We start from the raw sequence: 134212 nt of genomic DNA, 5'->3' as shown, positions 1-134212 counted from the left end.
GCCCCAGAGGAAGGCAGGACAATGGAGGAGTTTGCCTCGGTTGATGAGGACTGGGTTAGGGAGCAATTAGGCAATCTGGACACCCATAAATCCATGGGTCCAGAAGGGATGCGCCCATGGGTGCTGAGGGGGCTGGCTGAGGTCATTGCTGGACCACTCTCCATCATCTTTGACAAGTCTTGGGACATGGGAGAGGTGCCTGAGGACTGGAGGAAAGCAAATGTCACTCCAGTGTTCAAAAAGGGCAAGAAGGAGGACCTGGGTAACTATAGACCGGTCAGCCTCACCTCCGTCCCTGGGAAAGTGATGGAACAACTTATCCTTGGTGCCATCTCGAGGCATATCAAGGATATGCCAAGGTCATTAGGGGCGGTCAACATGGGTTCACCAAGGGGAAGTCATGCTTCACCAACCTCATAGCCTTTTATGAGGACATAACAGGGAACTGCTGGAGAGAGTCCAGCGCAGGGCAACAAAGATGATTAAAGGAGTGGAGCATCTCCTGTATGAGGAAAGGCTGAGGGAGCCTCTTTTTAGCTTGGAGGAGACTCAGGGTTGACCTCATTCATATTTATAAATATGTAAAGGGTGAGTTGTCAGAAGGTAAAAGCCAGGATCTTCTCGGTGACAACCAATGATAGGACAAAGGGCAATGGGTACAAACTGGAACATAAGAGGTTCCACTTAAATATGAGAAGAATCTTCTTCACAGTGAGGGTGCCAGAGCACTGGAACAGGCTGCCCAGGGGGGTTGTGGAGTCTCCCACTGTGGACACATTCAAAACCCGCCTGGATGCCTTCCTGTGTAACCTCATCTAGGTGTTCCTGCTCCGGCAGGGGGATTGAACTAGATGATGTTTTGAGATCCCCTCCAATGCGTACCATTCTGTGATTCTGTGATTCAGAATGCCCTGATATGTTAAAAATATTACTCAGTACAAAAGAAATTTGTTCTTCAATAAGAGAAATCAAAGTATATTGCTATATGCTCATATATGCTATATACTCAGCCTACGGAAAGGGCAGGAAAACCTGTCTGTTCAGATGACTTTTGGGGTGCCGCCAGATGACTCCGTGTCCTTCCTCAGCCTCGACTAGGACACCGTGTGGACTTCTGTGTTTCCTTGCCCTTTTACCCCACAGAGTTCATTGCTGGCCCTCTTAAGCCACACCACTGTGGGAACAGCGGGTTGTGTGGTCCCAGCTAAAGGGTCTTGGACAGGTTATACAGAAGTATGTTTTTTATGAGTGTAAGGATTGATAGCCCAGGCCAGTGAGAACGACATCTCAGGCTGGAAAACTGCCCCGATATGTATGATATGTGACTGTTGGGCCTGGGCCGAACACTGCCCTCCCTGAAAATAAACTGTTGTTACAATAAAAGCTCTGTGTGACTATCCTGTCCTTTTTGGCTGAAAGTGGCAAGAGACAAAGACCATACTCTTGTATCAACTGTTTAGACAATTTAATAGAACCATTTCATAGAATCATTTTGATTGAGAGACCCTTAAGATCATCAACTCCAACCATAACCTAACTCTGGCACTAAACCATGTCCCTAAGAACCTCGTCTAAACATCCTTCAAACACCTCCAGGGATGGTGACTCCACCACTTCCCCGGGCAGCCTGTTCCAATGACTGATAACCCTTTCTGTGAAGAAACTTTTCCCTATATCCAATTGAAACCTCCCGTGGTGCAACTTGAGGCCGTTTCCTCTTGTCCTATCACTTGTTATTTGGAAGAAGAAACCAACACCCTCCATGCTACAACCTCCTTTCAGATAGTTGTAGAGAGAAATACAGAAAAATCCAGATACTCACTAGAGTTACCTTCTTCACGGCTAGCAGTGCGGAATTAATATGCAGTTAGGGTGATGTGCATCACACTTCTAATTCTGGAAAAGTTATGAGTGGCAGGTGCTGCGCTCTGTGAGCACGGCTTTTATCCAAACTAGTAAGCCCTACGAGTACCTAAGCTGCTGTGCAGAGCCCTCTGCCTTAGTCCAGATGGGCACAGTCCATAAGTGGAAGGACATCAGCAAATCACGCATGTTGGCTCTGTGGAGAACAACTTCAGTACTGTACTACTGGTCTCCTTCAAGTGCTGTGCTCTTTATTGCAGCTGGAGTGTGGTCTAGACACATCTGTGTAAGCTAGGTGTAGAAATCTATTTGAACATGACAAGCTCAGGTTATTCTCAGGGGTTCAGAGTAATGAGAAAGTGTTTATGTTGTCTCTGGACTTTGATCCCAACAGCAATGTAGACACATTCATGCGGTCTGGTACCCAAGCTAGTAAGACAGGCATGAAACCAGCTCGCACGCCTCTGCACCCGCAGCACTCTTCTGTAGAAGAAAGTGGCAAGCAGAACATATTGCTTCCAGCCACTCCTGGTGGCCTGCTTAGCCACTCTATACAGAACTCAGGATATTCTTTGGGAAATGCTTTTCTCTTTACCTGCTTTGCATCCATGAAGCTTGCTTTGCTTTGGTCTTCTTTCTTCTGCTGCTTCCTGTTGAGCTGGTTTGCTATTGCTGTTGTTCTCCCTGCTTTATAAGTAGATCTCTCATGTTTTCACATGTTTTGCGTTTTGCAGCTGCTGTTATGAAACTGCAGCAGCTCTTCAGTCATAGCTGAAACATTGAGTGTTTTTATCTTTTACTGCTGGACTACTGGAGCACTGCCCATTGGCCCTCTCCACTTAAATGAGCTTCCAGTTACATGCTAGTATCATGACTGTGTTTGCCAGCCAACGAGGCACGTACATTTGCCTGTACTTGTTAGATTTTCCAGATACGTCTTTTTGCAGCACAATCTGGAAAGCTTCATGGCGTTTTATGTATCTGTAAATATAGCTCTGTGAACCAACAGAGGTTGGTTCTGTGGTTCTGTGCTGCGTATTCACACAGCCAAATTTGACAAAATCAGTCACCATTTTGATTAGACTCAGAACCAGTCCAAACACGGCCAAGATTTTAAACGAACCATCACTGTTATTTTGCATTAAAATTGCCACGTCGGCACTATGTGTCATCCCTAAAGACCCCAAGGAACACATGCTGTAGCAAGTTATAACAAGAACCTTCACCTCTTCTTTTTCTTTTTTTTTTTAATAGGTTTTCAATAATGTACGGTTGCTATTTTCTTCTGATCTAGAAATAAACTCTAGTAGCTCTTTCACTGAGGGGTTCTCCCTGAGTCAATGCTTGCTCTGCTTCCAACAGCACTGAGACAGCGCTGCCAGATTTCTGTCACAGAAATTCCGGAAGTAGACGACAGTGATTTTTGTTCTGATGTACAATCCACTCAGACTGCCCACATACTAACAGTAATTTTAAGGGTATTAAGAGATCTCTATTTTACCAGACATTTTACCAGTTTCCATCATTAATCTCACATTCTTCAGTTCAGTTTTCACTACTGATGTTGTTTACAGGACCTTTCAGGACGTGGCTTTCTTCTGTGTTTTGGCAAAAGGCCATTGCATTCTTCAGATGAAGCTGATCTCTTGTTGAGGCCAGCTTGGCTGTGTGTGTTTCAGCAGCAAGACTTGGTTTATGCCACGGGAAATCCTTTGAGCGTAGAGGTGTTGGGTGAAGATGAAAATATTATGTCTTCCCTAGCAACAGTGCTATCTGGAGTTTATCACTTGGGAATGACCTGCTAAAAAAACCTTATTAGCCATTCCCAAATCCTTCCTCCTTGACTGTGTCTTTTGGGGAATGCCGTGCAAGGTCCTGCTGGGTAAACTCCAGTTAGTCCCATAACTCTTATGGAAAATCATGTAAGTGACTAGATAAACATTCCTCCCCATTCCCCAAATTTAAACAGTTGTGGTATCTCAGTCATAGATCAGCTGGATGAAGATTCTTAGTTTCCAGATCACCTGGATAAATGGGCTAGTAAAACCTTCATAATTTATATAATTTATGCTTAGCATTTCCAACGGGACATATTTGCTAAGCTCAGCAAATTGTGTGCGACATAAAGCATTGTAAGGCATAAAGCAAACACTAATCTGTCTATAAAACTGCAGCCATGATCTAATGCAACTACTCCTTTTTCTATAGTGATGTGCTACCTGCATAAGTTGTGGGACTAAATTGCATGCAGGCATCAATTTCATCCCCACTAACGCAAAAGGTTTCTGTGGTATGTAAGTGTGGATGTGGTGGAGATTAGTTGATTTTAGAAGGAAAGATCCTGAAGGATCCTCATCTACAGCACAGTTCTCTGTACTAAAAAGGATGTAGAGAGTTCTGCTTTCTTGAACATACAGAAAATCAAATCAACAAGAGTTTTCACCACCAAGCTCCTTTCTCATCCAGCACCCCACAAATATCTCTTCTCAGGATCATGCTGCTATGTTTGTTTAGACTGCTCCGAGGTCTTCCTGCCACTTTCACCATCTGGACTATCTCTCATCCTTCCACATGCAGCCGGATCAAAACAGTCCGTAGTAAAGCCTGTGGTAGTTCCTGAGAACTTTTGAGCAGCTGTCGTTTTTATTTTGCTTTCAGGCAGGAATATTACCAGTGTTTTGGGCAAGAAGGCTGCCTTAATCTCTGCTTCCAGCTCAGATGAATGAAGTCAAACTTGCAGATTTCTTGCAATCCTCTCAAATGAAAAATTAAGGTTACTTCCAATTCTTTTCAACTTGTTTTATTAATCCATCTTGTAATAATATCAAATTACCAGTGATCTCATAAACATTTTTTTCCCCAGAATTTAGTCTATTAGATAGCAATTATGTCATTTGCTGTATTAGAAATTTTCAGCTCAAGGACAAGCCCAAGTTAATTTCTTGTACTTCACGTATTTTTGGATGTCATCCTTACACTGTGTCTTCCATTCTACACTTGGAAATCAGATTCAAACCCCACCACCACCACTGGAGCCCTGTTGCAATTCAATTTCTCAGCTGAATAAAAAGAAATACCCTTAACAATATTAATATTGTCACAGCTTGGAATGGGAAACATCTTCAGGCCAAGAGACAAGGCATTGCTCATTCCAGCATGGTACCTGAAATTATTTCAGATTTGCTGATTACCTGCACATCCAGGAGCTATTAACAGTAACAGATTCATCTAAGCAAAATGTCTGGAAATAATTGAAAACTACGTAGGCTCTTCTAGAGAGGTATAAAGAGATGTTTTCCAAACATCATCCAATGGAAACTTCTGAGGGCCATTCGAGTCAATAAGAGCCTGGCAGCATTTTCTACTGTGATGCATGCCCTGGGATGCTGTGCTGTGGTTCCAGCAGTGAAAGTAAAACTTGTGGTGATGCGGAAAAAGCCTAGTGAACATGGAGTAGTGCTAGAAGATAGGAAGAGGTCTACAGCTAGTGGTAGATAGCAGTTACAATGGGTACAAAATCGCAGAATGGCTCAGGTTGGAAGGTATCCCTGGAGGTCATCTGGTCCAGCCTCCCTGAACAAGCAGGGCCATCTAGGGACAGTTGCCCAGGACTGTGTTCAGACAGCTTTTGAATATCTTCAAGATGGATGCTCCACAGCTTCTCTGGGCAACCTGTGCCAGTGATGAAAAGAGCCTGGCTCTATCTTCTTTGCACCCTCCTTTCATGTATTTACGCACATGGATAAGATCCCCTTGAGCCTTCCCTTCTGCAGTTTGAACAGTCCCAGCTCTCTCAACCGTATCTTATTAGACAGGTGCTCAGCTCCCTTAATAATTTTTGCAGCCCTTTACTGGACAATCTCCAGTATGTTCTCGTCTCTCTTGTACTAGGGAGCCCAGTACTGGACCCAGCACCCCAGGTGTGGCCTCACCAGTGCTGAGTAGAGGGGAAAGATCACCTCCCTCAAAATGCTGGCAACACCACTCCTAATGCAGCCCAGGATAGCATTTGCCTTCTTTGTGGCAAGAGCACGTTGGTGGCTCATGTTCAACTTGGTGTCCACCAAGACCCCCAGGAATTTTTCGGCCAAAACGCTTTCCAGCTGGGTGACCCCCAGCATGTACTGGTGCTCAGAGCTATTGCTTCCCACACGCAGGACTTTGCACTTCTCCTTGTTGAACTTGATGAGGTTCATGTTGGCCCATTTCTCCAGCTGGTTGAGGTCCTTCTGGATGGCAGCACAACCCTCTGATCTATCAGCCACTCCTCCCAGTTTTGTGTCATCAGCAACTTGCTGAAGGTGCAGTGCCCCATCATCTAGATCATTAATGAAGATGTTGAACAGGACTGGATGCAGTATTGACCCCTAGGATATAGCGCTAGCTACTGGCCAACCACCTAGACTTTGTGCTGTTGATCACCACCCTCTGGGCCCAGCTGTTCATCCAGTTTTCAGTCTACCTCACTGCTCATCCAGCCCATACTTCAGCAGCTTCTCTATGAGGATCTTACGGGAGGTGGTCTCAAAACCGTACCGAAGTCCAGGTAGACAATATCCACTGCTCTCCATTGTCTACCATGCTAGTACCTACCTGAAGAAACTTGACCAAGGGATTTTGAAAGCTAGATGCTCCACTATTTCGTACTATTTCACACTCCATGATGGTCCTCAGTCTCTCGACCTCCTCCTTAAGCTGTCATAAGTAATATTGCCTCACAGTTATGTAAGTTCAGTTGGAGGCCTGATCTCCTTTACTAGCATCAGGGGTCAGAGACTTCGATTTGACAGCATGTTGTCCTTTTGCTATTTACTGATATGTGGTTTCTTTTATACACACTATTTCTCACAGCCTCTCTGATATCTTTGAAGAGATGGAGGTCTTAACGATTCATCATTGCCTAGAGATGGTAGGCAGAAAAAACAAAATTGGCCTGAACTCCCAATAGCTCGGTTCGCTTTTGCCATAAATTTTCCATTCCAGTTCAGAGTTTAAACTTCCAAATCTCTATAGTTCTTGAAATACTGATATAAGAATATGGCAACATTTATGAAGAGACAGATAATTAGGTTCTAGGGGAAATAAATGTTTTCATGAATAAAGGTCACGCTAAGCAATTAGTTTTAAATAAAATAAAACTTCCCCCAGAAGGTTCTCTAAGAAAATTTTGAAATTTGCTTTCAAATGGCACTCTTTTTCATTTAGAAAATTAGCTTGTCACCGTTTAATTGCAGGGCTACAATAAACCGTGGCAGATACTCTCTGTCAACCTCCCCCCTCCAAGCCCTCCCCGCCAAGGAAAGGCAATAGGAGGAAAAGAGACAGGGACTTGCAAGTTGAAAAAAAAAAAAGTTAAACGTGCTTTACTAATGCAACAAAAAAATAGAGAAAATAATACAAAATATACAAAATCAATCTTGAATTTCCCCACACAGCTCAGCATTGCTCAACAGCAGAGCCGGCTCCGGCAGCTGCAGGACAGGCACCCGGAAGTTCTGGGCTGGACTCCGCAGCAAACCTGAACTGGATAAGGATGAACTGGAACCAGGCCTCAGACCACAGGGACGACAGGCAGGGTTGTCTTCAGATGCCGGCCCTATTGAAGAGAGCGAGACCTCCATGATCTCTCACTTTTATACGGTGTTTCGACATGGATGAGATGGAATACTTAGCTGGTCAGTTTTAGTCACCGGTTCTGTTCGCCCCTCCTTGCAAATACGCCCCTCTCACAGGATGTGCATTCTTATCAGCCACCTTGCATTCCATTGCTACTGTCTGCAAAAACATGTAGCCAACTTCAGAAAAGTGCAGTTACTTAGAAGAACTTAGCTGAAAAGAAAATTCACTAAAAGAGAAACTGGACGTGTTTGTAACAAAACCAGGACAAGCTCCACCGTGGTTCTCTTCCTGAGCTACAGGGAAATAGCTGCTCTACCACAATCTCTCTGATGGAGTGCAGGTAAATAGCTGCTCCACACCATGGTCCTTTCCATGGCCCGCAGGGGAATGTTTGCTCCAGCCCCTGGAGCTCCTGTGACAGCACAGAGGACGGGTCACAATGGGCAGGGCAGTCACCAGGGGCACCAGAGGCAGGGTGGCTGCAGTGCAACCTGGGCCAGCGGTGGGTGCACACACGCGGGGCCGGGCTGGACAAGGGCTGGGGCAGAAATGCCAAACCCTGGGTAGGGGGGTCACAGGCTGGAGTAGGGTCCAGCCACTTGGGGGAGAACCTTGGGCTGAGCACTGTGACAGAGCGGGGACGGGCACATCCCAGCGCCATCGTCCCCTCTCCCTTTGTGCCCCCGGGTCCCTGCGGCTCCCGCATCGCATCCCCCACCACGAGCTCCCTGCTGCCCAGCCCCACTGAGACCCCTTCTCTTCCCTGTCCTACAGGCCATGGCTCTCGTTGTGTTCCTCATCCTGGCTGTGCTGGACTTTGTCCAGAACACCCTGGAGATGATTGAGAAGCTGCACTGTGTCGTGCAGCAGCTCAGACATCAGCTGAGCCACAAGATGACTCAGCTGCTGCAAGATTTGGTGGAGACCCTGGAGCAGAATGGGGTGGCCAGAGAAGTCCTGCTCTCTGTTGCCTCCCAGCAGTGGTGCTTCTGGGTGTCTGCTTTCGGGGCAGGAGCCCTGCTCCTGCTCCTGTGGCTCTGCTGGAGGACCAGGAAAAGGAGCCACAAGCCAGAAAGCAGCTGCCAGCAAGGCAGCCCTGAACGTCAAGATGAGGATGAAGAGGCAGAAGATGACGATGATGATGATGACTATGGCGGCATTGGGGATCTGGCTGGATGTGTGGCTGATCGCATCTGGTTGCCAGCACCGTACATGGCTGACAAGTGCAGGCTGGTGGAGGACCTGGTAGAGGAGCTTCTTAGTAGCTGCCGAAGACTTTCCGGGAAGACCTTCAAGCCACGGCTGCAGCCGGCCATCATGATGGGCTATGTCTACGAAGGCTGGAGTGCCCGTGAGGACAATGTCCTCTACCAACTGCTGGTGCCCCTGCAGCCTCCCCCCGGCCATGCCTTCTTATTGGAGACGGACACCGCGAAGGACTTGCTGACCAGCGAATCCTGCCTCCGTGTGCAGCTCCAGTGCATGTGCAAGAGGGAGCAGCTGCTGAGGGACAGGTTGTGCTTCCTCCACCACAGCGAGGACGAGCTGAAATGTCAAGGCCCCAGCCTCCTCAACACCCTGTGCACCAACTCATACTTGGACATCGAGAAAACCACCTGCTGGTTCCAGATGTTGGTGAAAGATGCCTGGAAGCTGATACCTCTGTCACACCACTGCCAGCTGACGGTGCTGCCCACCACACGCTCCTGCAAGCTCAGCGTATGGAAAGGGCAGGAAAACCTGTCCATTCAGATGACTTTTGGCGTGTCGCTAGATGACTCCGAGTCATTCCTCAGCCTCGACTAGGACACCGTGTCGACTTCTGTGGACTTCTAGTGCCTACCTGAAGAACCTTGATCAAGGGATTTTGAAAGCTAGATGCTCCACTATTTCATAGATTAAAGAGTTTTACAAATAAAGCTTATATGGCCAGATCCCTTTATAAACAAAAGAAATCCGCATTTAAATCTGAGAAGATTGAGACGGTCTTGAAAGCCCAGAGACAAGGTATTTTTTCTGTATAAGGGAAGAAAGCTGTTATGACATGCTTGTTTCTCTATAGATAAAGTGACTGCACATCAGTGCTGCTGACAAAACCAAGCAACCGCATCACTACACAAGTTGTAACATTTATGCACACAGGAACAGAATGACAACACACTCCCAAAAAGATCTCTTATGGTTAGAAACTGAAGCCAGTGCATTTACAATGACAAGAAATTTCAAGACAGTTCTAGAAGAGCCAAATATTTTATTTGGAACAGGTACAATGAAATAAGAAAGCACCTACATTTTCTAGCAAAAAGAAAAGCAGCATATGGTAAAACTGTCTAAGAAAGTGGCAGGAACAGAATACCAAGCAGAATCACAACCCTGGACTTCAGTAGGGCCAACTTTGGCCTTTTCAAACAATTGCTAGGGGAAATCCCATGGGAAAAGGTACTTGAAGGTAAAGGGGCCCAAGACAGTTGGTTAGCATTCAGGGACTGCTTCTTCCACGCTCAGGATCAGAGCATCCTGACACATAGGAAGTCAAGGAAGGGAGCCAGGAGACCTGCTTGCTGAAACAGGGAACTGCTGGGCAAACTCACTTGGAAGAGGAGAGTTTATGGATCATGGAAGGAGGGGCCGGCCACTTGGGAAGAATATAAGGCTGTTGTCATAGGGTGTAGGGAGGCAACTAGGACAGCTAAGGCCTCCTTAGAATTAAACCGGGTGAGAGGGGTCAAGGACAACAGAAAGAGCTTCTTCAAATACATGGCAGATACAACTAACACTAGAGGTGATGTAGGCCCACTGATGAATGAGGTGGGTGCCCTGGTGACAGAAGATACAGAGAAGGCAGAGTTACTGAATGCCTTCTTTCTCTCTGTCTGCTCTGCCGGAAGCTGTCCTGAGGAGCCCTGTACTGTTGAGGCCCCAGAGGAAGGCAGGACAATGGAGGAGTTTGCCTCGGTTGATGAGGACTGGGTTAGGGAGCAATTAGGCAATCTGGACACCCATAAATCCATGGGTCCAGAAGGGATGCGCCCATGGGTGCTGAGGGGGCTGGCTGAGGTCATTGCTGGACCACTCTCCATCGTCTTTGACAAGTCTTGGGACATGGGAGAGGTGCCTGAGGACTGGAGGAAAGCAAATGTCACTCCAGTGTTCAAAAAGGGCAAGAAGGAGGACCCGGGTAACTATAGACCGGTCAGCGTCACCTCCATCCCTGGGAAAGTGATGGAACAATTTATCCTTGGTGCCATCTCGAGGCATATCAAGGATATGCCAAGGTCATATACCTCAGTTCAAGAAGGACAGGGAACTGCTGGAGAGGGTCCAGCGCAGGGCAACAAAGATGATTAAGGGAGTGGAGCATCTCCCTTATGAGGAAAGGCTGAGGGAGCTGGGTCTCTTCAGTTTAGAGGAGATTGAGGGGTGACCTCATTAATGTTTATAAATATGTAAAGGGTGAGTGTCAGGAGGTAAAAGCCAGGCTCTTCCCGGTGACAACCAATGATAGGATAAGGGGCAATGCGTACAAACTGGAACACAAGAGGCTCCACTTAAAGTTCAGAAGAAACTTCTCAGTGAGGGTATCAGAGCACTGGAACAGGCTGCCCAGGGGGGCTGTGAAGTCTCCTACTCTGGAAACATTGAAACGTGCCTGGATGCCTTCCTGTGTAGCCACATCTAGGTGTTCCTGCTCCCGGAGGTGGATTGAACTAGATGATCTTTTGAGATCCCTTCCAATGTGTAACATTCTGTGATTCTGTGATTCAGAATGCCGTGATATGTTAAAAATATTACTCAGTACAAAAGAAATTTGTTCTTCAATAAGAGAAATCAAAGTATATTGCTATATGCATTCTAAAACACCTGAATGCAAAGAGAAGTATTACAGGAAGAACATGAAGAAAGTAGTTTTGCTTATCTGCACAGGCAATGAGCAATGAATGTCTAAGCAGCAAACAACCTTCATAAATTAAGAACATTCCAGAAATAAATTCTTCCAGTGCAGACCTCATACCTTTTGGTGAGGGGACATGGAAAACCATTACGGTGACTAATAAAAAGATTGACTTCTTCCCAAGTAAATGCTCCTAGGAAAACCTCAGAGACAGATCTTACTACAACATCAAGAATTCTAACTAGGACAAGCCCACATCAGCATCAAGCACAGCAAGGCAATTGACAGACACATTTAGGACACCATCAACATGACTTCCATAAGAAGCGATGATATGGATGCCATCTGGAAATCACAGAAAGGGAGTTGGATGTGAATGAGCTTCTGTCAAATTTGATCTCTATCTTTTCCTGCTATTTTTTGTGCAAATTCCTGACTCCAATTATATAACAAAAATTCTCTTGCGCACACACAGTCTTAGTATACTTGTGGCTGGAGAAGTTCTGAGAGTGAAGGGCTTTGGGGAAGCAAAAGTGCAGCTCTGCAAGGTTTCAGGGAAAGGATTTAAGCTGTCTGGCTTTGCCATCATTTGTCATGATGGATCCTAACAATTTTTAAATTATTTTTTTTCACTTTTATGAACAGCAGAAAAGCTGTAGAAGGGTTGTAAGTTCCTGAGTATATTGCAGATTATTCTTATGTTCAGGTTTACATTAGTAACTGGTATTCCTATAGGTCCCACAAGCCATAGAGGTGTTTAACTTGTCTGAAGCCGAATCATTCCTGCCCTCCCTCATCACATATGCATGAACTCCCTTCTGAGGCTGGAACACCTCTGTATTTTCATTTGACTTAGTTCTGCTTTAGAACACTAAGATGAGACTCTAATCCTTTTCAGGAAAGCACCTCACTTTATCACCTCCAAATTCTTACAAGCCTCTTCAAACTTATCATCTTTCTGTCAGCAAAAATGGGACCCTGAAAGTTGTGATCGAGGCAATCCCCAAGTTACCATAATCACTCCTTGTCTAAAGCTAGTAGTAAGCTGTATTTCTTCTTAGCACTGAAACAGTCATAAAATAAGTAGCTGTTGAGGCCTGCAATATAGAAAACTTGTATGCTTGGAGGCTCACAAATTCAGTTCTTAGTTAACTTCTTTGTCAAAACGGATGCATTTGAACTGGGTAAGTGAACTGTCTATTGATAAGTTGATGCTAACAGAGGGCAGGCCAGGTGGCCAGCCTGGATTCTCCAAAATGGGTAGCATCAAAAGCTAATGCTATATCTGAGACATGTTTCACAACATGGGGAGTCATAAATTAATCATAGAATCATTCTGGTTGGAAGACACCCTTAAGATCGTTGAGCCCAGCTGTTCAGCTAACTCTAGCACTAATCCACGTCCCTAAAAACCTCATCTATGTGTCTTTTAATCACCTTCAGGGATGGTGACTACACCACTTTCTTGGGCAGCCTGTTTCAATGCCTAACAACCATACCCTATTTAAAACCAAAGTGTCATGACCATGGGATACATCCTGTCTCCAGAAGTGTTTTTATATTCAGCTGAATTGCCAGTGTGCTGAGAAACTCCTTGGCAGAGCTTTGCTGTAAACAGCAGGTTGTAGCAGGGGAGACAGTGCCAGGGCACACAGCTTGTGGAGGGAAGCAGCTCCTGGCTTCAACCAGCTGCAAATGTGTCCCAGCAGCTTCCAGCTGAACAAAACACAGAAAGGACTTCGGGAATCACAACAAACACAGATAGCCAATAAAGTTTGGGGTTGTTCTGTTTCTTTGTGTTTGTTTTCTGAATCTACTTGCTAATTTCTTAATTTATTTTTCTTCTGGTCATCTGGCAAATGTCACCTGGTTTGGAAAACTCTTTCGGCATGAGCTGGCAATAGACGGTGGCCCGACTTCAGGGCCGAACAATATGACAAACTTCCACTAAATTGCACCTATAATATTAAGACACACACTTAAATTAGAGTTTGTTCTGCTGCCTTCTGGAAGTAACTAGTGGAAGGAGAAGCTGTGAAAGTAGAGGAAGATTTACCTTCTAAGCAAGTAAAACTAGGTGAGAAGCCAGCCTAACACTGGCTAAATAAAAGAAGAAATTAAAAAAAAAAAAAAAAGGAGAGAGAAGAGGTGTAAAGTGAAAAACTATAACATAAAGCAAGAAAATCAGTCAGCAATACCATGAAATTGCTGACCAAGAAGCAGACTACAATAAAAAATTAAGGCAGCTTCCAAGAATCATGGAAGTAAGATAACAAGCTCAACACTGAGGAAAAAGATTATCTGATATCTGAGGGCAGATGTAACTTTTTTTCGGGTTATTAGAAACTTGGAAAAGTAAGGAAAAGTACTTGGAAAAGTAAAGGTCAACTTGGTCAACTTAGATTTTAACCAAATGCTCAAATTGTATTCTTGTGTCCAAAGCAGAGTGAAAATAATCCTATAATAACAGAAACAAAGCAGGGAGGTTGGGGGGGGGGGGGGGGGGGAGAAAAAAGTAGGGAGAGGCTGAGGAGTGCTTTGCTTTACTGAAGATGGATCTCCAGAGCAGACCAGCAGTAGCCCAGGTCAGTGCTGTACAGGCTGAGACATCCATCTCTCATATCGCATCTGCTCTCCCCGTAGGTGGGAGTCAGAGAGAACCTGCCTGAGGGCAGGAAGAGGATCTCTCATCTTCTAGCTTAAGGGTATCAACCCAGTGGGATACTTATGGTAAAAAATACTGGAAACTTCCTCACATGCAGAGGAAATATGCAGAAAGACATTTGGGAAAGAGGGAGAAGATTCTCAGAGAAGGCTGCCAGAAAGCAATTACTTGGTTAAGTGCACAAGCTCTGGCTGGGATGGGGATATAACTGAGTGTATTTAGCAAAATAAATTCTTTCAAGGAAATACAAGTAGGAACACATCGCTCCTATCTAAAGGGTGGTAAAAAAGGAAGAAGCACTGGCCTCTGTCATCAATCAGAAAAAAAAAGTGACTTAGCTGTAAGAGGCAAGTGAATTACTGAAGGAAGGTATGCCTACTACTGAAGGTAGGCAGGAAAGGACATGCCTAAAGTGTGATGGTATCCCATTTCCACCTTGCCCACCTAGAGATTTCTTGCACTGTGCTGTACTTGTCCTGCTTGATCTGTATGGTCAATATGCAGAGGCCCTCTTGATTTCTTTAAGAAGTCCTACTTCAAACACTGGATCTGAAGATGCTTATGAAGTCTGCATTCACTTAGTTGGAATTTCAATACACTTATAAGATGTGAACTAATTCAGCCAGGACCATGCAGATTTGACCCGGTCCTCATAGGTGAAGTTTTCAAGTTTGGCAGCAAGAAGGAAAACCACAAAGAATGTACAGAGCTGTGTCAGAAGGCTTTAAAATGTGAATACAAAGATGGGAGAGTAGGCTAAATCTGCTGATTCAACATTCGCTGTATAGACATCTGCTTTGGCATTGTGCTCTCTTTGTAGTCAGTGGAGAGCAACAGATGTTCCTGGGAATGACTAATCCCATTCGAATATTGATATTTGTACTAGATCAAAGAATCTGCACCTTGAATTTGCCTCTTTCTCTCCATTGACTGTAATGAGGAGGCAGAGTGATGAGCTCAGCTGTCAATGCTTCCAGCATAGTTGTACAAAATCAAATCAAAAGAAGAAGCAGGCTTTGGACCAGATGACCTCCAGAGGTCCTTTCCAGCCTCAACCATCCTGTGATTCTGTGAAGCCCAGGCGAAGTGCCAACATGTAAAACTGGAGCAGCCAAAGGCAGCTGCCTCTCAAGGCATGTACCCAAACTAGCTGTAAGTCTAGTCTTCTGCAGCGTTTGAAATAACAAGATGGTCATGAAGGGTCAGTGATATTGTTACTCCATTTACTCATCTGAGTAAAAAAATGCAAGCTTTGGCAAGAAAGTACATACAGTAGCTCATTAAGAGATTGTCAGGAAAGCAAAGGAAAAGTTACTGAAGGGTCAGTGCTATTACAGACAACCCTAATTTTGTTGCAATATTGAACTGTGTGCCATCGGTCATTGTCAACAACAGACAAACATGAAGATGTGGCCCTTGTGAATGGAATAAATAATTTTTTACATGATGAGAAGTAGCTAGTTACTAAATAATCGGCTTTTTTATCCCTGTGTGACCTCACCAACAGATGTTGAACAGATGTCTGAGCTGCTGAGGCATATAAAAGTGCCTTGCGCTGGAGAGAATAAATGTGCAGCTGCCATAGGAAAAGGGAAAGATGGAGGCCTGCAACCAAAATGTCATGTTTCTGAGGAGACATGATGGCCAAAGAACTAACTTGGAAAAGGTCACTTTATTTGTCTGAGAGTCTTATTCTGACACTAATTCCTGGAAGTAGATGAATTCAGAGGAGTAAGTGTAGTCATCTCCAAGCTGTTTATGAGTCAGAGATTGAAGTGGGCTGATAGGGTGTGAAGAAGAATGGGGGTGTGAGGAAAAGAAAGTTCTCCTCTGTGACTGATGTCAGATGCAGTATCTAACTGCCCATAGGCTGATTGCATTGCAGAGGTAATGTGATACCCCCTGTAATCATCATAGGATTAATTGTTTCAGTATTCCTTAGTTTTGTGCTTTAATGCAGTTGGCTTGGCCTTCCAGAAGCACCTTGCGCTACGATGGTCATAATTCCCACCCCCAAAAAAACCCACCCTAAAATGTTCTCTGTACTTGTCATGAACTTAAATAAAAAAATAATCAGAAGCAACCTTTTTCGTGTGTCCAAAACACTGCTAAGTACAAGCAGGTAACTTGGACAGATGGACATCCATGGCAGCTGTCTTGAACTAACAGCTGCTCAGAAGAGGAAAGAGTTTATATTGCTTTGTCTGTCATTTTTCTTTTCAGCACTTTCAGCCTTGAGGATTTTATCAGTAAACCCAACGAAAATATTTAGGAGCACAGTGACAACAAATAAATATTTGCCTGATTCCCCCATCCCTCCAAACCCCCCTACCATACTCAAGAGCTATAGCCCTTTCTGGGCTGCGATGTGAGGAATGCATTCATCTCCACAATGCAGTTTTCCCTCTGGTGGTTAGCATTCCTTTCTAATTCATATCCCAAAAATGTACATTTACTATGTGAATAAATTTTGCTAAACAAGCCAGGAACATGAGTAAGAGGAACCTGAGGAGAGAAGAAGGAGGAAAAACAAAAAGTCAAAATTCATGGTGACTGATGGAAGTACTCCTTGTCTTACTCCAAAACAGACAGAGAAAGATGAATGCATTAGGTTGGTATTGGCAATTCAACCTCTTTATTGCTTTCCTGATATATTCAGTTCATGAGTGACCTGATTCTCTGCTTTGCTATCCAGTTTTAAATCAGGTAATAATGGAAGGTAGTACCCATGTACTTCACTGTGCTAAATGAAGGAAGCCAACTTACGTGGCAAGGGAGCAGATGATCTAACAGATTTATTTACTCAAATATTTTAGGTTAGTCCTGTTTAATGTCTTAGTTCCTGCGGCAGGATGCAAACCCCCCTCTCTCCCCCTCCCTCCTTCGATATGGAAGGAGTAGACACATCTCCCTCTCTCCCTCTGCTGTTTGTTTGGCCCCAGAGCCCCTGTCCAGGGCCATTAGGAGAAGGGAGTGCCAAGGCGCCAGGGAGCCACTCGGCACCCGCGGCCAGTGTGAGGGCTATTTGGAAGCTTCAGGGGCACCCGCAGCCAGTGTGCGGGCGCAGAGAAGCTTCTGGAATGCCCACCGTCAGATCAGCCAATAGAAAAACGGGACTCTTGTCGAGACTCCGCCCACTGTCACGGGTGTTGGAGCACGAGCTTAGCCACTGCCGCTAGGAGCCACGGCGCCCTGCTCCCCGGGACAGAGACTCCGCTTGCCTTGCCGCCACCTGGGTGGGTAAAATTAACCCTCCCAGGATTGCGAGTGCATCTACTCTCCGTGAACATTTCCACGAGTATTGATACCTTCCGTGCACATTTGCACGTGTATTTTCCATACTCAATACAAGTACGTGTATCCCTTTAAAAATAATCCCACACCGTGTTCAGGCAAGTGTGTACTCTTCCCGGACTCAGGGGTGGCTCCAGCAGTGTTTTGGGTGAAGCCACATACACGCACAATGTGAACCTCCTGTTGTATTAGTTGCTGCCCCTTAATAATTTACTGAACTGATATCCGGACCTGTATTCAAGTCACTTTGACCCTCTTGTCCCTTAAACTAACCTCGGTGCCTCCATGACAGTTCCTCACAAAAGTATTTCCTCACTGCCCCCAAGGAGCACACAGGCTTTGCCGCTGGTCAGCACTTCCAAGCCCCGGGTGTGAGATGAGCTAAGGAACAGCAGCAGATACCACAGCATGACCAATGTGAACCAGGAGTAAATATCAGAAACATGCACTCCTGTGCATCAGCAAAGACACTGATCACTTTAAAATGCACTGTCCCATATGCTGAAATGCCTCCAGAATATCCGACCTTACCCAGACAATGAACAGCATCTCCAGGCCTTGCCAGTGAAACTTCTGGTGTTTGGTGCACTTGAATCCAAAATCACACACACACACACACAAAAAATTCCAAGAAAGGGTTTGCTGGTGAAAGCTTTGCAGGAGGAGCTCACGGCCTTCCAGAAACTATAAAAGCAAAAATTTTCCAATTAGTAAAAGCCTCTTTTCAGCACACTTTAATAGTCTCCATTATTTTACTAGTTTTCCATCATGTCGCACAGCATATTTCCGGGTTTGGTTGTATTTCTCCCTCTGGGATGTGCTGTGATGCTGTCAGCAGTTACGGGTGCCTGACCACATTCACACATTCTCAGCATCCTGGCACTTTTCAGCCTCTCAAACTGGGGCCTGTCCCCTTCTCCTCAGGAATCGTTGCAGACTCTTCCTCTGGGCCAGAGCAGGACCACCGGCTTCCATCTTCTTGGCTGAGCTCAGATTTACCATTCCATCCCTTCACCTCCAAACATGACTTCCTCTTTTTATTTTTATTCTCTGCTTTCTGTGCTGGCTGAAGTTGCTCTAAGCTACCGACTTACATCACTTATTTTTTTAAACAAAACAAACATAAAAAAGATGGTAAGTACTTTAAATGGAGTGCCCCTGAATTTGACCCTCACATGAACTGAAAGGACAACCGTGTGACCCATTTTAAACACACCATCACTGATTCACGGTAGAAATTTCATTATGGACATTCATTTTTTGAAGAACTGCTGAGCAGCGGATAACAGCATATCTTCAAATTAAATCCAGTCCAATAAATAGTGCAAAATTAAATCATTCAAAGTCTGGTCTGCCTTGAGCTATGCTTAAGCCCTGCACATGATTAACAGATTAGAATGCGAAAAAAAGCAGCTTAATCTGTCCGCTGCAGAGATACTTTTATTCTCCTGTGCTGCAAATTGTTTTGTCTCTAGATACCACAGAAGCCAGGCCTTGCCTGTAGGCCTCAGCAGATGGTGTGGCTAGAGGAGCACTGAATTTCCAATTTATCCTGAGACCTGTATATTTATGTTGTGTCCTTTTAATGATAATACTGTTTTCAATTATTCTTGCAAAGAATTTATCCTTATTATACTTATTACAGTAGTATTCCCAGTGAAGACTGACACACACAAACAAACCCTGAGAGGCTCAGACATGGGAAATGACTGGTCCCAGGCCATGGAGTAGTTCAGTACAAAAAAAAAGCAATGGCATCCAGATATCCTGAATCCTACTATAGTGCCTTATCTGTAACAACACAGTTTCTGCTGTGTGGCTGTCACCTACCCTCTGAAATAGCACTTTATACTAGGTCATTTAAATCCTAAATGTTCCTTACCAGGAACTTCAATTAATAAACAAAGCTGGCATTACCAACCTTTATTTTCTTAGATAGATCCTTTTTTCATTTTTGACAAGGCTGCATAACTGTGGGACTACATCACTACATTTAAAATAGAAGTGACTACAGTAGGTATAAGGCTCAATCCAAAATAATATAAACTGAATTTTTCCAGTGTGGCAGGAGCATGTTTCACTTTCAGCAGAAACAGAGGTGAGAGTCTTCAGCATTTTGTATAATGAAGCCATTATATACCTGCAATATTACATGCAGTGTGTATAGCACCGGTGACAAAGAATATCAGGCACACATTGAGAACTGTGTTCAGGTGCCTGGAATATCACTATTCAGTCTTTGGCACCTAAATAATCAGAACATCACTAGCATCATTTGCATTTCATAACTGCAACTCACATAAATATAGGGGCATATCAGAATAACAGTGAGATACACTGGTATATTAATGTGTTTTTAAACATGCAAAAAATCTCCTTGCTGGACGAGGTGATGTTCTGCAGTCTATTCTGATACCCACACTTGCTTATGCCAGCGACTTCCATGTTTTCTGCCAAAGTGCTTGAAAGAATCAGAAAGCTGCTGGCACAGGGTTTGGGGTTTTTTTCAAACTGACCAGTAGGATTTTAATGTAGTTATTCTTTTAAATGACTAGTGTAACACTCTCAAACCCCTGTGTGGACTACGTGGCCAGGTCAGACTTGCCTCACACAGGCTTGGAATAGAATTATATACCAAATGGTTTCCTCTTGGTAAGCTTTCATACAATCTCCCTCTATCCAGACTTCAGAAATGAGTCAGGTGATCCATGACCCAGTTTTGAACAGGAAAGTTACCCCACCTGCTGTGGTTCCAAGAGCAAGGTTTTAGGTAACACTAAGGAAAAGCAGTAGTTCTTAGTTGTATTTTTCCAATTAATTTATGTTTGAGCAGCTGGCTTTCTTGTGTCAGAGGGTTTTGTCTAACATTAATTTCTGTAGTGACTTCTACTAAAACAATGGTGACGTGTTTTTAAGACTATTCATTGTGATAAGGCTGTGTTGAGAATTTAAAAACCTGCTTGTACATGTCATGCTATTTTTCTGGAGAAAGACATCAGGAAAATCAGAGTCTGTAAGGTGGAGAACAGTGAGCACTTTTTAAGTTGCTTGCTTAAAAATAACTGCATTTTTAGTGATCTACTTCAAATTCAAGTGGCCGTCTCATACCTGATTCATCTGTAAATCTTGGAGTCTGTCAAATTCCTGAAAAAAAAATACAGTCTGAGATATTGGATATTTGCGGAAAGACTGGCTTTCCAGACTCTCCAAACTGATAACCACAGGAAAATAAAACATAACAATGTCCACAGCTAAGCCTCCCAGACGCTCTCCAGTTCCCCTCAAATCAGCGAGAAGCACAGTGCCACCAAACAGCACTTCATTCCATCCCAGGCTGGATGGGGCTTTGAGCAACCTGATCTAGTTGAAGATCTCCCTGCTTGTGGCAGGGCGTTGGACTGGATGACCTTTAAAGGTCCCTTCTAACCCAACCCTTCTATGATTCTATGAAAACGGCATTTTATCTGATGAGCTCCTCACTTGCAGTGCCAGACTCTGCCCTTCCAGAGGGTCAAGGGCTGGGGAAACAGCCCCCAACCATTCATTTTCTCTCTTTTATTATTGTTGTTGAAAGGGCATCCATCTCCATGTTCTTTCTATTATTTGGGGTTTTTTTTAATGTTGTGACCAGGGAAGCAGCAGCTTTGCACATACCACATGTGATAGGCACATATCTATACACAGCCTAGTCAACATAGGCAGCCAGAGAGACATGGTCAAAGACACCACCAGTAAGTCCACAAAGTGTCAGCACCTTTCAAATGTCTCAAATTTGCTGTGAATAAGCAGATCAGCTGGGCTCCTGCAGTCGCTCTGCATATATCCAGCAAGCGTTAGTCCAGCTAACCATTCTAAGCTTGTCCAGAGTGCCTGGAGAGGCAATGGTGTGTGCCCCCAGAAGATCAAATAGTGCTGAAGCTCAGAGTACGTCTGCAGTGCTCCAGCCAGGGCTGCAAGGAGGTCCCAAGCCCCATAAAGTGATTTTTAGTTGAAGGCTGTAGGGCTGGGGGAAGAGAAAAAAAGCTGTCAGTAAGATGAGAGTGTAGGTGAGAAAAATTTCCCCAGGTTTAACACGATGTGAATTATTTTCATAAAGAGAGTCTCTGAACTATTCTATGCACCTAAAATAGCCTCGAGATTTCAGTCTGTCATGTGCTCTTGTTTAATTAAGGGTTGTTAAGAGTCCTACTGAAGCTATTTCGCTAATGTTTGTATTATAAAGGCTCTGCGACAGTAGTGTGAGAATAACAGGAATAATCCTGTCATCATAATGAAAAACTAAAGGGAGCTCTGAGTTTCTAGTTCTGACTTTGTGATACAAAAAAAAAAAAAGTTGTGCTTTTCTGTTCAGCTACATTTTATATTGATTCAGTTAAATTCTCCAGTCCTAATTTAGACTTCTTGGTCAAACTCAAAGGCATTTTTTAGAGCTTCTATAAGGAAAGGTAATCTTGGTATTAACACTGTGATTTTGATATTGAATTTACTTATGGAGCATTGCATATAAAAAAAAAAAAAACAAAACCACAAGAACCTGACTTTAATTTCATTTATGCTTTAACTGGTTTTGTTGTAACTTAGTAATAGGTACTATAGCTTTGGTGCCATCTTTTACTGATTTAATTTTATTGGTTTTCAACCTCTAAATACAGTTGTCTATATCAGAAATACATAATAAATCACATTTCTGTCAATAGGTAACACAGGTAACATGAGTACACCACTCTATCAAACTAAAGCTGTAGCTGTTCCATGTTGATAAGCTTATGATTCTTGCAGCTGCATCCAAAGAGTCACCTTCCGAGGATGCTGCTTCTGGACCAGTGCAGGCTGACACAGAAGGGGACAACGTAAAGAGTTAATACAACAGTTAATACAAACAGGAGAACTGCGTGGTGCAGACAGGAAATACCCTTTCTGGTTTCGTTATAAGTAATTTGTTTTTGTCTGTTATTAAAGCTATGTTATTCAAAGAGAGTCTGAGAAAGTGAATTCTTTTTCATTCCTGAACTGCAAAATTACACACCTTAAAATGATAATAGAAAGACAGCAGTCCAGTTTGATCAGCAAATTAATTGGCATTGAAATATTAGCCATGTGCTGTTTCATTTGGTCTGGGTTTTTCCCAAACTGAAATAGATAAACCCATTTTGAATTTTAAAATCCTTCCGCACTTTTCATTTCCTGTAAATACTGTGTAAAATGTTTCGGATTACAGTGGAAACCAGTGTATTTTTTTCAGCTGAGAAGCTGTCTCCTTGTCTACTGATTGATGATGAGGGTACTGATGGCTGACAAACATCCATAACTTGAAAACCTGAGACGTATCACTGTAGTCTATTAAACCTATCTAATTGGTTTTTATTTTCTTGACTATCTTCTCATTCAAGGGCAGCAGAAATTGAGACAGCATTCTGCAAAGCCACACAGGTGTCAACGTCAGTTTTACTTTCATCATGAGTCAGTTGGACGCATTGCTAATTAAATCAGAAAAGGCGTTAAATGCTCTCTATTTGAGTGCATTACTGAGAAGGAATTATGGTCGAGGCAGTAAAACTCCATCCTGTAACATGTGAAGCTGGAACTCAGATCACAGGGAGCTCTTGTTCAGGCCACGTAGGGAAGGAAAACAATTTCCCTAACACAAACACAGATAATTTTAATTACTTCAGTTGTTTTTACAGGAGCACTCTAAAGAGAAACTGAATTATTTTAGGACTCCCACAGGATAAAGCTAAATTAACCAAGTAAATAGACACAGGGCATCTTAGATGCAAGACAAAACATTTAAGCAAACTGATTTCTCTGCAGAAATACTGTCAGGCTTTCCAGAGGAAGAAGGATGGCACTGAGCAATCCTTAGGCATCATCTGGACACTTGGAAGTCAGTAGAGCCAAACTACTCTGAAAAGTGGTGATTTACATTTCCCTACAAAACCTTTTTGTTGGTACTGTATGGTTTGGTACATCAAAGCCCAAGGTACTCTCGGGTGGAGAGAGTTCATACTGTAAATTAGACAAAAAAAGAAAATAAAGTTTTATAAGAAAAGCGCCAAACAAAATGGATCAAGAATGAAGGAACTGAGACTAAAGAGTTTCCCAGAGTACTGGGCATGGCTGGACTGACTGATAACCTTGATGACTGCCAGTAAGTCAGGATTCCAGGACCCAGGACAGCTGGAAGAGGGCCATGTACCCCTCACCTGGTCTGTGGGTACAGGCAGTATCCCTCAGGAGATGACCCAGACCAGACCCTAAAAGGAGGTCTTTAGTGTCATCAGATGAAAGTCTGCTACACCTGAGACACTTGAGAGGCAAGATGATAAGAAACACCTTTATTTTAAGTCACACCATAGACTGTGAGCTGGGGTGAAAAACCATTTGGAAGTCGCTCCACCAAGACTAAGTAGATAAAACCTCAAAACAACTGAATTGTAAAGGGTCTGTTTAGCTACCTGGTTCTGCTTGTTTTGGAAGCAGGCCTGAGTCTTCATGGCGGAGAAGTTACTTGAATCAGTCTCAGTTACCAAGAGGACATCCCACTCCCTTTGCAAAACAGCTGTGGGTGCCTCAAGGAGCCTCAGAGAAGATGCACCTTGCCATGTTTGTGTTAGGCTTACTCTGGGGATATGAGAGTATATACTAAGCCTTACAAGGCAATAACCCAGTAGTACGTTTCCATTCTTTTAGCTATTGTTAGTGAATACAGGTGGGAGAGCCTGGTCCTTACAGCAGCAAGTCAGCTCAGATGTAGGTGGGTGTCCAGCACATCCCTCAAAGTGACTCCTGGCAGAAATGGAGGGCAAGAATGCAGAAAATTGTCAATCACCAAGTGCCAGGCCCCTGAGGGCACCCACAGACATCACTGTCCCTGTCCAGCACACCTCGGGCCCCCCAGCCCTGCCCACAGCTCAGGACTCCATTTCAGACCAGCTTGGGGCCACCAGTCAAGAAATGTGCAGATCAGTTACCTTGCTTGAGAACTTACCTTCATGAGAACTCTGACGGAAGCAGCTGTGGCAACAATTTAAAATACTTAAAATATTAGAAAATACAGTAAAATTTTCTGCCTGTTTTACCAGCAGTTAGTTGTACAGTGATTTCAGGGCCTGTTTCCCCACAGCAAGTTGAAGGGGAAAATACACAAAAAAAGATCCCCAAACAGTAAAACCACAAAGGATAGTAATTTGTCAAAACAAGATGTAAAATAGGGACTTCCTTCCATTTCACCCCAGTAACTAAACAAATGTGAACAGCTCTCTGTAGCTCCTGTCTGGGCAGTCACTTCAGCATCAGGTGGGTCAGTGCTCTTCCCTGGAGGTTGCATGACCAAACCATCCAGCAAGAGGATAAACAAAAAAGCCCATGGGCAAGAGGAGTGAGGACAGTGAAGGAAGGACAAATAAATAAGATTTATATCAAGGAGACTACAATAAAGTTTCCTGTAAGCAGAGCAGAGGCATAGAGAATTCGAATCCATGTCGATGAACTTCATGGCCATCAAGCTGGAGCAGCCTGATTTGACCCATTCAGTCCTATCACCAGCCCACATTCTCTTCTCCATAAAATCAAGTCTGGAAGCTAATAAATGATGCAGAAACCCTGCCTCGACTTAGGACAGTTCTAGGAGGTGCAGAGATCAGGTTTTCCCACAACATTTCTATAGTCAGCCCGAAGGCAATAGGCAGAATGAACAGGAATTTCTTGTGGGAGGAGAATGTGAGGAGCATTGCAGAAACTGTGCTGAGATCAGCTTGAAGCTTTCAGGCTGCACTTAAATACTTTCTGTTTTAGCTGCATGGTTCAAATTAATTTACACAGCAGCTCTGCAAGTACATGTAACTTTTTTGTTATTGTTCAGCTAGAACATTAGTTATCTCTCATTTGTAAATCAGCAGCTATATCCTGTACTGACCTTTTACTGTGTGGTTTTCTTCTGTTCGCCTACTTGCATAAGCAGTTGCGTTTGCAGGTCTTGTCTTCATTTTTCTAATAGGTACTCTAAGAGTGAAGCTACTGTGAGAGCAGAAGAGCAGAAATTTCTGTGCTAATGCTTTAGTAAATTTTATGAGACAATTTTCACAGTTGTTATATAGAACCTAAAATTGCATTAAATTGTCTGCACAGCTAAAGCAGCAAAGAGCCTGACAATTAACATTTGCATACCAAGAACTGCCCAGAGTAATTTTAAACAGGCCCCACCTTCACAGAAAACTTGTGTAAGCATTTTGTCCTAATCCCTTTTTTTCTGCCAGGGCGCTGATACTTAATGTACCCTTTACTTCTTACTCCCATCTAAGCTCAGTCCTGACACTGAGAAATGCAGGTAGCAGGTATCTGTCCTGCAGGACAACAGTACCCTGTCCTTGTTCTGCAGCTTTGAGAAGCAAGTCTCTCTTCCATCTGACAACCACAAGCTTTAGATAGACTGAGGAGGAGTAAAACACCCGTGACAGCTGATGTGCACATCAATACAGTTTTCTGTGTTTGTTACAGGGATTCTCAGACATACACGAGTCTGCGCACATGGGGGGTTCCTACCAGGAGATCTTCTCTTGTCCTCACAAAAAAATAACACAGCTTATTGCTTTCCGTTTTTAGTATAATAAACTTCATGCAGTCAAAGTTTATTATAAACCATAACCATGAGATTTCCTTTTAAAACTATTGACATCTAGCAGCTTACGATCAGCTTGGTGGGGCTCAGCTTCGGCTGGACACACCTGTGGTCACAAAGACCTCTGTTTAGGAGCCACGGAATGAAACAGCAGCACTGGAACGGTAAGCAGGGCTGTCCTGCAGAGCCTGAGGACACGGGGTCAGCCAGTATGCAAGTTCTTTGTTGTTGAAGGTTACAGTCAAACCAAAATGGTCTTCATAGCATTTTAAGAATACAGACGCGTCACTAAATAACTGGTGTGTTGCATCCGCAAAGTTATGCTGTGATCCCTTTGGCCAAGTTTTGTAAAGCTTGTCGTGAAGGGCCAAAGCAAGAGATAAACACCAGTTTTAAAATCTGTTGCATTCATTCAACAGCTGGAAAAAAGAAATTATGGCCTGTTAACTACCACTCAAGCTGGGAAACTCCAATTAACAGCGTAACAAACCCAAGAAAGACTTCCTCATTAATAAGCAGTAATGACAGCCAGGGAGCTAAACAGGTTCCCAGAGGTTCCAGGAACACAGGAGTTTCCCAGAATCACTACCTTTATGCCCACTAAGTTTCCTCTTAAAAGGTGGTCATCTGGCACAAGTATATACAAGAATAATTTTCAAGTGAATTCTACTTTCTAGCATTTATCTTTCTCACCTACAGGCACAGTAATGTCTCCTGGAAATAATTTATATCAGAATTTCTGAGTTTACAAAATGGTCTTTAGAAAAAGTGATGGGACAAATTTATCAAGTAGGTGCAGTGATTAAGCCCTCAGCATTTGCATTTGTACATGCCAGTACAGATTTGCGCATAAGACTGAAATGAATAAAAAGGCAGGTAGATTCTCAGTCCAAAAATTATATTCTGTGCATGAAACTGTTCCTTATGAAGGCACAGGAGACCTCTAAGTTTTCGTTACAACGGCTGTCAGAGGGGTTTTTTTTGAGAAAAAAATAATCCCTGGTTAAAAATAGGTCTCTAATTTTCTAGTTCATTTATTCGCTTGACTGAACTGTAAAAGATTTAGTTCCCTAATTATACCAACACAATGGCTTAACTTGTTGAGTTGCAAAAGCTTGCTGTTATTCTTAATCAGCATCTCTAATTCAGCAATAGTGCGCCTATGACAATGAGAGAAAACAAAAAGATTTGTGGTTTCTGCTATTACAAATAATAATTTCCCATATATTTTAGTGTTGAGGCACTTCGTGTATTTGAAGCTGTGAGACCACGAACATGTTACCATCAGAACAATTTTTCTTCAGCAGCTACTGTAAATTGCCAGGCAGTGGGAGGCTTGACAGAGATGCTGACTATTCATGTAGTCTGAGCCCATTTCTAAGTTGTGAGGTGACTGTCTCACTGGTAATGGGAGAACAGAGCACACTTCTCAGGGGAAATGCTTCAAGAGCCCCAATTAGAGTTATCACGGGCGTAACTTAGAAATACTCAAGTAGCACTAGCATTGGGTTGGATTGTAGAATAGATGTTTTCTTCTTTCATTGCTACTGATTTATCTGAATTCCCACTGTTATAAAAAACAATAGATTTTTCCTTCTGAACTTCCTTTTGAACCTGAATGAATTCATGCACTCTGCTCTGCTTTCCACAGCCTGCATTTTCTTGTTGCATTTTGTAGTAGCATTATCTATCACCTTCAATGAGGGCATTATCTTCTTTTCTTAGAGGAAGTTAGAGGCGCTCTCAAGATCACCAATAACATAAAAGGGAGCATCACAAGATCGCTGATGACACAAAAGGGACCATGGTTTAAATTTATAAAAAACCTTGCTGTCAATTTTTTGTCATTTCAATACCCAGATATCACATTATTGGAAAAGCCACATCTCGGGAAAATGCAGAAGCTGGCTAAGACTCCAACACTTACAGTGTAGTGTATTTGTATTAGTAATAGGTTCATCTTTAAAAATCAGAAGCTGAAATGAAATGTATCTGCTTCTCTTGGCTGCAGAAGAGCTCTCCTAGCTAGGCACCCATCAGGTGATGCTGGACTGTGCTACCAGGAATCCCTGAGCTCCAAAGCAGGCTGTGGTGCTGGATTTGGCTTCATCTGAACACCCCGCCAGCTCACACTCTGTGCCTGGCTCTTACATCAGGCAGCAGAGAGCAGCACCGCACTTACCTTCACAACTTTACCAGTTCTCAGTCAAGAGTAACTGGAGAAAACTGGAGAGAGGAACACGCCTCCTCCCTACCATGTGGTCCCCGATTTCAACCACCAGCTCCCCTCAGTCCGGAATGGCACTGAGGGGTCTTGTCCCTTCCTGCTGCCCCCACTTTTTTGCAGACAGCCATGGGGTGGTGTGATTTGCATGGTGACATCTTGATTATATTAACTAAATGCTGAAGCTGTACACCTGCCTTCTCTCAAATCAGCACACAAACTCGGAGGTCTGGACTTGTTCCAGTTTAAATAGCAGAAGAAATACACAGACAGTTGTGAGCACCAGTTTTCCTGCCTCGTTTCCTGAAGAGTGACCTCAGAAGTATGTGCAGAGAGGTGAATTGCCACCTTCTGCACATGGCTTTGCATCTGAAGCCCCCTAGACCCAGCTTCTCATCAGCCCCTGGGTTAGAAGTCTCCTCTCCTTTTGTCTGGCTTTCCTCTTCACATCCTTGTGGGGGACTACAGTGGGTCCATGGATTCCCTGACGGAGGGCATGGGAACAGAAATTAGCCTTGAAGATATGAAGGCCTACCCGTGAGAAAGATGCGAGTAAAGGAGTATCCAGAGATGTTAAGGATGTACCTGTGAGAGAGAAGGGAGTAAAAGAGTAACACTGATGATAGCAAAATTAGCCAATGAGATGTTACTGCTGTAACTTGTAACCAATAGTGAAGAGACACATGAATTGGTAAAACTGTATAAAAATGCACTTGTGGCAATAAAATGGCATCTACTGCTTTCATCCTGGAAGAACTTGGTCTATGTCGTTTGTCCGTCTCAACCATGACACATCCTCTAAATTTCCAGTGAGCCTCTCAAAACTCCTGTGATATTTTTGACCTTTTGCAGGCTCTCAACCTCTGTTCTGCTTTGGGGGAAACTCCACTGCAAAAAATCCCCTCTGCATCAGCCGCCTCGCCTGGATTGTCGTCTCCATCCTACTGGTCTCAACATGTCCCTTCTGAAATGTGAGCTACTAAGACTGGTCTCACATATGAAACATGTGGTATTGCACATGTTGTAACATCTGATGACAAAGCAACTTCAAAAGTAAAAATCTTGTCCTAATTTGTCAGCTTCTTGAAGCTTTTTAAGCTGCCATTAACCACAGGCTTCCTTGTGGCTGAAGCCTGTAAGTGACAGTATGTGCAAGCAGAGCACTCATTAACAGCCAGGATGTTTGAGGGTGGTGCTCCCTGTGCAAAGCACATTTAATTTTATCAGCTAATCAAGCTATTTTTAATCACAAAGCACTCTTTGAAAATGACAAGAGCATACGAGAGCCCAAAGCTGGCTAGATATAGAGGCAACTATTTCTGTTTTGAAACCTCTGCTGAGAAGATGAAAATTATTCTGAGGCTGAAATGTGGCATTCCAGCATTTACTGCCTCTCTTGTCAGCAGAAGTGCCATGGGAGACGGAAGAGCAAAAATTAAGTTAGAGAGATAATACACAGGAAGCCAATGTTATGTTACATTAAAAACAGCCAGTACTTTCAGTAACAAGCTTGGAAACTAGAAAGGAAATACTGCTGTACCAAACTATGCAGAACATGGTATGCCTATATATATATTTTTTTTTGCTTTATAAAATAACATAAAGCACAGAATTAGCACCAAGAAAAGGCAGGAGCTAGATGGCGAACAGGCAGGCAGCTTCGCAGATCAATGGAGGAGAACCTGGCTGCCTCTCTCGAGTACTGAATGGTCTCCGAAAGAGATGCAGAAGAACATCCGGATATGTAAATGGTGTATTTAAGGTTCATTGAAAAGGCCTAAATGGGGTAAAATCATCCCCCTTATCTGTGCTGAAGACAGAGCAAATGAATACAGAACTGAAAAGTGACAAAAGTGAAAGCTGATCTCCTCCCAGCGCTGTTCGGACCAGCAATCTACTCCCCAGTGCTCAAATTGGGTACTTCATGTGACCCCTCAGGAAGGCTGGAGCTCAGTGATTTCAGGCTTAGCTCAGGCACCCGCTCAGTGCCAGAATGAATCCTGCCTCTGCTGGGATCTCCCCAGCCAAAAGAGCCCTAAGCCAAACCAAACAAACTAAACATTTACAGGCTAATCCTCTTTCAGTAGAGGAAGGGATGCAAAGGTGCATAACAAAACATTAACTGTGATTCTTCTTTGGTTTTATAATCTTTTAAGAACTGCCAACATTTTTATCTTAGTAAGGATGTACCCTGTGGCAAAGTGATTTGCATATTTCACTTTTTCCAGAACAGTTGTCACAAAAGTTTGTAGCTTCATTGTATGAAAAAGAAAAAATCAGCGTAACATGTATATAGTTTTATTTCTGTGATTTCTCATTTTTCTGGCAGACCATCTTAATCTGTGGGAAGTTTAATTCCTTTCAAGACAGCTTTACTTTACTTAGGCAGTTTTAAGACCTTGATTTTAGTTTTTAGACAAATTTGTATCATATAAACCAATACAAAATTATGTTGAAGGTAACATGAATTGCACTGTGGCTCCTTTGTCAGCCACGGTGCTGGTGCTACTGCCAACTCTGTATTTTGTATTACAAAGGGGAAAGACCAGCAGCCCAGAACTATCCTCATCTGCACTCTTCATGATCCCATCTTGGTAAATCCTCCAAAATTACTTAGAAATAATTACACAGAAGTCCGCTACACTGGAGATGCCTCTTCAAAATGCTAGATATGCACCTTCTTTGGATAGGTGAAGGTTTTTTGGCAAGCCTGTGGCATGGTTTTGGCAGGTGTGTTTTTATCCTGTTGTCCTCCTTCAGTTGCTTGAGGTTCTGGATGAAATCCTGACCTTTACAGGGTCAAAGCTGAAACTCAGGTGTATCTCGCTGTTGAAAGCCCAAAACCATGATGAATATGCACGCTGGGGCACAATTTCCTATGCCATTCTACATTCTTCTGCTCAAGAGACTACCAGTCTCGTTTGGCACCATATTTTCACTTAGCAGACCATAAATGGCAGGAAGCCCAGTCTTTAACACTTAATTAACAGAGGTCAGGTGAAGTGTCACCAGGCAGACTGCTGGCTCACCACCTAGGCGGAACAGACACGTGCTTTTTCTCTCGCATTGTTTTGTGCTCCCTGTATGTTGCCTGATAAATTCGAAGTGAGATTACTGTTTGATAGCCAGACATTCAGACAGAAAAATGCAGAGTGGTTGCAGACTCTGTATCTGTATATTAATACTACAGAAAGAGCTTTTGTAGAACTTATGTAACTAGTGGGTCATTAATGTGCCCTGTTGTATGCGATATTGTTGACTAAGGTTGTGTCACGTGCCTTACTACAAGTGAATATGTACTGCACAGACTATTCTGAAGGTCAAAACATCACACACTAAGAGTGAGAATTGTGTAATCCTCACCGAATTTCACTCTGCATGCCACACTTAAATATTGTATTCTACACAGGATGATATCCATTGCCTGGAGGTTATGACAGTCAGCAGCCCCTCCTACACAGTCAGCAGGATGGGGACATCGCTTTCCTGCCAGGTGGATGCCGTAACCAGGAATATGGGATCGTGGTCCATCTCTTCCTATGAGCATCTTCCAAGGTCAGGCAGAGGCTGGGCTGGAGATTTTGAGGTCATACAATTGAATTTAATCACCTGAAGTCAACCTCTTGTTGACTCACCATCCCACAAGATTTAAGCTCACCTTAGATGTCTAAAAAAGTAGAAGTCTGAGCTGGTAACATTATGCTCTCACTGTAATTAATAACGAGAAGGGTTATCAGAAGGCTATCGGACATCCAAGACAGGCTGGATGTCCCTCTGTGGGTGCCCATTGCTGCCTACCAGCTGCAAAGGGTGACCAGCTCAGAGTGACATGGAACTTTCAGATGCAAAAACTGGAGCAATGAGTCATGACTGAGATGCCCGTATCCCATCAGCTCGCACACAGAGACAAAAGCGTGGCTGAGAAATCCCGCAGCTCCCTACAGCACCGAACTGCAGTATTTCTGAAACCCACTGCAGATTTTAATAGCTGTCATGCATCCCAAAAATACACCGGCACCTCTTTTTGTAACTGTAACGTGTTCCTTCTCTGGAGACCCAGAAGATAACAGGTCAGTCTGAGCTGCTCGGTACCTGTTCCGGATAACGTACCTCCTTTGCGGTGCTCTCTTTCCCGGGCGGGGGTGACACCCGAGGTGTCGAGCCCGCCCCTCCGGCCCTGCTCGGGGTTGGGGGGAAGGAGGGAGAGAGGCCGAGCGAGGGGCGGCCCGAAGCCCCGCGCAGCGGGAGCAGCAGCACCCCGCAGCGCACCGGCTGCTCAGGCGGCGGCGGGGGCAGGTGCGGGCGCTTCCGCGTCGCGCTGCGAGGAGGAGAAGAAGAAGAAGGAGGAGGAAGAGGAGGAGAAGGAGAAGAAAGAGGAGGAGGCGGCGGCGAGGGCGGGCGGGCCGGCGGCCCCGAGCCTGGCCGGCGTGCCCGTGGGCGTGTTCCCCGGCGGGGAGGGCCGCCCGCAACTCACACCCCCCGCTACCGCCGCCGCCACCGCTAACTTTACCTCTTCGCGAAGAGCTGCCCTCCGGCAGCCAGAGGGTCTGCGAAGCCCCGGCGGTCCGGAGCCGCCTCCCCTCCCCGCGATGAAGGGCCGCCGGCGGTGGCGGTGGCGGGGCGAGCATCGCCGCTTCGCCGCCGTGCTGGTGCTGTACACGCTGCTGCTGCTCCTGCTGGTGCCCTACGCGCTGGACTACGGCGCCCGGCGGGGGCGGGAGGACGAGGAGCCGCTGCTGCGGCGCTGCCCCAGCCTGGAGGAGGCGCTGAGCGAGTGGGGCTGGGAACAGCGACAGCCGTCGCTGGACGACGAGGAGGAGGAGGATGAGGCGGGCGGCGGCGGCACGGCCGGGGCAGCGGGTAACGGCAGCGCGGCGGCGGGGAAGCGACACATCTACCTGCATGCCACCTGGCGCACGGGCTCCTCCTTCCTGGGGGAGCTCTTCAACCAGCACCCCGACGTCTTCTACCTCTACGAGCCCATGTGGCACCTGTGGCAGGCGCTCTACCCGGGGGACGCGCTGAGCCTGCAGGGCGCCCTGCGCGACATGCTGCGCGCCCTCTTCCGATGCGACTTCTCCGTCCTGCGCCTCTACGCCGCCCCGCCCGGCCCCCGCGACCCGCTGGCCCCCGCCCCGCCCGCCGCCGTCAACCTCACCACGGCCAGCATCTTCGGCTGGCGGACCAACAAGGTGATTTGCTCGGCGCCGCTCTGCCCCGACGCCCCGCGGCCCCGCGGGGAGATCGGCCTCGTCGACGGCGCCGCCTGCGAGGAGACGTGCCCGCCGCGGGCGCTGCGGGAGCTGGAGGCCGAGTGCCGCAAGTACCCGGTGGTGGTGATCAAGGACGTGCGGTTGCTGGAGCTGGGCGCCCTGCTGCCGCTGCTGCGGGAGCCCGGCCTCAACCTGCGGGTGGTCCAGCTCTTCCGCGACCCCCGCGCCGTCCATAACTCCCGCCTGAAGGCCAGGCAGGCGCTGCTGCGGGAGAGCATCCAGGTGCTGCGCAGCCGCCACCGCGCCGAGCTGCGGGGGCCGCCACGCCACCAGCAGCAGCAGCTCCTCTTGCCGCCCGGCTTGCTGGGGGGCGGGCGGGCGCCGCAGCCCCAGCACCGCGCCGAGTTCTTCCTCGGCGGCGCCCTGGAGGTGATCTGCCAGGCCTGGCTCCGCGACCTGCTGCTGGCCCGCCGCGCCCCGGCCTGGCTCCGCCGCCGCTACACGCAGCTGCGCTACGAGGACTTGGTGCGGGAGCCCCGCGCCGAGCTCCGCCGCCTGCTGCGCTTCGCCGGCCTGCCGGTGCCGCCCGCCCTGGAGACCTTCGTGCTCAACATGACCCGCGGCGCCGCCTACTCCTCCGACCGGCCCTTCCTCATCTCCGCCCGCGACGCGCGGGAGGCCATCCACGCGTGGCGGGAGCGCCTCAGCCGCCAGCAGGTGCGGCAGGTGGAGGCCGCCTGTGGCGAGGCCATGAGCCTCCTCGCCTACCCCCTCAGCGGCGGCGACGACCGGTAGCCGAGCCCGCCGCCGGGTGATGGCCGGGCCGGGCCGGCGGAGCGAGGCCGGGCGGAGAGGGCGCCTCGGGCGGGCCCCGGGGCGTGCGGTGGGGTCCGGCTCTGCCATGGCATGGCGTGGCATGGCAGCAGCCCTGGCAGAAGCAAAGAGACCCGCCTTGCCTCAGGTACAGGGTCTGGACCCCCATTCCCACCGCTGGCTTCGGTGGGGCTGGGTTTCCTCTGGGGACTGTGGCCGCGCTGCGCCAGGGTGAGTGGACAGGGCACAGCGGATATTTTATTTAAGATAAAGGTTTGGTAAGAGATGTCCTGTGAGCACAGCGTCAATCGCAGAGCCTTTTCAACATGAAACTGACCATGCGTGATGCATGGGTGTTCTTCAAAAAGACGTCATCAAAACTTAAAAATCCCCCAAGTGAAGACTCGGCAAGGAACCAGAGGGCTTGGAAGGTGTTGCTGTGAGAGCATTGCCGTTCCTGAGTGCCAAAGCATGCTCAGCTCTGTCGTGTCACTACTGAAACACATATAAGGGGCTTCTGTGAAGTTGGCTGCAGAGGATGGTGGAGACCTGGATGGGCAGGACACCTGCCATAGGGAGGACACAGCTTTCCTGCTCCCAGCCGGCTGGCTCTGTGGGGATGGTCTCTGTCCCTGAGGGCTGCTGATGCTCTGGGGGGGCTCACCAGCTGAGGGAAGGGGAATCGCATCCAACTCTGTCTGTCATCTGGAGCAGTGGGGTGAGCGGTCACGCGGAGGAGGTCGGCATTTGACTGCTTACATCTTTCAGAGATGTTTGTGGCAGGTCTTCACTTTTCTAATCAAATCTGTATTTCTTTATAAAGTAGAATTTTCTAATATATTTATATAGTTAGGTGGTGATACTCATGTGAAATACAGGTGACTAACATGTTGCTTGGGGACGCGTGTGGGGTGACTGTAACTGGAAGGCGAACGCTTGAAATTTCCATTTTGTTTTCTCAGCCAGATGAGAGAATCACTTTTCTTCCCTTGCTTCTGGGCTGACACATTGTGCCGTGCACAGGGTCCTCCTGGTCACATCCCTTCCAAACAATAACATCCTCTCAGCTGGCAGCTCCTGAACAAAAGCAAATGTTTCCTAATGAGGCTAAGACAAATTAATCATGGAGTTTCCAAATAAAAGCTTCCTTAAAAAAAAAAAAAAAAGAACAAGAAAAACCTAAGTTTCATTTTGCATTTTAAAACTACATTTTCCTGTAGGCATCCTGCAATTTGTATGAGAAGGGTATGAATGTCTGTGTGTATGTGTGAGTACCTTTTATTCTTTACTTCTTAATTTGGGGATAGAAGGTTCCGTTGTAATTTAGGGATGTGTTATTGTAACCTCTTAGAGAGTGCTTTTGAGTCCATGACAGTCTGGCAGCATTTAAAAAGCCCCACATGAGGTCATACGGATGGTTACATGCAGTCTTCAGATACAAAATGAGAATGTGAACTTCAAATTGAGGATAATCCAGGATCAGGAAGAAAGCAGTATTTATATAAAGTGCTGGAAATAAAGACGGTTCAAAGACCTGATCTTGGAGGAAACGTTTGAATTGCATTGTAGGTTTTTGCCCTTCAAATATTGTGCTGTAAAATGTGCCAGTGAGTTAGCATGAACTTTCATTTATTTTAGCTCTTGTCCTTCCTTGACTCTCCCACCTGAGAGAACACTGGCACAAGAAGCAGGTTTCTTTCATTATCTGACAGGGAAGTATAGTCATTAAAATGTTTTTTAGTATCCATTTCACGGTAGCATGCTTCATACAATTCTGCATCCTTTCATGTCTGCTTGAAGTAAAAATTACAGAGACAAGGGTTTTTTTTTTTCTGGAACAACCTTTCATGTTATCGAGGGGATGTTTCTGTGTTCTCTCAAAGGCACTGTGAAACCAAAATTTGTCTCTGGGTGTTCTAGTAGTATTTAATAATGGTATTTGAAAAGATGGACTGTACCTGTATTAATGCCGTGATAACCTATGTCAGGTAACATAACTTGGAAAACTTTTCTGGGAGTATATCCAGCCTGGCTTTTACTGACAGGTTTGGGAAGAAAGTAAGATTTTTTTGCATTCCAAATGACAATACGGTACTTATTTTCTTATGGGAGATTAAAAGCCATTATATCTTGTTGATTTGTTTTTAGCAAGTTGCAGTCACAGATTTGTACAGTGCAACTGTTCAGCATTTGCTTCACCTTGACAGGGAATCTCATCTTGCTGTTTCAGCTGGAAATGTCTTTCATAAGAAGTTTTTAGAAACACACGTGTAGTTTCACTTACACTGGTTCATCATGATGAGGAAATAAACGTTCCCATGTAGCTTAATTTGATGCTTATAGCTGGGAAGAAATCCACTAACTGCAAATTGTTTAGTACTTTCTGAAGCAGTTTTCATGTTTGACATAGATACATCTTCTGTATCAGGACTTCTCTCAATGGAAGTTGTTCACTAACACAATTGCTTTTTATTAGTGACTAATGCAATTTTTTTCTCACCCCAATCTGTTCTTGTAGGTGTTTTTGTATACTGTGACAAGGGGTCTGGTGGGCAAAGTGTACAAAATATGTCAAGTGCAATTCCTGGCTTGCATTCAAGGCGCCTGAGTTCATTAGAAGACTCTTTAAATCAATCCATAGGGAATATCCAAAGCTGAAAAAGGGGTAAGTAGCCCAGAGTGGGATCTTAGACCAAGATGTGCAAGAACATCTAAGACTGGATGGTGGTTGCCTAATGACTGATGTTGTGACGTGTGTGCTTTGGTCACTAGAAGGCTTTCTGAAATTCCCCCGCCTAAGGAGGACAGCCAAGGCTCACCAGCAAACACATCTCATTTTTCTTTTCAGGGTGTTTTAGTGGTGTCACAAAGGTGTCACTCAGGATGCTTACAGTATATCCTTGTTTGCCTTGTAACCCATACCTTGAAGAAAAAAAAAATATAACCCTTTTACTGTCAAATGTCAGTGTTGGTCCTTACCTGAAAAGATGGAAACAGGTCTGATTAGGACAACCAACACCGAGTTCTGCTGGCAGAGGTCTCTGGGAGTGAGGAGAACCTGCTGAAAGCAGGACACCTGTGGTTAAACTGCACTTTGAGAACAGATGGACATTTATGGCTCAGTCATCAGCTTTTTTACAGTTAATGGGCTCAGTTGAAATTTGGAACTCAAGTCCCATTTCTACTGAATGATGCAGAAAACCGAACCGTAACAGCATCTTTTGGAGCAGAGGATGGCATGATAAGCAGGGGAACAATAAACATATTTTATAGCCAAGCCAAACTTGGCAGGCCTAGAATCTGGGAGCAGGACTCAGCCACAGGGTTTTAGTAGTTCAGAGTGAGATTTGGGAAAAATACCTACTTGTGCTACATTACATGTAATGATCTAACAACTTTAATATATTAAGAAGTCGTCATGGGAAATGGGAACAAAGCTGACATGCTCACAAGGCTTATTTCTATCATCTGTTTTTACTTAACATTTGATCATCCTGTGTTTGCCTTAAGGGAGGCAGAAACTTAAGTGATATAATTATATGTAAAAGGCTGTGATATTTCCACGCCGGAATTGTTAATTGCTCTCTTACAGCATTATATCTGTATTTAAATTATTGCTTTTGGTGAGACAACTGTAGCAACATACTTGTGAGAAATGCTTGAAGTTCAAGGCCAAGAAATGCTTAACCCCTGTGTTACTTGCCCTCCCTAGAACATTACTGGTGAAGTCCTCATAGGTACCTATGGAATGTACTCACATATTTCAAACGCTATGGAAATAGTTCAGTAGCTCTCCCAGCTGAAGTATCCTCTGAGAAACATTAAACAGTCATGAAGTTACTTATTTAACAACTTCAGTGTTGCACGGGTTGTCTTGGTTCCCCCCTACCCCACCCCATCGGGCTGGGCATCAAGAAAAATTCTGAGTTTCTACTTTAAGTTCTCAGTATCACCACTTTCAGTAAGCATGATGATTTAAAAAACAATGCAGAACTTCAGTGTTAATTATGGTAATGCAATTAAACAATATTTCAGCGGAGAACTGAACTCCTGAAAGACTGAGCGCCAAGAACCTTGACAGCACGTTCTGTTCCTCTCTTGAACATGAAGAGTTGCCGCTGAGGGTGTCTGGTGGTACCTGGAGTACAGGGACAGTGTGAATGGTGTGTGTCATTTCTCAGAATTGCCCTGTGATCCATGCAGCGCTGGGACTACCTTATATGTTATGTTGCCATTAGTTTCTAACTCGACATGACACTGACCACTGTAGAGAAGGATATGGGAAAAATACACTTGCCAAAGCAACTCCAGCGCCTCACTGGCTCTGTGTGCGTGTGTGTGTGTGTGTGTGTGAGCGAGGGGCTGGGTTGTCCTTTTCTTGATTGTGATTTAAAGGGGTTAGTGGTAAATCCAAACTTCTTAAGGTGGTGGTTTTCAATGACAGAGGGACTTGTTGATGTTGCTGGGGTGTACCTTGGGCAATCTCGGTGCCACGCAAGTGGCTGGAAGCTGACTGATGTTTTAGCACTTCTGGCATGTCTGGGTGTTGAGTCCCAGGGAATTCCTGCTCCCAGCACTGAGGCATTAAGTTGTGCTGCTGACCTACGGCACCTGCAGCACCACTGCTTGGTCCTGGTAAATGAGAATCGGGTCTTCCCCTGGCACTTCCGAATTTGTGACCCTGTTTCCAGTTGTCCAGCTTTGCCAAACAGTTGTACATAGGCTGAAACTTTTCATCTGGGGCTTAAAGTTCAAGTCTCTTTGGAGAACTTCAGTCAACACAGTGTGTGCTCTTTTGAACCCAGGGTTAGGATGTAGTGGTCTTTTGCCTATGTTCAAATGCTCTCAAAGATGTTTCTTTGAAATTGTTTGTCACTTCAGTGTTTTGGGACAGGAGCTGCAGTTTGGGTAGGGGAAATGACCTCTGTGCAGACAATGCCCCCTGGGTTTTTTTTCACCTCTGCCTTCTATAATGATTTGGCCAAATATATTAATGTTTGTAAAAAAAAAAAAAAGGAAAAACACAGATAGCATGCGCTCAGTAAAAGTGGTTTTGGTATGTGTGTGTGTGTCTTTATTTTATACCAAATAAAATCTGCATTGGTTTTATCTTCAGTGAGCATGCTCAAACCTCTGTCTGTCCCACAGAAAAGCTTGGTGTGGTATAAGACTTAAGGCAGTGGGAATCAAAGCCACGTAGAAAGACCTCTGAATCCAACATTCAGCCTTCCAGTGCTTCCTAACGGAAAGGGCTATAGGTGAGAGGGAGGACACATTAAAGACATGAGATAAACACAAGGGGGCAGGGGAAAGGAATTGCCTTTGAATTTTAGAGAGTGGGATTTGTTGGGCAAAGGGCTTGGGTGTGAGAGGGATGAGGGACTGGGATTTGATGAGGAGGGGCCGCTGGAAGCTGTGATGGGTTTAGTTGGAAAAGGCAAGTAGGAGCATGTGGGTGGGAAGGAAGGGACACAGAGACAGAAAGCTGGGAGAAGTGGGGACCAGGAACGGGTCTGCAGCAAGGCACCGCAGGTTGCCCCAGGGGAATTGTTTTGAGATGGAGGGGGAGAGCTCAGGGGGAGGCAGAATCCAAATCGTAGAGGGAAAACTGGTAGCTCTTTAAAATCAGGTCTTTCCACCTCTCCACTCAAATGACTGTGCAATCAACTGGTGGTGGACCAGCCCCTCTGGTGGAGTGCTGGTCCACAGGGCAACAGCGAGTTGCCTTTTGCTGTCCCTTTCTCAGCCCATACAAACACATTTCCCCAGCAAACCAGACTTGTCTCCTCTCCTCTGCATAAGGAATGTATTAACTGCCCCACTGCTCTCCTCTCCCAGCAGCATCAGGGTGAGAGGCACGAGAAGAAGCACTCTCCTGCAAAATTGAAGTTGTAAAGCTTAAGCTTGTAAAAATAGTCTTCTCTCATTTATCAATACTGCCAGGCTCAGCTTCCAAGTACAAGGGTTGATGTGGGAGCTGTCCCATCCAGTTGCCTTCACTCGGGGTGCATTTGGGAGTGTCTTTGTGGTCCCTTCTACAGTGAGTGTCACCACCCGCCGCCAAAACAGAGGGGTCTGGAGGAGATCCTTGGCCATGTCCTTGGGTCAAGTGACAGATGTTTGCACACTGGATTTCAAAGTCCCAGTCCTAGCAGTGGCTCTTGTGTGTATCACTGACATCTATTGTTTTCAGTAAGAGCCTTGTAAAAAAATGCCAGAAAACCTCTTGTATGCGCACAGCGTTACAGAGACACTCCATGTCTGTGCTGCAAAGTCAAGCATTGAAGAATCTGCTGCCTCCCGCTTCGTGCTCTTTGACAGTCATCTGTCACACGTTGTTGGTTTTTCTCCTCTACAGCACTTGGTCAGTGCTCAAGGTCAGACCCATCTGGGGCAGGAAAGGGTCATGCAGCACGTCTGGCACCGTGAGCGTTGCTTGGTCTGTGGCAGAAGCTGGAAAGCGCGCAGGAATCCAGTAGGAGACTGAAGGAGGGCAAAGGATGGGGGCAGTGTCTCATGGTTGAGGTATTCAAAAGCTCTCAGAAGAACTGGACTCAGTCCCTGGCGCCAGACTATCTGTGAAACGTTAGACAAATAAGTTAGCTTTTCTGAAGAGGCCAAGTCTGTATGGGGCTGCCAGAGGCTGAGTGACACACTTGGTATGCTGGAGCTGGCTCTGCAGAGCTGCTGTAGCAGCACTCAGCCTGCGGGTGGGCCTGGTCGGGGAGCACCAGGGGCTTGTGAGGGGACAAAACCCCTGAGCGAGCCAGTTGTGAAAAGGGCAAATGTATGGTGATATTAACACATCCTCTGTCCTAGCCACCCAGGTCCCAAGGGGATGAATTCAGCTTTTTAATAGATACAGGGAAATGTCAAGTGAAATAACAGCCCTCTGTCTTGGGAAGACTGAGCTGTGTGGTTTATTAAGCTTCAAAGTCAAGGTTGAAAGAGGACAGTGGTGCACAGCCCCATGAGCAGCCGTGTGGGAGAGAGGTAATCAAGCTGCAAACAATACTGGCATAGGAACAGAGTTTTGTACATGAGCAATGAATCACTTCAGCCTGGAAGTTGGAAGAAGGTGTTGTGGGGTTTTTTTTTAACCATGAGAACAGTGTGGCTCTGGAGCAGGAAGGGAGGGAAAAAAGACAAATAATTTTAAAAGGCAGCTCAATTAATTTAGAAAGGAACTGATACAGCAGACAACCATGCTGTGGCAAGATATGCAGCTGTGTGGCCCAGGAGCCCTGTGATCCATGGAAAGTCTTGTACGGGGTGCTGAAGTCTTCTGAAAAATCAGGTCTAATGTACAAAAAGACCTGAGCCCCCAGTTTAAAGATGCTTTGTATGTTTTGTTTGTGATCTGTGGAAAGGACACAATACTGACCTTCATGGAAATGTTGAAAAATAGTTTGTTCTGGAGTACTCTGTGATAGGTTAACGTCTCATAGCATTTCCTAGCAGGAAATCTGGCACTTCTGACTTTGCCAGGAGTGCAATAAAATATATTAGAGCTGTAAAATAAATCAAGAAGAAAACAAATCCCATACCGTCAACTCAGTAATATTTACCCTGGTTTTTTTTGAGAAGATAGGAGATGAGGGGAAAGGAAAGGCAGCATGTGTTTGGACAGGCAAAAGCTGTGTGGTTTTTCACTTGCAAGGGGTGGAAATCCCAGCTGGGTCGGCAAGCGTAGGGTCTGACAGCCCCAGCGCTGCCCAAGGTGTGGAGGAGATGCCTTTCATGTTTTGCCGTAGATCTGTGAAATTATTAGCCAGTTGTTTATTTATGTGCATGAAACAGCATGAGTTTCAGGTGTGCATTGAATGGCATTTCAAGTGCAGCAAAAATACAAGTGCATTTGTTAAAATAACAAGAAAGGACTGTGGAAGATCACCCTAAGTCTAGCAGAGGCTTCTCTGATGGAAGTTTTGGAAGCCTTTCCTTGGCTTTTCACAGTCACTTCAGCCGCTACTTGAGAAGGGATGACTTGGATGAATGATCTCCTCTGCCCTTTATTTTTGAAAACTAATTTAAGAACAATTAGTGATACTTAAATTTATCTCACATAGATTTAAAGATGATAGGACATTTGCCAGTTGTCCCAAGTTATTCTTAAAACCATTAAGGATAGAGACTTCCTATCCTCCAGCAGTCATTTACTCCAGTATGCCAGTATGTCCACTGTTACAAAGCATTTTCTACCATCTATTTGAATCATTTGTTTTAAGCCTGTTACTTCACCTACTGGCTGTAGAAAACAGCCTTCCACCATTTCTCTTTGCTAACTTGGTCTTACCACAAGGACGTAATGATATGATTCTTTTTTTACACAAGAACAGCAAACCCCCTAATCAGTTTTCAATTCAGGCCTCAATTTAACAATTCCTGCTTCGATAAAGCACTTTGATAAAGCACTTTGGTCTGTTCATCATTGTTTCATATTGAGCAAATTCCATACTCCACCTGACTCAAGCTGCACAGCTACTCCCAGTTCTGCCTTAATGTCACCAGATAAATATTTTAGCTATTATTTATATAAGCTCAGCTTCTTGCATGAGGATGTGCTTTTGTGTACCTGAAACTTGGTCTTGGCTGTTCACAAAGGTTTTTGTGTTTTACTGTTGGTTGCTCTAAGACATGGAAACTGATAGAAAGCCAGGACCCAGCCTTAAGCTGCGTCTTTCTGATCACGACTGCTGGTTCCACTCTGTAGCAAATGAGGAGTCACTTTAGCATGAATTTAATTCTGCACCTTAAATTGTAAATTGGAAACGATCTTCCTATTGACACTCGGTAAATTCTTAGTAAATTATTTGTGTCAGTTGGCTCTTCTAAGAACTTACAATTGTAAGTTATATTCAGACTGGAGGTAACTAACCACTATTTCTTGAGCCTTTTTTCCTTAATGGGAAAGGAATTAAACTCTTACCAAGCACTAAAAGGTTATGTGTAGCTGCCTTGATACTTCTGCACTGGAAAATGGCCACCCTGCTGCTTTCATTAATAGTTCTCCACTGGAGGTTAACGTGTTGCTTGTAAACAGGCAATGCAAACCTCAAAGGAAACAAATAGTAAGCCGTTTTAAGACTGAATAAACTCAGCTTATTTCTTAAACTGAGTTTCACGTTGCTCGAAGCTGTCGAAGCGCGCCCGGTTGTGCCTGTACCTATAGCTCCGTGGGTTCCTGCCAGGAGGAATTCCAGCTCCCAGATGCTGTGCTGCCCAGGGGGAGCCAGAGAGTGTAACCCCATAACTGGCTACAGAGCAGGTGGGTGATGCCCCTTCCCCACAGCAAAATGCCCCTTCTGAAGTGTTAGGCTGTGCCTTTAATAAAGTCCTTTTAAAAATCTTTACTACTTAATGGGAGCAGAAAGTCCAAGGTTAAGCGGGAGAGAAGTCTCTTGTGATCTGTTACAGAACAGCTAGAATGATTTTGAAGTTGACATTTAATTAATACAACTTTTTCATCTTCTAACGATGCTTTGAACTGGGAAAAGCAGAAGCAGTACAGGGCCCTACAGAATAATTCCCGAGACTTATTTCTGAATGTCTGCAGGTCTTATCACTGCTTTATGCATGAAATGTTCATTCCATGTTGAGTGGTTTTAAACCAGTAAAGGTAAAAGTTATCTAGGGAAGGTGATAGTCCTTAAACTAAACCAGATGTACTACTAGAAGCATCTAACTGTGAGCAGTAATTTGAATACCTGTAATAGCGTAAGTGCAATTAATACAGAGTAAAGTTTACATCCTTTGGACAGTCAGGTTTTGGAATAACTGCCACAAGGTAAAACCAGGTTGATTATTGTAACCAGGGGCTTTCGTATGTGCATAGTATTACTGTCCAAATGAAGTATGAACTTCTACAAGAAAAAAAAAAATGCACCTATCTCTGCAAATTTTCTGGGATAAAGGCCCAGGATGGATCATCTTCCTTTTTAGAAGCATTTTTTTTCTTACTGCTGCCTCTGCCCCACACAGGTGTGGTGTCTTTGTTGAAGCACGCAGCTATCCACAGCTTTTGGTAACCTGGGGGCGGTTCTGTTTACATTTAATGGTCTTCCCTTCTCCTCCCTTTCTAAATACCAATAGCCAGGGCAAATCATGTTTTGTCCTGTTCATTTTTGCAGTGGGGTTTTACCAATGTGGTTATTACTCACAGCTGGGGAGACTCTCTTCCATGGTCCAGTGAACAGAACTGTGCCTATGCACCCCTGGGCTCATCTCCCTTTGACTGCCTTAAACCACTCAATGCTGCTGCTTCTCTGGGGTCTAAACCTAAATTCCTACTTTTGGCTGAAAAGCCTGACCCACAGATGTGTACAGTTGAAATCCCACTCCAGCACAGCAGAGCGCACTGGGAAAGCTCTGCCTCCCAGCGAGCACAACTCCCGTTTGCCATTTTAAAACCTTTTTAAACATTTTAAACATTTAAAACATTTTAAAACAGAAGTGTAATAGGAACTAGTGTGTCGTGAGAGGTGGCATGTAACTATGCACAGAGAAGAGCTCCCTCCTCTTCTTAGTACAAAGACTAAAAGCGGCGCTAGAAAGAAGGATGGGGACAGACTTCTAAGGAGGGCCTGCTGCAACAGGACAAGGGGTAATGGTTTTAAACTAAAAGAGGGGAGATTCAGGCCAGACATGAGGAAGAAATGTTTTACAATGAGGGTGGTGAAACACTGTCCCAGGTTGCCCAGAGAGGTGGTAGATGTCCCATCCCTGGAGACATTCCAGGCCAGGCTGGACAGGGCTCTGAGCAACCTGATCTGGTTGAAGATGTCCATGCTCAGTGCAGGGGGTTGGACTGGATGGCCTTTGAAGGTCCCTTCCAACCCAAACTATTCTATGATTCTAGGATGAGGTGTGAGTTTCTAGAGAAAGACAGACACATTTCAGTACTGTGGTTGGTACAGAAAATTTCACACCATGGCATGTGTTTAACTACTCATGTTTTCTAGAATAAAGTATGCTTTTGAGATAGCTGTAGTCTTACCTCAGATTATGATTACCTTTTTCAGATTGTATGTAATCATTTAATACTATTTTTTGTCACATAACAAGAGAGCAGACTTGGTTTTGTTAAATGCTTTTAATAGAGATGCATTTGATAATTTTATTTCATTGAGGAGATGGCTCAGAACACATAGTGTATTTAGAAAAAAAGTCACGTTTTCAAGCATTATATGACACAAAACTGGATGTAAGCGGTCACTTTTTTTCTTCTTAAAAAAAATATATATAGAAGAAAAAGAGAATCACTCCTAACTTCAAAAACACACGTGGCTTATGTTGCTTCTGCTTTGCAGAAATCACTTTGTCTTGCAGTGTGGATTAGTTTTGCAGAAATAGTTTATACTTTGTGAACCTATTCTTGGTTAGGGAAAACAGGAGGTGAATTAAGAAAATTAAGTTTATTTGAGAATACTGAATTTGGTCATATCCTAGGTGTGTTCATCTTGGAACAGAAGCGATGCTAGAAGCTATGTCTGATAAACACTTACACATCCTTTATTGATGACATTTAAGAATATGCAGAATGGCAGGGGGAAACAGTGTGCAGAACGTTTGTAGCTCTTCAAGCAAAGTTTAATTCTGGTCACCACCTCCTATCTTTATTTCCACTCCTCCCTTGTTTGAGTCAATTGAAATATTCAACTGATGTTAGCACACCGAAAATTTATTAGCTACCCTTAAAAAGCTTATTTTTAGAAGGAATTGCCCACATATTCAAGGAAAACTTTTTGCAAAAGCAAAGGAAGAACGGTTTATTTGGATTGAACAAACTTGAAAACAAGTAGTGTTAAAAGCATCAGTTCTTGGGCCTCCTGAACAAAGGGGCTCTGTGGTGTAAGCACGAAATGGTTGTAATTTTCTTAGATATCAGTTTTCCAAAATAACACTTGGTAATATTGAAGAAGAGCCCCTTTCTCATTAAGTAACAGTTCTGAACTTCATAGCTTGCCTGATTACAAGCTTTCATGTATTCTCACAGATCACAGAATCATAGAATGTTAGGGGATTGGAAGGGACCTTGAAAGATCATCTAGTCCAATCCCCCTGCCAGAGCAGGAACGCCTAGATGAGGTTACACAGGAATGTGTCCAGGCAGGTCTTGAATGCCTCCAGAGTAGGAGACTCTACAACATCCCTGGGCAGCCTGTTCCAGTGCTCTGTCACCCTCACTGAGAAGAAGTTTCTTCTGAAATTTAAGTGGAACCTTTTGTGTTCCAGTTTGTACCCATTGCCCCTTGTCCTATCATTGGTTGTCGCCAAGAAGAGCCTGGCTCCATCCTCCTAACACTCACCCTTTATATATCTGTAAACATTAATAAGTTCACCCCTCAGTCTCTTCCAAGTTAAAGAGACCCAGCTCCCTCAGCCTTTCCTCATAAGGGAGGTGCTCCATTCCCTTAATCATCTTTGTTGCTCTGCGCTGGACTCTCTCCAGCAGTTCCCTGTCCTTCTTGAACTGAGGGGCCCAGAACTGGACACAATATTCCAGGTGTGGTCTCACCAGGGCAGAGTAGAGGGGGAGGAGAACCTAAAACCTGTTTTATTACTGTAAAACTTGACGTGCTCCTCACTTTCAGGTTCACCACAGAGCTTCCCTTCTTGACCACAGGATGAGCTTCAGTGCAGGGGACAGTTTGCTCTCACCAAAAGCAGCCAGAAGTACCTGCCCCGCCTTGTCAGCAAGCGCCCGCTTGGCACATATGGGATGACAGTGAGCTGGGAAAGTCACGCACCTAAACGTGGAGCACCCATGCACTTCAGCCAAACTTTCCATCTGGAATGGATCAAGAACTGCTTCTTCCTAAAACAAGTCCCAGTCTCTAAAAAAAACCCAAAACTTCATTGTTGACTAGAATGGACAAGTACAAGTAAAAATGCAGCAATTCTTAATGACTGGAGACACTGCTTCCAGGAGGTAACGAGATAAGAATAGCGTAAGATGGGTTTCCCCTCATTCCACTGGAACTGTAATATTTCATGCTCAGATTTGCTGACTCTGTAGTTCATACTGCCATCAAAAAGTGATGAAGTGACTCACTGCATGCAAAGTGCAGCAAAGCCCTCAGACTGCATCACTGGGAGGAAGGAAACCCATCCCTGCTCAAAGGAGGTCACGCTGTGAGCCAGAGATTTAATAAGCTACCAAGAATCACCCATTTCTTCAGTGTTCTCCTGGAAAAAGTGCAAGGTGCAAGGGAAATATTTACCCTGAGGCCTAAGTTTCTGTTTTCATTAAGCTGAAAAATAATCCCAGTGCTAACTGGTCACTACAGTTACAAATTCCTCAATTTGTATGCAACTAGTGTGGTTTTGGTGTAAAATGAATGATAAGATAATGCAAGATAAATAAGATTGCTCACTGGTACCTTACCCTGGAATTACCATTCTGTCTAGGCTCATGTCCTCTCTGAAGACAGGCAAAGCCATCCCTGCATCCCTGCTTTGGAGGGGACTAACAAGCAGCTTCTGCGCTGGAGCCCCAACTTCCCAGCCCAGGGTCTGTGCAGGTTCAGCAGAGGGGTTAACACAAGGCGTCTCTTCCCAGAATTCATCTCTTTCATCGCAAAACTCAGATTACAAGGGGAAAAACCTCAGGGCAGTGGGACTTGACCCAGGCCAGCAGGCCATGCTTGGCGAAAGCAACACCATGGAACACGTCCTTTAGTCCTGCCCCAGCTCCTCAGCTGCTCAGGGAGTGCCTCAGGCAGAAGTTGGGTATAGAACATGCTGAAGGGCCATCGGTGCAACTGGTCTTGTTGGAAACGCTGCCTTTGCACCTGTCCATATGCTTCTGAACATCAACTTTCACTATTTGTTTGGGGTAACAACACTGCCTTTGGTTTTGATTTACTGCTTCATGTCAGCTGGTAACTTCTCATTTGTTTGCATAACAGGTGAATCACCATTTCCTGCCCTCCTTTGCCAAAATATTGTAAATGTTACAAAACTCTATCAAATCTTCCTTTGTTGTCTCTTCAACCAACAACCCAGGTGTTTACTAATCACATGATAATTGAACTGTTCTTCCAGTTACCATTTTGCCCTGCTCTGTGTCTTTTTTCTTTTAAATGTCCTTTCAAAGATGACCAAAACTACATGTGATGCTGATACCAGCGACACGTAGGAGATTTGTAGAGCAACAAAACGTTTGTGATTTTTACTTCAGTTGCCAACATTGTTTGCCTTTTAAATCACTCCTAGTGTCTTCTGAACAGTAAACAGAATGATTCCAAGCTCTTTCTTATGAGGAAACAGCTATTTCATCGGCAGTTGCACTTGTATGGTTGGAGGTGCTTTTCACTAAACACTACTCCACACTTTACCATCAGCCATCGGTTCCATAATCCCAGGTAACTGAGTATCCCACAGGTTTTTCTACTCTCCTACTCACTCCCTTCTCCAGATCCAGCAGCACAAACCTCTCAATGACCTTGCTAGCAATGTCTTTCCATTGTGAAAACTGGTGAAAAGATAAGAAACATAACTAAGAGTAAATGGTCACATACTAATCCTGATAGATTCCTCTTCCTACAGTGACTAAGCATGAGCTAAGACGTCTTGCTAACAGACTTTCCAAATATCTTCTTATAAATAAAGTATACCATCCTTTCTCTGCATGATAATTCATTCTTTCTAAAAACAGAGCTACAAGTTATAACTCCTCTTTATCACAGCCATGTTGACATAAATCTATGTTTTATTGCTGCATATAATAATGTTTAATTTAGTTGTAGCTTGCAGACCTTCCCAAAATAAAAAGGATACCAGAGCAACTGTTGTATGCTCTCAGGTGAAAATCATTAATTACATTTTAAGGAAGGGAACCCCAAATTAATTCTGTGGTGTGAAAACAGGGTTCGGTTGCTAGCTTTGTCTTGAGGAAAGACCTGCCAGTATCAACCTTTTCACTTCTGAGATGAAATATGGAGTTGATATGTGTATGTCCAGCCACAGTAAGTTTTGCACTACTATTAATCAAATAAGAAGAGATGACACATTTCTGACTTGACTACAGATGACAAATACGATTATTTGTCCTAGTGCAACTAATGGTATAACTCAACACAAAAACTCCACAAAAGCTACCACCACCTTGTATCTGCTAGTTCTCAGTAACTCCAAGGTCTATGTGAAGTAAGGGAGTACCAAAAAGAAATGGAAAGATGAAGTACTTTGCTGACCTAGAACGGTGATGCCATCCTCATACGTAATCTGAAACTTGTTGACAGAGCAGGAGCTCCAAGCAGCTCTAGCATTTCTTCTCTTGAGAAAGGAATGTGTGGATGGAACCCTCATCAGCCACTCAAACAAAGCTGAAATTACCGTAGTATCTTCTCCAAGCCCTTGAATGTTTAGCTAAGTCTGTACACAAATCAGCCAGTGGCAGAAAGCCCAGCAGGTGTTTATTACCCCTCCTCCACTACTACTATCCCCATAGCATGGTGAGCTTTCACAATATTTTGCTTTTTCCCTCTTCCCCACCCACTGTGGTAGTTAAACCATAATCCCTTACTATTTAATCTCATTAGGATCCTCAAATCCCAAACTAGGGCTTGGAGCACCTGCACGCCATCCTTGCACTCAAGACCAAAAAACAAGCCCTGAAACAGCAGAGAGTTGTTGTCCTTCTTAAATCCTCACAGTTTAAACTGCAAATATTGGAAAGATGATTGTTGCTGTAGCTATCAACACTATGAAGAGAGCATATCAGGGGTACAGTATTATGCTCCTGTTCTACTGAACCTCTGCTTGCAATAGTTACTTCAGCACTGTTGAAGACATTTGGTACAGTTGCCCCGATTTCTTGCACACAAGACACAAATGCTGTGTCTAGGAAGGATAAGACTTAATATACAGGGTGTTCCAAAAAGATGGACCCAATATGAAATCACTATACCTCTGCAACCATGAACTATCAACTATCATCTCGAAAATGTCCATATAGCAGGTGGAAGGAACATTGTGTATTTATAAAAAGGTTACTAAAACTTGAAAACTCATTAAACCATTTGTAAATTTTGTGTAATTGTACCATATTGGGTCCATCTTCTTGAAACAGCCCGTATGTTATGTCCTTCCCTGACACAGCACTTGGCCCACCCCCAGCTTGAACCTGTCACACCACACAGGCTTCAGGTGCTTTGGTAACAAGGGGACAGAAGTTTTGGACAGAACACCTACCAGAGCAGTCTTAGGACAGCATGATATGCTTTGATACCTGGTGTCTTTTCATGTTTGAATTAACCTTAAGACACCTCCTGCAACCTTACTGATGTGTTCGTATCTTAAACAACAAGAGGTTAAGAGTTCCAAGAATGGTAGACTGACAAAAAAACCACAACAACCAGGTAAAATGCTGCTTCTGATTTTCTGCTTTATGAACAGACCAGAGCTAATAGACAGAAAACGAGTAATGCACTCAGGGGTGTCAAACTCATTTTCACCAGGGGCCATATCAGCCTCGCAGTTGCCTTCAAAGGACCAAATGTAATTTTGGGATTGTATAAATGTTACATTTGCTGTAATTGCATAGGAAAGGCACAGCAGCCCATCTCCCATCAAGGAAGGAAGCAAATTTAGGCCATTCTTACATGGCTCATGTTCTCCCTCCTCCACCGAAACCAGCTATGGGTCATGTCCCTTTCTTTACGTCCAATATCCCAAACCAAAATCAGACAAACTTACCTCAAGTGACCCCTTGTGCTGGAAGCTGTTATTTTCCAACAACTGCTAGTAATCAGCTGTTCTGATCCAGAAGAAACTCTTCCAGTATTTCTGCTCTCTGGTATTAATCTGTGTCAACATTAAGGCATCCAGCCAGGCAATTTAGGATTGAAATTCAGAATCAGACAGTGGATGATAACCTCCTTGATTAAATTAAAATCTGGAAATAATATTCGTGAATATGTTATAACATGGAACTGCACAACCTACTTCTCCCTGACTCTGTAATAACAACTTCAGAGATTTCACTAGCTAAAAAAATAAGTCAAATCTATTTCTTTTAGCCTAAAGTTAAGCATTTTAACATTGCAGCAAAACACTTTCAAGTTGAGCATTGACTTTCTCTGAGGGAATGCAAATTTGGTTTTTTTCCCAAATAAAAGTGGGAAAATGATCTTTAGTTGTAGGATTTCTAATTATTACTATCTAATTAACCAAATTTGCATGAGCTAGCAATGTAGCATAGCTTTGATGTTGTGCTCAGGCACAAAAGTGAAGTCTGACTATTCTGCCCTCCCTTATTCTTAACACATATCAAGTATGTTTATACGGGATGCTTTCAAGGTCTGAAAGGTAAAAAAATTATATATATTAAAAAAAAAAATATATATATATATATGCAGGAAACTAGGGGCATCAGAAAATTAAATGAAAAAGTGTTACGTTAACGAAAGCTGGAACTAACCCAAACATTTTCATTTCCCCAGAATTAAGATTGCTGCTCATTTGCACGCAACAATATAAATGCTTTCTACTTCTTTACTACAGTACATGGTGGGGGGGAGGGGGGGGAAGAGGGGCACTGGCTGTATGCATAGCTGCATAACCAGGTATTCAAAAAGTCAGGGCTTCTATACCACCAAGTTCTGTGATACAGACAGTGCAGATAACCTAAAATGCCCTTTATCCTGGTTTAAATTATTACAAGCTGTCTTTCCAATTAACTTTCAGTCCCTAGATAAGCCTTCAAACCCAAGGGTATTTTGGAAGTCTGCAAGTCCCCATAGGCTGGTGCAAAATAGATTTTGACTAAGAAAGTTGCAGAGGATAAAGGTGTATTGAGTAATGCATCTAAACTAGACAGATCATTTTATTACCTGAAAATCTGAACTGATTCTGGTATTTTATTACAACTGTTTAATTTCCAAAGCAAAAGTTTGTATAAATTGCAGGTATCAAATTAAGATATGACATTCAAGTCTGCAACACTGACTCAAGTGACTGGTCAAGCATTTATAGCTTGTTTGTATATATGCATGTGTTGTAAGGCACCTCCACGTTCATCAGATTAATGTTACCCTAGAACTACTTTTCAAGTTACTAAAGGCTTTTTAGATTCAAGAAAACATGGTAATGATGTGAGACTATTTTTTTTTTTAATTATTCAAAGTTACATTTGTTGATCTGGAGTAGAAGCGAATTGGTGCTTTCCTGTGAAAGCCTTCAAGTTTTTTCTGCATTAGAGTGGGGATACTGTAATTACATTTACACTATCCCATGGCCCTTCTTTTAGTATAAGATATGCAGAAGTCCACAAAACTTCTCGGCATTCAGTGCTGCAAGATTAACAATTGTTTACAGTGCTGTTCCCACAGTAAAGCTGCCTGTTTAAGCCATTTCCTGGCTTTGTAATTCACTATTTCCTCCACACTTTCCTTCTCTTTCCCTTTGCAGGCTTATTTCTACTGGCAGTTATTTCTCTGAAGGGCACTCCCAAAAATCCCAGGCCAAGCAGCATCTGTGGTTTCTCACTCTGCAGTACTGAACTCTCTTCTTCCAGCCTTGGAAGCAAGACCCTCCTCCTGCCCTGCAAATAAGGTTTGCACAGGCTGCTTCTTACAAAGAGGGTTTTTCAATATAGGCACATTTGAAATTGTTATTCTATTAATACGTGTTTTCCTCTTAGGAATGTATTCATGCTACTAAGCAGCTCTGTCCTACTTTCTCTGACCCCGATTATGACAGAGACATTATAACCCCCCAACTGAGTGTGTGCAGCCTGCTGTCCTGCTGGCTGGTCTCTGCCTCCTGGTCATGGTTTACCCTCCCCTTGGCTTCTCATCTTCAGCAGGTCACGAGTTCAGTATTTTGGAGAGGAATACTCCCTGCTGATGCATCTATAAGCTCTCTGGTTTCTCCCTGAAACCCTCCCCCCCGCCCTGCATCTTAAAGAAAAGCACATGAAGTTGAGGTTGCTGGTTACTCAAATTCCATTCCCACACTTGTGCAGAGGCAGAGACCATCTCTGCCAAGGCTGAGGTCAAGCATGTTATTCCTGTGAGCTACTTCAAACAGAATTAAAAGAAACACTGAACCTTTCTTTGAAAAGCACACAAAGCATATGAGTTCTCAGGCTTTTATTGTTCCAAATTCACCTCAAAGAAGCTCCTCTGACCAACACTGTCTGAAGAGAGATTCCCAAGTTAAACTGAACTGACACAAGAAGTACAATGCTTTCCATGCTAGCCTACAAATTGTCTCACCGCTTATAAAGATTAAAGTCACAGGATCTGGCCTCCTAGTTATTATAAGCTGCTCATGCTAGCTATTAAGGTTGCTAGACTTCCTACTTAGAAGTCTTTCCCTCCTCCCATAGCTGCTATCATCGTAGTAGTAGACTACATCATTTTAACCTTTGCTATGTACTTGCTTCAGATGAGCTCTTCAGAAGTCTAGCTAAAAAAGCTTAGATTTTTTTTTTCCTCCTCTAGTTAAAATTTCTGCAGTCCTTTCCCCAAAGGCAATTTCTTCAAGTGAAAAAAAAGAAATGAAGTTTTTTTTGGTCCTTTTGTAGGCCAAAGGGCTTGCATCCTTGAAACAGGGCCAGACTTGGTCAAGTATCAAGTATGTGATACTTTACGCTTGCTCAGTCTTTATCAGAAAAGGTAGTTTACACCGCAGCCTTCCTCTGCATAGCAGATATGTAATGCACAGCATAAACCCACTTGTCAGAGCATTCCTCCTTTCTGATAACTTGAGACCAGAGTATCGGAGCTCTGCTGGAGCCAGTGTAAGCAGCGCTTGGAACACCTCTCACAAAAAGCACCCTGAAAAACGCAGTGTTATGCCCGTGGTGGTAGCAAGGCTGCTGTGGTGCAGACACAGGACCTGCTCAGAGCTACTCAACTTCAACTGATAAACCGCCTGTGGTCCCATGGAAGTTAAGAGACTTTGCTTTCTTGCACAAAACGTGTGCAGTGTTGCACAGATGTCAGAAAACAGAATTGCTCACACACACGGAATTTCACAGCAAGCAAAGGTCAAAAATGCTGGTTTTCTAGATAGCTTTTGTGTTCTTCCAGACTCCGTAAACGAAAAACTAATTCCTCCTCCGCCCAAGACATTACAGACGAACACACAGAAGGGTTTCGATAATTTGTAGTCTGTTTCAACACAATGTTAGTGTACTGCTTGTAGATTGCTGGGGCCTTTAACACAAGTAAATTAGAAAGATTTGTTTGCATGGGAATTCAAGCAACTGCCAACCTGTCTTGATTTACTGTCAATATTAGCTTCTACAAAGCACCCAAATGAGATTAGGGACTTCAATTTCGCCCTTCTCCAGGGACTGAAGTCAGCAGACTCCTTGGCAACTTCAGATGAAGATTTTCAGCAATAAGCTGAAGATGCAGCAAGCAAAAATCTAGAAGGAAAAACATACATCACTCAGTCCCATGTACAAGGGCAGCCACGTAAGCCACAACATCCTATGCTAGTATAGCAATACTTCTTTCAGTGAAGACCTTCATCTTCCAGCTTATCTTTTCCAATTTCAAGAGTACATCAATATGTATCAACTGCTGTTCATTACAACCATAAGCTGTGTTTTCTGTTTAAAACCTCACACCGAGTTTATAAGAAGATACTCATCTGTGGGTATGGTTTGGTCAAGTTCTTGCCAGCTCAGGACCTTACTGGAAAGGAACTGAAAGTATTAAACTATTGTTTCAAAAGGATATACACAAGAAAATGGATCTGTTAGAGATCTGATGAAATATGCAGTGTTTCAGGACAAGGAAGGTGTTTTTGTTTTGCCCATTTTGCAGTAAAGGAGTCCCTTGGGAATTTGGTACAAAGATCAGTGTCAATAGTAAGAAGAGACTAGATGTTTTAGCTTACCTTTTGTTGGCAGTGAAGTCCAACTTTGGAAGAAGACTTAAAATGAAAAAATTATATAAAAATAAAGGAATAAAATTGTTGTAATAGATGTATAAAAATTAAACTTGTGTATATGGGCCTCTACTCACCATGTTGGATGAGTGCTTTAAGTATTTTTTGAATGTGTAGTTAGACTGTTATACTCTTTGTCACCAATGATCTATTTTGGCTGCTGTTTCACAACCACATTTTCGGCTTTCTGGTGAACTTCATTCAATTGTATATTTTTGCTATGGCAATTAAAAACACAGAGAAACATCTGCACTGGGATGGTTTATTCATGTTTTCGAGAGATTCAGTCTTCCTGCAGAAGTTAATGAAACAGAATTTCTACCTGCAGAATCTGTACCTGATCCTTCTTCCAAAGAAGGGATCTCTCTCTGCATAAGGCTCTGGTTTTCAGCCAAAGCGATTTCATAAGCTTCAGCTTCAAGCTGCCTCTAAAGATTTACCTCACTGTATCAAGTCTGTTTATTTTGGGTGTTTCACTGTATCAACCGAAAATTTGGTTCATATGACTCAGCTAATAACCCAAATTAATTGTAGTAGAAGTCTCAAGTCCTCACTCAGCATTGGCAGCATGGGTCCTAAAGGCTTGTCCAAAATGAATGCAATTGCTTTTGTAATTTAGGAGGAAACATTTTACTACTGCCAGCACTTCAAAAAACAAACAAAAAAACCCAAACCATGTAAACAGTATAAATAACATGGATCATTGCTATCTGCTTTGTGTTCCTTGAAAGCAGAGGAGAACTGAAACGGAGTTGTTCTGCTCAGAGATCTTCATAAGGGTTTGTTGCTCTTCACTGTTTGAGAGCAGAGCTCAGACTTTTTCAGAGCTCTTCCAGTTTTTCCACAAAAGAAATGCTTCTGGTTTCCTCATATCTCATCTCTTAATAACACCAGACAGTCATTACAGACCAATGCCCTTTACAAATTTCTCTTGGAGGAACAGACAAAGAGGTAGATCATTCATTAGAGAACACATTTGAAAGAAAGCAGACCAGACAATACACCTGCAAATTTTCTCTGGAGCAGTAAGTTCTCGTACCAAAGTTTGCCCGGTAAGTTTAATAGGTAAGGAAAAACAGAGTGGGTATTTACTCACACACAATTTTATGAGAGGAACAACTGAAATGGCAGCAAGAAGAACACACTGTTTAGACAAAGCGATATTACATCACATTAGTGGGCCACAGAACTCTTTAAAAAAATAAACCTTTTTAGACATGAGAATGAAATCACATTTTAGCATGCTTTAGATAGCTGAACCACTCTTCAAAGCGTAAGTTTTCAGCTACTGGCAAAGACAATGATATCTCCTCATATGGAAATTAAAAAGCATTTAGCAATAAGTTAAAGCTAGCCTACGCGTAAGTGGGCTAAATACTAGGCAAAGATTTTTCCCTTTTCACATTTAAGATGATAGTACAGTTTGCCACTTCCGTAGCTTATACATTATTGTGCAATGCCCCACTGAAGTTTCACATCTACTCTGCGAAAGAGAACAAGAGTAAACACCTTTCTTTCAGGATAGTCACAAATGGTAAAGCCAGCAGTGTTTGTTTGTCCATTTAATTAGATGTTTGCTGTTTATCACACACAAGAACTGTAAGCAGAGTACATGGATTCTTCTGAGCAATATGAAACTTCTTGGTTCCACAGAAGTTCAATACTGCCTCTCTCTCTCTCTCTCTTCCCCCCCACCTCTCCTCTTATCTGCTCTTCTTCCCAACCCAAGGTACGTTTCCAACTATCTTCATCTGATCTTAAGAACCCTGAAGGAGAGAAAGTTTTACCTCATGATTTGTAGCCAGAGAGCCTGGCTCCAGGCTTGTGTCAGGTCAGGTACGTCTCAGACCACAGGAAGCTGGATGTTTTTCTTTTGAGGCACTAGAAGTTAGGCTAATACTAAGAGTCAGGCTGCCCAAAGCTAAAAGGACAAGTAGCTCTCCTTGCCTTCCTATTTAAACACATGGCCAGTGAAGAAATCCTCTTTTCCCTTTTTTCCCTGAAATACATTAAATACAGCTCTCAATAACAGATTCCCCACAGCCTTGCATTCATGCACCTGTAGTCTTAAGGTATACTGTCCCTTCTTACTGTATAGTTTCCTCAGCCTCATGAGAGGCATTAACAATGGATCTCTCCACGTTCAGATACACACACATCCTTTTTTACCTCATAATAATTATCACACTTATATTTCTTGTCCACATTCCCAAGCTATGCCAAGACAAGCTCAGTTCTGTGACAATGTTTTCATGTACCTCTCTTCAGAGAGAGCTGCTGCAGCTGAACGAGACAATTGCAGCATGCGAGTTACACTGTGATTCGATACGTGGTTGAAAAGAGGAGAATGACCAGTTTTCTTATTTGTCTATTTTCAGACATTTAGAAAACCCCACTGTCAGCATCTTGAGTAAAAAAAGAGGTGATATCTTCAGACCCTAGTAAAACCACTGACACATGTTAACTTGCTTGTATAAACTTCCCCACCTCAAGTGACACAGTGGCCTGCAGTCTTCCTTGATCCATCCACAGAGCAAGAGTCATTTTTACTGAGTCAGTAATCATGCATTGTCTTCCAAAGGAAATACTAGCCGGGTACCCCTGCTTGTAACTTCATTATCTGCTCCTCCCAAATCACGTTCCAGTGCTTCCTCTGAACTACTTTTTGTTCTCCTGCCGTCAAGGCTAGTGGTAGCTGTATGGGGGCCAGAAGAACCATTTGCAGTTATTGTTGTGTCACCGTATGTCACAGTAAGATCACCATCATTCAGAATAAAATCAGAATCCTCTTCTCGAAGTTGTTCTTGATTCTGGAAAAAAAAAGACAATAAAAACCTTTGTACAGCGCACATCTGGTCTTTGCCAAGAAGGTAACTGAGTAGAAGAATTTACCTGTGTATCAATACAGAAGCAGTAAGCGATAAAGTTCCACCTTAAGAAATGTTAAAAATAACCTTGCACCCAGCATTTGCAAATCAGCTTACTGCTCCCTTACTGCTGTTGTAGAGAGATGAGGGGAAGCTGAATCCAAGAACTAGGTTATAAAACCGATAACTAGCGATTTAATAGCACTGGAAGTGTATCAGAAGTACAGGAGAGATGAGCAGCCTACACTGGTTTTTGCCTGACAATTTAGAAGGCAGTACAGGAAAAAGACTGCAGACCAAGCACAATTAAGTCACTCCAGATACAAAGACAGAGTTGTATCTGTTGCTAATTAGTGAAGCTCTTTAGTAAAAGACTCATGCAAACCAGTAAGAAGTCATCAGGCCCAAATTACTTAGATTCAAGGTTTCCTCAACAATTTTTTGTTATAGATTGAAAACTAACAACACTCTTTTAAACTATCTGCTTATTCCTACCTGGTACTAAACAGAGACCTAGCTCTTAGGGAACACTCCTGAGCCAATAAAGTATGAAAGACTGATAGAAGAAAGTGCTTGCTTCTGAGTTTTGTAACTAGTTCTCATATATTTTATTTAAAAAAAAAAAAAAAAAAAATCATTTGAGAAAGTGGCTCACAAAACCCTGTGAATTTATTTTGGCAGAAATGGGATGAAATATATGGTCAGAGACTAGAAATTGTGGAAGTGCACTTAATTTTTCTACACAGCATAATACAACAGCAAGCAATTTTCACCTTGTTTCAGTCCTGCTTAACGTGGTCTTGGTAAATGGCAAAACAGATGAATTGTTCAGAAAATGGGGGTTTCTCATATATGAAGAAAATCCTCTCGGTACTCTAAGATTCCTTTCTTGCAACTGAAAGCAAGAATTTCCCCATGTGAATAGCTCCATAACACTTAGCAAGAGCTGAAATCTAAGTGTGTGTATTGCTGATCTCCTTGGTAGGCTGGACACCAATCAAGCTACATTCTCAAAATACATAATTTTCTTCCACTTCAGCAAAGGAAGGAGGGCACAGGCTACATGAGATAGGATGCCTGTGATAAGCCTAACCAGAAAGCCCTACCTGTATTGCAGAACAGCTCAGGCTGAAAATGCTGATGAACCTGTCCACGACAAAAAACACAGTGCCCAGCTAAATAAAACTTCCTGGGAAAGCATCCTGTCATTATTTCAGAATGATAATCAGCCAAAATAAAGCAACAGAAGCATCTAGATGATGCAGAATATTTAACTAAAGAGGACTGGAAGAGGTGTCAGGAGTTTACCAAAATCAACCAAAGAATTGGTACAGCTCAGTGCCGGGTGCAAGACAAGCCCTACTTAGAATGAATACTAATTTCTCAGAACCTTTGTGGCACCCAAATTTATCATTGCTTATTAGAGACAGGGTTACTGTGATAGAAAGCACTGTTCTCAAAGAGCAAATACAGTTTAGGATGCTTGCTTGTTTTCTCTGATTGCAAAGAAAACACTGAACTACTGTCACTATCTCAAAAAGAAAAAAGGCAGAAATTAAAGGGTTCAGCTATAGCTGGCAGAAACAGCCTTTACAAGCTTTCCATTGCAAAGTAGTAAAAGTCAGAGGGATAAGACCAAGATGATTTTTAAAAAGTACATGAAATTATAGTCTGTTTAAGAGAAACTGATATTCCTAAATATTCTATTTTTGAAGAAGATAAATTCAAATAAAGATGAAAGGCAGAAAAACATGCATGAGTCAGCAGCTGGTGGTTTGTGACTGTAGACTGCTTGTGTTTTGAGAAGTTGAAGAAGGTGAGAGGCTCTGTCAAGTTGCCTATTAGGGTGTTGGCCTTTGAGAAGCCCCAAGGAGGGGAAGGCAGGGCTGACAGCACACCAGGAGGGACCACAAGACCAGAACCACATGTGGAGTGACCTCAACAAGCTCCAGGAGCTTCTCCTGGCTCCATGGTGCCATTTCACAGCAGGTCCTTGCTGCAAGGACCTACGGTAAGAACACACACTATGCTTGAGCTTCCCAAAAGGCTGAGGAGCTCTTGGAAGCATGATACTGAGGAGACAGCCGCAGGCTTTATTTACATGGCAAGTCCTAACTCAGTCTTTCCTGGTTTGTCCCAGGCTATATGTACATGCACATAAACATGATCAGTTCCAGATAAAACACTGAAATTCCTCTCACCACAGTGAACAAACATTGCCTTGTACGAGCCAAGCTCCTCTTATTTATTTCAGTTCTGAACAGCACTGCAAGCAGCAGACAATTTCACCTGTTTTCCCAGAGAACATCCATGAACAACCCCATGTAGTATATGGATTTGCTGTTTGCAAGCAAAGATGATGCATGAATAAACTTACTATGCCTCATGTAGCATGAACAATTCTTTCAAGAAAGACAGGAAATGTATCCAAGTAGATCCCTAGAGACTTGAAATTCTTCCAAGAATAACCCTAGACTGGCCTCTGCAATCCCCCGCAGTTCTGTAGGAATAGCTTCAATTCACTCCAAAAACATAGGTTTAAACTTCTCTACTTAAACGGACAAACTAGAGTGGTTAATTACCTAAATCCAAAACCCTACAAATGCCTGGGTTTTGCTTCGATGTGCTGACCATAACCCTGCGGGGGCCTCACAGCATTCTGGCCCATTTGTGGCAAACTCAGCTCATGCTCCTAAGAACACCCACTGGAGACATTAAAAGGGCTAAAGCTTATTTAGGGTTCCTGCTTACAAAGCCAGTCTGTATTTCCTCCTAAGGCAGTGCAAAAAGCAGCACATGCAAAGTAAGCCACACATAAATGTGCTGGTGGTCACCACATACACTGCTGAACACAACGCAGGCATCACAGATGACAAACCTTGCACCAGAAGTTCCTTGTCTTGTGGCTCCAAAACAAAAGCAACAAGCAGCATACATGGAAAACTGGTTACAACCTAAATCTGATGCTCTGCTTAGAGTTCTCAACTGAGTTGAAATTCAAAGAAACTAAACAACTTTTGCTATGAAGCTTGTAGCACCAAGAAAGGGGAGGGCGGAGGAAAAGTTGTCTTACAAATTCTGAGAGTTACCCCCTTACAGACTGCAAATTAAGCTTCTTTACTGGGTTGGCATATTTAGAAAAATTCAATTACTTCTGCTTTCATACCAAGTTGTCACACTGTATGGTGCAAGAACTTTTTTTTTTTTTTTTAAAAAAAAGGGTGGGAGTGTGTGTAGGATGGAAAGTATACCCTTGAACAATCAAGACAAGACAAAACCCCAGTAGCCCTTCATCAGGAAGAGGAGGTGATAACACAGATGCTTCTCCCAAATGAGATAAATAGTTGAAGAAACAGAATTATTATGCTAAAAGTTTCAAAGGACATGTCAAAAGGAAGAAAAAATTGACCTACATTAGTTTGGGATAAATTGGAAAGCCCTGCCACACGGTCATGCACTGAAGATAACAGTAGGAGAGAAAACTAGGAGTTTTTGACAATGATAATTTTAAACACTAACTACAGCAATCTTTCATGCTTTTAAGTACCAACTTGGATTCTGTTTGGGTGGGAAGCACTAACGGTGAGCTCAGTGGCACAGTCTTAAAGCAGTGGGAGAACATCAGCAAGGAGCAGTAATGAGAGCTCTGGAAAAAATCCACTGTAGGTCACCCCTGCATGCTGGCTCAGAACCCTACATGTACACCATGCAAATTCAAACTTAGACACAATCTCTTACTTAGGAATAGGTTGCAGGTGGACTATGTAATAAGGTTAATTGGCTTTCAGACTTGAAAACCCCTCTTTGGCATCTAATTAAAAAGATGTACTTCCACTCATGGAAATGAAAATTAATTCTAAATAAGGTTGTAATAAAGTGGGACGACGAGGAAAAGAAAGAGGAGGACGACGAGGAAAAGAAAGAGGAGGACGACGAGGAAAAGAAAGAGGAGGACGACGAGGAAAAGAAAGAGGAGGACGACACAAAACCTAAAACAAACAAACAACGCATAAATACACAGTCAGTACAGCCACATGCTTTTATGCTTTCTCTTCTATGCAGATGTCGTAACTGCTCAGACGTGCACCTGAATGAGATCTAGGATTTACTACTTCTTTTTGAAAGAAGTTTTCCAGCTCTGTTACATTCTGGTGAGTATTTTAAGTTTGTTTAATTCAAAGTTTTCAGTCTTTCATTCTCTCAGATGTACCATCCAACTTTTCTGCAAATACCTCAGAAAAGCAGAACTATTCCAAGCAGTTTCTGTTACCCAAAGACAGGGCTCTCCCAGTTGCTTCACCTGCACTAATAAGAAGGCAAGAGGATTCCACACCTTTTTAGCCAGTAATAAAATGGTATAGTCAAATGCTGTAGCAAAGCCAGCCATGCAAAGAAACAAAAAGCAATAAAGTAACTCGAGAGTTCAGAAATCTTGCAAATACATTAGAAAAATCTCAAAATTATATTATTTCCTAAGACTAATGCAGCAATGTACCAAAAGAGGAGCCAGGGGAGCATATACAATGTCAAAGTTCCACATTATACACCTTAACAAAGTATGCAGCCTTACAGGTGTTTTTAATGATGAAGTTAACATCCCAAGTGTGTGTGTGTGACACAACCAATCCAATTAAAGAATGAGTTTCCACATGCAGTAGTAGCTAAGAATGAGGAGTAAAGAGAAAAAAGAGCCAATTCCTAGAGAAAATGAAAACCAAAGTTTCCGTGTTCATTCTGGTTAGATCCACGGTTACTGGATAACTAATCTTACGAGATCATATGTAGATAGACACATGGGCAACACACAAGCAGGGTAATTGGTCCGATGGATGCCTTCCAGCCTAGATCTGTTTTGAGATCTCCAGTGGCGTTGCTAAGATGGGAACAAGGCCAATTTCTTGCATTAGTAATAGCTCCAAACAGGCAGCAGACATTTCAAATTTCTTTGAAATGTTACTATCAGGTAAAAGTAAGATGCTAATGATACCAGAAGGAAGTGCAGAGAAGTATTTCAAAGTTGCAAGTGGAATTCATAACTATCTAGGAAAAGATTAATAGAAATCTCATCCAAGACTGCTTGGACATAGAGATGTTACCATTTCAGAGAACATGCAAATTTGAGTGATCCCACATAGTACTATGGTTTTATTTACAACTGGTTCATAAAAAGTTGTAGATTTCAGAAGCACTGTAAAGATAGGAATGACATTTATCAGGATCCTGCAACAGTAATAGGAGAATGAAGCATTAATTATTGCAAGACATGGCTGTAAAGACAGAATAGTGACCTGCTAGACTTAGATAAGTAACTGATTAACAGTTTCTGAAATGTTATCTCACATTTCACAGTGGAAACAATGAAGGGAAGCTCTACCAGATTTCTTTCCGGCATGGATAAACGTGTCAGCGTCTTCTGTAAATGAGATCTCAACACAACCTTAGCAGTAACAGGAAAATAATCTTGTTCAAATGTGTTGAGAAGGGACTGAATATTTTGAAGTGATTCACTGAAGTGGTTTGTTGACTAGGCCTGCAATTTTCTGATATCCTTAAGTGTTATTTTTTTAATGTAGTATTTGAACAATAAGTTCACCTCCGATTTCTACTAACAGAAGCTGCTGCCTCAGGGGAGAGTACCTTAAACCTTTTTTACCCAGGACAAACCAGCACATTTTTGCACTATAGATATATCATACCAACCTTTTGCCTAAAAAGAAAAAACCTGCTTTGTGAAGTTAAATAAATAAAAACCAAAACACAGAAGCGTTGAGATGTTCTACTTACATCATAAACCTGGGGACTTGTCAGGCAGCGGGCTATCAGGCCACACCAGCTGGGTAGAGTTGTGGTTAACGGAGGGCCACTGTGAGTGAGAATTGGCTTCAAATAACTTCAGTAGTTAAGGAAAATACATCAGTGCTCAGAAACCTCTATTAAAATAAATACAATTGTATATAAATGTGGCTCTGCCTTTGATCTATGTGCTGCTCAATGATTGTATATAGAACATTAATTGAAAAAAAATCTGCATTTGTAAACAAATATGTGAAAAACACCTCCCCCCAACATTGTTCCTTTGATTTATTTTTTTTTAAAGGGCAGTTTCTTTACCTACACATTTACTGCAAAGGGAACTAGCTACCTCTTCTTAAAGCTTCAAACACTTACAATATTTCCAGCTTTTGGGCTCACTGGAGCCAAAAAGATCAAGCAGAGGTACAAGTGCTTCAACATTAATAGGTCCAAGCATCTTTCTGCTCTGCAGATGGGGGCACAGTGTTGAGATGGCAAGCCAGAGGTAACATGGTGACACACCTGTGTGGCTCAACACAGAGAAATAAAGGAATATAGTCCATCCAATGTCCTTCAAGCAATGCAGCCACCTGAACTGGTCCGCTGCTGGCTGGTCACTGAGCCACAGAGATGCAACCAGAGATCTTTACTCTGGTAGGCTCAAAGGCATCCCTGCAGTGCACATATACTTCACCGAACCTCAGAAAGGGGAGGGGAAAACTACATGTCAAGAACCGCATAACACAGCATGGAAGGAAAGCATCTGTCCAGGCAATGCTACCTAGACCTCATTGAGGGGGCATGAGAGTAGGAAAGGAAAGTGTCTTCAACACCTCTCCTCAAAGGTCTGCCCCCAGATAAATCCACATTTGATCACACTAGTGGTCCAGACCGATGATATATCTGAGGAAATGCTCAGGAGTCAAAAAAAGGTGTCCTGCTACAGAGCAGCATGCTGATCTTGACTGGTTCAAGAACAGAGCTCAGGACATAAATGCTAAGACTTCGAAGATTTTTTTTTTTTAAGTCAGTTTGATTATTTTAAATGTAAATAATACATTGCAGGTAGCTTAGTTACTTTCTTAGGCCTTTAAGCACAGAGAAAATCAAGTCCACTTGTGAAATATAATTCAGTTTCCCTGATGCTCTCAGCAGATCAGGTGCTTGGGGGGGAAAAGGGTGCTAAAAAAGGGCCTGTTTTAGCAGCTACATCCCTTCCCTCTAGCAGAGCCTGGCATAGCACATTTGAGCACATAATGGTGTGATTATGCCACTGCAGGGTTACATTTCCTCCTTCTCTCCCCTACTAACAGTGTGGCTACACCCAGTCCTGGAAACAAACTCTTTCCCTCACACTAACCTATCAGCCTCTACATTGCCTTGCAGCAGACAGGCACACAGCGACTCGGTCGTAATAAAACAAACCCAGTAAAAGACATCTGGTACTTCATTGAAGTTGCAGTTTACTCTGTGTTTAACAATTGTGGGTGAACCCAGGGAACAGCCCATGACATTAAGTGAACTCTGCGTTCCACAGGAGTGAAGTTCCCAGTTATCCATCCACACAGAGCTCTGCACGCAATGGCCAGCACTGCAGCACATGGCCAAGCACATCTTACATCTTTTTCAAGCTAAGCTCCCTTGCAAAGCATGAATTTTGAGACAACGTGCCTTTCTACCTACAAACCCAGTGAATACATCAGCAAAAAATATTTTGACATTTAGCCATGAGTACAGAGTTGGCAATTCCAAAGTATTCCCTTCCACGCAATTTAAGTCCACCCAGCTGATGTTTATCTGAACGTCTCTGTGCAACAGCAGGAACAGAATTTTACCTTCAAGATACACTAAGACAGTTCTGCCTCTGGATGAGTTTCCTTGGCGCAAACTTCACAGAAACCTTCCCTAAAGATTGCTAGTCACAGCTGAAAAAGCAAATGCACTATCAGCATCCTTCAAGTTTCTGTGAAATGGCTAATTAAGCTGTAATTTTCACCTAGCACTCCCCTGGCCTGTGCTGCAGCTGCTCGGGATGGCACTTGTGCCAGAGGCAGCCAAGGGAAGTCAGCATTGCCAACTCCTCCTTTCTTCATCAGGCACATCCCTTTTGTAAGGCAGGAGAAGAGGACAGAGCTCCGCTTCCTTCTTAAAAAGACAAAAAAGAAGCATTCAGCCACAGGCAGATCCTTCCGTGCTCTTGCCACAGAAGTCTTTGGGTTTTTATATTTTTTTTTCTGAAAACCAAAAATTGACCTCAATACACATTGGCACCACCCAGTACAGCTCAAAGTGTTAACTTGAAATTACTAACATTTATGAATATTTAAACTAGCATATACACTCTACTTCTGGGCTTTGGCCCAATACTACTGCATCAGTCACAAGCAGATTTTTATCTTGAAAAGGCAAGTGCTATTTCAACTAAAGGAGGGGAGATTCAGGCTGGACATGAGGAAGAAATTGTTTACACTGAGGGTGATGAAACACTGTCCTAGGCTGCCCAGAGAGGTGGTAGATGCCCCATCCCTGGAGACATTCAAGGCCAGGCTGGACGGGGCTCTGAGCAACCTGATCTAGTTGAAGATGTCCCTGCTCATTGCAGGGGCTTGGGCTGGATGGCCTTTGAAGGTCCCTGCCAACCCAAACTATTCTGTGATTCTATGATTAGGATCTGAATCCTTTCAACACTACACCTGGGTTTCCCTGGATGGAAAGTCTTGATGCACAAGGCACAGAAGGAAACTACTGTGCTCCAACCAGGCCAGCAATCTCTCATCAACCAATGGGCAAGACCCCAGTGAAAAGACTCCTCATCTGCAAGCTGCAACAAGATTAATACCCTGTCACAGATATTTACATGTATTTAACTGACTCAGAAATTACTAGGAATCAAGAACTGAAACTTCTTTGAATTTCTGGGTAAAAGTGACTTGCCACAGACACAAGATTATGTTTGCTATTTTCCACTAAGTAAGTGTACGCTGTTAAGGAGGGGCACTTGTATGGTTCACTGATTAAGAATATGCTAAGTAGATTTAAAAAACTCAAGCACAAAAGACAGGACAGCTACACAAAAATTGCTCATCAGCTTTAACACCTATAGGAGATTCTGGATATAGTGAAGGGAATAAGCTGGATCATATGTAGATTTTTAGTTCCAGAACTTCCCATATCAGCAATGGGTCTCCAAACAGGACTTAATCATGAAAGCAGATAGCTCTTCAGAGCAATGACTTGGGGCTTAGACATGTACAATGAACTGGAAAACCAGTTTGTGCTATGAGCAGTGATGATGCAGAACAGATTAATGGAACAATTCAGAGGATCTGAAATAGGTCATTGGTTGTCTTATTGTTTAGGAAGGAACTTCAGCTCCTAGAAGTGACTGGTTTCTGTCCTCCAGCAAGTGTGACATACAATGCATTAGAGAAAAGAAAGGTTCATCTTCTGCTACAGCAAGGTCCAGCTTCAGTTCTGTGCCTTGAACCTGTCAAATACTTGATATTTCTCCTGTTTGACTCTCTCAAGTGCTTCAGGTTACATATGGGTACATGGAAAGGAAATAAAGTGAACATTTCATGTCTTGAAGCTAAGCTGTGTTTTCAAAAGGATACTTATGGTCAAAGCTATACCACAGCCTGAAGAGCCAAGCACTTTCCTGCTTTGTCCTGTTCCTACTTTCAGAATCTGGGCCATCCTGAAAATAAGATAAAAACATATTAAATTATTTGAGACAGAAAACAAACAAACAAAAAAAACAACAAATCATGCATTCCAATCATTCATGTTAAAATGCCCTGTCCAAAAAAGTCAAATTAGTTCAATACCACACTTGGACTGTAGAAGAAAGCTATTTAGAGATATGTTTATACAGAGAAGTTTACTCTCCCTAGAAAGACCAGAAATTCTCCAGAGAAGTAGGTCCTCTTCATCACCCTCAAGTTGCTTTATTGAGCCCCTTACCACCAAGTTCCCTTGAGTCTAAAAGCTTATTGCACAGTTAATGCAGTAATGGACATAGAAATAAGTCCAAAACTCACACATAAGGCTCAATGAGGTCTCATCTTCATGCCCCCTCCCCAGACAAATTAACTGGAATAATCCAGACTGATCCCTATTCATTGCTTGGTTGGCTTCCTTAACTCTGGGTCTATTTGATGTTCTTCCTTTTAGCCTATGGCTTCCTTAAAAGAACAAGGGGATTTACTATACCTGATAAATGCTCACGAACCCAATAAAATATATCACACTTAAAAGAAATATGCTTAACAGGGAGGGAATCCATATAAAATCACAACTGAAGAAGGTAACGCAAATTTCATAAGTCCTACATCAACCTCAGAAGTGCTAACACCCTTCAATATAATCCCTTTACTAGCTGTGCTGCAAGCCACTGCACCAGCTGGGCTGCAGCTGCAGTTGTTTTTAGTCGTGTTATTGCTTCGCGTTTGTTTTTGTTTTTGCTTTTGGCCAGAGGCCAAAGTTAAACACAGGAAAACAGATGAAGTGAGAATGCCTTGTATGAATAATTTTCCAAACTACTGGCAAAGAACAAGACAGGATTGCCCTGTGTGCTTCTGATATGTAAAAAAAAAAATTAAATCCATGAACCACCAAGAGTTAAAATTTATTACATTTGCATTTCCTCTCCAACCCAAATGATATATTTTGTTTAACTGTGACATACTGCTAATCTTGGCCTGATGAAAGGAATCCAAAGGGAACTGACTAATGGCCTCCATTAGGAACGCAACGCGCAGCTAAAGGGGGAAACAAATGGGTAAGTGCTTTATGTTTACATGGGAAAAAAACAACACAAAACCCAAGATATTTCCACCCAGACACCAAATGAGAACAGAATCCCCATGCTCTGTTTCCTGTTAAAGCAATTCCTCAAATAGTGACAAGCTGAGTCTGAACTGGCCAAAGCCATTGTACCATGATTCCACTTCCTAACTTGGTTCTATGCAACAACTGTGGCCTTCATTGTAAAATGTATTTTGAGGCCCTGGCCTTCCAATTGCTTCCAGACAGCTACAAAACCAAAGTTCACGCTTTTTGGTACCCAAACCCACCATTTCAGGATCTATTTTGTATGCTGGACACACATTTCTACAAAGAACAGAGAGATGCCTAATGCAGTTTCTGCAATGAAAGAGATGCCTCCCGAGCACATAAATCTTCTCTCTACAATCTGTGACAAAGAAGAAAAAAAAAAAAAGCAAGGCAGGAAAAACCACTAATAAGGAAGCTGATCCCAAATACAGTAAGTATGGCATGCGTGTATGTATGACCAGCATCATACAACTTGAGGTTTACAAAGCAGAGTTCATACACTTGCACCATAAGCATCCTCTGGGTCCAAAGTCATCTGTCTTTCCTGTCACTCAGCTTCCTCTAGCAGGTTCCTACATAGGCAACTGGTTGTGCTACTGAACAATTAGTGTCAAGCAGTACTCTGGGAGAGTGTAAACTAAGGTCTGGACAGAGGAAGCTCCCAAGTTAAGTCTCCGGAAATGGTGCTTGGTAAAATGTCTTTATTTCGTGCCCTCCCCCCGCCCCCAGACCTTTTACTTCTCCTGTGAATTTTTTCAGTTTATAGATGAGGAAAACTGATATTTCTGCCATGAACAACATTCTTTCAATAGTCTTGTTTAACAATAGCAAATTGCAGGGAAAAAAAAGTCAACTCTTGGGTTGTTACTGACGCATAGAAAGCTGCACTAAAGATTCACAGCAACAGTTTACTGAATGTAAATGACATTTTTCCAGCACTCCTTTTGCTTTATATACAGGTGGTAGGTAGCACAGGCAGGACCCACCTGGCTTGTGAGACAATATACAGGAGCTGAGATCAGATTAGAGAACTTAATCTTTGATTCCAAGCAAATCTAAGGGCCAAAATTTTGCTATCAATTACTGAACAGATTCCTAGAGGATTATATCTGGGTCAGTCTTGGGAAGGACTGTTTGTGCCATGGCATGTTAAAAGCAAGCATGTTGGCAGGGTAGGGGAAGAGAAAAGCATGTTGTTAAACAGAGTGTATTAATAGATTTGGGAAGGTTGTTTTATGCCTTATATGTACACATAGATGCAAAAGTTTAAATGCTACAGCATTACACCCAACACCACAGAACATTTTTCAGTGGGCATTACTTGAATATTATAAAGTAAAATGCATTACTGACTTAACAGCTAGGAAAGAAAGGTTTTATCCATGCACATAGCTTCTGCAGTTCTTTATCATCTTAGTTATAAAATAAGATCAGCCTAACAGAGAAGTTATATAATTACTTACTCCTTGTAAGACTTGAAAGCTGTCATTAGTAGGTGGAGGATCCTGATCTGGGTCAACCCCAACCCTACAGAAACATTAGGAAAACAAAGCAAGTTGTGTTACTGAGGGCTGCAAATGCTGTAAGTTTGGCAGAACACATTTTAAAAGCGCCTTAAGCACCCAGCAAAGCTGCATTCAGAGATGTTATAAGAACAGTTTAAGGAAGAGCTGTCCATTATTCCCCTGCAGTTACACAGCTATCAACAAGATACTCTTTCACTCAAGCAGCAACTACTTGTAGATAACAGCTTTAACTCCATCTTGGCATCAACTTTAACCGCTTACCTTTGTTGCCAATTCTTTTAGGACACTGACAAATACTATTTTTGGCTAAAAGATGAACTGCAGGTGACATCCTCTTCAGTGGAGAATAACCCTTATGTGCAGCAGCAAGAAACCAGAGACTAAGGAATAAGTTCAGCCTGAATACTTGACACAGCAAATAGCTTAGCTGCCAGATAGGCCTCAGAATGGCTCAAATATACTATTTTAAAAAGACACACACACACACCAAGTCTTAATGCACCACGTGAAGCAACAAAAATACTTTCTAAAAAGAGTGATAATATTAATTTGCTGCAAGTTTCATTCACCTAATAGAACACAGCCACAGTGGGTTAATAAGAGGCCTGTCTAGTCCAGCCTCCCACCTGAGCAAGAGAGGCTCTGCATAGTGAAATGGTGGATGATTACAGAATAATATGTTAATAAGAAACTGTCTACTTGATTTTGCATAGTTAGTGAGCATTTTTCTAATGAACCATCCTTTCACATAGTGCTTCTATCCAAGATGAGTATTTAATCCTTGTAATTATGTTCAGGTTTTTCTGGTATGCTTTGGCAGAAGTTATTTGTTAAGACCAGACTTGTCTAGTTTTAAATCCTATTCATGCCTTAATCTCTGTGCTGTCTTGTAGAACCTAGACCTCCTCAAATGTTAGACAAGATTGTCAGTCTCAAATATGTTGTGTTTCTGTCCTACCATGTTGCATAATAGGTGTAGGAAAATGCATGCAATAACAAAAACACACTGTCTGAAATGGCTAACTTTTTCATCTCCCCTCTCTTGGAAGGAACTGAGCAGGTTTAGTGCAATTTCTTTGTTACCTAGACTTTGTGGTGGCTATTTTAGCCATGGTGTTTATGCAACACCCCTGAAGATCACCAGAAGCCAACAGAACCTTGCTGGTAAGACCACATCATTACTGTGTCCCAGGCACACGTGCTTGCATAAGGTAGGCAGTGATCCAGACAATTTACCTTCAGACACAGAAGATGGCATGGGTTAAACTAAAGGGAAACACCTTCAAATAACTTCCAGGCTAGCACTTCCTAACAGAGCAATAGAAGAAGAAATGTAGGCATTGAACTAAAGTTTTAAGGCATCCTTGTGGGCTCACAGCTAATCCAAGGCCTCACATGACTTAGTGTCATTCAGGGAAAAAACAGAAGGCCACTTTAAGACAAGCTGCAACAGCCTCATACAGAGCTAGTGCTCACCCAGTCCTCTGCCTGGATTTTTCCCTGAGTCTCTTTTGTTCCCTCATCACTTCCTTTTTCCACATACAGAGTCATCATAAACCTTAGGCACATTTGTCCTGGGAATTCTTTTGTACTGACCAGCGTCAAGACTAAAAAGCTCTACTAGTTTAAGGGAACACTGGACATGCAGTTTGGGTACTAGATTGTAACACATGCTAAAATAAAAACATCACACACAAGAGCTCTGAAAGGTTACAGGGGCTTCGATGTTACTGCTCAGGCTATCACTGAGCAGCAAAGACATGATAAAAAGGGTCTTCTGTAGACAAACTAGTTACCTAATGAAGCCTCATGCAGAAATCTGAGCACTGTCAGGAAATGCACTCAACATGGCAATATATGTAAGATTGCACATTCCTCTGCAAATACACAAACACAAAAGATTTGTGGCTTTCCAAACTCCAGCTGCACATTGGGGAGGTTCACTACACAATGCACAGCAACCACACTCATGTTGGCTGTGCAGCTGGCAATGGGAACAGTGAGTTCAAGAAGTTCATTCCAGAAGACGAACATAGCTCGCATTCCCTAAATAGTTTTAACTCACTGGGCTACCTATTCACTTCACAGCACACAAGAGAAACCAAACAATTCAGAATGTCTTGGCTTTTACTTGACTTACAAGGCTGTGCATTTGTTTTGGGGATTTTAACTGTCCTGAGGCACAGAAAGCGGGCTTAGTGGTGGACCAAAGCAGGATGACCACATTGTTCAGTGAAAACTCATAGTACATCAGAGGTCAGGTGTTTGGGTTCATTGTTGTGCTGAAGAGCAAAACGGTGCTCTTCCATATTAAAACGGTTCAACTTTTAGAAAAAAATTCTTACTACATACATTTATTTCAATATTGAAAAAGTACATTGACAGAGACTTGTCCATTTCAAAATCTTTTTTCAAAGTTATTCTTCAGGTGAATTTATACTTTGAGTATTTTTAATTCTTTTCTAGAATTCTTCTAATTCTTTTCTATAAATCACTTTTTTAAAGTTCATGTTTCAAAGTGTGTTCCTCAGTTCACAGATCAACACAAAAACATTTTAAATTCCCACACTACTTTTTGTATCTTTCAATCAACATACAGTGTCTCTTATCCTCTACTTTAGCGCAAATTGTATAGGAAGCTTTATTTTTTATGGTTTTTTAGGAGGTCTACCTGTTTAAGTTTCAAGGTATGTCCACTCTGGTCTCATGACAAGCATCACATTTTGCAGGCTCTGCCCCCAAATTTCTAAGAAAGTCTCACCTTTATCACCTGAAACAAAACAATACCAGAAAGTCTCTCCCAACCTCCTTTACAGTGAAGAGAGGCACAGAAAACATTTATTTACTTCATCCTTACTTAAGTACTTCCATAATTAAAAGTAGAAGTAAAGGTGATGCAGGTATGTCTTCAACATAATTTTTTGCTAGTGGTTGAAGGAAAAATCCACCTCACATCCTTAAGTATATTTAGAAAGATTCCCGTAACGTCAATGTAGTGTAAAGGCCAATATCAGTTCTGATTTATTTAACCAGTTTTTAAATTCAGAAATATTATTACTAGATTGATTTATGCAGATCCCCTCTCAGAGACTGGGGGCACAGGGAGGACACTGTGCCAATGACTGTGGTGTTGGGCAGAAAGGCAGGTGAGGAAGCTCTGGTTGAAAAGTGTTTTGTTGAAGAGGCACAATCCATGTGACGGGGACTGAGGGGCACGTTGGCTGTGGGACAGCCAAGGCCAGGGTAGTGCAGATGCCAGCAAGCATCTTCATTTTGCCCTCCACCCTTTCCAAAAGCCAGCTGCAGCAGTTGTGTGTGGATTCCCTGAGAGTGTACAGCAGCAATTCAAATAAGTAACTCTTAAAAAGCACCTGTCTGATGAAGAATATCAGCAGTCTTTCAGCTGTAACAATGCATATATATCCCCGAACAGGTGAAAAATCCATGTATTTCCTCCATCACTACCAATTCGGTATTTGATAGATACCTTAATACTTCAGTACAGGCAGTACATATAGTTCAGCCACATTTACTTCTGCCTTGGAAAGTTCACTGGGATCTGTAGACAAGACTATGCTACAGTAAAAATTAATTCAATTTAAGGATATTTCTTCACTCCTCCCTAATATTTTTTTTGTTTGTTTTTAAAGCCTGAAAAGCTTTTCGCACCTTAAAAGCTCTGTAGTAGCAAAGGGACTACCACTGAGCTCCTAATGGCCAATACTGAAGTTTCTACTCCTAACTGACTCCTGCCCTTCTTCATCCTTATTCTACAGCTACCACTCCAGCATCACATGTAGGAGAGCAGTTACTCTGATTCAAGCCCTCAAACAATAAGCCTGTGTATAATTCAGTAATTTAAACAGTATGGTAGAAAGTGGTTGGCATGCAAAATGTGAAATGCAAAGTAGAAACTAAACGTATGGAAAGGAATGGTTAAAAAAAAGCAGACAGAACTACTTCAAGTTCTCCACTATGTAATTTTAAAATGGGTGGAACCATTTCTTCTGATACTGCAAAGACCTTTCAGAAGCCTGGCAACACACAGATGACAAGTTACCAAAATACCAGGGTTTATTACATTCTAGCATATGTAATTACTGTGGCAACAGCCAAGAATGACTGTAACAGATAATAGTTCTCAGATTCTCTGTATGAGCTAACATACTGAATCTCTGACAAATTTAGTAGTTTACTGGGAACCTTCAAGTGTGACAGGATAAATGAAAAACTTACCATTGCCCCATCCCAAAGAGTTTTATTACATAAATATTCCGTATATATTTTTATATATACACAAAGACACAAGTACATACAAGTACACATTCCCTTATAGATGTCAGAGATTTGTTTTCTTTTTTCTTTTCTCTCTGTGTATCTGTTCTAGAAATCATCAACTGGGGAAGACTAGGATTCTGTTTTATCGCCACTTTTATTAGCATCTTTCTATAGAGCAATTGTGATAACCCTCTGTTTTTTAAAATACATCCCCAAAGTGGCTGAGTTAAATAATCTATGAAGTCCCTTCCAACCCAAACATTTGTACAAAATAACTCCAGGGAACCCTTAAGAACACTTGTGTGATTGAGGACCTAAGGATCGTATGTATGATTTCTGAGCTTTCAAGATCTCCCAGGCCAGAGATGCTAGTTTTGCTTCATTAATTACCTATGCACAGCACTAAAGGATGCAGTATGTGGTGTGGTTTTATGTGTGTGTTTTGGTTGGGCTTTTTTGTTTGTTTTAAGATAAAGACATGATGTATGATCCACACTCTCCCACAGCTCAGAAGAGAACAGACTCAGACTCAAAACTGAGGAACATCTATGGCACTCTGCAGAACAGGAGAAGCAGCAGCAGCATGCCATAGTACAGAAAAACAGCACACAGTGTTATGAAGATGAAGAAAGCCAAGCACCAGGTTAATTTGGTATCAAGGAAAGCACAGTGTCACCTGAAATACAGCCAGCGGCTTTCATTCATCTCTTCCACCGATGGAACATGGTCACCAACTCTGGTACAGTACAAGAATGCAATGTGAGTAACAAAATGCTCATGAGATGGTAGCTTTACAGAGCTTCCTAGCAAGACAAAGCAAACCAACAAAAAACCCCCTACCCAATTAAAAAAGGCAAAACATACAAGAATAAGAATGGCAGAACAATGACAAAGTGACAAAAATAACAAATAGTAAAAAGAGCAGCACTTTATGACTGAGATATCTAATAATGTTCTTAATTAGTTCAGATTCAGGCTGGCAAAACACCTGCATTCATGACAGGCTACATCCCCCAGAAAATGAGATTCAATGGCTTTGAACTGCTACAAGAGACAATTCCTACCACTTCAGACCTGCACATGGTCTAAAACAGTCATTAGAGAAAGTAACCCCAGGAAGCTGTGCGAGAGAAGCTATCGGTACTGCCTGCTTTCAGAGCAGTCCAAAATGACTAGTAATACGTAATCAATCACTCAGTTGGTTTAGCTAACAATTGACTAACAAACATTCACATAATCAATCTCCAGTCATAACACAGCATGTTTTTACTTCCTGCTTTTGCTTTTTCAATTGTACTTAAAAAAAGAAAGACACAAGTGAAAGCATGCTTGGTTTCTAATGTTTTCCATGTGAATTCCTTAGCAGCTTGTGGGTTTTTTCCCCTCTGTTTTTCCACGAAGGCATGCTACATGAACTACATATAGTTCATGTGAAAGAAAAGCCCAGATGATCAAAAATCCAGAGAGGCCTCACTTTACAAAGAGCAGGTGTGCACACCCTGATTGAGGGCTGACATCTCGATGAAGCAAATATTTAAGGCCCCATTCTTATTCTATGAGGAGCATGCACTCTACTAATCCTTGAAGGCTGAGGCAAATACCCAACTTTGGATAGATTTGTTTTGGATTCCTGATTCAATAGCTCTTCCCCCATACGAACATACACTCTGGGTCAGAGCGGTCTGCTCTGGAAGGCCAACACAAGACAGCTCTGCACATACAGCAAAACCTAAAATTAATAACCGGCCAATAACTTCCCTTCTATGACTTTTTTCTCATTGTTGTATCTTTGCCAAGTTAGTATACTGAAGTTTTCCCAGACGTCTATAATAAGTGCAGCATTTTTGGAAAATTTTAGCTATTTTGGAAGAGTTCAACTGTTTCTCAGAAGATGGCTGAGGAAGAAGAGAATTCCCACCACCTTGTAAGAAAAAACAAACGAAACCCAACCACTAAAAAAGTCCTGGAATTATGATTATGAAAAGTAGTTTTAGGGTGTCTTTGAGTATTTCTTTACTTGACCTGACCAAGACAATGACTCCTGTAACTGCTTCCTAAGTCTTGGCAGTTTAACCCATATCATCCATATGTTTTAGATATATCTTAATATAATTCCTACAGGGTCTAGGCCTTTCCCACACTTCTTTCTCTCTGGTGTGAAGTGCTGCGTTTCAGAGCACAGGAACAGAGATAAGGAGGCATCTCCCATGCTCACTTCCTGACATCCAAAAGAAGAGACAATTTCTTTGCTCCCAAGGGAAAGACCCAGAGGGGTGAGGCTGGAGGTTCATAGGCTGCACTCCACCTCTGTTGAAAGAGTGAGAAACTAGAGACTAGGAAAGGAGGAGGAGGAGGAAGACAGGGGAAATTAGATAGGGAAAGACAAGAGGAGAAAACAGTGCAGTGAAAGCAAAAAGCCCACAGAGGGCAAGGGGCAGCACCCGTGTCTGTGCATCTGCCCTTCGAGGGCAGCAGAGAAGAGCTAGTAGGCAGGGAAGTGAAGGATCCAAGTTACAGAATAATGCAAACAGGCTGCAAAACAGAAGGATGTAACCTCTTATCAGACTTCCCCCACTCCAGTCTGGAACATAATACAAGGCTGCATCCCAGCATCACCACCCGCCTCCTGCCATCACAACACACTGAGACATGGTGTTTAAGAAATGCACATTTTTTTGTTGAACCACCCTGGGTAAGACAATGGAGTATAATCGGAGACTGACACCAAGCTGTCAGTTTTACCACCATGCCAGATAGTTAGTTTGTTCACATAGCAGCTATGTGAGAGTTACTATTTCTGGATTTTTCAGTTTGGTTCTAAAGAGAAAAAAAAAAAAAAAATCACCTAATAGAAAGCTCTTTAAAAGATTGTATTTGCAAAGTCAGACATAAGGCAATAAATATCCAAGCTGACATTATCTGTGCAATCTTTAACTTTTATGGAGGAAAGATACCTGAAATATTTTAAATTGAAAGATACAATGCTTGAAGACTTAGAAAAAAGTTGCCAAGTATAACTGAAATTACTCCATTAAAATAAACATGAACTTCCTTATTTGAAACAGATTATGAAGGAGAAGGCGGCATTCATCTGCGTGTTGCTTCATTCAACATGAAAAGAAACAGGTCAATAACCTCTAATGAAAAATGGAACAAACATTATTTTGCAATACAAACGCTAGAAGTTCCCTTTTTCCCCTGTGACAGATAAATGAAATGAGTTAGATGCTTTTTCAGGAAAGAGGAACTTTGCTAGTGGTTTTGATTTACAGGGCTCTTGACTTTGCTTAAGTCATTAAACCTTCAGACAGGAAATTGTATCTTTGTTTTAGTCTCAGAGGATGAGACTATTTTAATAGGCAAGTAATGCTTTAATTTCTAATAAAAAAAATAATTACTAGAAGAGTATAACTGTTTACCACTCATATGCGTAGACACATCTCACTGATAGCCAAAAAATCCAAACACATTACGTCATGGATTTAACTCCAGTTTCTGGTGTTAATTTTTAACTTACTCAGCATCAAGTGGCAGAAACCAAAAGCTCCTCAAGATCCCATTGTTTTTTGCTCTCATTTTTGCTGTCATGAGCTCACTTTCCCTACCAGTTAAGCAGTAAAGCAAAGTTAGATGTCTGCTACAAACCATAGGTTCTCTGCTTCGCTGTACATTTAATCCTGGTCAGTGGAGCCTGGTACACTGGTAACATACCCCATCTGGAAAGATATCCACTCTTTTGATTACTTGAGACATTCAGAACAGAGCAAGAGGAAACAATTTTTTCCTGTTTTCCTCCTTATACTGCTTTTTACTTTACCAAAACAATTTTCATGTCAGCCCCTCCATCCCTCACCTGTACATTTAGTACATTTCACATCATAGGAGAAAAGGAACTGCCAGAAGCAAAGAACAAAGCACACATCCCAATTGCTGTGCAATTAACAGTGTGGCCAGAAGCATGTGCCCCTGTGCCACAACAAAGCAACTCTGGATCCTCGCATTGGCATTGCCCTGTGCACCCACACAGCTGCCTCCCCACCAACATAGCATTAGAACAGGCTCCCCAGGGAGGTGTCACAACCCCAAGCCTGACAGTGTTCAAGAAGAGACTGGACAATGTCCTCAGACACATGGTGTGAACTGTGGGGTTGTCCTGTGCAGGGACAGGAGCTGGACTTGATGATCCTTATGGGCCCCTTCCAGCTCAAGACATTCTATCATTCTATGAGTGCTATCAAGACAGGCTGAAAGTCTTGGCTGGAATCAGCTCCCTGGCACTGTTCTACTTAAATCACCCATGCATAACCTTAAATAAGACCCTTTGGTGTGGATATCTGTCTGAGCTCCTCTGACTTGACCAGTAAAACAGACACAGGCCTGCAGTTCCCAGGGAAGCTCAGCCCATGGGAACTATTGAAGGGGGCCCTCAGCAACCCCACTGGTGGGCAGACCAGCACCCACAGGATTACAGTAACACAGCTCTGCCACACAACGATCAGGCAAGCTAAACCAGCCTATAGGATCAGTCAGTCTGGTCAACTCTTCATTGAAGCAGACCCTTTTCTCCTCACCTCCACACTGCAGCAAGGCCAGCTACTTCATGAGGATTTTGTAATGGTTGACTGGCTTTCCATCTTTCCTTCCACAAATGCCAAAGTCAACAGGAATACAACTAGTGTGAACTTCACACCAAAGACAGACTTTCAGGAGTCCACACAAATCCTGATTTTTAAGTCCAGACAGATGGCATTAGTTTCCTAGTTTCACTTAATCAAGGCAGAAAACCACCTTTTACCTGCTTTTAACCACCTTTTAACTGTTTCTGTTAAATAATCATGTATGGGAGCACTACTTTTTTCCAAGCCTCTTACAAACCAATCTAACAGGCAGGCACCAAGGCTAGGAAAGCATCCTGGGCCACCCCAGGGACAAGTTACCCACTGCACAGCCCCAAGACTGCATCAGCACTATACTGCTGAGCGAGGCACTGGGACAGCATCTCATCTTCATATCCTGCTCTTCCACTGGGTAGAAAGGAATGAAAATGAGAAAGTAGCATATATTTAAAATTCAGCTGGAAACTAATTTGTCCCTTTCTCAAATCCGTCAGGTCAGACGTGACTTCTTGCTTTCCAGCAGAAAGAGCTCTGTCGCAGAGGGTACTTTACCAGCACCGAGTTTCTAATTCTCAATCGGCTGCACACGACTGCCACCTCCTGGCACATATCTGATTTCATGTGGTTTTAAAAAGTGCAGTCTCCATCATCAACACATCTGTGCCTATCGAGGCAGCTGTACACAGACCCACGCAGTTCTCTAAAATAGCTCCTATGCAGAGTTCCCCTGTTTATGTGATACCTCTCCTTTAATAGGGATGTTAACCACTTATTTTCCATCAACCACAGCAAACAAATGCCAGTTAAAATTACCGCTTGCAAAGCAAGAGTGTGTAGATCTCCCCAAACACCCTACAGCTAAACACTCAACACTATGGTTCAGCCAACTGCCTTTCGGCAGCTCCTTCTCTAGGAATGGTATCATAGCCTTTCCAGCTGTTCTGACTCGTGGGCCACATTAATGATTTTTTGCAAGTATAGCCTATCCAAAGGGCAAGCCTGGAATAGATATGGCATTAGCCCTTTCTTCCTTCAGGAGCAACTCACCAGCCAGGCTCATGGAGTCCTGCTAAAAGAATAAGTGCATATTCTTGGATGCTTCCACAAGCATCCTAGGCTCAGTGGGAGAGGGAAAACAAAAAGCACGCTGCTACCTCAGAACTAACTAATTCCCAGTTGGCCAGGAGCTGGGCCACGTGCTAGGATTCAGTCCTGCCCTACAGCTGATGACTGAAGGAGCCCTGTGGCAGAGGCAATGCCTGACTGCACTCAGAAGCTGCCTTTTGATACAGGCAGACTGAATACAATTCCTCCTCACTTAGTTGTTCAGCAGTGCATCCTGTCCCTTGCTGGATGACAAGGTTTGAAGAAAATACCCAGCTATGCTCCCTCAACAAAAGAGGTGTGGGCACCAGGGCAGAAGGCTCAGGATGCCAGCACCTATGATGAGAGCTGTTAGAGTGGGTTTGTTGACCTGGTTGCAGCCACGCTTCAGAAGATGCTTTGGAATCCACTCAAATGGAAGGCAGACAAGGGGTATCCTCACGCTGGCCATCGCAGAGGCTACAGGCACATCTTGGCAGACTTCACTCAGCCACTGCAAGCAGACTGCAAGAAGCATTCTTACCTGCATGCTGCTGGCCAGGACTTGCCTCCTGATCCCTGGTGCCCATGGCCCTGGACGATATGTGCACACTGCTGGTTATGCAGACACTGGGCCTGCTCTGCTTACCCAAGTATATTGGTAAATTGTTCATTATATAGCAGCATCAGACAGAAATCTGCTTCTATTGCCAGAGGTGCCTTATGGAAAGCTGCACATGACACCTATTCCAGGTATCTTGTTAAATGCATTGTACAACTCTCACATAGGAACAGGAACCAGCCAGGCTGAGCTTAGAAATCTCTTTATGATATCTCATGACCATTAATGACACAACTGCACTGAATTGTTTTTTTGATGTTGACTTCACACCAGGTGTTGCATTACCTGTTGTTAGTGACACAGCTTTCAGAAAGCCTGACTAAATAGAAGTGATGCTTCTTTCTGGTATGCTAGCCAAAAACATCTGGAACTTGCATTTAAAGACAGTTTTAAAGGGCAGAAATGGATTCATTTGGCACCAGAAAAAGGAAACGGACTTCCCAATGTTTGCTGTTAGTCAGAGCTGAGATACTGTAAATCACTGCTGAAATGCCTGTCCCTGGCTAGAAATGTGCTGCCTTCACTGAGAGTGGGTGACAAACATTTCTGGGAGTCCTATCCATTTTTTTTGCCAACCTAGAAAGTACCTACTACCTATTGCCACAGACAGTTCACTTACGTTTTCCAAAAGCAGCACTAGTCCCTAAGAATGATCAGTTCTTCCAAAGAGTGAAACTGGTCTTACCTAAGATTGTTCTTTCCTATCCTATAATATGACAATGGGATATAATTCATGATTAGCACAATTAGAAAGTAAGACAAAATAAGCTTTCAAGTACAAAAGAGCACAAATAATAAACATGAAAAATACACTGAAGAGTTTGTACAGTGTGCATTGTTTTAATTCCACTGTTTTTACCTTTTTCTCCCTCTCAACTGCCAGCACTTCCACAGAATGATAACATGTGATCTTCAACAATGATTGATTCACTATTTTCTAGCATGTCTGTTAAGTATCCTCAAATATGAATGTACTTGCAGCCCTGAAGTACCAAGTACTGGCCAAGATTTCCAAACAAAGAGCTGCTTACCCATTTTCATAGGTCATCTCAAAACTGGAAGAAACACACCCATAAAACTAGCAGGATCCCATTTATCCCAGTTCTTTAGATAGTCAGGTTTGTTTGGATAGATGTTTGAAGTACATTCAGTTTAGCACCACCCACTAAAGACTCTCATTTCACTTGGAAAACAGAGCAGAGCCATTACCAAGAGCAAGATGACAGAGAAATGTCACAGTATAACAGGAAGAAAAGTTTATACAAGCCTAGATAGGCTACCTATTTCTTTTCAGTATAGAGGTTGCTGTATCAGGCAACACTATTCCATATGCTACTGGGCTGACAAGGAGCTAGTGACCTATTATACTTGCAAGAGAGGCTCAGGCTGAATCCCAGCAGCATCCACACATTTTATTCACCAGCCTCCACTAGCACCTTCCTCTATAAAACCAAGTTCTAAATACCCAGAACACCTCTAGCAAGTATCAGGTAAATTCTACAGGCCTATTCCCAATCAGTACAGTTGTAATTTGAAAAGTGACATTTCCCCAGCATACAGTTGCTTACTGACCTGATGTTCAGCCATGACAGCATGGGAGTTGTGCCTCCACCAACAATCCACACAGTGAAAAACACTATGAGGAGAGTTGTTGAGAACATCATTTGATGCGAGTAGGTAGCAGTATCTCGTATAGCCAGAGCAAATGCCATGGCTCCCCTGAGACCTATGTGAAAGAATGAAATGGCAGAGCTTCAGAAGAAATACAGAAACAAAGAAGTTGTGGACAACAGTAAAATATATTATGAAAAACAGGCAGCTCCCTGAATCCAAATCAAAATGCTCTTTTCCAGTTGATTCCATAACTGAAGTGTGAGTTCTTGATATGAACTTGTTATTAGCTGGAAAAATATTCTAGTTAATAACATGCTCACAGGCAGAATACACCCCCGCCCCCCCCACACCTTCCCTGCCTCCAGTTACATAACTCTACTAGCAAGACATACCATTTGTCCATCTGCAGACTTTAGTAGGGAAATCACAGAATCACAGTGTGGTTAATAAGGTTGGAAAGGAACTTTGGAGGTCACCTGGTCCAACTCCTTGGCTCAAGCAGGGCCACCTGAAGTCGGTTGCCCAGGACATGCAGACAGCTTTTTAACGTCTCCAAGGATTCAGACAGAACAGCCTTTCCGGGCAGCCTGTGTCAGTGCTTGGACACAATAAGAAAAGTGTTTCCTGATAGTCAGAGGGAAGCTCCTGTGCTGCATGTTGTGCCCATTGCCTCTGGTCCTGTCACTGGGCACCACTGAGCAAAGCCTGATTCATTCTTCTTCACACCCGCGTGTGAAGAGTCATCCCTGGCACTTCTTGAGGATGCACGTTGTATATACAGAAACACACTCCATGATTTGCTTTAGATGACAAACTTAAACAGTTATCTATGTGACAGAAATAGTAAAGGAGTTTAAGTTAAACACCTTGCTTTCACCAACTAACTGGGTCAGGACACCCGTAAATAAGCCTCTATTTTCTCAGCAGGTATTTGTTTCTGCACAACATGCACATCATCTCAGCTAGAAATAACCTCCTGGAAGAAATACATCCCAACTCCCCCATCCCCTTCACATGCACTTGTATTTCCAACATGAGGTGACTGCTTGCTGCCAGCAGCTGGTGGTTCAAGATGTCACTCTTGTTGGACATAACACGCTTTTTGTAAAGGTTGAAATATGTATGATGGCACACTGCAACAATCATGAAGTCTTCTGTTCAGGATGCATGCATGTGGATTATAAAAGCAGAAGGTAGTACTATAAATCGCTTATGAGTTAAAAATGAGATTCTTTGCTTCACCAAACATTTTTGCTTCTACCTGAAAACATCATCATGTGCTGAAAGTTCCAGCTGATCTTATGCCTTCTGCCCAGATTCAACAAGAAGGAGAGAGGGTAAATATGTGCGGCTCTGCCCAAAAAGATTGCAATCTGTTCACAGCTGAGGGTTAAGGTTTTCACTCTTCTGAGGTATGCACTAATGAGCACCTGGCTCTAATGTGAAGTTTCTGTTTTCAGTGAGAGGTTTACATCATTATATCAAGTGTTTTCGTTGTCTGTCTACATAAAACAGACTTCTGCCAACATGTGCATACAGAAATCATTCCACAGAACACAAATCTTAACTAATATAACAAAAAATTTTAGTGTACAGTGAAATTATAACTAGTATTTAAAGTTACCCATTGTACATATAAAGACTTTAAAAATTCACACTTCAAACAGCTATCACCACCACCATTTGATTATGTGTTTTGGACCTACAGAAATGCAGTCCTACGTACAGAAGGAAAATCAACATAAGAACAGCAAGTGGCCACTCCATTATGCCTCCTGCAGAGGGAAAAATCTACCGGCTGGCAAGCATTTAAGAGTGCAGAATTACTGAGATCATAAATCCAAACCCCACTTGTCAGCACTAGAATTAAGTTCGAAAAAGAGTAGTGAAAGAGTACTGCAGAAATTCATGACAGTAGGTGGTAAGCTCCTTCTCTCTCTTACTGTGGTGTAAAACATCCAGTGGTTCCAGTGAAGAAGCAGAAAGCTGAATACACCCTCCACCATCTAAGGAACACTTTGGGACAAACTAGAGTGATGTGCTGAAATCCTATAAAACACCCACACAACCAGAAGCCCTCCAAACACTTATTTGCTGCTGGGATAACAACATTAGAAGAATGAAACAGCTCTCCTGTGGAAAAGAAATAAAACCATTTAAGACATCTAGACACCACTGGGTTGTTGCCGTGGCTAAGTTAATGCAATATGATCTGCAGGAAATTATATCTCTAGAAAAATAAGATTTTTATTATTACTTTGTACAAAAAGCTTCATGTAATTATTCTGAACAACTTTTTACAGCAGTCCTTTTTGAGGACTGCTGAAATCAGACATCAGAAGCTATCATGACCAATGTATATAAGAATAATGGTTAGGGTTTTCCCCACGGACAGTGAGGCTTTAGCTCTGCCCTTGCAGTCCAACCTTTCTCTTTCAACAGCTAATGATGCCTCTAATATTTGACCCCCACAAGGTGTTAACTCGACAGGGACAGTGGCTCTTGAGGCAAAATGTGGGTGCTAGTACTAGCTGCCTTCTTCACAACAGTACAAAAACACCTAAGAGGCAACAGAGGCTAAGTGCGGTGGTAGAAAAAGATGTAAAAAATTCAATAAAAGGCAGGTGGGTGGGAAGAAAAAGGAACAAAATAAATACGGAAAATAAGCCCAAGACAGAGTAACCTGAGAAAGAACAGAAGGCCACAGCAAGAGATGAAAAATCACCATGTTTAGTATACCACATGCAACTATTCTGTTCATGTCTACCTGATGGCTGCAGGGCTCCAGAGCACTTTTCAGGTCAGAAGAATGGACATGAGAAGACACAAAAGAAAATTTATTACTGCTTCAGAAAACAATAAATGGCCGAAGGAAAATAAAGACAAATGTGATAAATCCCTAGAAACAGTGCAGAGAGTAGAGACAGCAGTAGAAATAAGGAGAGATAAAAGTAGTATGTTCTGGATTAGACCACCTTCATCTGTACTTTCACAGGGTTTTATCTCCATTGCCAATAACCCTACTCCCGCAGAGAGCAAAATCAAGACTGGAAGACTAGTTCCCATTGCTTCATGCACACTTAATTGCCCTGAATTTTCAAGCAGCCATAGTGAAGAAATAGGTATGTGAGCTATTTCAACAGGGGCGAGGTACAGAGAGGAATCTAGCAACTCCCAGCTTACTTGAGTGTGACTCCTACAGAAGTGTTCAGTTATTGGGAAATAGAGATGCAGGTACCAGTGGGTTGGGAACTGGATACCCACCTCCAACACCAGTACCTTCCCAGCAGTGTGTACCCCAGTCAGCACCACAGCTCAGCTCCTGCTTCTTCCCATCCCCCGAGACCCTGACCTCTACTTTTTGGGCATTGCTCAAAGATAATCTATTCATCCACAATCATCTTTATGTACTTGAAGTTTGTTTGCTTTCTTCAAGGGACCATTGGAAGTGAAGAGAAAAAGTAATGGTTTTCTAAGCCCCCAAATCTCAGATGCACAAACACCGCTGGCTGTCGGTAGCTGAGTCACACAGTAAAGCACATTCATTTATCTGCTGAAATTGTATGATATCTAGCACTTGCTCAGGTACAGACCTTACAGCCTTACAGCTTTGATGTAAGAGGTAACCAAAGATTGTTCTCAAAATTCTTGTGCCTGCAAGACTTCAGGGAAATTCAGGTCAGCCACCATCTTCTATTTGGTAAAGCAAACAGACACCACATGTTTTCAGGCACACAAGATAATAAAGATACCTCACACAAGGCAAAAAAGGATACAAAAGCTCCAATGATGAAAATCGGGCTGAATATGTGTTTCTGGAAGGTAAACAGTGCCAAACCCATATAAGAAAATATGAAATTCTCAGCCAGGAAATGCAATACCTCAAAGAGCTAGGGAGAAAAGAGTCACATGTTAGAGGTCAAGCAACAAAGATGCTTTTCAAAACATGGACTACTACAGCAACACACTCTACAAAAGTTGAAAGACAATCCTTGCCTGTTTAGTGCGACTTCTTGATTCAACTGACAGATTATTGTATGTATAATGTGCCTGGGTAATTCCACAGAAGAGGACAGCCACCACACCTGTGAACAAAATCACATGTGAAAAACAGCCTGTTTATCATGTATCTTGATTGTCCCTTCACAAGTTCTATTACATTTAGACATCATCCTTAACTTCGATATTTTATGGATCTTATCTTCCAGGGAGTTAGAATCCAGACTGGGGAGGCAGCATTTGAATCAAACCATTGCTCTTAAAAGCCTTTGTTAAACAGTGAGCTGCACCTTCCATGACATTGTACAGAATGTAAAAAAAACCTTAAATATCAACATTATGTTTCTCATGGGAAAGTTACAACGAAAAAAGTGGAAAAACAGCTGCTAAGGTGGGCAGGACTTCTGTCTCCATGTGCTTGAATCCCAACAACTCACCAGTAAATCCACAAGCTTCTGCAAGCAAGAAAGTGCTCCAGGACATCAAGAAGAAGAGAGCCGTTTCCAGCAGGGGGAAGCAGTGCAACTTGGTAAACTTCGTCACGTTAAGTCATTTGTTAAGGGATCAAAAAAAATAAACATCCTTTGGCTTCTCTGTGTTCAGTATTTATGAAAAATGCTTTTATGCGCTAACAACCAATGCTGGTTGGAAAACAAAACACTTTTAGTGCCAGAAAACATCAATTACATGACATCAAGACAAACTTAAGAATGTAGGTCTCTCCTTGCAACAGTTTTGGATACTCCTGCTGCATTTCCACAGTACAACTGTGGCTCTACTTCCTTGAGGTAATACCTTACTCTATGCTACACTTCCCTGCAAAGTGCCAGCAGGGAAGGGATATATACCTGGTATTACTTTTAGATTGTGTGCCTTAGTTTTTCCAGTTTTTTGTTTGTATGTATGTTTTGGGTTTGGTTCCCCACTCCACCACTCCACACCCAAGTCTCCCCCTATCTTTAAATAATGCATAAAATACATTCAGAAACACTTAATTAGGTCTGTTCCTGACTTCATCAACCCTAAGAAAAAGTAGATTTATCAACATTTTCTACTCAGACTTGCAGACAAGTGTTTTTCAGCAAGCTTAGTTCTGTACTTTTGAGGCAGAAATCCTGCCTACAACAAAATATATTTCCTATCCTTGTGTTGATGTGTTTTAGAGTAAAGCCAACTCAATCAGAGCAGCTCAGTCTTTCAAAAGGAAGGAAAAACAAGTTTATCTTCCAGGGGAAAGTAAAACTTGAAGAGCGTCAAACACTTAGTGAATTAACAGTTCATACAGCAACTGAAGAAGGTGAACAGATTCCAGTAGTGTTAAATAGAGTGTTCATACAGTTACAGAATTGTTTGGTTGTGTTTATTGTTGTTGTATTTTGCCCCCTCATCACTGCTCTGGCAGCTGGCAAACACTGAACTGTACCTGAGGCACAGGCAGCTGTGCACGACCCCCCTAGAAGATACAGAAAGAAACCATGTGCTAACAGAGATGGTAGAGAGATCCCTGGTCTTTCCAAAAGCTGACAGCCAGCACAATATTCTCTGAAATCCAAGTGGGTGGGCAGCAAGAGCACAGCAAGGACACCTGAAACAGAAAGGTGGCAGCATTCTCCACCGCTCATATGAAGGCAGTAGGTACCTCCACAGACACGTCAAAGCGGCACCATCATTCACCATTGCTCTCCATGCATAACACAGATGCATCCCGGGCTCTCCGCAGCACTGCAGGGTCTAAAACCAATGGCAGCACCACTGCCTGTGGACTTGAGGCTCGGGACAGGGCAGGGATGTTAAAAGTGATGAGCAGCACCAACTTTCACAGGCAATTCCCAGCTCCCAGGTGGCCTAGGGCTCACCATATTCTTGACTGCCTCCTGCAAGCAGCAGCCAGGTAGCCCAGAAGACTCAGTGGGAACAAACTCCCATGGGCTTTATCACAGAATATGGTGTTTACAACAAGCCACAAGTGATTAACACCAGAGGCGAAGTGGGAGCCTGGTTAGAATGAAGCAATCCTGAGGGAGTGACCCACCTCCCACCCACACCTACTGCTGGTTGATGTTCTCCCTTGACTTGGAGGACAAAGGCACCAAAACACAGACTCCAGCAGCACCTTTGGCTGCGACCCTGCTTTGTCAGAAGGTTGCCCTCAACACAAAATCCCTAACCATGAAAAAAAAAAATCCAACAAAAAAACCCCTATCCTCCATGACAGTTGGCATTACACCAAATATAAAACTCAGCATTTTTTTAAAAAACAGCTGTTAATACACTACACAGTCACTTCTCCACACAAACTCTCTAAAACTTGTGAGGATGTACTGTTACACTCAGCCAAATTCCACCCCAAACAGACCTGTTTCCTCAGATCATGCCTCTAAAGCAGCAACATCCACTGTAGCAACAATTAGAACCTGTCTTTCCACAGAGCACTCAAGTAATCCTACCACAAGCTAATCCCAGTGCCTGGCTCAAGAGGCATTGATGGGTGCTGAGGAAACTGGGCACCCACAGTCACTCCACAGGAGAGGAAGAAGCCAAACCTTGTTCCCCTGAAGTCAGGCAAGGGCCCTTGTCAGGGCCTCATTCCAGTCTTTTCTGGCAGTTTTGTGAATCAAATTTTTGATTCCTCGTGCTATTGTTATAAGTGACCATACCAAAACATGTCAGTAAATCTGAAATGAAAACCTGTGCTCAACATTGTGGAGGAAAGTGAGGGTGAGAACAACACAAGGGAAAAACCTTTCATTGTTTCATATAATTGACCAAACCAAAATGTTAATTCAAATTAAATTATTGCTTCTGTTTTCTTAACTTTCTTTGCTCCTTAAACATAACCTTCTGCTTCATTTCAACCAGGCAGATTCTGCAATTTAGAAAGAACATACTAAGTGGCACAATACCTCAACTGATATAAAAATAACCACAGACAGTGGGACTAAGACAGCTTGCTGAAAGTCAGAACAAGTCCATGCACATTATCTGTGTCATATTTGGAAACTAAGTATTCTGTCTGTTTTCAAAGGACGATGCACAACTGCATGGACCCCCTCACTTGTAAAGAGGTAGTAATAGGTACTTCAGAGCTACAAGAGTAAAAGCATGTTGACATTTGAGTTCTAACCATCTGTGAAGAATAAAACACAAATTTACAGTTTGCTTCTATAGTATTGCATGACATGAAGTATTTTTTCTAAAATAAAAGAGTTTAAATTGTATTACTGTGCAACAATTTAAGGATTTTGTTTGTCCTGTTGTTTTTTTAAAGAAAATAATACCATTCCCAGCCTCATGCACCCTCCTGAGCACAAGAACTAGCAGCAGCAAGAACCAATTGCTGCTTCAGAAGCATAATTTCACAAAATGGATCTGAATGCATTTCAGCTGTAATTAGTAGCCCACCAGCAAGGCAAAACCCACAGCAGCAGCATGTGATCAGCTAGAACCATGGATGTGCAGTAGCCTAAAAGCTGAATGAGGAATCATGGTTCTGGACCACATTGATTACAGAATGGTAGAACTGGAAGACTAAACATTAAAGCATCACAACACATCTTCCCCTTATACCTGAAGGGTTACCATTATGCAGACATGTATCAGACAAATCTGTACAGTGTGTATATAACAAGACAGTTGAGACATTATCACTTAAGATGAGGAATCATATGTTCATTATTATTGTATCAAATATCCCATTCTACCCCTTATAAATCAGTTTTCAGAAACCTAGGCAGATCAAAGCAGTCTGGGATGCATACAAATATACTAGCTGGTCTAAAAGTAAAGAATTTGATCTCAATTTCTGGAGTAGGTCAGGCTTAATAAGCTCCACTACCCGACCTTAAAACAAAACCTGCACAGACTGCTTGCTGAGCACATCAGAGCTCTAATCAAATAGCATCAGTAAGCTTCACGAAAGCAGGACAGGTCATGCAAAGTGCATCACGTTATGATGTTAACTCTGGTAGAAATCTAGTCTTATCCAAGGCTGATGACATCAGATTTCCAGCAGAAAGGTTAAAGGCAGAACTCTCAGAAAGAACTCTGTGGGGTCAGAAATAGCTGTTAATGATTTCGCTGACAACAGAATCAGACACCAGTTATATGAGATGTCTTTCGAGCCTAATAATAGAAAAAAAAATATTTTTTTAAATTTCCTAAAAAGAAACTGATCATTAGAACATGCCCATTTAGGGCCTCCCCTTGGCTTGCAGTATGCAGCAACACAACTGAAATTTCTAGCATGGCCACAGTTATATTGCCAAAAGATTATTTCAGTGGGTATCAATATGCCTTTCTATAGACAAAGGTCACAGGAATACTCTCTCACATCTCCACGCTCATTCTAAAACAAGCTAGTGTCACCATTGCTATAGTTAGAAACAGGTAAGCCCTGTTAGTACTTGAATGTATCATCTAGTCTGGAAGAGTTAAACATGAAAAAGGATATCAGAGCTGTCACAACCCCCGTCACTGCTCCCATCATGAAAGAACCACTGAATATTCCCAGGAAAACACCAACAGACTTGAAAAATGCTGCTGCATCAAAAGCATGGGTATTTTCACCTGTTGGCTGGTAGGCAACTATAGATCTAGAAAGAGATTAACAACAAGAAGTAAGAAGTGGCATGAGAAAAGTTTTATCCCATAACAATAACACTTGAGCAACAAAAGAGACAAGCCCATATTGAGAGCAAATTTGCCTTTTGGGTGTATGCACACATAAGGGAGGGATCTTGGCAAATGTTTGCAATGTTTATTTGAAATTCAGTTCAAGACAATCTATTTAAAATCAAAATAACATTTCTCAGAGAAAGCATTTAGACAAATACCAAAAGCAATTAAGTAATTTCAGAGTAGAAAAATCAGGTAGTTACTTACGAAGATAATACAATGGCAACAGCATCATTCAACACGCTCTCTCCAAACAGAAGGGCATAGAGATCAACATCAGCATGCAGCTCATTAAATATTGCTAGCACGGTAACTAGAGAAAGAAAAGAGAAAAACCACACTGGCTGACTTCAGGAATGACCATGTGAGCTGCTGAAGCAGACTTTCCAGTTTGCCTAAAGCAACAAAACCCAGGAATTTAAGTAGAAGATCAAAATTAAACTGGGAAACAGTATAAGAATATTTATCTATAGACAAGCAATTCCACCCTCAGTTTTAAGGCAGCTCCATTAGGAGGTGGTTCTGTTGCCCTCCCATCTTCACACTGTTCATAGGAAAGCCCTTGCAAACAAGGGGCACAGGGGAGACAAACCACTTCCACTAAAGCCCAGATATTTTTTGTAAAACATGTTCCATGAGATAATCAACTAAACATTGTGCAGCTCTTGCTGCCTTTAAAGCTTGTATCGATTGTTGACATAGCTTTATTATTTCAGTCATTGTAAAATCGTGCTAACAATCCAACGTGTTCCCCAAAGCATCCACTATGCCACAGGAGTGTGCATTTGCACAGAATTTGAAAAGGGCAAGACTGCTGAATATTTATAACCATCCTTTCAAGAAACTTCAATCTGAGATGAAAGACCACGATCTTGAAGATGTTCTCATATATAAGCTTCAATAACAACAGAGATTTTTTTGCATAAATTGTGTGCAACGACCAGCTGTTCAGAGCTCAGCTCAGTCACAGGAGCTACTTCCTATTTTTGCACAAATCACCACTGAGCACCTCAAATTAGCTGTTTTAAATGTCAAGTTTCATACTTCACCACTCCCTGCCCAGCCCCTGACACACACCAGCTCTCCAGTCTGACCTGTCAAGCAGATACACATATGTGAACCTGCTGGACTTTGAAGGTTGACTAGATTTTTTTGGCAAAAGCTCAAATTACTTTGCATCCTTTTGCTTAAACTTATAAAACAGTAAGTTATTTTGAAGGAGGAAACAAAAGAGATCCCCACACCTAAAGAGCCTAAAAGCCTCAAGTACTGCTCTTAAATTATCCAGTGTCACAAGCAATATAGCTAAAGAAGATGTCCTGCTATTAATGCGACATACTAATTTCATCTATTTGCAGTCTTAAACTTTATATACCGGGGGGGGAAAAAACCAACATGTTTGAAGTATCAGAACAGGAAAGTTTCATTTTTCCCCAAACAGACCATCATGTCATATCAGTCCAGCACCAAACCATCAGAGAACAGGTTTCACAACACCCAGAATTTGCATGCATTTCAGAGAAAAGAATCAGAGATACTAGCATAACAAAACTGCAAATGAAGTGCTGTTAATATATTTGTGCTATGCAGCCAACAATCCTAGCAACAGGATTATTTTGGAAAGTTATTAAAAAATGTTCAGCAAGCTACCTGGATCAGTGGCAGATATTATCGCTCCAAAGAGAAGGCAGTCTGTATAATAGAATTTATCAGAGAGCTGACCCACCAGCTTCATTAGTTTCACAACCCCATACATGAGATTCCTGAAGAGAAAGAGGATAAAACAGTCCAAGTCAAACAAGTTGGTGCATCTCAAACAGGCAAAGGAAAAGCACAAGCAACAATATTTCAGGCAGACTTGGCTGTGCTACAGCTCTGTGGAACACTGCCATGGCGGTTTAACACTAAGCTCTCAAAATTAATTTTCCTATTTTCCCTATGAGCTGGGTCATGTGATATAGGATCCAGAAGATATCGTTGAAAAGTAGTAAGCAAAGCATGAAATCTGTTCACACAACTAATACGCAGAATCTACAGGATGTTTCCTTTTTCCACCAAAGGGAGCATTTTCCTGCTCAAAATTCCCCTCAGTATTGCTCCTCCCAACACAGCACATAGGCCAAAACCTCTGAACCAAGAATAGCCTTCCAAGTATTTCTCTAGAGAAATTCTTTGAGATAAACCAAGGCTACCTATACAATTCAGGATTTCTGTATTTCAGAATATCCATACACCAGACATAGTAATATTAGCAACATAAGAGATTGTATGTAAGTAAACCAATGAGACCAGCTATGTTAAACTAAATGCGAATGTACATACACATGAAATTATATATATACACGCATATGTGGGAGGGAGAAAGAGAGCAAATGTGTGGTCACTGAAAGGGATCTCTCTAAAAGTTTGATTCTAAAATTTCATTAGAAGTAGTGTCCACAATTCAAGTCAATTCCAGTAAGAGTCTAACACAGTTTTGTTCCGGACTGGACCATGACATCAAAAGCTCAATTGCACTCTTTAGTACTGTGGACTTGTCAAGAGATTTAAACTTGACAACATAATTTCAAGGGACAGTAGTGTTAAGAAGTGGGATGAATCTCAGCAAAAGTTACATTTGCATTTTGTCTGGAGGATATATAAGTAAAATCCTCAAACAAGCAAATTACAAAATTGAGGCAGTCTGGAAGGCTCAGCATATACTTTATCAACTTAAACTTTAGTATAGAAAGGAACATATCAGAGAGTTCACTTACCCAATGATAAAACAAGAGACTGCTGTTCCTAAAAAGGCATAAGCCAAAATGGACCCCAAATTCCTGAAAAAGTGTCTCTACACAGGAAAAAGAGGTTTATACACTTATTTAAAGCAACTTGTATCACCTGTTTGAAAACACACAGCACACTACTACACTTGCATTAATACACAGAAACACCCATCCATTCCAGAGAAATGGTTCAGTTACTGCAAAGTAAATTCTGTCCAGATTCAGTAAACTGAATAAACCAAATCTGAACCATGTTTTAAACCCTACATAGAGCTTGTTGACAGGAAGCTTTCCACACAGATGTTTTCATAAGGGGTATCAGAGCTGCAGAACTAAAATCCAGCACCAATTCATGGTATCTTCAAGCAAGAGCAGAATCTGGGCCCTTTGGACATTCAGTGTCTGGCACAACCCCACCAGGATTCAGGTTTGGATCCACTTCTCACCATAATTTAATGTATTTGGGATATTTGAGAAGCACCAAAGCAATTCATAGCAGGACATCTTTTACTTTAAATGAAACTGACATCAACCTCTGGCAATGTTTGAAGAAAAATCATTAAGATTAAATTGAGTTTAATGTGTTTGTAGTAAAAAGCACATGTATTTTCTCTTAAAACAATATGGCCTGACCACCTATGGAGGACATGAGATTTTGCTTACTGATATAAAAGAATATGCTTGAAATGGGGACTGTACTCCTGAAAAAAAAATCAGCAGTATCACATTAAAAAAAATAAAAGGCTATTCTCAGAAAACTCTTACACTTACTTTCTTCAGGCTATATCCAGCATGAAAAATAATAGGAGGCAACAGAATATTGAAAAAAACTTCTGGGTCAAATGTTACCTAAAAAACAAAATATGAATCTTCAATTAGAAACAGACATACACAAATTGTTAGATCATCTTCCTCTTCCATTTGCTGACAACCACTATTTTTGGTTGTTGCAACAGAAAACAACTGGCTCAGTTGACCCTCCAAAATAATGGCCAGCAATATATATATGCAGCAGCAAAAAGCAGCAGCTTTTTGTGGTAAACAGCATCTAGAAAAACAGACATTACATCCATCACCAATGACAGTCTTGCAGCAATCCCAAATACAGTCTCTTTAAATTAAAACGTTGTAATAGAAACGATGCTGGAGAAAATCTCTCTTATTGTGGTAAGTGATACTCATATTCGCAGAAGCAATGCTATTTATGTTGCTTGCACAGCTGTTGTCAGCTAATCATTTAAAATCCAAACAGAAGCACTGCACATGTGTGAGATTAACTAGGCTCTCTTCACCCCCACCTAAGCACAAGTTAGAAGACAAACACAAGTGTGCACTCCCAGAAGAGGATTCTTTTTGGCTAACTTTATATATCTATAGCAGACAGGTAGATAAAAACAGCCACCTAAGTTCTTCATAGTCATCAGAAAGTAGTATTTTTAGGTTATGAGCCTAAAGTCTGGATCCCATACTTTGAAGTCTAGCTTTGATACACACAAAAGGTGGTTAATTCCTGACACTGAATAGAGTAAGAAGCCAAATAGCAGATCTGAGCACCAGTTAGTAGATGAATTTCACTTCCAATACCAGACTGTCTCATTTGGTGGATTGTAGGGACACAAGCATATTGTTCCTGACAATAAACACATTAAAAAACCCTGGGAAAAAACAAAAATACTAGGAAACAATAACTTTTCACTAAGAAAAAATAATTTTCCTCATGTTGTATTAAACAAGACAGCATCAAGATTTTTTTGTTCAGTTTTTTTGTTTGTGAATTCTACAGACCTGAAAAATGTACATTAAGCCTTCAGACAGCAACCAAGGGCTTTGGGAGAGCACTACATACATGCAACAGAGCACAGTTTCACCATCAGTGACACAATGCAGAACATGCTTTTCAATTAAGCATTGAAGAGCTGTTACTATCAGGAATACAGACATTTGATACTCCCCAACATTCAAACAGGAAGGTGTGGAGAGGAGTGAGCGAAGCACAGATAAAGGAGAAACACTCAGCTGAGCACAAGAAATGGTCACCTTGCGCAACATGTCATTTTGCTCCACGTTGTGGATCTTCCCAGGGCTTATTTCTCCTTTGAGCGTGTACTCAAAGAACTTCCCACTGACATTGACCAGCAGGGTTGTGAATGGCCTGTCCTGCGAGCAGCCGAAGGGCTTGTCGTGGCCGCTGGTGGAGGGAGTCCCGTATCTCAAGATCACCCCAACTATGAGTCCTGGAAGAGAATTAAAAATGCATGAGGATGATTTGCTACTCCTGTACCCAACCTTTGAGTTTCAAGTAACATCCAGGGTACAATGCATGACCCTTACAAGCCTATGTGCATCATCAACATTCTGCAGTGAATTGTTACTATCAGTTGTTTGCAGAGGAAGAGAGGCCCTCAGCATAAAGCTACCAATGAATTTATACAATTTTTCACTTCAGACAGATACCAGAATACTCTGTTCCATGTTTTGTCTTCCTCACCCTCATTCATGCCTCTGAAGTGTAAACCCTGAGTTGCACAGGCGGTTAAACACTAGGACACAAACACATTTCACCTGCCTAAGGACAGAACTGAGTAGATACACCATTACCAGCAAATAAAGGCTGCTGAAAACATGTGACCATAACCAAGTTGAAATAGTTGTCTCGGCCATATTTTACAGCTGAGCAAGGATGCAGCTTTTTTGCCTGGCAATTCTAAGCAAGCAAACAACGCTTGTTGCACAATGTCCTCCACACTCTACAAACTCTGCAACTAAAATTCAGATGGTGTGCACAAAGAAGCCAGCTACATGTCTTTTGCAAGCATTTTCCACATTTCAAAAAAAAAAGTAAAATAGAGCAATCATAAAGGCCTGGGATTCAGGATTACAAGAATTACTCAGGCATCCTAGATTACATCCAGCCAGAAAACACTATCAATGAAGGGATGCATCAAACACAATGGCAAAAAAAATATGGAAGGGCCATGCCAGGAGGCTGGAGAAGCACAAGGTTTTAACTGCGCACTGTTCCTTTTACAATATACTAAGGAAAGAATGAGACTCCAGTTCTGTGAAGACAACATATACAGTCAAAGTGGTTCTCATCTGGTAAGTAAACAAATGGATACACACTTAGTAAAGGCTCCCCTGTTGCCTTAGCATGATCCTTGTTCCAAACAACTGTAAGATAAAAATGGATGTTTGATCCTTTTGTTGACAAGTCAGCAGTCAATGCTTGTTTTGCCCCCTGACCCTCATTCTGCACAGTAAATCTGTTTCCCCCGATGGTAGATGAAGTTAACAGGTAATAACTAGAGAATGCATGAGGTAAAACAAAAAATCCTACCACACACCAAAAACAAACAAACAACAAACAAAAAACAAACAAACAAAAAAACCCACAAAACCCCCACAAAACCAGACAGACTTATCTTTATGGCATAATTGAAAGTGTAACCAAACTGTACCCCAAAAAAGCCAAAAGAACACATCATTCTCTTCAAGTTCAGAAGGGAAAATAGTTTGAATGCAGCAGGTGCAACACATAGCAGCTGTGACACTAGTGGTGGCTCACCTCTGCCCTTCTTTCTCTACAATCAAGAGAACATGGCAACTACAAGATCACCAAAATGTATCTGGAAAGTTAAGATGTATTTTATTTAAAATAGAGAAGTATTACACATACTCAAAGAGAGCACAGGGGAAGAAACCCCCTCAGCAAGATAAATCTTCTTACTGAAATATCAAGTGCTGACAGTTTAAATACAGAGGCTTATACAAGCATGCACCTAACAACCCTGCAGCATTTTACAGCTACACATGATGGATGCAGCAAAAATGCAGCTCTGCACGAAGTGACAGGTTAGGGTCAGGCCCCTCTAAGCCACTTGCACTGCCAGTTTTGGCTGGAGACATCTTCATGAGCTCAGCCAGAGAAGCAGCCAAAGCTTTCTGCTGGTTGCACCCCGCTCACGCCTGGGAAGAGCCAGGCTCACAGAACACATCAGGAAGCCCGTCTGTGTTCAAACCTGATCTAACCAGCATCATCCAGAAATCCTGTAGTAAATCAAAAGCCAGAATGAAAACTGTACAGATAAGCTTATGCACAGCAGTGGCACAAGGCCAGATCTGTACTGCTACTAAGCTGAGAATACAGAGGGGGACACCAATAGATGTAATAGCTGCTTAGGCTCAGGGACTGTCCTTCAGCAAATTCCCTGCAAAAGCAGATGGGAAACCCCCACTGCTGCTGCATTAGCAAGACACGCTGGAGAGCAGGATGTGATTACATTATACGACCGTTTATAATCCACTCATACATTTTCCTCCCATAATAAATATAACGGTTACTTTAAACCAAGTTTTGAAGATACGTCATCGATATCGGTAATTGATACCCAATGTTTTAAGTGAAGCATCCTTTAATTCTCATTGTCCCACAGCCCAGCTAATACAGCTACAAGGAAATAACCTGTTTCCATACACTGTTTACTAATTAAACATCAAACTAGATGATCTTTGCACAGAGCACCACACGGTTTAGGAACACCCCATCCCTGCTGCCAGGCTGCTGTCTCGCAGCATGATGCAGCTGGGACCAGGGTGGCTGGTGTCAAGGCAGGAGGCCAAGCAGGAGCAGCTGGTCAAGGAAAGGCACAGACAACAGGTTAAAGCTACATGGGGCTCAGCCGTGAAAGGAAATAGATGTGAAAACAGAAAGAGCAAAGGAAGCCACACAAATGCCACGGACAACTTCATTAGCAAAAAAAGTACTAGGCACCTGGTAGTTCAAAAGATGAGTTGAGAGAGTGGAAAGTTCCCCGGTCTTATAAAGGTATAGGCATACTGCTATATTTATCATACAGCCCCAAAATAACAGGTTTTTGAACAATGAAGTGAAATGCGTCAGCTGGAAATGTTTGACAGAGATGTAAGCTGCAGAAATCCTGAAGTCATTAATGCTTGTCCAAAAGGCATTAAAGCTGTGCGGGAAAAGTTTTCAGTTTTCCAATGAACATCAAGTCCTTTACACACTAAAAAGTTACTGGACTTACCAGATTTCTACATACCATGTCACCTGACAAAGCAACATTAACAAGGCTTATGCACTTACTCAGCCCCCAATGTCTTTAAACTAAAAACCCAAGTGCTTTTTAGGCAGACAGAACAGCCTGATTTACAGTTTCAGAAAGGATGCCTTTCTAAGCTGCCTGCCACTAGGTATTATACGAAAAGCCAGAGCATCCTCTATAAATTCTCTCTGGATACTTGATTCCCACCACTTCCAGAAGGTCAGAGTTGCAGATGCAGAACAAAACCAGAAAAAAGAGCCTTGGAATTTCTCAATGGACAAAGGGCAGGGGATATTTTAGACTTCTAGGTTGTTAACACAGGCATAAATTCAGTATAGCTCTGTTGCTTATTTGGAAGCAAAGGAAGGGATAGGTTCTGGAGGCTAGGAACAGGCACAGAAGAATCAGTACACAAACTCCATATTTACTTCTGCACTACAAGGTCTCACTGGTAAAAAGTTTATGAAGAACCTGGATTAAGAGAGCAAATATTTATCTGGCTGCTTAAGAACACTTTACTCCTCAGAAAAAGAAACCTCTAAGGCCACTAATCCAGCACTGTCTTTTGCTGCAAGACTGTCACAAAATAAAAAAAAAGCTAGAAATGGGCTACAAATACTTCAAAATTTGAGAAGAACCTTAATGTCAAAGATTCAGTTTGTGGCAACTGCTGCAAGGGCAAGTTTACATCACTGCTCAAAGACTTTCAGGAAGGATAACCTCAAAAATTAATACTTAAAGCCCTGTATGCATGACTTCCATTCTCGCTTTTAACAGAGAAAGCATTTATGCCGGTATCTTGCCTGTACAATGCTGATCACACAGCTGGTACACACCTTAGCGTAACTGAAGCATTAAAAAGCTGGGAATTTTTTTCCCCCTTTTAAAACAAGTAATAAAAACCAGACTTCAGACATAGTCAACACCAATCTAACAATACACCATTTAAAATGGCCTGTTTACTTGTGGTTTTGTTTCAGCACAGAAGGCACTGAAGCGAGAGTATGAATTCAGATAGGTGCGTGCAACCGTGAGCACCGCCCCGTCCCTGGTCGGAGCGGAGCTCTGCAGGGTTTGCAGCCCAATTCTCCACTGAAGAAGCAGCCCTGAGGTTTCAGGGAGCTTCAGTGGGTAGCAGTCTGCAGGAACCCAAAGCATTCACGCTCCACGACACACAGTTCAACCAGGGAATTCAAACTGAACCAGTGGACTGGATCAACTGGTGAACTCAAACCCGTTCAGATACAGTTTCTTTCACAGGCTCATGGTAAAGACCCAGGCACCAAATACTGAGGGTCCTTCCCTGTGCAGTGCAGTTCGTATTAACCACGTTTCAGCCTGAAAGAAAAATCAGTCAAGATGTCTTTGCTGTTTGCAGCTATCAACAGGCAAGACAGTGGAGAGAGCAGCAAACTCTTCTTAAAAGTGCATGGTGATTAAGAGTAAAGGCAAACAAACTTCTTGCAACTCAGGGGAAAAAATACTCAATGCTTTCTTTTGTTTTTTTAAACAATGAAGTGGCTAAGCACCAGAAGAGGACATCCACAAAGGCTGTATAATCTCTGTCCTTGCATACAGGCAAAACTCATGTGAGTATGGCCCTGAGCAACCCAAGCTGTGGGAACCTGCTGTCAGCAGAGGGCTGGACAAGACCACCTCCTGAGGTCCAGTTCAGCTGAAACTATTTGTACCCGCAAAGATTTGGACCCCTCAAACAGATATTTCATGCTGCAACATTTTCTTCAAAAACAACTTTGTTGCTTCCTGGGTCAGTCTTGGGGATTTCTGTTGCTTTGGTGTTGGTTTTTTGTTGTTGTTTAAATGACAGACTGCACAGCTGACTCTTAAGTCAGAGGAAGAGAAATGGAAACAGCAACATAGAGTCTGCTCCTAAAAGCAGAAGTGATCCAGCAGACCAGAAAGGAGATGCTTTGACCTCCTCCATCAACCCTGACCTTCCCCCTGCCCTGGACCACAACTCCCCCTACAGAAAGCAGGCAGACAGGGTGACCAGGAGATGTTCAACTACTGTTAATGCCACATCAATACAGAAAAGCAAGTATCGTGATGTGGTAGAGAAAGCACTTGCTATCAGTCTTTCCCTCTCTCTTTTTTTTTTTAATGTAAAAGTAACAAATTTTGAAAGCAACACTCCAGCAAACCATAAACTGGTTTGCCCAGCCTTTCCTTAGTGTGGCCTACACAGAGGCAGAGCAGTGTCCTCCAGGTGCTTGGCCACCAGCTTCCTCAGAGTGCAAGGTGATGGTGAGTTAAATACTCTTTGCTTTCAAAAAACCCACAAAGAATACATAAAAAGGCTCTCTTAGATATGAAAGTCTAGATTTTCTTCATCCATATTCCCAAGCTAAACTTTTTATCAGCTTGAAGACAAAGAAACAAAGGTGAAAAAAAACCACAACTTGGCAAGAAAGTTGAAAGCAAGCCCTGTAAGTATTTTCAAGGCAAAAGACTAATAATAATACACAGTATTTATCATGCAGCTTGTTTTACTATAGGATATGTGTGTGCATCAAGATACCAGTTGGAAAGTTTTAATTTAAATAGCCTGAAACACCAGAGAAAAGTATTTTTCCTAACACAGAGTCAACATTTGAATTTTACAGTTCACACCTTCAAATTTCACAGTGATTTATGAAGAAGTTTCGACACTTCTTGCAAAGTAATTCAAGCACTGCTTCTGACCAAGAACTGAGCTGGTAATGCTGCACACTGACAGAAAAGAAAAAAAGAAAGAAGGGGTTAAGTGAGCAAGCGACTGCAAAGCTCCAGATTTCCCTGGGCGTCTTGCACTCGGCATCACTAATCTATCAGCTTCTTTCTTCATGGTGCAACACTGCCAGCGTGGCATTCATCAGCCTGTCACATCACTGCAGAAGATGTGAAACGTGAAAAATGGGAAGCCTGTTTTGAAATTAATCCTTGTCTTTGGCAGTTTATGTTCAGCAGTGTAAACAGAAGACGAGACCTCATCACATTTCAGTTTAAAAAAAAAGGTATTTTTCAACAGGGAATGGAGGCAGGTGATGCCAATTCTTGAAGTCTGAAGGAAATTTTGGGGATATCCAAAACCTGAAGCGCTGAATAACAGATACAAGGTCATGTTTTGTCATTGCCTCAGGGTTATTTTAGATAAAGAAGTTAAGAGACAGTAAACAAGCTGGTAATGCTTCCTTGTAGGCAAACCTAGCAGTGCGCTATCAAGGGCATCTTTGAAATAAACATTTCATTCACTTTCAAAATAAGCCAACCTAAGCATAGTTTTGAATTTCAATAACTTTTTTTCTTTGAGTAATTCATTTATCAGGACACTGTGCAGAGCCAAATTAACTTGCTGGCTCTCTGTTGCCAGACACATGTGCACCATGTGTACCCTCACCTTCTCACAAGCCTTGGGTTCCAAAAAAAAAAAACTGCAAGCGTGTCCATGATGGCCAAAAATGCCTTCTGACTAACTGTGCTTTTTTTTTTTTCCTAGGGGAACTAATTATTTTTCAGGTTGTGTCATGTTAGTGTGATCTACATACTCACAAGTATGGTGAAATGGTCAAGAAGTTTATGAACTACAGAAGCAGGCAGATATGCTTTATTCTGCAATGCATGTTCTTACTAATGATAGGGTTAAAGAAAAGGTTTAAGGTAGAAAAAAGTAATGTATAAATACAGCTTGTGAGAGATTTAAACAGAAGACTACTCTAATTTCGATCATTAATTTCTGAAGGATTATTAAATTTCACATATGGCTTCACATTTTCACAGGAGAGCTGTAACTCCAGAAAAACTAGTTTGTTCCAAATAATTTGGAGGGATGAATAGACACTATTGGCAAGATAGCAACCACAGAAACATGATCATAAAGATGTGGCAAAATGATAACCAGTAAGAAAAATTACTCCCTGTATTCTCCCCTAGAATCTCAAGTCCAAAAGAGAGAGGGGGGAAAAAAAAAAAAACAACACAAAAACAAACCAAAAAAGCACCACCACAGCAACAGGGCAAACCACAGCCCCACACCATACCCTGAAGAGCATAAACTGAAGGCTGGAATAAACTACTGCTTACTGTGGTAAGAACATGTGGCCTCTGGTCCAAGCACAGGACTGTGAGTCAAGGCTCCTGACCCAAATCCCAGCTTCAGCGGTGACTCAGTAGAAGAGCTCAGACAAACCACAAAAGAGAATTTAAAGAGACAGTTCCCACTTGGAAATAAGGAATCACAGTTCTAAACGCAAAGGTATTTCTCAGAGATTAGAAAGAAGGTCAGAGTCTGCAAATAATCTCAACTCCCATGTTTTCAAGTTCATTCATATAAACAGAATATTAAGCTACTGGAGAGTGTCCAGAAGAGGGCTACAAAGTTGGTGAAGGGTCTGGAGGGGAAGCCATGTGAGGAACAGCTAAAGTCACTTGGTTTGTTCAGTCTGGAGAAGAGGCAACTGAGGGGAGACCTCATGCGGCTACAGCTTCCTCACAAGGGGAGTAGGAGGGGCAGGCGCTGATCTCTTCTCTCTGGTGACCAGTGACAGAACCCGAGGGAATGGCAGGAAGATGTGCCAGGGGAGGTTCAGGTTGGATATGAGGAAAAGGTTCTTCCCCCTGAGGGTGGTGGAGCACTGGAACAGGCTCCCCAGGGAGGTGTCACGGCCCCAAGCCTGACAGCGTTCCAGAAGAGATTGGACAACACCCTCAGACACATGGTATCAACTGTGGGGTTGGCATATGCAAGGACAGGAGTTAGACTCGATGATCTTTGTGGGTCCCTTCCAACTCAAGACATTCTATGATTCTACAATTTACTGCATAGTCGTCATTTCATGCAACAGATTTAAGAAAGTATTTGCTGTTAAATATTTTATAAATAACATTCTAAAAGATTCTTTATACTTTCAAAAATATAAGTATTCCTCCTTAGGTATAGAGTCCAAAGCACTGAAAGCCATACCCACACTAACACCACTCTGTTTCCTAGAGGCATGAACAGCAATGGGCAACCACAAAAGCACAAACCTCTGCCCCACTCCGGCTCCCTCTCCTGCCCCATACAGCAGTGACTCCCTCACAGGGTGCCAGCTGCAGCCAGTCCCAGTCCCCTCAGGCAGGGGCAGTGCTGGAGCATTTCCTTAACAGGCTTCTAAGCCAGATGAGGAAAAACTCCAAACACAGATTCTTTCCCCCAGGCCCATTGGTTACCATACTGGTAGGCACTTCAGAAGAACAAACAGCAGGAGCAGCAGCTCTGTGTTACATAACAGAAAACATCCTATGTGGCCCTTGTGTTTTGTTACTGCTTTTCTCTACATTTTGCATACACATGCTAGAAAAACTTGGCATATCTCAAATAGGAGGCCACAAGCTCCTTCGATTCTGAAAAACATCAACCCACTTGTTACAAAAATCTTTACAGTAATATCACCTGGCCCAGGCACTAGCAAGAAATGAAGCATCTCAGTTTAAAGGAAAAAAGCCCAGACAATAATTATTCCCCCCCAAAATGTGCTGTAAAGCTTCAGCAGAACGAGCTATTAATCTGTCACTGCAAGGAGTCAGCCTTCAATCTGCAACCCAATTGAAACTCATTAAGCAGCAGCAATCTCTTTGCTGACACTGTCATTTAATTTTGAAGGTTTGACATAAGGAGAGGATGAAGGGGGAAGGGGCAGGAAACACATCCATCTTGGCATAGTTTTGGTTTCAAAGACCCCACAATAGCTACAAGGAGAGCTGTCAAGTATAGATAAGCCTGTTTTCTTGCTATGAGGAGTTCTGCATCCCAGCCTCAGGCCTTGGCTCATTTGAACAATATTTAAAGTGGTGCATGTATGTGGAGGCCTTCATCCTATCAGCCATTTCTGTGAACTTCTGATTAGGACAGGGACCCAAACAGAGTCTTAGAAAGAAAAGGACAGGAGGAAGTTTGAGGAAGGTGAATGAATTAAAAGCTGGATCAGAAAGCTTTTCAGCTGTCTCAAGGAGAACTTTCCAGTAGTTTCCTCTCTGAAAGGTCTTGCTGCCCCAAACCCCCTCCATTTACTAACAAGACCTGTAGAACAGAGACAAAGGTCTTGAGTTGACCAGATTTTCAGGCAAATCTTTTTTTGCTGAGGCAAGCCACACACTCTACATGTAGATGTGGGCAGAAGACCAACCAGCATTTGTAAACACGATCGTTTGTGGTTTACAGGGAAATGCAGTGACTAAAAAGACAGAAATAGCAGCAAAAAGACAACTCTGACTTTCTGTGATCATTATGTCTGACCATAGAAACCTTGTTATCGCAACATCCAAAACACATGCAGTCTCAACAGAAGATCTATCCCATCTCATAGGGGCAACCTGCCATTTATAGACATCTCCCAAAGCAGATCTGAGAAGCTACATGTTTCTTCTGTTTCTCCTTTCTGGGGGACCCCTCTGAGCATGGGCACATCGGTGGCCATAGCCTTTCCACAAACACACCACAATTCTCAATCCCACCCTACAGCTCTTTAACCCTCTGACCTAGTTACTCTGATATCCATCCCACTTTACATGCTGGGAACAAAAAAAAGCCAGCCAGGGAATACTCTTCTACGACCTTATGGACAGTTGATCAAAGAAAGCAGTCTATGGCAAGTAATAGTTTATTTATTTGATCCTGTGTTTTTCTGCTTTCATATATAGCATAAAATTTAAGCAGTTGTTTTCCAACTAAATTGCAGAAGGCAGGCAAACAACTGCTCCTGCAGCCTGTGGTACATGAGCAGTTTTGTGACACTTCTGTCTTCCTAACTGATTCCCATGAGCTAGAGAGGAAGAAGAAAGACTGCACTTCAAGCTGCAACAAGACAGCCAAAAGCTTAGCCTGCTCACAAGCAGCACATTGTCTGGAGGTCCCACAGCTGCAATTCCCAGCCTCCTACCACCCTCCTCCTTCTCTTCTAAACTGGTATGAGCTTTTACCTTAGTCCAGCCAGACTCACCCTACAGCTCCCAGTCACAAACTTCTTGCTCTACCGCCACTACAGACTGACACCTTCTCACCTTCTCCTGACAGATTCTGCTCTGGTCTGGCATTTTTGCCATCCCTTCCAGCCATTTCAGCATCAGTGGTGCCAGCACAGTGCCTGAGCAATCAGTCATGCCCACTTCAGCTCTCCTCTGCATCCCACCTCAACTCTAACCCCAGCACGTCTCACTGGCAGCACAGATGTGGTTGGGAAGCTTTCATGTCCACTCTTAGTCCAAGGGTGCCAGCTGGGCACTAGTGTAAGGAACATTTAACAAAAGAATGTTGTTTTTACAAAACTGAGGACCTGGCACCAAATCCCAGTTGAGGGGGAAGGACCGAGAGACAGACTATGAATCCTTAACATAAAATTCTCTTCAAACTAATCCCGGAATGCAAATTGATTACAGTATTTAAAAAGGTAATCTAGGAGGAAGAGAAACCAAAGAGACAGGAATCCATATTTTAAATAAATCAATAAGGGGGAGGGGGTTGTTAGAATTAGATGAATGAGACAGGTAAACTGAGACAGGCATTGGTAGTCTGCAAACCCTGAAGTACCCAAACAATAGGGACCAGGGGAGGGAATTTGCAGCTGGGATTTGGTGGGGATATAAGCAAGAGCTTTTTGCCATATTCTGTGTGCCTGCCTTTAGGCAGAACACCTGGTTTTGCAAAATCATTACTAAAATATGCTTTGCTGAGAGATCCTTCCTGGGCCTATTGTATTGGCAAGATGATCGTCTCCTACATTAGTAAGATCAGATTTATAAGAGCAGTCAATTCCTGTTAATTAGAATAATCTGACACACTGACATCCATGGCAGCTACTGACACCAAAGGGGCTTGGTGCAAAACCCCTTCCCAGAACAGAAAAAGGTAAGGAGTAAAACTTCCAAAGACTGATCACGCTCACATGAGCTAAGCCACTTGACACCCCATGAGCTTACTCTTACCTTAGCCATTAAGAGCATAAAGCTATTTATTTACACTCTCTTTTGGACATTCATTCCTATCTTCTGCATATTCTCTCAAACACAGAGAACATAAGAAATTCTGATTGAACCAGCAGGTTTTCCCCACGCAAACTGTTTCAACACAACTCCCACCCCCATGCTAACATTTCTGGTTTGGACATACGCAAAACGATTTACGCAAAACGACATACGCAAAAAAATTTGTTTATCTCAAGGTGAATGGATACCCTTTCGGGAAGATACCAATTGAAAAGAAGGATATTTCTATTTAACTCATTTCACACCACTGCACTTTAATGGCTGCTTCAGATAAGCATCCCCAAAATATCCTCCAAACTTCCTTAAATTGTTTCTAATAACATGATTTTTATTAACACAAGGGGCTAACTATGTCTAGCTAGTTCAGTTTGGAAATTGCTTAAGTGAACAAGCTTTTAAAAGAATTAACTGCACACTGTATGTATAAAAACCTGGGAACTTACACATTTGCCATTAGAAACATGAACTCAAACTTCCCATCAAACTAGAGGAGAGGGGACAGACTCACACCTACACATGCCATGCAGTACAGAGTAAGCAAGCTACAAAACAAAGCACTGCCACTCATCATGCACGTTGTTTATTATTTTTGCACACAAAGGCTTAAGTGATCATCCACACTACTGCTCAGATGTAAGTGTTATGACCTTTTTACTTTTCCATTCAGTTTTTTCAAGTGAAATATAGCATCAGCTAATTCTGGCTTCACTTCATTTTCACTTCTCCAAAGACATTATTTTCTTAGACTAAGCAAATGCTTGACAGAATAATGCAAGTATCAGTGATTACAACAACATGCAATATGATATAATGTATTTTGTCTAGCATACAGTTGCCATTCCAAGAAGAAGACCTCATTTAACAGCAGTGTGGCTGTTAGGGCTGTGGTATCAGATAAATTGTTTAAACTTCCAAAAAAAAAAAAGAGTTGGTTTGTGTAGATAACAGGTTATACCACCCTATAGTTCAGTGCTGAGACAATCTCTATATGTCAACACTGCTCATCAAGAGGGCGCTACACTCAAAGAACATGCAAGCCTTTACAACAAGCTTTTTATTCTTAAAAGTTACATGCTAGTATTATTGCTTTTGGACAATGTGGTTAAGAGATGAATTATTATCTAGACCTCTTGAAACTTTAAGAGGTACTACAGTATTTGTTACCACATGAATTTGCAACTTAAACAGCGGCATATGTGCTCCAGGGAGACCTTATTGCAGCCATTCAGTACTTAGAAGGCGACTATAAAAAAAGATGGGGACAGACTTTTTAGCAGAGCCTGTTGCAACAGGTCAAGAAGAAATGGTTTTAAACTAAAGGAGGGGAGATTCAGACTAGATATAAGGAAGACATTTTTTACACTGAGGGTGGTGAAACACTGGCCCAGGTTGCCCAGAGAGGTGGTAGATGCCCCATCCCTGGAGACATTCCAGACCAGGCTGGACGGGGCTCTGAGCAACCTGATCTAGTTGAAGATGTCCCTGCTCATTGCAGGGGGTTGGACTCTGAAGGTCCCTTCCAGCCTAAACTATTCCACGATTCTGTGATTAACCCGAACAGTACACAAGCTGGATCAGTAGCTAATACATGAAGACTACAGATTTCCTTTGGTGGAGGTAAAATCTCTAAGGCGACCCACCACAAGCTTCTATTTTGCCTCCACCCAGCTTAGTTTTGGTACCACCACGCTGCATACCTTGACATTTAGGGAAGCCACTAGGATAAATGAATGGCTCTTGCCCAGAGCCAGGAGGAAACGCATGTATCACCTCATCCCCTCCTAAGCAGCCAAGCTTACAAGCTAAGAGAAACCAGTCAGAGCCTGGGCTTGCCTTTTCTTCCCAGTACTGTTCCAAGCTCCAAGTCAGAAGATAAATAACTTTTCCTTTCATCCCACTGCTTGAGGTTTCCAGCCCAACAGTGCATTTTCAGCCCAACATGATACATCCCAGAAGCTACGTTTTTATGTCTCAAAGCGTTAGAGTTGAGTTCATTTACACCTATAGGCAAACACTGGATCTCCTTTGTGCAATTCATGTTCAAAAATCCACAGGAGTGCTATAAATGAAGTTCATTTTTTGTGCACACTGGAAGTCCCTGATGCACTTGAAGAGAGTTTGCATTTTAAAAGCCATTAGCAGTTTGCAAGAACTCCCACAAATTTATCTTTCAGGTTGCTCTTCAAGATGGGTGGGGAAAAAAGAATAGCAACCAACTGCAAAGGAAACAAGTTAGTGTTGAAGTACAAGCCTCGACTTAAGCCTGACAAAAAAGTCTAATACTAAAGTTGAAGCTCAAGTTCAAAAATCTAAAGACTTATTAGGACAAAAATAAGTTCTTACAAAACATTTGCAACTTGCATACATAACTAAAGAGAAAAAGAGGTTTGACTCAAGTCTGCAGGGGATGAAAAAGAAAAAGGAACAAATTTTTTTTTCCTTTCGATGTCAGCTGAAAGTTACTCGCTAAAACCACTTGAGACCTAAAAAAAGCCACTTCTGTGGGTTTAAAAACTGAAAAGTTTTATGGAAGAGTTCTAGAAAAGTCCCAAACCACATAACTTAGAGCAGTGCTTTTCAATTTCAGCTACACAGCTTCTTACACAAAAATAATTCAAATTTTTATCACTTTCACCATGGATTTCTTTGGTGAAATATGCCAGTGTAACAACAAACACTTTAAATAATTTGTTGATAACTTTCTACTGGCTAAGGGCTTGCAGAAAGAAGGAAGTCAGATTCTTTGCTTCAGCTGCCTGAAAAGCAGAAAAGGCAGCTGTTTCAAGAGCAGCCTCCAAGTCATGCTAGCAAATTTAGGATACAAGGTACAGAGGATGAACACATCACCACAAGTAAGTCCAGCTGGTGGGAATAGGTAGACAGATAGTAATCCAGAAAACTGACTCCTGGGTATCCAAAGACAAAACCAGAGCTCAAATCACAAGTTTGGAGATTAAAGAACTCTTATGGGAAACAGATGCTGCTTAAACCAGTTTACTCAGACTGTATTTCCCTGGGATTCCCCATGGTTTTTGGCAAGAGACAAAAGCTTGTCCTCATGGAACAGCCCCAGTTGCTCCTTCCTAGCATATTAGACCTTTATCTGCAGCTTCAACTGTTGCCATTTCACTAACAGGTGCAGGTTGCACCTCTAATGCATCTCCTGCACATTCAACAACCAGCTCCCTCTAGAAAAGTCTTGGTCCCAGTGAGCCCCTCAGCATCAAGCAGACAACCAGGATACACAGCCTATAAGGAGTGCCTGGACAAGCAGCTTCTGCCAAGTCCTCACCTCCATCAGGATGAGGGAAGCTATTATGACTGTGGACCCTGCATTGGTGAGGCGGCCCCTTGAATCCTGTGTTCAGTTTTGGGTCCCTCGTTACAGGGAAGACACTGAGGTGCTGGAGTGAGTGCAGAGAAGGGCAACAAAGCTGGTGAGGGGTCTGGAGCACAAGTCTGATGAGGATCAGCTCAGGGAACTGGGGCTGTTCAGCCTGGAGAAAAGGAGGCTGAGGGGAGACCTGATCGCTCTCTGCAACTACCCAAAAGGAGATTGTAGCATGGAGAGTGCTGGTCTCTGTGGAACAGGCTGCCCAGGGAAGTAGTAGAGTCACCTTCCCTGAGACGTTTAAAAGACATGTAGATGAGCTTCTCAGGGATACGGCTTAGAGGTGGACTTGTCATGCTAGGTTAACAGATGGGCTCGATGATCTTAAAGGTCTTTGCCAACCTAAACAATTCTATGATTTTATAATACTCACCATCCTGAAAAGGCAACCTGAGACTTGCAGTAGTTCCCACTAATCAGGAGCAAAAACAAGTCCTGCTGTGCTATATAAAGTATTATTTCTGCAAACTCCTTAAAAGTTCAATACATGTATGGGTATGGAGCCATACAATTGATGATTATTGCTTTACCCTCCAGAGTGTTGCAAGCACACCTCTGCATTTAAAGAGCCTGTTGAGAACTCTAGCAAAGGCACAAGGCAGTTTTTAAAACAACTGCTTTCACTCCGGAGATTGCAGAGTATCAGGCTTATTAAATATTAAGGCCAGACAAATTGCAGAGATGTCAACAAGACTCAAGACTTCGCAACCCAACATTGACAGATTGAGTAGTCTCTGTGGTATCCTCACCTAACATAGCTGCAGACTTTCCAAAAGGCATGCTTTCATGAAAGTAACGTGATTTTTTGCAGAGAAGGAGCAGAAAGTATTTATGTCAGAACAATGACATTTCACAGTTCCAGTTTCTGAGGAAATGTCTCATAAAAGCAAGGCAAGTTTGGTCAAATAAAATCTGTATGAGTTATTTTGCTGGGCTTAGGTCCTATCATTTTTAATGCTTGTGCTTTAAAATAAATTTGCTGTAAAATATTAACTGAAGACCTCCATAAATTTTTTAAAAGGTAACTCAAAAATGAAAACCAAGAATCCTGAAATCAAAGAGGAACAAGAGTGGAAAAGAGACTCTAATGTAGCTGTTAAGCCAATCACTTACTATATTAGTAAGAAAAATCCATATTAGCTTATTAATATCTCCAAAGAGGCTTCCATCACAGTTCTGGCTTTGATCATGAAAAAAAAAAAACAAACCCACCAAACAGCTCTATCTAGGCTTCCACATTTCCCTTGATCAAAACTACAGCACCAACTCCTGGGTCACTGGAAAACCCACAGACGCTGGAGCAGGAGGGCACCATGACATGGCTCAGAGAGGGAGAAAGAGGGCTGGGTGGCAACAGGTTGCAGAAGCAAAGACAAAAACACCAAGAAGCAAAGTGCAAAGAAGTTGTAACCAAAACCACATGGAGCTGCATCCCCTGACTTGTTTCTTCCCGCTATTACTGCTACTATTACTTTATCTCAACTCAAATAGCATGTTGTTTTTTTTTTCCAGAACACAATTTTCTAAAGCAAACTGAAGTGTCTTACTCTGCACATAGAACACAACAAGCTTCACTTAAGTTTGCTTTAGAATATTGCTCTCTGCTCACAAAAATCAATAGGCAGCACATGAGAACATTGCCCTGGCTTAGACAGCTCAAACAAAATCCAGTTGCATTCCACCACGTCTTGGATTTACTCTAAGATTGGACTTGTTACAACTCACAGGAGGCTGCTGTGCACTAGGACCCTGTCCTATTTGTTAAAATTTGGAAAGGGTAACAGCAAAGTGGGTCTCTTCCAAGAGTGATAAAGCCTGAAAGCAAAGCCATGCGGTCTGCAGAGCTGGATTCCAGGTTTGACTCTGTAAGAGCTTCTGCGTGATGCAAACAACCACAAGCCACTTTTCACAAGGGGGCATGACTCGGCATTCTTGAACAAGTAAGCATTTAGAGGTCTGGTTTGCAAGAGCAGTGGGCTTTCCAGGCTTCACTGATACATAAGCGCATATCTGGGAGCATAAAGATAAGAAAATCCCAATTGCAGGCATGAAAAAGGAACAATTAAAAGAGATTCAGGGAATGCTTTTGATCTTGTTCCTTGCCATAACTCCTTACCTGCACGATGGAATAATAGCAGTCCCCTGCAAACACATCAAAGGATTTAATGGTCATGTGAACTGCCAGAGAACAGCAATCAATTTCACAAAGAATAGGAGAAGGAAGGCAGAATACAGAGATGTTACATGATAACAGCTGCATGTACCACATACAAGCTCTCTTCCAGAAGCTAAGAAGAGACAACATTGAGTAAAGCAGACCTTTCATGTCAGCTGTACAAAGACATTTGCTGTTTTGGACACCCTCTGTCTCAAATAACATCTAGGAATTGATCTTCATCACTGCTAGAAACACAATATCCTTGATCTCAAGGTAAAGCAGAAGTTGGGCTGGTGTAGCTAAAGCTGAAGCATGGGTTAGGTACACTGGCACAAAGATGAGGATGCATTTTTTTTTTTTTTAGAGTGGACACAAGCAGAGGACAGGTTGGTCTAGTACACTCTTGGAGTATGACAGTCATTGCTTTCGCTGTTTCCAAAATACCTAGTGAAATATCCTAAGAGTCCACATGACCATGGACTATAGCAATATCGGACATTGTTATTTGATTTTCTGTGTCAGAAGTAGCATGGAAGCTGGTTCATACAAATGTACTATACAGGCCAGTTCCTTCAGTGTGACCTATCAAAATTATCAAATAGGAACAAAAAAAAAATTGTGACATTCCTGTAGTAATGCAAATCCAGCCTGACAGGTAACAGCTGGAAAACTGATGCCTACAGAAGTGCAAATATTCAATTAACAGCTTCTATCAGCAATAATCACAGGCGTCCTGATGTCAGGAAATGCAGTCACACCAATTCCCATCAAACCGGGGAACACACATACATTAGCAGAGATCCACAAAAACAAGCACAACGCTGTGTGCTCAAGTCTACCTCTAGCAAAGATGCTAAAGATGGCAACTGCACGCAAAATAATTTCACTGAAAATCTGAATAAGACAATATTCAAAATATGCACCTAGATGGCTTCTATAGCACTATGTCTTCATCAAGGCAAAAATCCCCCTTGTTTCACTCTCTGAAACACATATTTATCTCAAATAGCTACAGTGTTCAAGCTCTTTGCTATTCAAAGGCTCTTTATGCAAGTCTTGTCATTAGTAATGAAGTTTCACTAGCAAAATGCTGTTCAGGAAAGGTTCTCTCTTTATCTACAGATACCTTCAATAAGCACCACTAACATTTGCCACTTCAGTAGGTGTATCAAAGTCCCCAGGTTTGCTTGTTGACTTAACCAAAACAGATTCCATAGTGAAAACTCAAAGGCAAGAAAACTTTCTTCAAACCAGAATACTAATACTGTGTGTAATAAATAACACTCACATAAGAGTTATATTTTTTAATATAATATGAACAGGTGCCACATTTAGGTTGTGCAGTTGCTAAGCCAGCTAGTACCAATGGATTCAGGAGCACAAGTCAGTCACAAGAGACATGTCCATTCTGATCTGCAGTCAGTGCCAGGCACAATAGGTACCCATACCCTGCAAAACACTTCAAACAATTTAATTACAATTCTTTATTTTAAACTACAATGTGCAAGCTTTCTAATGTTTTATGTATTGAAAGAGTTGGTCGTAGTTCAACCAGACTGTTCTATCAAGAGCAAATGGGTAATTTGAGGTGTTATTTACTTGCTCTGGTACTGGAGCATTGCAAAGTGCTGCATGCTATGTAGAGGCACAGCAACTGGCCAGTGATCAATTACTCCTGATTAACACTGTATTTAGAAGAGACAAGTATCACTTAGGATAGAACCGCTGAAATGCTTTATCAGAACACAATCGAAAATGCTTGCATTTACTACTACCTGTCACGACAGGGGCAAAGTGGAATCTGAAGGCACGCAGCTCTTGGTCACAGTGCTATTTATATTTGCAAACACATGGAACATTTCAGACTCTGGAATCAATGCTGATGTCCAGCCAGTGGAGCAAGGTCTTCCTTCTTCAGTGCTCCTGGCATAATACAACACAGCATCTCCCTCGGAATTGCAAGTACCTTTTTGACAAGACTTGTCTGACAAGACAAGTGCAGCTAGCGATGGAAAGTAGAATTAAGGTCTAAAGTTACAAGCTTTTAGTGAGAAATAAATAGATCAATCACACTTAAGAAGAGAGATACACTAGTACATCACATTCTGTCTTGGAATACATTTTCTCCAAGTACTCTACTGTGCTTTTAATAAAACGAGTATGTTACCCAAAGCTAACATTTTTTGCCAGCCCAAATACTTCACAATATACCGACAACTGCACAGATGCCTGGGACAATCCATCCATTCATGACCACTGGAGTTCATCATTCCTACTTATTCTTCATCCTTCGCAGATGCAGTAATCCTTATGAATGCAGGCTTTCTTCAGATTGTAAAGAATGGCAATAGGGCTATAATAAAAATACATCCAAAGAAAACACAGTCTTTCAGAGCACGCACTGAAGATTTGCTTATCTGTACAGCAGTCAGCTAGAAAACGTACAAATTCTTCAAGACACAACAGAAAAATCGTGGGAATTAAGTCAAAAAGGGTTTATGAAGCACTATCTCATTCAGATGCTGTATTTTAAAAGCTGCAACGCACTTCTGTATAAATAAAGTGGTTTCGTAGCACCCTCCCTCCCAAATACACATAAAGACTACCTTTCCCCACTCCTTTGTGCCTAGGGATAAATAACTCTCAGAAGAAGGAATGACAAAAATAAAGCAAGGTTACAGATATGCTGAAACGCTGTTGTCAGCACTGCAGAGCATTCTGCTGCTTCCATACAAGAAGTATGTTCACGTCTGCTCCTGACAATAGGGCGTTCTGAAGCCGTAGCAGTTAAAGTCGTTCTTGAGAAAAGAAAAATTACTGCTACGATGCCTATTCATGCCAAGGACGTCGAGAGAATTACCACTTCAGCACGCCTTCCCTCAGTAGCAGGCAAACCAGCTGCACAGTGATTTTGCTATAACCCCATGTGAATAAAAGATTGCCTCCTGAACGCTAAAAATAGATTACACAATAGATAATACAACCCAGTAAATACACATCCATTTCTTTTTTTTTGTGCAAAGCTTTAATAAGCTGTATTAATTTAAGCAAGAGGACTTGTTGCGAAATCTGAGAAGGGTGAGCAACAATAAATGGAAGATCAAACTGGATAACTGCTCCTTATAATAAAGTGTTACCTAGCTATTAGACCCACAGGTATACAGGATCAGTTTGGGGAATCAGAGCTAATTATCATAAGGAAGCAAGTAGACTGTTTAGCCTATCATTGTTTTCTGGCATAAACAACATTCTGGAAGGAACAGTAGAACTCTGAAGACTAGGACAGCATCATTCTTGTTACCATAATGTTTCAAGTTATGAGATCCAGGTGGGTGCAGAAGAAGGCATCACCTTCTGGATTGCTAGAACAGCAAAACATAGACAAAAGGTGTACCCAGTTATTCATGCTAAAAGCTGACAGGCTGAACTGCCAGATCATTGGGAAAACACCCATCAGGCTGCACTCAGTCAAATCTCAGACCACAAACTTAACAAGAAAAGAAAATTGGCCAATGTCATCATTAAACATACGAAGTCTACCCATTCAGAAACCAGTGTAATGACTGGGCACTACTAAAAGACTTGCTTCAAGTACAGGATTCAACTTTGGCTGCTATCCGAGCAAAAGATCATCTTCTCCAGCAGCCTAAGTGGAAGATTTATCATTAAATTCAACTGAAAGTTAACAAGGTGGGTCACAATTCTCCTGTCGTAACAGTAACTAAAAATCTTCCACTGAATCAAGCAGAAATAAAGGACTAAGCATATCTTAAGAGATGAGTAACGCACACAGTTCCCAATATTAAGACACTCATGGCGAATACCAAAATATACACAAAAGGCCAGGAAACCTTCCTGTTAACTATTTTACCAATACTCAGACATTAATTTAAAAACATATATATATATATGTATATATGTATGTATAAAAATCAGCTCTCCTTGTAACTATTGGCTACAAAAAAAGACTCAAAGTCACTCACACACCCTGTGCCAGACTTGCAATGGGGAAGGGACATTCCAGCAGCCAGATGCTCTCCAGCACTCACACCTCTCCCATACAGGAGGGGGCAGACTGCCTGCTTTGCTCAGCTGCTATAAAGCAAAAATCACGGTCATGTTACAGGCACAGATGAGGCATGCAAAGTCAGATTGTGTTTAATTGAGGCCCTGCATGATCACTACAGGACCAAAGAGTACACACGTACCAACTGCATCAGAGTGGAGGGTTCTGCTTTTCCCTGAACAGAAGCGATAATGCTGGTGGAAATCGCTGCATAAGGACAGCAGCACAACTTGGGATCCAAATTCAGCAGCCAGTTTCCTGAGCAGCCTTGAACAAACATTTCCTGTTGCTTACTTTAGATCCAGTACTATTTTCCATCTTTAAGAGGCAAAATTTTTAAGGATTTACAATCCTTGGACACTAATATGGTATTTCATGGAGCTGTCAATAGATAAACACACACTTTTTTTCCTTTCTTCACCCCATATAAACATGTATAAAGTGTAGTGAGGAGAATTGGATCCTAACTTTAGCTGATGAACAGCAGTGGCCCAACCATTCCCCTGCTCCCTGCTCTCATACCATCCCTTCAGGTGTGCCAAGCAAGTAGGAGTATGAAGGAAAAAAGCAGCAGTGTAAACAGGTGACTAAAAACATTTTTACAGGCTGAGTAATATTGTTGTGGTGGTTCAGAGATTGTGCAACTGACATTGACTTCTGAGAAGGTTTACCACATAGCTCAACAGCCTAACCCCAGCCATAGCCATAAGTCCCCTCCCTAGTCATGTTCCTGAGGGAAAGCATTCTTTTTTTCAGTATTTCCTATTTACCACCTCAAAGACTTGAGGTTACTGGATTGTGACCCACATATTATGTAGAAAGGTCTGCCAAATACTCCAGAAATACAGCAATGAAAAGCCTAGACCAGTAATCAGAATATTTTTCTTACTTGAAGAAAGGCTTCTACTTTTTCCAGCCAATTATTTGTTCTCCCTAAAAAATAAATATATATATAAATATATATATAAATATATATATATATAAATATATATATATAAATATATATATAAATATATATATAAATATATATATAAATATATATATAAATATATATATAAATATATATATAAATATATATATAAATATATATATAAATATATCTCTTTAGAATACTTCTGTCTTCTCATAACCAGTCTCTCAGCCCATTTCAGTAAACTTAACTTAATCTGATGCCTTCTCCTTGGCTAAATTTCGCTCTGCAGATAAAGTTCAGCCAAGCATTTCTCCTTGGGGTGCCTGTTGCCCCAGCAATTTGTTCTGCAACTTCTTCCAGACAGAGTAGGTGACTTGTGCAGTACTGGCTGACCTCCTGCTCACTGAAGCTGATAACAAAACTGCTTGATCCTCAAGCACACCACACTGGAGTCAAACTCCTCATCAATACAGCCACTTGCCTAGTAGAACATGTCCTGGAAATGTGACATCCCAGTAGTAACCCAAGTCCATGAAACCTGGTTAGTACAAGTTACAGTATGAAAGTGCACATTTTTCCCAGACATTTTAAAAATAGGATTTCATTGAGTTTCATCTTGCTTTACATTGAAGCCTAGCATTAGGGAACAGACCTCTGGCAAACAGCTATTAAAAAGTGCTGGGAAGACCTTACCAATTCTTGTTAACAGCCCCAGAACACCCTCCTGGTTGCACCATCTCTGAACTACGCAAAACCCCCACCTGCTCAGGAACTTCCCGTAAACCTGTATTTGTCAACGGGATGCTGTTCCAAGTTTCTCAACCAGTGATGCAAATACAGTATAACAGGTAAATCATCTATACTAAGAATTGTCAAATTTAGGATTTGATTACTTAAGGTGCCTCCGACTGCCATTGATTACATTTATTTCAATATATGATTCATAGATCTTTTATGTTCTCCATGCAATATCCATCCAATTTATGGTTTAGGACAATAGAAAGAGGGCACCTAAGTTTCTTCAGTTGGCAAGTTTTTCTGGTGTCACTGGAAAACAAAATATACGATTCCCACATGTAAAATGGTATATTTTCTATACCAAATAAAGTACACATAAATACCATTTCCAATCAAGTGAAGCATCAGAAAACTGTCTCCATGTTCCCATGGAGGCTATTACACAAGAACAGGTTATTCCGGAAAGTGAGTGCTTCAATTCCGAGGCAGCACGTTGTGTGTGGGTACACACACATCGGGCAGAAATGTGACCAGTTCAAGGATCTCAGTGTCCAGCAAACACCATGAAGATATTGCATCACTTAGATTCTGGCACTTTGCCGTCATTGCAAAAGCTGCCAACTTTTGTTCTTAAGCATTGCCCTTTTCTGCAATTAAGGGATCTGAAGATCTCAGAAGATTACATTCACTTAAAGACTATTTTTTACAAATTTGTTATAATCTAGTGTTACAAATTGAGTTAATTTCCTTACTTGCCATTCCAAGAAAATTCTATAACATAACCCTGACAGTAAATAGTTGTCAGTGGTCCAAGTACTTTGCCCATGAGTCAAACTTCAAGCCTTATTTGAAAGCCCAAGGACTGAGAAGTAGGCCTTGCTTTTAACATAGGCTATTAGCAAGTTAAATAATGTTAGCTTAATTCTTGTTACAATTAAATATTCCTAGAGAGAATAGCATCTTTATCTTTCACTTCACAAAAACACTGATTCAAATAGCATTAATTAAAAAAAAAACATCTAAATCAATACCCACAGAACCAGGAGGACAACTGAGAACACAGCAACAACGCAAGAGAGGGTCAAGGAAAGAAGTTACTTACAAACAGAAAGAGTTTAATCTGAACACAATTATTCTGTGCCTTGAGAAGCAAAATATCAAAGGAGTCAATGTTGCAATGAAAGCCTGGACTGTAACTATGCAGAGGTAGGAACTAATATATTGCATATATGTTACCTAGAAAGAACCTGAAGAGCTTAAACAGCTCACAGGGAAAAGACAAGACACTGATAACGTCAGTGGTGCTTGGGGAACCCAACCTGAGCAGTGGAGAAGTCTGTGGTAGCAGGAGGCAGAAAAGTGACAAGTTACTTCAGCCCTTCTGAGCTTGAGCTAGTTCCCATGTGTCCCCAAGAGGCAGGGAAGTGAGCAAGGAATTTTAGATCTACTTTTGCTTTTTCTTCTGATTTATGGAGAGGAATCCAGGTTCTCAGCATTAGGATAAGCTATTGGATGCAACTTGGGGAGAAACAGAGAAGTGTCAACAAAAGTTTTAGGCCATTCCCACAAAAAAAAGTTGGCAAGCAGAATAAGTACAATATTTCTTTCAGAACAGCTAAAAGACAAGATCAGAAAAGAATAGTCAAATCCACAAGAACCATTAGAGGGCAAGATTTATCTGTATCTATCTCAGCACCTCACGTATGAAGAAAGAAAAAGGAGGCTACCAAAATCCAGACAGACATCATTCTCCAAGTTATTTTGGAGTCCCTAGTCTACCTTGGAGCTATGGTAAATGTAGCAGCTAATACAGAATTCAGAGTGGGTTTTGGGTTTGTTGGTCTGTTTCTGTTTAAAAACAAAACTAAGTTCAAGCAGTACCTAAAAGACTGAGGACCCAATGGCGGGGCCTTAGCATCAGCAAGCTAAGAAGAAAGTGTTCATAAACATGAACTAAATTGTGCTTACAGTTCCTGCCCTGACCTTCCAGTGTTTAGGAAAGGGGCTAAGCCATATGTAATACAACACGTAATGCAGTTTACCATATCCTGAATTAGGCTTGACAAAACACATACATACCTGATATCATAAGTGCCTGATGCAATGGGAAGATTAGGTATTTGTGGCTGAAGTACAGAGAACAAGAAATAACTGTCCTATGTTTTACATTTTGGAAGAGATCCCAAACCCATTAGGGTAAAAACCTGAAAATTTTGAAATAAATACACTCAAGCATTTGCCAGTAAAAGCAATAAACTCTTTTTATGGTTCCCCGAGGTTAATTTATGGGGAAGAGGGACAAAGTGCTAGGCATCACCAGGATATCTATGTCGACATGTCTCTGTTTCATGCAGGCACATGTAAAAACTGAGTATGTTGCAACTATATTTAGTTACTGCAGCTTAACAAGCAGGTCACCATTAAAAAATCACTCACTTGCTCTTTAGTCATGCAGTGCTGAGGAAACAGTTAATTTTATGTCCATGCATCTCTGTAAAAGATCATTAGGAAGATGGTTACCCACCAGATTTTTTGGAAGCCCAAGAAGTCTGTGTGTGTTGTAAGGAGGCACCCTCTCTCAGAGAGAGATTTGGGAGCAAAGTCCCTAAGAACTTGGTAAGTCAGAAATTCAGAGAAAAATTAAACCTGGTACAGAAACACTACCTTTCCATTCAAGCTCCTATAGTCTGAAAAACATGTCTGAGGCTCAGCAGATAAACACATTGCTCTAACACATGCGAACATGGTTGAAGAAGTGTTAAAGGTTTCTAGAGACAAAACACAACTTCATAAGCAAAATACTTGCCAAGTCAGATACACTATTTTGAGGAGATGAAAAGCAATAACAGTAAGGCTGTAGTGTCGCACTGGCACTCAGTTGCCCACATGAAAATCTTTTCCAGACTTAAGACTATATCCCGGTTTTAGCTGGCACAGAGTTAATTTTATTCCTAGCAGCAGCTGATAACACACTGATGTTCTAGTTGTTGCCGAATGGTCAGGGACTTTTCAGCTTCTCATACTGGGCTGCCAACGAAAATGCAGGGTGTGCACAAAAGGTTGGGAGGGGACACAGCTGGGACAGCTGACCCCAGCTGAGCAAAAGGGATATTTCAAACCATATGACATCATGCTCAGTATATAAGGCTGGGGGAAGAAGGAGGAAGCAGGGGGGGATGTTTAGAGTGATGGCTTTTTTCTTCCCAAGTAGCCATTATGCCTGATGGAGCACAGCTTTCCTGGAGCACCTGCCTGCCCATGGGAATTGGTGAATGAATCCCTTCCCTGGCTTTGCTTGTGTGCATGGTTTTTGCTTTACTCATTACATTGTTTTTTTCTCAACCCAGGAGTTTTCTCACTTTTTACCCTTCTGATTCTCTCTCCCATCCCACTGTGGGGCAGGGAGAGTGAGTGGCTGCGTAGGGCTTGGTTGCCAGCTGAGGTTAAACCATGACAGACTACTTTACTCACACCATGTCTTCAAAATGTTCACCTTCTTCCAGGAAGAACTCACTGTAAACAGTGTCTGGTGGGAATATGTTCCCTGTAAGACTCTAGTATTGTAGATAGGTATGACAAAACCGTACCTTTTATGCTGTGCAGCAGTCACAACTGTCAACATATAAAGCTTCACGACAACTAAAAAAGTAGAAGTGCTCACCTCAATCCTGTGAGCCAGGAAAGGGCACTACAACCAACCTTGCTAGACATGTCTTTGGAAAGTCACACACAGTCACCCTTCTGTGTTCTTAATATACAAGATTACATAATATTTAACTATAATATCAAAGATAACACAGGAGGAACGATCAGGTGGCACTTCCACAGTAGGAATGGGCCTTTACACAAGTTTTCTTCCTCAGTGTCTATGACTATATCTTCCAGGTGTTGCAGAACTGCAGCATAGCCCATGATGCCAACTCCAGGCCCTGCTTCACATCTCCGGTGAATGCCTCTTCCACCTCAGGTGGCATATCCCTCCCAACTAGCGAAGGGGATCCCTATGTGCGTCAGTTCAAACTCCTCTATTGAGTCCAACTTTTAAATTTTACTGGAGTTACAGTCACTTACATAGCAAAGCTAAAAGCCAGCTGGAATAAGTTGATGTATCAGGCCAAGAACAACAAGTTTAAATGAGGTATCTAGAAGCAAACACAAAGCATGGATTGTATTTTCTCACTCTCAACCACTTTAGGTCATCAACTTCATCCTCATACACGGACAAGCAAATACAGCATCAATTAGGTGGAACCAAGCAAGGTCTTTAGTAATTGCCATTATACAAAAAAGCAAACCCAGGTCCCTTTCAAAGATGCCCAGATGAAGCCTCTCCTGCTCCATTTTTTTTTTTTTTTTTTAATACTTCATAGTCTGTAAAAGTAGAGTTTGTAATTCATCCACAAAAACATCCAGATCCCAAGACTGCAAGTAACAGTGCTGGGTATACAGGGAACGTAAATACACGATCTCCAGCCTCAACAGAGTTTTGGATGGGGGAAAGTATCCAGCTCCGTAGTAGGTAACTTGTATGTTCAGCAAAGGCTGTAAAGCAAGTTCTCTAGCTGTAGAAAGAGTGGAATCTGGGGTTAAACATTAGCAGTTTCCTCAGAAATAAGACAGTCTAAGGAAAAACAGTCAAGCTTTCTCACAGTTAAGTAAACTATTCCCAGGAGAAGTGCCACTACACAATTGGTAAGCACAATGAAGACTGACATGAAGGAAAGAGCAAATAGGAAGGATTGTGCAGCAGTAAAACAGCAGCACAGATGTATATAGCATTTTAAATGCAGGTCCTTTTCACCGCTGAATAGCTTGATATTAAGTGCTAAGTAGGGAGAAAAAAATTCTCAGAATTAGTGTAGAAACAGATAGTATCCATTCTAACGGATTCAAAGAGTATAAATCAAAAGATAGTCATATATCAAGTGTCCCACAATTATTTTTAAACTATCATCAGTTATAACATCTTCCTATTAGTATCTCATATTCAAAGCCATGGCAAAGATTAACTGCAGTTTTCATATTTAATCCAATTATTGAAATAATGGGATAGTATCCAAGCCTCAGAAGCAATGACTACATTCTCAGTGGGCTGGCACTGAGCATGGCCACAGCATGACCTGCTGCAGAGCTGACACAGGGAAGAACCTCACACACAGGGGACACGAAGCCACACCAGCAGCTTTCTCTTTGATTAGCTGCTGATGGTAAGAGTCACAGATGCATCCACACACACCCAGCACATTGAAGACTGTCATTTTATGCACAGACAAGTTAATTGCATTTTAGAATACATTTATACCATACTGCTGTTTCCACCTTTTTTTTTTTTGTTAAGAATAGTCCCCCAGCTTTGTAATGAAAGAACAGAAGAACAAGTCAAATAGCACCCACTTAAAAAAAAGTCTCCTCAGTGCTAATTAACTTTTATTAAGCATAAGTAAGAAGTGGAGACAACGATGGAGAGGGATGGCATTCAGAATAAGCATGTCACTTTATTTAAACTTCTCCACAAAGCCAGCACACCAAGGTGTCCGTCAGACCCACAGCTCTGCTGTTCAAACTGCCCCCTCCAAAAGGCTGATGAGGTTACAGAGGAGGAACTAGCAGCACACACATAATATGTGCACTTAAAGTTTGCACCAGGCATTTCAGCATCCTCCAGCTGCCTTTAAAACCATTCGCTACAGAGCTATTTCAACAGGGCAGGGGCATTTTGAAAAAAACAAAGAAACAAAAAAATGCAACAAAACACTACAAGCAGAGAAAACTACAGCGATGGAAAATCAGCCCAGACTACAGGAGATCTATGAGCCCTCACTCCAGCACAGCTTTATGGGCAAAGCTACCCCATTGCTGGGCCAGCTGTGTAGCTGCACAGCCAAATGCACAGACACCTCCCAGCAGCAGCGCTGCACCTACAGCAGTTGTGCCAGGACAGACCTAGCAGGCAGGCATGCCTTCTTTCTCCATGCATCACTTGCCCTTGTATCAAGAGAAGAGCAAGAGCTTAAACCCAGCCTTTGAAATAAACACAAAATACCGAAGCCAGGAAGAAAGCAGAGAAACTACATGCCTCCCCTGACTAAGAGCACAGTTCATCTCCTGTAATTGAGGGGGAACGTTCGACTATTTCTCCCTGATTTAAAATTAAAAAAAACAACAAAAAAACAACCAGCCAACCCAACCAACCCACCCCACAAAAAAAAAAAAACAACACTAAACAAAAAAAATACCAAACAACCACACCAGCTTCTTCCACCATAGCTTTCAAGGGCCTTTAGGTACTTCTAAAGGTAAGTGAATTGTCTGATTTCAGGGCATTAAAAAAAAAAAAAAAAAAGAAAAAGCACTTCTATACCATTTCTCTTTTCTCCCTTCACACTCAATTAATTGCAGGCTGAAATGCTTTTTAATAGGGAAGGGAAAAAAAAAAAAGCAGTGCATTTGAGCTAAATTACCCATCTCTCTTAGATACAGAAAAGATCTGATCTGCTAAGAACAACTGTGTGTTTTTTACAACACTAATAAAATCCCTTCAAGATAAATACCCTTCTAAAAAAATAATTGCTTGTATCACATCCCTTCAATATAGACACCACTTAGTCTAAAGCAGGGGGAGAAAGTCTATATTCAGTATTAAATGAGGATAAAGCATTAATCCCGAGTCAAAAATAAGGATTCTATTAAAAAAAAGTCTACAAGCTGGTATTTCTGGCTGTCAGAGTGGAAACAGCAGCCTTGAGTTACATATTGAGACTATCTCCTGAACATAGCAGCAGTTCAGCAGCTCAGTGCCAGCCTCAGCACATGAACAAGGCAAGAGCACCCACGGTACTCAGCACCTGTTAAAGTGCTTGATAGAAATGGCAAAGTATTTTTTACTCAGGCCCCTAGCAGGCCAAGATGCATAGTTCTGAACTGCAGGAGGTGTCCTGCAACACTGATAAGTTCTGAGGCTTTTTTTTCCTTTACAATAGCTGACCTGTGGTTCCTGCCTCAGATTTCTGGTTTCTAGATCAGTACGAGGGTGGATACTAACACCTCTACCTAATGGAGTGAACAGTTACTCAGATAGCAGGGGGTGAGGGTGGAAATATCCCCCTACCAGAGGCAAGGGTAAGAACTACAGCACATGCAAAGGAACACCTTCCCCTTGAGCCCCCGGCTGGTGGCTACAACTGTGTGGGGCTGTTGGGCAGCACCAGCTTTAACAGCCACTTATGTCACCAAAGGCTTCCTGACATAGAGGAAATCCAGGGTTGCCATTTCTTTCTTCTTTGGCTCATGCCATTTATCAGAAGGGTATTCTGGTGCTGATATGATAGAACATCTAACGAAAGCAAAATTAACAAACAAAAAATGAACTAATTTGTCTTAAATGCTATTAAAACCACTGCCTTCCTCACACCACCACAAAAAAAACCAAACAAACAAAAAACACCACAAAAAACCCAACCACACACTACAATTTCCCCCCTCAAAAAAAAAAAAAAACAAACAACAACAACAAAATCCTCCTCCCCCCATATCACTGCTATGAGGACTACAGCTGCATTGTACTCCAAAGATACTTCAGAAACATTAGCAATATATAAGCTATCCAATTACCCCACCTGAGGAGCAAATCTGAAATACAAATAGGTTAATAATAGACATATCGCGTTTGTTAAAAAAATATCTATCACAAGATAAAATAACTTCCATCCATTTCAGGCCACAAAACAAGCTTACAGACAAGATTTGCAACATAATTAAAATGTCCTGAGCAGTCACCAAATTAACCAAGACCCACTTTGAAAATCTATAATCAAGAGATTTTAAATAATATCCAAGAAGACAAGCGGGTTGCCAGGGAAAAGATAATATTCTCAAAACTGGGTGCTCAGTTATGGTCCTAAATCTAGTATTAGAGGCTTATATGAAAACAGCTTATTAAATACCAACACTACAATTAGTTTGATGGCAGTGGAGATGCATTAGATCATCTCTAGCATGTGTAGAGGCTTGAGTTGTAACAGAGAGCACTGCAGCCAGGTGAGCTAAAAATAGGCCTCTTCTGTATCTAGTCTGTGGATACAGAAACCTAGTCTGATACAGAGTATCTGAAAACAAATTTGATAATTTTATCCTGAACATTTACTTCTTATCTCTCCTGTCTTATCCACAAAAGGAACTTTAATATGCCTCTTCATATATTGTTTTTATTTCTCCATGCCCAAGTCCAGTTTTGCTTTTATCTGCAGCGCTGGTACATGCGACTCCCAGGCAGTTCCAGAACAACCCTGCAGTCCAGAAGGTACCTGGTAGGACTGGCACCTGCGCTGATGTGCAGGTTGCCAGTTACCTAACTTATCACTTATGAAAAGGGACAAATTTCCTAACGGGAGCGAAACCACCAGATCTGCCGAGACACACCTACATATCCAAATTTCTGCTTCCTAAAGAACAGAGTGCTGGGGAGACACCGTCAGTTCTCATCCTTAAGCTCTTCCCCAAGCTCTCAAGGCACATGGTCCATGTCCTGTGGTTCCCTACCACATGGGGATGCTCCTCAGCAAAGAGTGAAGAAACCTGCCCAACACAGAGCTGCCCTACAGTTCAACCTCTTCAGAAAAAACACAGCTCAGAACGCTTTACCCTTGGGACTCAGACCACCCTAAAGTAAAGTGAGCATCATGGTCACAAATTGGAATGCATGTGTCAGCAAAGTCTCAATCCCTTAATTGCTCTGTTGTGGGTTGGTTTGTTTTTGTTTTGTTTTGTTTTTTAATTGCTCCATAATGACTTGCATTAGTAATACTGTTGCTGGAGCAGCTGCAGAACACTTGACCCATGCAAGTATTTAGCTTTCATAGAGCAATACTTGTTACAGTTTCAAGACCAGAATTCAATTGTATTTAGCACTTAGTAAGCCAATCACCTTGTGGAATGACCTGTGCATAATCACAGTGTGATGACACAGTGCATAATCAATTCAAATCAACATTGCACCTGAACATGCAGCTTTAGGAACAAAGTATTTTAAGACATTCAAAAGTTAAGTCCCTTCCTCTTTCACATACACAATTGTCAGATCTAGCATGTACAGCTGAGGTCTGTAACTTTCACATCACTTAGTCAAAAAGAAGATTCTAAGATACACATCACAAAAAAAGTGGCACTGAAAGTCATTAAACACTCATGTAAACTTAATGTTATTTCACATCTTAACAGATGTTTCCAGAGAAAGATACTTAACACATCAGAATAATACAGACACACAAGCAGTGACTGTCTGTTGAAGAGACAGTAGCTATGCAGGAAATAAGAAACATGGAAAGACTACATAATGATCTTAATGACTTTTTCATCTTCATTCAAAGCAGCTAGCATGATGAAGTTACACAAAACACAGCCAATCTGAACAGAGCAGTAGCCTTTGTTCTGTTGAGAACAGGGTAATTAGACCACCACACTGAAACTGTCAGGCATGACAGATGCCTCCCACTCAACAGGCAGCAGAAAAAAATGCTACTCCAAGCCTGAAAGAATTGCAGACTTGGGCAGCACCAGGAGTACTTGGGCCACAGATGTTTTTAGCTAGGTAAAACACACTCTGTCTTTAACAGAAAGGTGATTGAATCAGCAGAAGAAACATCATGAAAATAGAAGAGGATGTGCTCATATATGGATTCTCAGAAAAGTGAGAAGTGCTGGTTAAAGCTCTGGCTGGAGGCAGCTGCTCTGCTCACCGTTTCAAGCCAATAGTGCCATTTGATTCCTCCTGTGCGCAGTGAAAGAGTTCTCATTGCACATGACTGTCAACTAACATCCTAGATAAGAAAAAAATAAATCCAACTCCATTACCTCTTCTTAAAGAACAAAAGAAGCAAGCATCCATCAAGGCCTGCAGTTCTAACTAGCTCAGGTCAAATGCGTATTTGATCCAACACAATCATCCAAAGGGTCAACAATTTGAAAACAACAGTTTTGGAGGGTTTTTAGATGCAACTAGCTAGTTTTTTGGGTTTTTTTTTTCCCAGGCCATTGTTTCCATGATAAAAATTAATCAGCACTGAAGTGCTAGCTTACTTCTCCTGTAAATGAAAGCCACTTATTCAGGTAGCATTGAAAACTGCTGTGATAGAAACACTGACTTTTCTGTTAGAAAAATTCAACACAAATGGGACAAGTGCTGTCAAGTTGACCATAAAACCATGTAAAAGTTACTTAGTGTGCAGAGTTTGAAGCCTACACCAATGTCATATTATGAAATACATCCTTATGAGAACAACTAGACACCCAGAACTGTTTCATGCCAGATACTTCTGGTTTTAGGACTACAAACTCTTTGGTTGAAATCTTGTCATATAATTTTGTGTTTAAGACAGACAGATCAAATATATGCATTTTAAATACATATACAGCTGGAGGGGACAGGAAGCAATGTGCATCTCTGAGATATCAAGTTTTCAGCAAAATAGAGACCTATATCTCAGTTTAACCACTATCTTTTAAGTGATAAGGAAGAGGATAACCAGTCTTTATTCTTCAAATAGGAGTTTATCAGAAGTATAACAGACAGTAAGTAGGATGCTTGCTGTGTTTTTTTCTTTGTTTTAAAGGAAGTCTGAAAAATGTTTAAGTGAAGACGGGCCTCAAAGTTTCGCTGGCATGAAGGCTACAGTGTCAAAAAGGAACTGAAGTCACTAAGCGTGTTTTCTTGGATGATTGGCACAACATGGCAATAGTCAGTTTGCTTGGGCGGAAGAAGAGCATGTGTTTTGGTATACTAAAGGAGTTTATCTATAAGGTGCATGTATTGAGAAAGGATCTGTGAAAATGAAAGTATTTAAACAAGAACACAACAAGAACATGCAATGGTTTGAGCCAACTGTTCAGTCGGCAGTGCTGCCTGTGGTGCAGAAAGGGCTACAGCACAGTGCCTTTCCCAACACAGAATACCAGCACTTGAACATCAAATTGGGAATCTAGCATCCATTTCACAGATCAGGAGCTAGATGTTACAGTAAATTAACTTGAGTTTAATGAGAGGCAGAAGTTCTCCAGTTGAACAATTTCTTATTTCCCACACAGCTCATCAAAATGCATACCCAAATGGCCTTGCTGCCCTGGTACTTGTATTGCATACGCTAGCACTCTCATGTACTCCAGATTTCCACCATAAAATAACCTAAATCACTGAAATTATCTTAAAACACAAAGGAACTTGCTGAAGGTGACAACAGCAGGGTAATATCTAAACAACATCTCCAATACAAACTTACTGTCTCTTCCAATTAGCACATATAGAGTTAATCGACTATATCCTGAGCACTATTCAGCTACTAAGCATTATTATGCTAGTGCACAGCTAACTTATATGCCCAATTGTTAATTTATCAGTTTTCAGCAACAAGCATACATGAAACAGACAGCAGTGCAGCAGAGATCAGTGACTAAGAGCAAATTGGGATGGTTTAAGAGAAGCATCAGCAGAGGAAAATTCCACTGCTTTGCAAGCAATCACGTAGCTCTCAAGAGCAGTAGTACTCATAGGGGAGGAAACAGTTCACTTTCCCCCTCCCCTTGAGTGCTGAATCTCTCATCTGTGGTTACCCTCAACATGCTCACCTCAACCAACATCATGCAGGTGTTTCTCACTGTTCAGCAGGAACCGATTCAGCTCACCAAGGAGAAGAAGTGCCCCTGGTGCTACATCAGTAGCCAATCACCATCAGACAAATCATTTTTTTAAACGGATGGCTGCTCCTCATCAGAACAGTTTAAGCTCTGCGTAGCAAAATGCGCAGGAAATACAATTGCCAGAGTTTGCAGAGCAGCGAGTACTCCACACAGTATGGATTGTTCAGGCTCACCTGTGGACCTCTGTGCCAGCCATTATTAGTACCAGGAAATAGCCCAGCTCCTCCTAATCATATGTACCCCACAAATGCAAGGGAGAAGACAGGTTCTGTTGAGTGGTTTACTTTCCCTTTACTCACACCCACCGGGGGAGAAGGGAGCTGGAGAGGACCAACTCAATCCACTACAGTTTTTCCCCCACCAGGTGGGCTCAGGAGGAGCAGCAGGCGCCATCTGGGGTGCCTGGGGTCACTGTAGTCAGTGGGTATCCAGCAAACTCGGGCCACCCGTGACAGCAGCATGTCACCAGTCGGTGAGCAAACCCCAGGGCATCAAAGTTTAAACACGCTCCTTTTCTCACGGTGCGGGCCACAGCACGGGGTTGCGGGGGAGGTATTCGGGAATCAGCACCGCGATGCACTGCACTGCTCAGCGCTTCAGATGGCCAGCGGTACCCCCGGCAAGCTGGGGGAGAGTCCCCGAGCCAGCACGGCCACCCTAACGCCAGGGGCCGGTGGCAGAGAGCACCTCTAGGCAGGACACCGCAGCGGGCCGTACCTCCCGCCCCGCTCTCCGGGTACCCGAGGAACAGCGCTGGCGAGGGGCGGGGATCCAGGAGCACCCCCACGGACGGGCTGTGCCGCGCCGGGGCTCCCTCTCCCCCAGCCAGGGTGCGGCCTACCCCTGCACGCCCGCCCGCCGGGAGGGAAGGAGGGGGGCGCGGGGCCGCAGCGCCGCATCTCGCCTCGGGCGGCGGGGGCGCGGCCGAGCACCAGGACCCGCCGCCACCTCCGGGCCACCTCCCCCCAGCACCTGCCAGGGGTGACACCGGCGCTCAGAGAGCCGCCGTCCCCCGGAGGAGCGGCGTGGGGAAAGCGGGGCTGAGGCGCAGTGCCGCGGCGGGACTCACCGTAGATCATGGCCAGGCCGGTCTCGTGGAGGAAGCGGACGCGGCGATGCTTGAAGAGCCAGATTGTGAGGATGGTGAGGGTGAGGAGCAGGATGAAGGTGAGAAGGCTCACGCTGTCCTGCCGGTGGCTCTCCTCCGCCTCCTTCTCGGTGGCGAGCTCCTCCATGGCGCTGCTGCTACTGCCGCCGCCGCCGCTCCGCTCCGCCGCCCGCAGCCCGCCGGCTACTAGCAGGAGAAGCAGCAGCACAGGCAGAGCCATGGCTGCGGGCGGGCGGGCTGCCACGGCTCCCCGTCCCACACCCGCGGCAGCAGCCCGCGGGCACTGCCCACCGCCCGAGCGGCGGGGGAGAAGGAGGGACAGACAGACAGAGGGAGGGAGCGGCCCCGGCGCACAAAAGCCCGCCCGCCACCGCCTCCCCCGGCTCCTTAAAGGCGCAGCCCTGGCAGCGGCAGTCTCGGCCGGGGAGCGCAGGCTCGCCCGCCGTGAGGACGCGGTGTCCTCCGTGCCCGGCGGAGGCGAAGCGGCGGGAGGCACCGGGTGTGGGGTACAGGACAAGGGGTAATGGTTTTAAACTAAAAGAAGGGAGATTCAGGCTACATATGAGGAAGAAATTTTTTACAATGAGGGTGGTGAAGCACTGGCTCAGGTTGTCCAGGGTGGTGTGAGATGCCCCATCCCTGGAGACATTCCAGGCCAGGCTGAACGGGCTCTGAGCAACCTGATCTAGTTGAAGATGTCCCTGCTCGTTGCAGACAGTTGGACTAGACGACCTTTGAAGGTCCCTCCTAACCCAAACCATTCTGTGACTCTACGGGTCAGAACGACCCCGCTGAGGGGCCGGTTTTGCTTCGGGAGTCCCAGCTGCCACCTTGGCGGCGCGGGCAGCGCTGCGGGGTCGGTCCCGGTCCCGCTGTCCCCATGTCGCACAGCAAGGCGGCGAGCAGCTGTCACACGGGTGCGGTGTTGAAAATCACCCTGGAGCCCGCTCTGCCCTCGCTCGGGACCGAGCGGGGCCGGGAGTCCCGGTGGTCTCCGTGAGACCTGCAAGGGAATAGGCGCAGGCGCTGGTCAGTCTGAGTCTCTACGGATGTGCACAAGTTCTCCCGAAAGAGTGCGAATGTAGTCACTCCAGCGTTTTCCTACTTGGGTTTCTCCCCTCTTTTTTTTTTTTTTTTTTTGCTTTCTTTCCAGATACAGGAAAACTTACCAGACCTAAATTGTCACCTTGTGGGTTTCCAACCAAATACATCCTACTGGAGATTTGCTTCTAGAAAGAAAGACAATTATAGGAAATTAATAGAGTTCGTATTTTTCATTTGGAATTTATTAGTTTTAAAATCATCTCGAGTTGGGGGAGGGAAAGAAAAGTCTCTTTTTGCAAACGAGCCAAAATCAGAACTTTCTCCTTGAGCTTTTTTCTTCAGTGAATCACAAACCTAAAAAAAAAAAAGAAAAAAATAAATGGGGGGAGGATTCCGAGTAATGAAAATGTTTAGTTTTAAAGAAATATGAAACACTGTAAAGCTCGAGTTTGTGGGGGTTGTTTGTTTCTTTTTATCAGCTTCAGCAGGGTTGTGCTTTGCCTTTGGCAACCAGCGGAGTTCCCTCCCAGTTTCCAGTGACAGTGTAGGCAGCGCTGACATTTCTGCTCCTTTAACATTTCCCCCAGCATGGTTATTTTCAATCACAACTTCTAACAGATGTATTCTAGCCATTATTCTGCATAAAAAGAAAGCAGAATACCTTTGGCCACATGTTTGTTTAGTTATGTGGCAGATAGTGCTGTCCTTAGCATTGCTGCCTGGACGCTTCTGTGGGCATTTCTTGGGGTGTTCCAGTTAAGAGTCTCTCTTCCAAACTTTCCTCCTGCTAGTGAATCTGGAATTGTCTCTTATCATATATACTTTTGTTTAGGAGGTTCCTTTTTGGAAATATTTTAAGATGACAGCTGTAAAAATCTACATTTTTATTTATATGTAGTCCTTTTAATGATGGTATTTATGCAAACTCCTCAACAACCTTCAAAACATAGTATAATTATGTACAATTACCTTTAAATATTTGATTGTGCAGGGCTGAAAGTTTACACTTATAGTGCTGTCATTTGTAAACCTTTTAGAGATGAAAAGCATTAATTTGCCCTGAAGCCCTTGCTCTTAAACATAAAAGAACCATTAAAAATTACTGCCTCCAGCCTGCCTTATGTTAAATCTCACATTCAAAATTAACATTTCTGGTAAAATGAGAGCATTATACCACTAAATCTTTATTGTATATCTTTAGGGTATACAACCTACATACAATACAATGTGTATCTTTAGGGTAGAACAACCTACAGGCCTCACAGCAGACTACAGGTATGCAATGCAGAGCTAAGTATGTGTAATGCTGATGAAGTTGTAAAATAAAAAGCTGACCTGCAACAATTGGCTCTGGGGTTTTACTATCATGTGCTGCATAGTGCTGGGTGAAGTCTGTTGCTAAGTATGTGATGTCTCTTTTTAAGAAGACAATTTACATGTATACTGTAATTTCATCTACCTCTCAGCTGAGCTGCAGTCAGGGTCTTAAGTTAGTATACTATCTGTAAAATCTTCCACCAGTAACTTGTGTTTAATCCTTCAACATTTGTGCAGGTCCCTGTGCACTGCACCTCATGCTCTCCAGGCAACAGCGAGAAATATCCAGGCATTTTCCAGGCATTTTTTTTTAAGTTGAGCATAATAGCCCAGATTTAGCTTTTTTGTTTGGTTGGTTTTTGGTTTTGTTTGGGTTTTTTTGGGGTTTTTTTTGGCTATGTTGTTTGTGGAGCAAAACATTCATCCATAGTTTGGTGTGTCAGTGCTACCATCAGCACAAACTTTAAATTTCACATTTGCATTTACGAGCATTTTTACTGCTACATTGCTTTTGTAGCCTCCGCACAGGTATCACCTTATTCTAAGAACTCCTCCACTGAAATCAGCATGCCAGTAGACACTGTCCCATAATGTTTTTATTGAATTAAAAAAAATACATTCACCACTGTTTCACACAAAATTGGGTACAACTCATCCTTACTCTGGACTATGTGCATGTAACTAAACCCATTCACAAATGGGTGATGGGAGTATGACTGGTTCTGTCTGTTTAAGGCATCTAAGTTTAATAGTGATGTAATTAAGTTCTGCTCAACTCAATGTTCTGTCTACTATGTTGTTGCCTGGGAATTTGATACACACAGTATATCTGGTTCATACAGGACAAAGTTTGCTGTCTCTTTACAGTCATGGATTGATATCATGGTGCATGAATAATTTAACTGATTTACACAGGATTGT

The 134212-nt window shown here is 42.5% G+C and overlaps 3 protein-coding genes across 4 annotated transcripts; 2 read left to right on the top strand and 1 right to left on the bottom strand.

The window, feature by feature from the left end:
• Nucleotides 1–8259: 8259 nt before the first annotated feature.
• On the top strand, nucleotides 8260–9288 carry LOC135578292 (inositol 1,4,5-trisphosphate receptor-interacting protein-like 1). The gene has a single exon (XM_065049772.1). It carries the CDS (start codon nucleotides 8260–8262, stop codon nucleotides 9286–9288), a length of 1029 nt encoding a protein of 342 aa, XP_064905844.1.
• Nucleotides 9289–32643: 23355 nt separating this feature from the next.
• CHST7 (carbohydrate sulfotransferase 7) lies at nucleotides 32644–39315 on the top strand. The gene has a single exon (XM_065075112.1). The coding sequence runs from the start codon at nucleotides 32764–32766 to the stop codon at nucleotides 34180–34182; it is 1419 nt and encodes a 472-aa protein (XP_064931184.1). The 5' UTR covers nucleotides 32644–32763; the 3' UTR covers nucleotides 34183–39315.
• Nucleotides 39316–55354: 16039 nt separating this feature from the next.
• On the bottom strand, nucleotides 55355–131276 carry SLC9A7 (solute carrier family 9 member A7). 2 transcript variants are annotated; one of them, XM_005502643.3, is made up of 17 exons: nucleotides 130892–131276; nucleotides 95824–96020; nucleotides 94558–94635; nucleotides 93775–93851; nucleotides 92669–92781; nucleotides 91226–91331; nucleotides 90795–90936; nucleotides 86782–86887; nucleotides 86342–86430; nucleotides 86122–86235; nucleotides 83607–83718; nucleotides 82304–82457; nucleotides 75087–75146; nucleotides 70070–70133; nucleotides 67385–67467; nucleotides 63762–63867; nucleotides 55355–57920 (listed from the first exon to the last, which is right to left on the bottom strand). In XM_005502643.3, exons 1-17 carry the CDS (start codon nucleotides 131148–131150, stop codon nucleotides 57672–57674), a joined length of 2109 nt encoding a protein of 702 aa, XP_005502700.2. In that variant the 5' UTR covers nucleotides 131151–131276; the 3' UTR covers nucleotides 55355–57671. The 2 variants fall into 2 exon arrangements, with proteins under 2 accessions (XP_005502700.2, XP_064931179.1); XM_065075107.1 differs by lacking the exon at nucleotides 75087–75146.
• Between the last annotated feature and the right edge of the window lie 2936 nt (nucleotides 131277–134212).

The sequence above is a fragment of the Columba livia genome, chromosome 1 (assembly GCF_036013475.1).
Source record: "Columba livia isolate bColLiv1 breed racing homer chromosome 1, bColLiv1.pat.W.v2, whole genome shotgun sequence".
Lineage (NCBI taxonomy): Eukaryota > Metazoa > Chordata > Aves > Columbiformes > Columbidae > Columba > Columba livia.
This window is presented reverse-complemented; position numbering and strand designations above follow the sequence as displayed.

Coding starts and splice junctions, on each gene's coding strand:
- LOC135578292 (XM_065049772.1), top strand. CDS start 8,260: ATGGCTCTCGTTGTGTTCCTCATCCTGGCTGTGCTGGACTTTGTCCAG.
- SLC9A7 (XM_005502643.3), bottom strand. CDS start 131,150: ATGGCTCTGCCTGTGCTGCTGCTTCTCCTGCTAGTAGCCGGCGGGCTG. Junction 93,852..94,557: donor CTGGATATAGCCTGAAGAAA/GTAAGTGTAAGA, acceptor TTTCCTGTGTAG/AGACACTTTTTCAGGAATTT. Junction 67,468..70,069: donor GCTTTCAAGTCTTACAAGGA/GTAAGTAATTAT, acceptor TCTTATTTTCAG/GATGGCCCAGATTCTGAAAG.
- CHST7 (XM_065075112.1), top strand. CDS start 32,764: ATGAAGGGCCGCCGGCGGTGGCGGTGGCGGGGCGAGCATCGCCGCTTC.